This window comes from Solanum dulcamara, chromosome 1 (genome assembly GCF_947179165.1).
Source record: "Solanum dulcamara chromosome 1, daSolDulc1.2, whole genome shotgun sequence".
NCBI lineage: Eukaryota > Viridiplantae > Streptophyta > Magnoliopsida > Solanales > Solanaceae > Solanum > Solanum dulcamara.
In genome coordinates, this window is record NC_077237.1 from 2612569 (window position 1) to 2756747 (window position 144179).

The 144179-nt window shown below is 36.8% G+C and overlaps 8 protein-coding genes across 9 annotated transcripts; 5 read left to right on the top strand and 3 right to left on the bottom strand.

Annotated features, from left to right (window-relative positions):
* The first annotated feature begins 365 nt into the window (after positions 1-365).
* On the top strand, positions 366-2641 carry LOC129885981 (dof zinc finger protein DOF5.7-like). The gene is made up of 3 exons (XM_055960483.1): positions 366-873; positions 1166-1563; positions 1918-2641. Exons 1-3 carry the CDS (start codon positions 695-697, stop codon positions 2436-2438), a joined length of 1098 nt encoding a protein of 365 aa, XP_055816458.1. The 5' UTR covers positions 366-694; the 3' UTR covers positions 2439-2641.
* Positions 2642-8565: 5924 nt separating this feature from the next.
* LOC129885991 (HVA22-like protein e) lies at positions 8566-11476 on the bottom strand. Its single transcript, XM_055960495.1, has 5 exons — positions 11295-11476; positions 10503-10529; positions 10270-10392; positions 9396-9600; positions 8566-8799 (listed from the first exon to the last, which is right to left on the bottom strand). Exons 1-5 carry the CDS (start codon positions 11339-11341, stop codon positions 8779-8781), a joined length of 423 nt encoding a protein of 140 aa, XP_055816470.1. The 5' UTR covers positions 11342-11476; the 3' UTR covers positions 8566-8778.
* A 2490-nt stretch (positions 11477-13966) lies between these two features.
* LOC129897502 (kinesin-like protein KIN-14R) lies at positions 13967-21171 on the bottom strand. Its single transcript, XM_055973038.1, has 19 exons — positions 20862-21171; positions 19631-19929; positions 19375-19546; positions 19202-19272; positions 18607-18790; positions 17883-17992; positions 17671-17770; positions 17506-17592; positions 17225-17401; positions 16868-17141; positions 16578-16739; positions 16256-16471; positions 16139-16176; positions 15881-16044; positions 15514-15765; positions 15339-15404; positions 15174-15248; positions 15025-15096; positions 13967-14873 (listed from the first exon to the last, which is right to left on the bottom strand). Exons 1-19 carry the CDS (start codon positions 21076-21078, stop codon positions 14286-14288), a joined length of 3324 nt encoding a protein of 1107 aa, XP_055829013.1. The 5' UTR covers positions 21079-21171; the 3' UTR covers positions 13967-14285.
* A 665-nt stretch (positions 21172-21836) lies between these two features.
* Positions 21837-29717, top strand: LOC129897518 (protein DECREASED SIZE EXCLUSION LIMIT 1). Its single transcript, XM_055973039.1, has 13 exons — positions 21837-22051; positions 22487-22549; positions 23262-23333; positions 23503-23559; positions 24953-25122; positions 26173-26231; positions 26321-26411; positions 26599-26665; positions 27713-27795; positions 27899-27990; positions 28446-28552; positions 29074-29137; positions 29227-29717. Exons 1-13 carry the CDS (start codon positions 21933-21935, stop codon positions 29323-29325), a joined length of 1143 nt encoding a protein of 380 aa, XP_055829014.1. The 5' UTR covers positions 21837-21932; the 3' UTR covers positions 29326-29717.
* A 621-nt stretch (positions 29718-30338) lies between these two features.
* Positions 30339-36975, top strand: LOC129897534 (uncharacterized). The gene is made up of 4 exons (XM_055973040.1): positions 30339-30634; positions 34975-35272; positions 35559-35609; positions 36407-36975. The coding sequence occupies exons 1-4, from the start codon at positions 30378-30380 to the stop codon at positions 36815-36817; spliced, it is 1017 nt and encodes a 338-aa protein (XP_055829015.1). The 5' UTR covers positions 30339-30377; the 3' UTR covers positions 36818-36975.
* A 1439-nt stretch (positions 36976-38414) lies between these two features.
* On the top strand, positions 38415-44019 carry LOC129897550 (probable glycosyltransferase At5g03795). Its single transcript, XM_055973041.1, has 6 exons — positions 38415-38730; positions 38807-39082; positions 40061-40347; positions 42010-42242; positions 43263-43420; positions 43585-44019. Exons 1-6 carry the CDS (start codon positions 38554-38556, stop codon positions 43684-43686), a joined length of 1233 nt encoding a protein of 410 aa, XP_055829016.1. The 5' UTR covers positions 38415-38553; the 3' UTR covers positions 43687-44019.
* A 22786-nt stretch (positions 44020-66805) lies between these two features.
* On the top strand, positions 66806-73033 carry LOC129897566 (probable 1-deoxy-D-xylulose-5-phosphate synthase 2, chloroplastic). Of its 2 annotated transcripts, XM_055973042.1 has the most exons (10): positions 66806-67004; positions 67997-68161; positions 68249-68413; positions 68819-68969; positions 69459-69730; positions 69828-70101; positions 70178-70485; positions 70608-70889; positions 71588-71872; positions 72659-73033. In XM_055973042.1, the coding sequence occupies exons 1-10, from the start codon at positions 66909-66911 to the stop codon at positions 72803-72805; spliced, it is 2145 nt and encodes a 714-aa protein (XP_055829017.1). In that variant the 5' UTR covers positions 66806-66908; the 3' UTR covers positions 72806-73033. The 2 variants fall into 2 exon arrangements, with proteins under 2 accessions (XP_055829017.1, XP_055829018.1); XM_055973043.1 differs by lacking the exon at positions 71588-71872.
* An 801-nt stretch (positions 73034-73834) lies between these two features.
* LOC129897593 (KH domain-containing protein HEN4-like) lies at positions 73835-81311 on the bottom strand. Its single transcript, XM_055973044.1, has 7 exons — positions 80539-81311; positions 78380-78805; positions 77983-78246; positions 75420-75689; positions 75222-75313; positions 74607-74715; positions 73835-74352 (listed from the first exon to the last, which is right to left on the bottom strand). The coding sequence occupies exons 1-7, from the start codon at positions 81073-81075 to the stop codon at positions 74224-74226; spliced, it is 1827 nt and encodes a 608-aa protein (XP_055829019.1). The 5' UTR covers positions 81076-81311; the 3' UTR covers positions 73835-74223.
* Between the last annotated feature and the right edge of the window lie 62868 nt (positions 81312-144179).

Genomic DNA, 144179 nt, shown 5'->3' on the forward strand with positions numbered 1-144179 from the left:
TTGATTCTTCTTAATAAAAATTCTGATTTTGCTATGCTATATTTACTCCATTGTTTTTCACCTCACATACTACCTTCTACTTTACATTTGTTTTCACTTACAGATGGAAATCTCACCATTCTGCCTCATTTGTCTCTGATCACCTAGTCTCTCTTTTGTCTTTTATATATCCTTTCTCTTTCTATTACCTAAGAATATATATACCTTATTAGTCCCTTTTCTAGTGAGATCTCCTCCCCCCTACCCCCTCCCCTTCAACCCCCCCCCCCCCCCCAACTCTCTCTATCACATGTAACCTACTTTATTTATTCCATCACATCTCTATAACAATCAAACACAACTCATTTTTCTTTCTTTGTTAATTTCTCTCTTCACCAAAAAAAAAAAAAAACTTCTTGATGAAGTTCACAAGCATCTATCAACATCTTGTCATCTTACAAAATTAAAAATCCATGCATGAAACCATTCAAAGAAATCTTTTGCCTCTTCTAAAGGAAACTCAAACACAACTAAATTTTAATTTCCTCCACCTCTCTCCCTTCTATCATTTCTCTTTTTATATATATATATTTCTTTATTCAATTTTATACACTATTCATCATTAGGGTTTTGTTCACTAGCTAGCTCTTCATATATACTTGACGAACAAGAAGAAGAAGAACGAAGTCTAATCATTCACTAAAATTCTTATGTCATGATGAGTCAAGATAACAAAGACGAAAGCCAGAGCTCTGGCGGTGGCGGCCCCACGGCGGCGAAGCCAAAAGAACAAGCTTTGAATTGTCCAAGATGTGATTCTACCAACACCAAGTTTTGCTATTACAACAATTATAGTCTTTCGCAACCAAGACATTTCTGCAAGACCTGCAGAAGGTAAATTGTTGAATTGTGTGACCGTCTTATCAGATGTTTTTTTCTTTTTTGTGATTTTGGGTGGGTTATGAGGTTAATAATCATACACGTTTTGCTTGTTCTGATAACATGTTTGAATTATTATGATTATTTCGTCTAAAAAAGATTATTAACTCTTGAATTGTTGATTTTTTTTCTTTTTTGGGCAGCTTTGTGAGATTTTGAACCGCGACACGTTTTGCCTGCTCTGATAACATATTGTAGTTAGAAAAATTTATACTGTTAATTACTTAATTATATTATATGTCGACAGGTACTGGACTAAAGGGGGAGCGTTACGCAACGTACCGATAGGTGGTGGTTGCAGGAAAAACAAGAAGATTAAGACTAGTTCATCTTCTTCAAGATTTTCTGGGGATTCAAAAGATACAATTAGTGGTTCTTCAGATATTGGTGGGCTTAAATTTTTTCATGGTCTTTCACCAGCTATGGATTTTCAACTTGGAGGACTAAATTTTCCAAGATTGAGCAATACTTCAACATCATCAGCTGGTGGAAGTATTTTCAATCAATTTTCTTCATTTGGTGAAAATTCAGCTGCAAATATTGGATCAACTTCTTGTTTTAGTCTTGATCCTTCAGGAAGTTGTTCTGGTTCTTTATTGGGATTCAATAATAATTTCCCTTTCTCAAGTTCTATGCTAAAACAAGGTAAGAACAATTAATTGTATTATGTGTTACCCATCTTTAACATGTGAGTCTGATTCTTTTTCATGTGTCGAACATGTGGAAAAAAATTTCTTTGGAATTTTTTACACGACGACGATGAGATTAATTTGAACTTAATTAGCATCTCTTTTGCTTGTTCTCATGTCATGCTGAAGTGTCAAACTTGAGGGTTTAGTGTCTTTTTGCTCTGCGCCTAATTATGAGCTAAATACATGGACTTTGAACCTACGACCTCTTGCCTATTCTGACAACATGTTACTTAGATGTCTAAAATGTTAGAAAATATATATATCCTTTTAATTAATAGTCGCACTTAATTATATTATGTCTCGCCAGGTACTAATGGAATTCAAGAAATGGGATCAATGGGAGTTCATCATGGCACAATGGCATCTTCTATAGAGTCTTTAAGTTCAATAAACCAAGATTTGCATTTGAAATTACAACAACAAAGATTGGCCATGCTTTTTGGTGGAGAAAATCAAAAAGAGAACATTGTTTCATCATCAATCCCTCTTCATGATCAAAACCAAATCCAAATCCAAAAGCCACAGCCAATTTTGTTCCAAAATTTGGAGATTTCATCGTTGAAACAACAAGAAGATCATCAAGAAGCATTTGGAAATAACAATATTAATTCAAGAAAAGATTGTAGTACTACTACTGGAAGTACTCATCATGGGAATAATTTGGCAACTGAATGGTTCTTTGATAACTCATTTGGTTTAAATCCAAATTCAACAAATAGCAACAATGGAAATGGAAATGGAAATGCAAATGATGATCAAAATGCCAACAATTGGAATAGTACTATTCAAGCTTGGAGCAATTTGAATCAGTATAGTACACTACCTTAATTACCTTCTATTTGATTATGAGAAAAAAAGTATCAAATTTATAATACTAATCTATTTAGGTCTATTTTTCTTTCAATTAGGAATTAGTAGTTTTTGTTTTCTCCTTCTTCTTTTTTTTCGTTTTCTTGTTATTTATGTTCCGATGAAAAGTTTTTAGTAATGAACTTATTGTAACTGTTTATGATTATGATTATGATTATAATGATGGTGGTTAAATTTTTATTGTTTTATTCGTTGCCTTGTTTGTTCTCATGTCCCACCAGTAGTTTTTAGTTTCCCCCACCTCCCTTTTTTTTGTTTATACATGTTACCTTCTTGTCCTTATAAGCTACTATCAAAAACACATTTGAACTATCATTTTCCTCATGAGTTTTACATTCTAATTATCAATTGTTTTATTTTTCTATCTACAAGGAAAATTAATATATTTCTTTGCTTTTATTGATAACAAAATATTTTTGTAATGTTTATTCCACTGTCTAATTGGTATTTCTATTTTTTTTTACTTGAATATATTTTGGGATTGGTGATAGATTTTTTTGTATAGTCAGTCAAAAGATGGGAAACTTAATTGGGATATCTTTGATTTGTTATTGTATGTTGAGTCAGTCAGGATTCAGAAGTCTCTTATTGTGTCAATGTGTCTCCCTCTATTATATATCAGGTAACAATTCTCTGACTTCTTATATAAAAATGTTTTACTACTTTCCTCTGTCTCAATTTATGTAACGTCGTTTATCTGTAATTGACATAAATTTGTGATAATATGTTGCTAATCTGTTGTTCATTGCTAATCCATCGTTAAAAAAGATTAGCGACAATTTTTTTTCATTTAGCAAGAGATCAAGTTGTTCATCGCTAATTCCTTTTTTATAGTATTAATAATAAGAAGAAAAAGACTTTTGAAACTTCTAGTCTAAAACATACCATAAATATTCTCTTGACTATAAAATTGTGTCATTAAGTTTAAATGAGAAACTTAAAGTTAAATTATTTTTAAAAAATTGTACCATTAATACTATGTGATATACTATCAGAAAATTACTAATTTCTTATGGACATTCCACTAAAAGTTGGCTCATCGATAAATAATTTTCAATGCATCGCCTTTATTGAGCTAAATTCCAATGAATATTCCTATAAAAAATTATTCATAAAAAAAATTAGCGATTTTCTGATATCGCATAAAATGGGAGAGATGAAGTATGGGTTAGAAATACAACAGTTACTGAGGTCCTTTCTGAGCCTAACCTGCCACTGTTTAACTTCAAGCCTATATAGTATTATGTATACACTGCTAGATACAGCTTTATTGTTGCCTATTCTCCATATAATTCTTTCTTTCACTGTCCGTTTTAATTTATTTATTTTATTTTTTATTTTTTATTCATTCAGAAAGAATGTTTCTTACTTTTTTTGATAATTTTTTAAAAAAATTAATTATCCATATAAAATGTTTAAGATCACAAAATTAAAAGACATTTTAATATATTTTACATATCTTCAACTTAAGATCATAAATTTTAAAATTTTATTTTATTTTATAAAATTTAATGTAAAGTCAAAGTCAGACAAACAAATTAAAAAGAATTTAAATAGTAATAATTAGAGTAGCAGCGTGGTGTGCTAAGTTGTACGGATTCTTTATTTTCAATGTTGCAATCGTGTTGAATTCTTCGAAAATACATATTTTTAAAGAATTTAATATATACTTTTAAATATTTTTTAAAGAGTTCGAACCATATGTGTGATATGATTTGGTGGTGTCTGGAAAAGTGGTGGCTTGAAAGTGTAATAAATGCATATAGTATAAGACTGTCAACATTTTTGAGTGAAAGGGTCATGAGAATCTATGAACTTGGGGTTCTTACAAGTTTGTTTTTTTCCTTTAGCTTTTCATGTTCTTGGAATAAAGTGCCCACTCAAAAAAATCGAATTTGAAGGTTGTAAATTTTTATAATGATTTGAGAAAAAATGATTCATTTTAATCATTAATTTATTCAAAAAGATTAATTCCCCCACACTCACACCTAACGTTTTAATTCCCTTCAAAGTCTGTTATGATTAAAGGCAGAAACATTTTTTATTAACACTCGAGACTTTTAATTAACAAGTTATAATATATACGAGTACATAGTCCTTTTGAGGTCTAAAGAGATGTCACAAGAGATCTCGTGAGAGGATGTATAACTAGAGAAATTATTATTTTTGACAGATCCTCGATTCAAATCTAATAAGTATTTTTTTTTTAAAAAAAAAAAAGTTTTATTGTAAAAGTGACACATACATCAACTTTATTGAGCTTCATGGAACATTTCCACTTTCATCAAAAAGCAAGATTAATAAGTTGAGACAAAATCTTAACCACCTTAAAAAGCTTCACAAACCTACGTAAGTATATAGCTTATAACTGTATTTTTAGGAACTTCAGAATTTCTATATATTCTACTTTTCTTTTTGGACAAACTTTTTCTTTTCAAATTATATTATATAGTCTGGCACTAGACGTTCAAAAGTCGTTCCTTAAATATTTGTCATACTCCGTCATTTACCACTAAAAATTTCCTAATATTTGCATGCATTCAGAGATGATAAAGTTATAACGAGTATATATATATAAATTAGTTAATATTTCCTCGGTTATCAGTAATTTTAATCAAAATTATATATAAATTATTTGATTGTGTAAAATATTTTTTTATATGCGACAATATAATTTTTTTTGTTAACATTAAAAAAAAAGAGGGGGTGGGGGGTGGGTGTGAATAACGTGAAAGACACTCTGGAAGAGAACTACAACTGCAAATGTCAATTTAGAAATCTGCAAGAAATTCATGAGTTATATGATAGAGGAACTACAATGTGCTTTTCAACTTCACGATAAATGAGTGGTCTTTTTTTCTTAATTATTTTTTCTAAATTTTAAAAAAATGAGTTTTTTTCCACCGTAATATGATGGTTAGGGTGATCGAGTAATTGTAAGGAGGTCAAGTTGCTGATAAAATTAGCGTAACTGATAAAGTTATTGCTAATTTAGTATGTCATTTGAAGGTCACATAGGATTCGAGCAATTTGAAACATATATAACATTTTCTAGAAATACAGAATAAGACTGTATACTATAGTCCTTTGTGGTTCGATCTTTTTCTGAATTTCGGACATAGCGAAAACTTAGTGCACCGCGCTGCCTTTTAATATGATGGTTAGTGTTAATTATCTAAAAGAACATGGACAAGGAAAAATTTACCGTCTTTATTGATTTCTGATAATTGATGACATGAGTTATTTATATAATTCAAGCTGATCCGCTTTCGCTGACTAAAAATCCATAAATCTTCTAAATTAACATTTCATATATCAGCTCTCCGAAAGGGGGAAGTCACAAACGAATCTAGATACCAGAATTTAATTGTACTAAGAATATATTTTTAAGTTTGGATATTTAAATAAAATTCTTCTGATAATTAAGTTCAAGGACCGCCCTACATATTCTGTCTAATTAATAAACTTATGTAACATCAAACAAAATTTAGTAAAAAATCACTTCAAAATCCATATATTTGAAGAAAAATCAATTGACACATAGTCTTGTTACATGTTATTTTTTTAGGATCGTTTATTATATTATATATTATTGTTATTCTTTTCTTCATTATATCAAAACAGTCTATTCTACTTTTACAAGGTAATTAAGACTAAAACTACATACACTCTCTTATTTATGAGATTACATTGTGTACATTATTATTTTTTAGCGTACCAAATAGAAATTGAACCATCCCCAGAACCAAAAAACAAGCAGTTAGTTTTGTGTGTGTGTGTTTTGGTATAGAAGAATCTTTCTGGTCTATTATTTGTCCATTTGCTGACCAAACTTGTGTTCAATCAAACGTTTTCTACAATATAATAATATGGGTTGGTACTTGGTACATAATCATTTTGTTTTGTTTTCTTTCACTTTTGTTCTTTTTTGCTTCAAAAATGGTTAGTGTCCAAAACGAGAAAAATGCATTCAACATCGTCATTTAATTTGGACACTTGCGCAAATTTTTTTTGGTTAGTTCTGCAAAAAAACACAAAACACTATGTATCATGAAAAAAGTTTAAAGTTAAATAAATGTAATATAAAAGGCTAGGGTTTAATTTTTAAGAAAATTTTTAAATTTTTTTTAATGTTGTTAAGTACATAACACATATTGTTCGCTTTAGTCTAATACATCTTATGTATTTGTCCTTTTATTAGGTTATCATCAAGCTAAATATACGTGTAGAAGTTCCACCCTTCATAATAGACGTCACAACTAAGACAGCATGTACCAGCTAAAACACGCCAAAAATTTCGTCACGAAATTAGTAACGGAATTCATCTACGCAGATGAATTTTGTTATGAATTTCTCGGTTTAATTATTTTCTTTCGTCACAAAAATTTGTAGTGTTTGAATTTGTGATGAATTGCGATAGAAGAATCTGACACAAATATGTTTTTTCTTGTAACAATTATTAAAGTACATTCACGCTAGTCTGAACATCACTATTATATGATAGTGAGAAAATAAAACTAAGTTATCTTCGAGCCGTGGATTTTTGGCATTTCACTCATAAAGTATTTTGAATTTCAATACATTGTGTTGGTTTTTTTTCCTTACTTCAAGTAAGAGTATTTTTTATTTTTTTTTTGCATTATAAAGATTGGCTAATTGATGATTAAAGTTTTGAGCGGATGAAATTTTTTACAAGCGGTGTAATAAAGTAATTATTTGCTCATTTCTCCTATTTTTCGAGTTGAAATGACACTCAAGTAACTGCTTGCTGCACCCCTTTTTAAAACATATCAAGTTCTAAGAACTATTTAAAATTTAGCCAGTTTTAGTAAACGTAGAACCTGTTGTTGCAACAATTTCTTTTTCTTTCTGAAGGTCTGAAATTAGACTCTATCAAAATTTAACTCCATATCTAAAGGTTAGTTTGAAAAGTCGAATTTCAAATTAAGATTTTCGATTCAGAAATCAGACTATTAGACTTTAAAGTTATATCTGAATTTGAACTTTATTCAATAGGTTAGAAGTTTCTCTTTGGTAGAGCTCAACTTTAGACATGAAAATTTAAATTTCTTAAGCTAAAATTTTAAATTTCTAACCCGCATATCTTAAGTCGATTCTAGAAAACTAAATTTTATTTTATTTTATTTATAAATTATGGCTTTTGTTTAATTGGAGTACTCTTTAAATGGTTATTTGTGCACTACACCTTTTCTGCCTATAAACGTTGAAGCCCAATTATTGAGCCCACATTCCATCATCATTTCTGGCCCGAGTTTTGAGCTTTTGGGGCCCATATTGTGTTGAGCTTGAGGCCTTAAAATTGGAAAGGAAATTACACCAATCTTGAAAATGAGTAGTCTTGAATTTGTGTTATTTATATGATGGGTCTCGGAGGATAAATCTTTGATCTCGCTTATCTTCCTAGATAAAATTTCAATGTCAACAATTTTTTCACTTTTGACCGTGAAAATTTTCCTATGGATCGAGCAAACGCTCGAAATTTCAAGACCATAAAGTTTCAAGGTTCAAAAGATATTTTTTTTTTAAATTCATGAACTTGGTGAACTTTCTTAATAATAATCTAGATTTGCGTGGAAACTTGATTCTTTTTTCATGTGTTGAGTACATAAAATTCTTTTTTATAATAAGAAACGTTGAGACTCAAACCTCAAATCTATGTCTACTCTACTATCATGTTAAATAATGTGTCCTATAACATGTGTTCTATAGAACAAACCTCTCGCTATCTTTTGGGTTGCTTGATAATTTTTATTAATCAGAGTTTGCAAATTATTTTAAGTTTATTCATCATATAAAAGAAGATAGTATTCGTTCATATGTTTGAAACATAATATAAAATGATATACTGTTATTGTTTATCGGAAATAAAAAGTCTTCGTCCTCCTCTTTTTCTTCTTACTTATTTCACATTAACGAGAATTAACATCTCACAATTAAACAAGACTCTCAGGTTATATAGGTTCTGTTATATTATTATACCCGATCATCAACTTAAATTTGAACTGTAACTATACAGTTCAAATTTAAGGATACAATTTCATAAATATCTCCATTTACATCGACATTGACAACATTCACATATATAACTTATCAAAATCAAAAGTAGAGTTCTATATAATATAAAGTTTAGTCCCTGAGTCAAAATTACAAAGTTGGAGCGAATTATTGCACACCATATATTAATGTACAAGCCAAATATAACTCTACAATATATTTTTCATTGCTAATTAACAAAATTAGTTAATCCATACAGTGGTACTTCATGATATGTCACTCTTTAGTAAGCTTCATGCTCTCCCTGTTCCAAATAATAATTTACAATTCTTTAGATCATGGTCTAAAAGGTTCAGAAGGCGCAAGAGAAATTTTAAAAAAGTTATTTACTAAACAATTCTCCCATTTTGGACAACCGGTATGGTTATGACATGTTTAGGCCCAACAACATCAATAACATAGTCTAGGATTTTGAGAGGGTAGAGTATATGCAATCTTATGAGGATAAAAAGACTATTTCCACTAGACCCTTGATTCAAATGACATGTTTAAGTCTACAAATTTTAAGTCTTTCTCTTAAATTCTATATCAAATCAAACATGTAGGTTAATATAATTAATGAGGTTCTTAACTACTACTGTATACATTTTCGAGGAGAATAGTTTTAAAAACATCAAAAAGGCATGTAATAGTGAAAGTAGCTTTTAATTTTGCCGTTAAATATTTTTCTTAAGGGGTGTGCCATACCACGGATAATTCACTTAATATGGACTAGAGAAAATATATTATAATTGAAATTACTCGTATAGAAGCGAGTGTTTTACCTTATGTGAACCCAAAAAAAATAGCGACAACAGATTTTCCTTCTCATAAAAAAATTACTTAGGTTGACAAACTGACCTTTTTGGGAGTGATGAAGTCCACAAATTTAGTCTTGGATTTGGCTTTAGGAGACTTGTTATGTTGTGGTGATGATGATGATTCTCTGTATCTCTTGATTATCCTTTCCCTTACAAACTTATTATATATAAATGCAGCTCCTCTGAAATGAGGCAAAACTAGCCATGCCACAAATATCAACTTCACATCATACCATATTGGTATCCTAAAATTTACAAAAAAAATTGATGAATCAATTTTCTTAACCAAAAAAATAATCTCCCTATTTATTGGTTTTTCCGTCTCAGCTTATGTGATTAAGTTTGACTTAGAAAGATGTTTAAGAAATGAAGATTTGAAACTTGGTGTGTTTGGTAAGAAGGAAAATAGTATCCAGGTTTTCAATTTTCCCATGTTTTATTGGTCAAAATGCATTTTTTCTAAGAAAACAAGTTATTAAAAATGAGAAAAATAATTTCCGTAATGAAATTAGGAAAAACAAGTTTCATAAATGACATTTCAAGTTCATTATCTCCTCCTCACATACTGGACGCCCAACCCCCACCCCTTAACCATCCTACCCTGGAAACCCCACTTCCCACCTCATCCTACCCCATAATGTTTTGTTAGCCAAACACTAGAAAAAATGATTTAAAAGTTCACTTGTTTTTCCTTCCTACCAAACACACATACTATAAACCAAGTCATAAAGAAATATCGATCTAAAAATCATCTTATTAACAATAAAATGAAAAATTTAAAATTAAATTAATACTAAATTTTAAAGAATTATTTTTTCAGATCGACTAAAAAATATAAGAGTATCACATAAATTGAGACAGAACCGAGGGAGTAATATTTAAATTTTTTCCAAAAAATTATAACTTAAAATTACCATTCAAGAACATGTTGAAGGACCATCTCCACAAGAGTAAGAAAAGAATAAAAAATCCAATAAGCAAGCCATTGTTCATCATCCAATTTGTCAGTAGTCTCAATTGCTACTACTGAAGCATACCTATTCAAATAAATTAAATCACCAATTATTTTTTTTAAAAAAAACAATTTTATAAGGAGAAAAGAGAATTAATTCTTATTATAAACATAACAATTAATTAGAACACTTACAAAGGATAGAGCAACATTGTCACTGGCCTGCAATATTTTGTTCAAAATTAAAACAAATCATAAGAGATATCTGAAAATATACAATATTATAATCCCTCTGTTCCATTTTATATAATATAATACTACTGAAAACAATTTTAACTTTTAATTCTTTTTAGTGAACAATTTTTTATCTTTCATATTTTTCTACTATTTAGATATAATTTAACTCATACTGTATCTTAATTTCGAAATGATTTATAAACACATAATTTTATAAATATTCAAAATAATATATTTTTGTTATGATATTTGCGTCCAGTCTTATATAAATTGAGATAGAGGAAGTATTTTTAAAATTTTGTGATCGATCAAACCATCAACATACTATTCTCTCAGTTTTTTTTTTACTTTATCCATTTTTGCAAATTAATTAAGAGATTTCTAAACTATAATTAATAATATTAATTAAGTAAAATAGACTCCTAATAAATATTTTCATAAAAAATGTCAAGTTAATGTCAAATATTATTCCCTTCATTTCCATTTGTTTTGCTTATTTTTTTTATTAGCCTGTTTAAAAAAGGACTTTTTCCATTTTAGCAATTAACTACAAGATTAAAGAATATTTTGATACATTCAATATATTTTTAATTCAAGATGACAAGATTCAAAAGTTATCTTACTTTCTTAAACTCTATATCAAATCAAAATAAATCAAATAAATTGAAACGAAGCAAGTTAAACATATTATGATATGATATATATATATCAAATCAAATAATCCAATAAATAAAAGTAATTAAAATTTACCCGGCAAGAGTATGAAGATGACAAATCAAAGTCCAGAAATGACCCATAATTCTTCTTGAAAACTCAAATTCTTCTGATGAAAATAAAACCTTATAATATAATAATAAGTAGAAGAGAAAGAAAATGAAATGCTTCTTATCAAAACCTTAAGAAGAGAGAAAAATGAGGATTATCATATATTGTTAATTACTACTATTAATTTAATTAAAGAAACAATATATGTGGACAGCAGGTTATTTTTTTTAAAAAAAGACAGGTGGACACGTGTCAGTATCTAAGATGGAAGGTCGATATCAGGGTTCTTACTTTATCCGTAGTGGGCACCGGCCACATCGGTTAAGATTATTAGATGGACCAAAATCTAAAAAGTAAATGACAATTAATTGATTAATTAAATATTTAATTGTGTATTAAAAGTAGGAAGTTTGTATTATCTAGAATTTTATTTTATTTTCAAGGAAGATGTCTGATATTTTTGTTGAGACTCGACTAAATTTAAATTTGAATTGAAATTTTTTATATTAAAGGCATAATACATTTTAATAAAGAATGATGAAAGAATATTTATCACCGTAACTAAGGCAATTTGCCTTGAGACTTACGATGACTCGTATATAGCCTTATGAAATAATTGCAAATTGTGTTGCACTCCAATGTCCCATACAGAAGCTACACATGAATATGATGAAGTCACCTAGAGGGACCCCAAGCTAATTTCTTAGGAAAAGTTGGTTGGGAATTATAACTTAATTCTACACGGAGTTTAATTCACATTACACTAGGTGTGATGTATTTTTTTTTTTTTAGATATTTGATATTTATATTAGAGTTTTAACTAATTCAATTTTGTATAGTGTATTATAGTCTTTTTGTATTAAAGTAATTATAATAACATATCCAGTATAGTTTCATAAATAAGATCTAAATAATTACAACAACAACAACAAATCCAGTATAATCCCATCATGTGGGGCTGAGGAGGGTACAGTGTACGCAGACGTAATCCCACCTTGAAAGGTAGGGTGGCTGTTTCTGAAAGACCCTCGGTTTAAGAAAGGAGAACAAGAGAGGGAAACAAGGAAAACATGACAAAAGTCAGATAACACCAAGCATATCGAAAACAATATGAAAATAAGGAATAATGAGAGCGAGAAAGTCATGGTAGGACAGTCCGAAAAGAAAGAAACATTAACTACTATAGATAAATAAGCTAATCAAAGTATATCGCCCAACAAATATAAGCAGCAATCAAATGGTAATAGAAAAATGAGCAAAACTATGACTACTATGGTGAAAAGATAAGCCACCTAGCCTTCTATCTTAATCTGATTCCTCCACAACCTCCTATCTAAGGTCATGTCCTCGGCGAGCTGCAATTGTGTCATATCCTGTCTAATCACCTCTCCCCAATACTTCTTCGGCCTCCCTTTGCCCCTCCTGAAACCGTCCATAGCCAACCTCTCGCACCTCCGCACTGAAACATTTGTGTCTTTCCTCTTCACATGCCCAAACCATCTCAGTCTCGCTTCCCGCGTCTTGTCCTCCACCGATGTCACTCCCACCTTGTCTCAGATATCTTCATTTCTGATTCTATCCATCCTAGTGTGCCCACACATCCACCGCAACATTCACATTTCCGCGACTTTCATCTTTTGAACATGAAATTTGTTGACTGACCAACACTCCATCCCGTACAATAAAATTAGTCTAACCACCACTTTGCAGAACTTGCCTTTGAGTTTTGGTGGCACTTTCTTATCACACAGCACTCCGGAGGCGAGCCTCCATTTCATCCACTTGCACTAATACGATGTGAAACATCGTCATCGATATCCCCATCTTCCTGTATAATAGACCCAAGATACTTGAAGCTTCTTTTCTTTTGAATGGTCTGGATACTAAGATCTGAATAATTAATGCAATTAAATTTGTTGTTGAAAGGGTTCACCTAAATGCCTAATAAAGAACAAGCTTGTGGGAAGAAATAAAGATCATAAAATACATTTTCAAATAAGGAGGTAAGCGATTGGAAATCACTGGTTTTAGAATGCCAACTACAAAGAAAAAGATGTTATATAGATTGATTCTAACTTTTGCTTTCCACTCGATATTTGCAGAAGAAAGGAAAGAGGAAGAACAATCAATTCTATGAAGCAATATTTTAATTATTAGAATGAATTACTACTAAAAATCTGAATACTCTAATTAAAAGTGAAAAGATCACATCGCATACTCTAATTAAAAGTGAAAAGATCACATCGCATCGCATCCCACCATAACCCTTTGTGGTAACACTTGAGTGCTTTTACTTCACATGCCCCAGCTGTTTAGATTTTGTAAAGATTATCAATTTTATATTATCACTCATGATGAATCAACTCATTCAAACTTAGTCAAGTTGATATAATTCGTCTAAACTCAATTTATTTAAAAGTCGTTCAAACCTAATCAATCTTATTTGACACGTTAGGGTGTCTATTTGGACCACATAGAAAGTATAGCATATGCTAAACATCAAAATTTGAGTTAGAATCTTTGAGATTTAATTCATTTCTCAACATTTTATCAATTTGAATGAGTTGAAAGTATCATTTGGAAATTGGACTGTATAACAATTCTATGTCCAAACAATTTGCCAGAACAAAATTCCGGGAAAAAATGAAAACTATACATAGCCAAACAAGCACAATTCAATTTTAGATCCATCATCATCATCCACTTTTTATATCAATCTTAAAATGAGATACAATATGTAAGTAGATTCATAGAACATACAGATACAGTAATCTACCAAGCTGCGTTTAAAATGGCATATACACAATGCACTAAACAATGTTGGAAAAATGCACCACAAACCAATCAAATCATACACTAATGTCAAGTTAAATTTAGTTGTGAAGACAACAAGAATGCAAATTGGCTTCTTTAATTTCTGCTCACTATTTTTGTTTTTGTTTATAACCGTGGTGTCGAGGCCAACATTTGTGTTCACTATCTTGTCCACATCCTTTTCTTGGCGTCCCTCTCTTTAACTCCCTGAACGGTCTCTCTGCTCGTTTTGTTACGAATCAATGGCCTCTGAGCATTGGTGGTAGTTGTAGTAGTAGTTGGCTTCATTCCTCTTGCAACACCAGTTGCAACTGGTCTAGGGGGATCGGATTGCCTAGTCCTTCTATCATTAGCTGATATGCCAGGAGCAACATTTTTCTCTACTTCACCATTCCTAGACAACCGCTTCCTTCTGGCCTCTTGAAGGTAATCCTGTTCAGTCCTGTCATGTATTGAAGTTGGAAAAACACCGTTGTTCTCTGCTTCACTATTTGTTGACAACCGCTTTCGTCTAACTTGTTGGACAGAGTCCTTTCCCTTCAGCAAATTAGACCCCTGACTTGCCTGACGATTGACAGCATTTGAGCTCTTCAAAATACGTTGCTCAATGTCACTTGTTAAATCGTCTCTGCTAGAACATTTGCTGCTTTCAAGTGGGCTTGATCTTAAAGACTTGGTGGCATCAGAATCTGTAACCATGCATGCCAACTGTTGTTCTTGATCCTTGATCTTGTCTTCAAGTTCCTTAATCTGGAAGTGTAAGAGTACATGACGGTTTTTTCATTTCATCAAAGTTGTCCAAGAGTTTTATAGGGGATAAAAATCAAGTCCATAATACACTTAAAATATGTTACATTTCACTCTTGATATGTCAGTATCACAGAAGATAAAAGCAACAAACCTTCTGACGGAGTAGAATGCACTCCTCTGCGTTCTGTTCTTTTGCTTTCAGTGTTTCCTCAAGCTCCTCAACCTGAAAAACGAAAAATTTAGGTTCTTGCTAAATTCTACGGGAAACTTCAAGCTGGAAATATGCTTGAGAATGAGAACCTTATGTTGTAGGACGTCAGACTGAGACACAAACTCTTGCTCTCGCTCTTTTAGCTTGTCCTCGAGATCCTTGACCTGATTTTATGTGCATATAACAAATAAACTTGTGAATATCCAATGTGCCTATTGAGAATTCACTATATTGAAAGAGACAATGGAAAGAACCTTATTGTTGAGGCTTTCAGACTGAAATTGCTGCTGCTGTCTCATCTTGTTCTCTAGCTCTAAGACCTTTAATCAATACAAAAAGTAAGATCAGAATGATGTACGATATAGATCATAGAACAAAGCTCAATCATCACGTGTAACTAAGCTGAATATGATTTTGAATAAAGGGAACCTTCTGTTGAAGAGTAGCACAAGTTTCTTCCCGTCCCTTCAATCTCTCTGAAAGCTGTGAAAGTTGTTTCTCTGATTGGCCATGTAATGATGTCTTTAAATTGATCTGGCTTTCCAGTTCCTTAATCTTATCCTGTTGAGTTTTGTTAACATGTTCCTTCCCTTTAGCCTTACTCTCTAAGTTCTGTAGGCTTTCCTCAAGTTTCTTCAAGGATTCGTCTTTAGATTTAGCTTCCTGCCTTGCCTTGTCAAGCTGCCACCGAAAAAAAAGGAGAGCGGATTATAATATTTAATTGTGTAGAATTCTGTACAAGAAATTTCCATAGGCATATGAACAGAAAACAACACTAGGAAAACATTCTACAAACCATTGTTTTCAACTTTTGGAGCTCGCCAGTATCAACTTGTTTTCTAACAGGACCTAACTCAACTCCTCTAACTCTTGCAGCAAAATTCAATGAACTTATAGTTTCACTTAAGTCCTTATCAGACGGGCTGATCTGTACAAACATCAATGCTTTTGAATCCCCACCTGCAGGGAAGACAGTGCACTTTGAAAATCAGGAATCTTACGGCATTGAACACTGTTGTGTTTTTGGAAACCAGACTTCGAACTATTTGATTACCTAATGAATCTTGGAGTAGATGGGTCAGCTTGGAGTTTCTGGTGAAAAAGATAAAATGTCAGGATGCATATTCAATGACTCAATGGAAATCTACAGACAGCAAAGATCACGTGTTACCTGTATGGAATATGGCTGCTTCTATTTGCTAAAGCTGATATCACGTCTCCAAGAGCTGAAAGTGACCTATTGATGTTTTGAGCTTCCTTCAGTCTCTCACCTTGGACATCAGTCTTCGCAAGCCTCTCACTACCGGCTAAATCCACAAGCCAAAGCTTGCTCTTTGTGCATTCACCATCGATCAAGTTCTTGGCTGTTACCATAATACAAAGCATGCTGAAAAAAGTGGGAGGAAATCGACAAAAATATATCTATTAGGCATTTAGTAAAAGTAAATCAAAATATGCAATAAGCGGCTAATTATAAACTCAGTCTATTTTACCAGTGAGAACGGCTACTGTGCTCATTCACATTGTTGGATCCAACCGCCCGTGCACTACTTCCAGTCTGTAGCACATTCCAGACTTCTTCTATATTTTCTACTTTGGCTTCCACAAGTCCTGGAACGTGATGAAGCCCTTCCGGAGCTTGTTTTATCTCCAACCTAAAATAATTACACAAAATTAAAGTTGAATTAATTAGAGAGAGCAGAAATCTTATTGCGTCAAGCATAACAACATTTCACTCGTAGCACAAAAGCTACAGGCTCCAATTATAAGAGAAGATCTTTACTTTTTTGATGTTGTCAGTGGAGCTAATAGGTCCCTGATCTGTTCATTGTAGACTTCAAGAACACTGACTGATATGTCATAGGTGTAACTCTCACTCCTCTCCTTCGCAATTTTAAACAATTCTTCGAGAGTCCGATAGTTGACTCCCCTGTTCCCTTTAGTACCCTCCATGGTGAATGTTTTGCCCGTTCCCGTTTGTCCATAAGCAAAGATACATACATTGTAACCGTCTAAAACTGAAATAACCATTGGTGAAGCATCAGCATAGACAGCACCTGTTAAAAAGACAATGAAACTATTAGAGGGAGAACACTTCTTCTATTATTTGTTTTTCTCAATCTTGTATAAGGGAACACACCTTGATCATCTCTGGGTGTGTAGACACGGTCAAATTTGAATGTCTTTTTCGTGGAGCTGCCATTTAAGATTCCAAGTTCTCCATCCTTGGCGACTTCAAAGTCTATGACCGTTGAGCATCCGTCTGAGACTTCAGCTTTGCTTAATGGACGGCAGCGGCAAAATACTCTAATATTCCCTGGAAAAGGAGGCTTACTGTGAGTAAGTTAACAAAAAGGAAGTATGATTCTATTTACTTCCATCAACGATTTAATGAAATGGTTAATGGAAAAAACGTTGCACCTTTCGCCTCCTGAACTTCATTAAAGAGCTTTCTTCTCTTTGCTTGCTCTTCGTTATATTTCATCTTAAGATCTTCATATTGCTCAACTGTAGATCATAAAGAGAGATTCGTTCAGTCCGTGATCAGTGGCAAGTTATGTAATTTGAGAATAGTCCAAAACCAACCCATTGACTGAACTGCGAAGACCATTTTATTCAGATCAGGGATTGAGTCTGTACACTCATGTGCATCGCGAGAGAGCTGGGAGTGCTCCTGTTTCATTATCTGCATGATTATTTCCAGAATATTAGACATGCATTTACTTTGAGAATACATAGACAATCACTAAGAAATTACAAAGTTATCACTGCTTTTTCATGATAAATTTCTGAAGTACCTTTACTTTCATTTCGAGATCATTGATAGCCATGTGCCAATAGTTCTTGTCGCGCTCGTACTTGGTTGAGATTTCTGTAATAGTCTTAGCTTGCTCCTCAAATTTCTGATCTGTTAAAGGTTAACCTTGCTTTAAATTATTCTTCAAAAACTAAAGATAATGTCATAGTCTCATCAATAGAGTAAAGAATAGCTCCCCCTAACCACCTACAACTGGAATCGGTGCACTAAAAATAGATAGCAAACTCAAATCAAGAATTTCTCCAATATTCCGTCTATGGAAATTTGCATGCAAATGGCCCTCCTTTTCGTTCATTTCGTATCATCGTTAGTTCACCTTGAAAGTTATAGCTTGAACTTCATCCCTTAATTAGGTACAAAGAGAAGGTATGAATGATTCTTTAAGATTCTATAACAACCAGATTTATGTAAGAAATGAGAAATGATCTTAAGGTAGGAAGTAGAAGTGGTTTGACAAAACCACCCTTACTGAAAGGCTACATAGGCCGTTCAATTGAAGAATTAAGATCCTTTAGAGAAATTGGCATTAATAGAATGTTTTTGTTCAACCACTTCAAACGCCAGCATAAATATTCTGAAAATATTTTCAAGATCTACAAGAGAAGCCCTAAATTGGTTCTCGAAATCATATAGAATCGCAGTTCCCACTAAAGAAACCTGAACAAAATAAAATTTAGTATAGCTGTTATATTCATATCCCTTACCAAGTGAATAGGTATGAAATATCTTATTGTCCAGCTCCATCCTAACCTTCTCTAGTTGCTGGTTAGCTGCGGTATAAGACATCCAAGATTGATAACATTCATCTGTCTTGCGCTCCAACAATTCACCAAGCTCCTGTATCTTTTTCTCATACTTGGCTGTTGACTGCAATCGTGCCATTTTTTTCTGCATTCATCCATGTGGTCAAGATATAGACATTAATATTTCAATAGCCTTGGGGAGTGTTTGGTGTGGAGCAAAATATTGTCCAGGTTTCTCATGTTTGGTTAGTCAAAATATTTTGGGAAATATTTTTTCGAGGAAAACAAATTCTTTAAGAATGAGGAAAATGACTTTCCACAATGGAAGTAGGAAAAACAAGTTCAACAAGTGACATTCCAAGTTCATTGGATCCTCTCCACCTACCCAACGCCCCTACAACCCCCAGCCCCACTACCCACCCCATCCTACGCAATAGTATTTTGCTAGAGTACATATAAATACTTTTGGGATAATGTTTGTTTTGCTTAGTTACCAAACACTAGAAAATAAGCAGGAAACACACTTGTTTTCCAAGAAAAATCTATTATGTCATACCTGCGCCGATGGAAAATCAATCTCGGCGGCACAGTTTTTGCATGTAAGACGATCATGTTCTGCTTGAGAAGCTGCAATTCAGTCAAAGATAACTACATAAATTAGCTCTTCCTCGACCCTTCTAATTCCATTCAACAAATTACTCAAATAGTTAGAGGCAAATAGGGAAATACCTGACGCTTTTGGAGCTTTTCTTATGCAAATGCCACTAACCACTGGACTGCCAATAATTCCTTCAAATTTTATCACAAGTATCCCATTATCTTTGATGGAAACCCTTGAGTCAACTAATTGTAGCGGTTTATTGGCTCCAACAACAGAGTAGATGTCAAAATCAGACAGAACCTGCATATTGTTACAAACTTCTCAATTCCAAATTCAACACATAAGCACCAAATAGTAACTCTTTTAATGCTCTGATCAACTTGCCTTTTCATCTTGTAGAAAGACATTGAACACTCGCATTCCTTTAGGCCCATTTACATTTATTATCTCAACAAAATGAAGATCAACAAAGTAATTTCCTGGAGTAAGATTGTCAATCCGATAACAGAAGTTTCCTAATCTTGCTGACTGGTAAATGAAAGCATGTTTGCCGCCCTCTGTAATGAACTCCTCCGTATGAAATGGTTCTCCACCTTGGTAAAAATTATCAGCCGGAAAGCTCAGACTCGAATCCAACTCCACTGATGTCTCCGATCCAGCATTAACAAAAAGCACAAGGTCCTCTAATTTCAACAAACCATGTAAACATCTATTAGTCTAACTTATCAAAGTAGCCTCAAAAGTTAAAATGTGAAGAGAAGAAAAGGACTAAGAGGAAAAAATAATGTGAATAACACATGGAATTATTTCATAACAATCTATAATAAACCCTTTGGTTTGTTTTCTGAAACATACAGACGATTAACCTATATTGAGTCATAATCCCAACAACACACAAAATTCAGTTTCCTTCTGAAGAATAGGTTCCGTCCAACAAAGGAGCAAAAATTTATCTTTTTCCCCACATTATTACAAACACAACATAAATAGTATAATCGCACAAGTGAGGTTTTGGGAGGGTAGAGTGCACGCAGACGTTACCTCTACCTTAGGAGGTAGAGAGTATGTTTCCGATGGACCCTCAAGCTCAAGGAAAAGCATATCAAAACAGAATTAAAAAAATAACGGAATTGAAGAAATCATGGCAAAATACTAAACATAACAAAGAAATCTGAGAAAAGAACAGTAACTACAACAACATAGTGCTACAATCATACAAAACTATTGTCCTGAATAATTACAATCATTCGGTATGGGCAAGTTCATTTTTCAGGATTTTTTTCGTGATTTTAAAGTCCCTGGACCAAGTACTGATACTCATCTCACAACAATTCATAATTGGGACAACAACAACAGCATACCCATTACCCAGTGTAATCCCACGAGTGGAATCTAGGGAGGGTGGTGTGTACGCACATCTTACCCCTACCTTAGTAGGATGGAAATGCTGTTTCCTAAACCCTCGACTCAAGTAAAGCAATTCAGAAATGGTACTTTAAAAAAATCAGTCTTTAGCAAGTAATTTTACATACACGAAGATTCCATTTTACAAGCGATTAAACTAAACCCTAACTCTAGCATAAGAAAATCGAAAAGATTAATCATTTTTTCGAACCTGTACAGCTGGATCTTGTAAACCCACTTGGGATTAGTCTTGAACCCGAGTCACAGACCATCGAATCGGCTAAAAATTGAAAATTTTCATCTTGGTCCATAGCAGAAACTGCAGTTTCTTGATCCAAGGGTTTTTCTTCCCATTCGAAATTACTAGGTAAATCTGGAAAAGGGGTTTCTGGGTTTTGCTCAAAAGGGTTTGATTGAACGTTATCCATGAGAGAAATGTAATGGGTGTCTGAAAAGCCGAAAATCTTGAAAAAAAAAAACTTGAAAGGTCTCTTCAATGGCGGAAATGTTTAATTCAAAATTTCAATTTGTGACCGTTCAAAAAAGTAGAAGAAGATGATTACCGTTACTTTTGAAGTTTGGGTCAACTTTGGGCCTATCTGAATTGGGCCGGGTAAGTCCAAGTAATTTGGTTTTGGGCTGGAATGTACCCATGCTGGTTTTACACCGGATATTTTGTATGTGCATTACGGCCTCGACTAATCTAGATTTACAAATTCAAAAATTGTAATTTGGTTTTGAGCTTGAGTGTACCCATATCACCATCATCACTATTGTCAATCACCATAATAAGTTATTACTAATACTAGCCACCATTTATGATTATAATCATCAATTATCATTATCATAATAACCATCAATAACTTTCGTTAATCATCATATTATCATCGGCTATTACTATCATTCACCAGAGTTATCAATTGTTAGTATCAACTATCGACATCAATATATATTGACAATCACAAATCACTAACTATTTATTATCAACGTCATTTTCCAATCACCATTCACCGCCACTAGCATAATTAACCATTATTAAAAAATAAAAAATCTTTCATTAATATATAGTATCAAATTAATTTTTAAATATAAAAAAAATCATAATTATTTATCATTTAAATCTTAATATTAAGATATCGACTGTTTAATCTTAATTAAAATAAATTAGTCCTTCAAATCATTAAAGCTTTCATTTATATTTATAGAAAAAAGGTCATTATGGGAAAAAAGAAAAAATAATAAAATTTAAGAAAGCAGGCAAAGTGTTTGACAGAATGCTTCAATGGCAGAACAAGGCATGAGCAGAAGACCATCGCCAGACCCAGTGTCAGTGCTACGAGGTCACCGCGCTTCAGTAGCTGATATTTGTTTTCATCCTTCTAAAACCATATTGTTTTCTGGGTATGAACTTCTTTTGTTATTTACGATACTCTAAGCTTTCGTTTTTGATCATAGATTTTGAAGTCGAAATTTGAATAAATTGAGTTGTTGAAGTTGTAACTTTTGAAATTTGAGGTTGTGCTCGGATATGCATTTTAATTGTAAAAAGAATGAAGCTTTGTGTGTGGAAGTCCCAAAACTGGTCTGAGCTCCCGTTTGGCCATAGATTTTGAAGTTCAAACTTGAAAAATTATTTTTTTTGAAGTTGTAATTTTTGGAATTTGAATTTGTGTTTTGACATGCATTTTACTTTGAAAAAGATTGAATCTTTGTGAGTGGAAGTCACAAAATCCCAAAAACCAGTTGGGAAGCATGCGATCAAATTTCATGGTCAAACAGATATTAAGTTGACATAGGTCATACTGATTGGGTACATATAATATGGTTATATTGCAGGTCAACTGATGGAGAATTGCGGATTTGGGACACAGTACAGCATCGTACAGTTTCTTCTTCTTGGTAGTATAATTTAGGATAGTTTCTTGTACTTCGATTATACTACTTGATTTTGATATGCTTACTCAGTCGAGGATCTTTTGGAAACAACCTCTCTACCTTTTACAAGGTTGGGGTAAGGCTGCGTACACCCAAACTCCACTTGTGGGGATAATGCTGGGTATGTTGTTGTTGTTGTTGGTTCTTGTACTTCGATTATCCTATAATTTTGCTGTAGTTATTGTTCATAATGCTTTATTATGCTTTCATTTCCGTTTATTCTTTTTCTGGACTGCTTTGGACTGTTTTTCCTTGAGCCAAGGGTCTATCGGAAATAACATATCTACATCTTTGAAGTAGGGGTAGGTCTGTGTACACTCTACTCCTCCCTAGATCCACTTTGTGAGATTACATGGGTATGTTGTTGTTGGTATGATTTATAATGATTTGGCTGGCTCCCCTCTTTGATTATGTAGTTTGAACTTCTTCTTAATTAGTCCCCTGGACTAGTTTGGGATAGGTATAGTAACTGTTTTATTATGAATTTTTTGCAACCCAACTTGGCATATTTATTGTTCCTTAGTAGACTTCAACTAGTTTGGGATTGAGGGATAGCAGTTGTTGTATTCCAAGCTTCTCTATAACTATTTGGGATTGAGGGTACTTGTTGTATGCTGAACTTCTTCTTGGATTCTAATACAGTTGGGGATTAATAGTCAATCACTACTAACTGCAGGGTGCATAGTGCAGCACATGGGGTTATTTGTGTTGCAGCGAGTCCTATTCTAGGGGATAACAAAGTTATCAGGTGCCTCTGTCTCTATCTTTATAATCGTTGTTAATTTTTTTGATATTTCAGTCAGTAGTAATATTGTCACAATGTCTCTGAGTTAAAAATGAAGATGTTTTAGTGCCCTCTGCTATTATGGATAGTTGGGTTAATTTTGTTTATGGTTTGCCTTCTGCTATTTCCACAGCCATGGCAGGGATGGTAGCGTCAAATGTTGGGATTTTGGTGAAGGAGGTTTGTCCAGGTTTATATGTTTTAAATTATACTTGATACTTTACAGGGATTCTCATTAGTTTGCGTCTTGATTCATTTGTTTTTGAACATTGTGTGATGGAATTCTGTGGAATGCTTAAATGAACCAGTTATTTGGTGTGATAATGCATGATAGCTTATTTGTCCCCCTGAATTCTTGGTTCAAATTTGATCACAAGCTTTTTTTATCATCAATTCTAAGAGCAATGTGGCTTTCTTTTTTCATGTAAGTTAAAGCATTATGCCTTCATTCTGGGTGCTTGGAGAAAATATATGGACTCACAAACTTGATCTCAAATCCTACATTTTCTGCAATTTGATAGTATTTAATTTCTAGAAAGTTATGCAGAGATTGATATATGAGTGGTATCAAGAAACTAAACCCTCGAGAATATTGGACCTTCTACTTCTGATTATAGCAAAGTTGATTTAAAAACCTGAAAATGTCTTTGTGATCTAAAAAATTTTAGGATACAACAAGATGTCATGTTTAGTGGACTTGAAGAAAGACGAGTCAAGTCACATTTTCTTTTTAGTGAGTTTAGACTTGTTCTCCTCCTTGGGACCGAGCATGGGGAAGTTTGGGTGGTACCACCCCCACAATTTTTGTTTGAAATTTAATCTACTGAACCATCTAAAGTACTTTGAAACTTGATGGATGAATACAAATAAATGGAATTGTAATCTCACGGTATCAACAGAAACAGTTTTCTAATGCATCACTAATAATCAAAATCAATCCGCAGGAAATGCAAGAAGCCAAGAACAACTGCAAAACTTCCCAAACTTTGGCAACTAGATCATTATGCCTATATGAAAAATCTACATGCAGACTAATCGATTTAGAGTTTTAGATATGTTGTGAGGCAGCCTTGGTGAGCTTCTTCTTTGTTTCTTGTCTAATGGTGGTGGGGGGACAATTCTTCTTCCTTTTTTGTATTTGTCTTTTTTAAGTCCCATATCTTTTCACTTATGGTATTTTTGGGAAGTTAGACTTAAATGTGGCTAGTGCTGCAGGTTTCAAAGTTTTGTAGGCCTTCATATCGTATGAGAACTGATGCATTGCATTTTGGTGCTCAAAATTCTTTTTCAGCAGTATGTATGCAATGTTATATGTGTGATGTCTCAAACTGATTTCATGATAACGACTATCAAATCATAATTGCAATTGCATTGTAAGGAATGGTTCTAGGTGCAGTGGATCTTGTTTATCAAATTTTCTGGACTAATATTTGCAACATTATCTTTTCGATAGTCATTCCTTTACTTTCCTTTACAAGTTGTCGTACTATTTGCTGGCATGTTAGTTCAACTTTCGTTACCCTTTGATGGTGTTCAATATCCGTTTACCTTATGATTAGGAATGTGATTTGTGCTTTCAACAGGACACCATTACTTACAATAAAGACAAACGCTTATCATTTCTGCAAACTATCAATAGCAAAGTCACCAAGTGAGGCATTGGAGACTGATGATCTGGAGATAAACAAAATTGTTGATGACGCGCAAAGGGGAGAACAAGGAGATCAATCCACTGATTCCACCAAATCCAAAGGTTTTCTTGCTCGTGCTTGCCAGTTCTTCACTTTTCAGTTCATCTTTTTTAATTAAGCTCAGTCAGCGCATAATTTCTTAAATTTGAATTATTTGAATTTTGAATGTGCACTCACCTAGATTAGTACAGATTTTGAAATTATCGTCAACTGAATGATATATTTAAGGGCTATTCGAATTGACTTCAATATCTCTCAATATAGGTTTTATTTTAAATCTAAAGAAAAATATCAGATCCGTGTCAAGTGTTTTGCATTTTATATCAATTTTAAAGCGTCCACATCCTATTTGAAAATGTTGGGGTTTGAATAATGAGAACAAACTGAATACAGACTTAGTGCAAATTGCAGAATTGATCACCTTTACCCTGGAAGACTTGTCCGTCAGGTTTCGGGTATGATTTACATATTATTAGTGAAAGTTCCATGTCAGTTTTGAAAGCCATGCCTCCTCTGCTTAAGGAATAGACTAATACTTCTTTCTGTAAAATGTGCTAATTACCACTGTCATTTCTCTAAACGAAATAAAATAAAATAAATCCTCAAATGTTTATTATAAGATCTCATCCAATTTGAAGTAATCAAATTTGTTAACATATATAGGCACCGTAATGTGCTTAGGTCTGAAGAAAGCTTCCCAAACCCTTTAATCATCCAAATTCCCCTTAATGACTGAATTTCCATCAAGTGTATGCTTTTAGTCAAAGGTCTTTCACGTGAAGCTTTGACGAAGGCCTTCTGGTAGCCTCTGCAGTCAGATTACAATACCATATTGTTAAGTCTCAATGTGTTATAAATAAGATCAAGACTTAATATCAAGAAATGAAATCATATACCCGAGAAAATCAGTTTGTTGTGGTTTTTGTTGTATATAAACACTTGATGATGAGTGTTTTTTTAAATGTTACTTGGAATATTTGATGCTATTCTGTTCCTATATATTGCTCTGGTTCTGAAGTAAGCTTCTTTGTGTACCTGGATATGATTGGTTGTGTGCATTGCTCTGATAATATTTTTAGTGATAAGATTGTTTAACATCTTGAAATTTTCAGGTAAGGAGCTTAGTGAAGGACCGAAATATGTTGCTATAGCAGGGGAACAATCTTCTGTGGTTGGTTGATGGTTATTTCTTAGACTTTATCTTTTCTTTTGAGTTTGTCTTATGGAATTTACTGAACACTAACCAATCCATGTGCAAAGGTTGAGATTTGGGATGTCAATACTGCAGAAAGAATTGCAGAGCTGCCTCATAGCTCTGGTAGCCTCTCAAATCAGACTCCGAACCAAAGAGGTCTGTTTTTTTCCCCTCTTTTCGAGTTCTCTTCCCCTAGCTTGTAGCACATACTTTTGTATCTGCTTCTAAAACTTTTTTATCTGCTTGGGTTTCTCTCTCTCTTAGGATACTCACTGTCGTTTTGCTTTTTAATTTGGTTTAAAATTTCCATTTGCATTTATTCATAAAGTAAGTGTACCCCCAGGAATGTGCATGGCGGTTCAAGCGTTCTTACCTTCTGAATCTCAGGGGCTCCTAAGTGTTATGGCAGGGTTTGTCCTCGTATCTCCAATAGTAACCTAATTTACATTTCCTTGTCTACGTGCCTTTACATTCATATTCATATGTCCATGCTTCCTTGTATACTTTTATTTGCTTTTGTGTGTACATATAAGGAGTAGAATTTTCAACATTGTCAAAATTCCCTGAATATATACTTCCTCTAGATATAACTGCAGAAAAGATTTCTAAAGTACAGTGGAGCATTTAAAATCTTGTATGGTAAAGATTACAATCATGCTTCTTTGATCAATCAGCTGTGAAGTGATTCTGGGGGCACACCTGTTGATTTAACGTTGACAGTTTAACATGTCCTGCAGTCTGAGGAATTTTCTTTCTAATTCTAGCTGACTGATTGGACTTCATTTTTTCTGTGGTTTGTTTTTAACCCCTCATAAAAGCCCCTTTCCGCTCTCAGCATTTACAACTCCACTCTAGAACATTACCAAGAGGCTGTATTCCATATTAGTTTTCCAATTGGATATCATGTGAATTGGAACCTAATAGGCCCTTACACGAGCAATTTTACTCAGGTGGGATTGACTAAAATGTTAGCACGCCTAGCTGCTGCTAGGTCTCGACCCTCTAGCATGGGTGAACCCTTCTAGGACTGGTTTAAACTAGATGCAGTATACCCTATGTGGCCAACCAGGTTCTACCAACCATGCCCCTTCCCTAACAGTTGTACCTTTATTGGGGTGTCCGATGCCACATGGTATACTACCAATGTTCAATGTTTTTTATTCAAAAATCATGTACAAAGAATTCTTAACTGGATGAAAAATGATGCAAGGATGTTCAAATCATTGCAGCAAGATAATTTAAATTTTCAGAGTGAGAGTACTGTACAACGCATGAAAATGATTATTCATCACATAACAAGTATGATCATGCTACTCTTTTTGCCTCCTGACGGAGTAGGGACGTGATATAACTAGGATTCTTTTTTTGATAGAATTTCTGCTAAAAAAATGATATACGTGTATTTCATCAATTGGTGCTTGACTTAGCAAACTAGATTCAAATATATATGCCTACAGGTATGAGGATGGATCCATTGCTTGGTGGGACTTACGTAATCCTGGAGTCCCATTGACTTCAGTCAAGTTTCATTCAGAACCAGGCACATTATTCTTCCATACATAAAACGCTTCATAATGAACCTTTTCTAGTTCTATTTTCATACTTAGAACAGGCATAAAAGTCATCTTGTCTTCTCCCTACAGTTTTAAGCTTATGCGTAGATGGATCATGCAAAGGTGGTCTCTCTGGAGCTGCTGATGAGAAAATTTTGATGTTTGCATTGGACCATTCTTTGGTAACTCCAGCGTACTCTCTAATTGCAAGATATGCTATAGTTGGATGGTGCTGTTGATGTACACATATTTTTAACATAAACTCCTCTTATTGCAAGAAACTATTACTAACGTCTTGGTTGATGACTGATTTGAAATGTGCATGGCGTAAAGCTGTGAGGAAAATTTGGTTCTGATGTTTGAACCTTATTATCCACATACATCGACAAGTTGGTCATCCTTTGTCATAGTGTGTTTAATTTGTGAATATGTGTAGTTTCCCTATTGCAGCATACACTGTCAAGCCAAGGAGAAACATTGTCCCCACTTAGTAGATTGCAGCTATTAATAGTTAATTAGTTGTGGACCTTGCAAATAGTGGCTTCATTTGTATAATATCTTATGTATTTTATTTATTTATTTATTTGCTGGTGTATTATCTGGTGAATGTAACTTTTCTACTTTTTCTGTAAACTAGGGTTCTTGTTCGATAAGAAAAGAAATTGTTTTGGAGAGACCTGGCATCGCTGGAATCTCAATCCGTCCAGACGGGAAAATCGCTGCAACTGCTGGTTGGGATCAACGGTAGGGAGCTTAGACTCTCTCAAACAATCCGATTAGAGTGTTGTTGCACGCCCTTCTGTCAATGAAAGAACACTTCTTTTTTGTAAGCATATGTGTTTGGTATTATGTCAATGAAGGAACGTGATACTTTCTTTTTTATAAGCATATGTGTTTGGTATTCTGTCAAGGAAAGAATATGATATGATCATTGTATTAAAAGTTATAACTTCCGCTAAGGCAGGAGGAAACTCGAATCTAGTGTTTACGTTGTGGTCATGATTATTAAGGTCAGACAGTGTTAAATGTACTCTCCTGGAAGCATCCCACTTTCTTTTCTACAATTCACATATTTGATCTTGTATGAAAGTATAGATGTTTTCAATGCAGTTTATTGATTCCTTTAAGATAACTGCTTGTGAAATTCTACTAATTGTTGCTTTATGCGAATTCTTTTACCGTTGTTTAAAGCATGTAGGTCGTGTATTTTGGCATCACTCTAACAATAGCTGATTCAGTTATCTTGAATTGCATTGTATTGTCAGGGTTAGGATTTACAATTATCGCAAAGGAAAACCTCTGGCTATTTTGAAATATCATCACGCCACGGTATGCAATTCCCTTTTCCTTTCCCTTAAACAATTGTCAAACTGACTTCATATCATTTTCATGTCCTCTCTCACAATATGTTTCTGCAGTGCAACGCCGTTTCATTCTCTGCTGATAGCAAATTATTGGCTTCTGCATCTGAAGACACAACAGTGGCTCTCTGGGAACTTTATCCTCCTAGAACATGACGTTGTATCGTTGTTAATCCTCTTCTAAATTAGTTCTTTAGACAACAATGAACCTCTATACAAACAGTGATTCGTAGGTTATGGTTTTTACCTGTCTTAATTCTGGCGGAATGTTTGTAATGAAGCGCTTAATGTCTGAAGTTTTGCAGCGCGAGAAGTAATCCCCAGATGAACATATGGAGTTGCTGGAAAATATTGCTGATCATCAGGAAGAGAAGGGGACCTTAAACTATTTTTGGGACATAGACTCTTTGGTCCGACCTTTCCCCGACCCTGTGTATCCAAATTTTCTAACATAGTTGTGAAAGTAACTCTACTTGTAACTCTTAAACAAGGAATATTGTTACATCAAGCTCTTCATTTACATTTTGCTGCCATTTTTTGAGTTAATACCTCAAAATTCTCCTAAACTATCAAGGTTTTATTAACTTTAATATTTAAATTATGGAGTATTGTTATTATTCCTGAACTATAACATTTTCTATCTAAAACTCTTCTAGTGCAATGTTGCATAAACACCCTATAAAACGCAAATAATTTTGACCATCTTCAAAATAATCCATAAATTTCAAGAAAAAAGGACCATTTTATTCTATAAATATTTGTCCAAAAAAAAAAAGAAGGAAAAACTAGTGAAAATTTGTTAGGTACAAAACAATATTAAAATTATCTTTGTGAATGGTAGATTACGACAATTCATAAAAACAATCATTACTACTTGTATTATTAGAGGGGACATTTTACATTGCTCTTTCCGAGTATTCGGAAAAAGAAAAAAAGGAACATCCTTTTAGATATATAATTTGCCACGTATTTTTAAACAGTTTATAAGTTAAAAATTATTTATAAATTAAAAAAAATAATTTTAAAATAAATTCATCCAAATAAATTTAATAATTTATTGAAAATTATTTTAATCACAAAATAACTCTAATTGGTCAGTCTAACACTAAAAAAAACTAAAAATAACTTATAAGCCAATTAAAATGAAAGGAGAGTCCATTTATAGGAAATGAAAGAACTGAAAATCAAGAATTCAAATTTCCATTAACATGAACACTTTTTGGATTTCTCCTTCCTATTTCCCACAAATTAAAGCTTCAACTTTGGAACCCAGAACCAAAATTCAACCATTTAGCTCAAAACCAAATTCCCCAACTGAAAAAATTGAATCTTTTTTGCCCTTTCATGTGAAATCCATCACTAGTACTTCAAACCCTTTTGTCAAACACTGCCTTAAGCTTCGCCAGAACTCCTCTTATCGCCATTCTCATGGTTCTGTTCTTGTTGTGGGTTCTACCCCTATTAGGTAACTTTCTTTTCCTCCTAGTTTTCTACTGTTTTTTTCTTGACAATTTGGATGACTAATATAGTAATATTGGGTGCTCCCTGTTTTTTGGGAATGTGGGGTGGAGGGGCTTTGAATTTGAGTATGGATTTTCATTTTTGGATAACAGTGGAGGGACTTCAAACTGCTTGGAAATGCTTTGTTTCTGCTAGGTAGGGATAAAGTCTGCGTATGCTATACCTTTTTCAGATTCCATTCGTAGGATTAAACTAGATATGTTATTGTTGTTGTATAATAGTGGAGAGTAGTGACGGAGCCAAGATTTTTACTTAGGGTTAAAAATATGAATAAGTAAACACACAAAGACGTGGAATGAGGTTCAACATATACTATATATACATAAAAGATAAATTTAACTGTGTAGAAATAGTGTAATTTTCTGGGGGAGGAGGTTCCTTAGCCCTACCTAGCTCCGCCTCCGGTGGTGTTGTATTTGTTTGAATAAAGAAGAAAAAATGTCAAAATTGTGGGCATTTGGTTGGTGGAAGTCAAGAAAGAGGCTAATGATTTTCACATATTTTATCAAATATGGTGGCATAAGTGTGTTCATATGCACCAACCATGGCTCTAAATTGCCTATAAATAGACATCTCCACCATGAACACATAACAACAAAAAATCTAGAGAAATACATGTGAGATTTAGAGAATTTTCTCTTGGAGATCTCTTGGGTGTAGTATTTTAGGTATTTGGGTGTGAGAAAAATATTGTATATTATATGGTTGTAACAATTTTCATATAGTGAATATTTTTCTGGGTGGTTCGTGGTTTTTCTCTAATTGAGGAGTTTTCCACGTTAAATCTTTGTGTTGTTATTCTCTTTAAGTTTCTCTATTATTCCGGAATGGACGGGAATTAGTTGTCAGTGCTTTTTCCTAACAAGTGGTATCAGAGGTTTAGGTGTGGAATAATTTTTTTAAAATTTTAGTATGCCTTGTGGTTGCAACTTTGTCTGATCTTCCACATCAGGAAAAAATTTTGAATTAGAATTATTGTTTTCAAGCGGAAGTTTCGTCTTGGTGAAGTAGCAAGTAGAGTCTGATTCCGGTGGAGCTGCTTTGGGATACTTGTATATTTGGTAATAGTGCGAATAAGTACAATCTAAAGAGGTTCTGGCTAAGGAATGACTTGGTATTTAAGTGTATCCATTGTGATCCACCTCTTTTTTCTGGGAACTAATTTAGTGGGTACTTTTTCGTTGCTATTGTCCATTTATTAGTACTGTTAAGCATGTGAGGGCAAGATTTGAGAAGTTTGGTTAGAGAATGAGTTTTGAAGCTGGTTGTGTGAGAAAATAAAATCAAAGCTGATGAAAAATTACCCGCAAGTGTTGTCAAAATCTAGTATGCATTAGTTAAGAGATGAAAAAGCTTCAGCGGTGGTTCTCGAACTATGGTGGTTGTGATTTATGACATGTATGATTACAATGGGGATATAGCTTTGAGACTTTTGTGGTTCTCTATTAATGTAAAGAGGTATCAAAAGAAGTGGTCAAAGATTCAAGTATGGTCAAATGGTAAAAATAAAATTGAGGATTTGACTAGTGGAATTTTGAAATCTTTGTGGACTGAGAATTTTGATCAACAACTAGTAAACTCGGACAAGGTAGGATTGTAAGGAGCTGTTCGGCAAATTCTCCGACTGTACGCTGGGATAAGTATACTTATGACATGTTCTCCAAGGTTGTCCTGATAAAGTATGGAATAATTCTACCGTGTCCACAATTTGCACATGGACATTAGTTGATAGGTGATGCAAGGTTTGTGGTGGAAAGGATGTCGATGGCTAATGAACTCTCAAGAAATCAACAAGAGGGTTGCACCATAAGTTATTAGCGAGTTTTTCGACTGAAATTGGAAAGTGATTTCAAGTGAAAATTCTTGGATTGATTTTTCAATCTTAGTGGATGTACTCTTTATGGTAAGGTATGATAATTCTTGAATTTAGAATTATGATTGTCAGTAGCAGACAATGTGAAAGTTGCAGTTGCACATGGTTGGTCAAGTATAGAGTTAGGTGGAGAACTGATTCTGTTATGTGTAGCTGGACAACTGTAAAAGCCAACGAGTTATATTTTTCTTCTTTTTCAAAGGTGGAGATTTGTTGTATTTGTTTGAATAAAGAAGAAAAAATGTCAAAATTGTGGGTATTTGGTTGGTAGAAGTCAAGAAAGAAGGCTAATGATTTTCACATATTTTATTAAATATGGTGGCATAAATGTGTTCATATGCACCAACCATGGCTCTAAATTGTCTATAAATAAGCATCTCCACCATGAACACATAAAAAAAAAAAGGACAGCCCGGTGCACTAAAGCTCGCGCTATGCGCAGGGTCCATGGAAGGGCTCGACCACAAGGGTCTATTGTACGCAGCCTTAATCTAGAGAAATACATGTGAGATTTAGAGAATTTTCTCTTGGAGATCTGTTGGGTGTAGTATTTTAGGTATTTGGGTGTGTGAGAAAAATATTGTGTATTATATGGTTGTAACAATTTTCATATAGTGAATATTTTTTTAGGTGGTCCGTAGTTTTTCTCCAATTGGGAAGTTTTCCACTTTAAATCTTTGTGTTGTTATTCTTTTTAAATTTCTGTGTTATTTTCTGCTTGAAGGTGGTTCGAGAGGGACAAAAATTAGTTGTCAGTGTTTTTTTTTTCCAACAGGTGGAGGGACTCTTTGGGTGTGATTAGTACAAAGAAACATGTTTTTTCATGGAAAATCCTTTTCTAATATCTTACTTATTTTCCATTGTTTGGTAAGTAAGCATAAAATATTGCCCCAAGAGCATTTATATGTAATGTAGGAAAACGCTATGGTTCGGATGGGTGGGGAGTGGGAGTTTCAGGTTGGTGAGGGTTGGATGGTCAAGGGTTGGAATTGGGGTTCGTCGGAGGTGGGGGTAGGGAGGGGACAATGAACTTGGAAGACTACTAAAATAATTTGTTTTCCCTATTCCTACTAGGAAAGTTATTTTTCTCATTTATAAGGAACTTGTTCTCCTAGAGAATATATTTTCAAAAACAAATTTGACCAACCAAACATAGGAAAATTCCATACCAAACACACCCTTTGTCTTAGGTTTGGATAATTTCATCTGATTTAATCAGTAACCTTTTTGTTAACTAGTTTTGTTGCATATCTTTTATATGGAATGCTATATAGTAAAAGAACAGTTTTGCACTAATAGCCATGTGTTGAAAACAGTGAAATTGATTAATATCAAATCTACTATCTAGTAGTGGTTTTAAAGAATGTAATACTTTTAGCTTGAGTTTAAGAGTTTGAAGTTTCATTCCATGAATACATGTTACATATACAATTCTCTTTTCCTTTTGCCCATATGTATGTTTTTATGTTTTTCTCATTTTTTTGTTTTCTTTTTCCGTGTGCTCTATTGTATAATTTAGCCATTTCATGTCCTTAATTTGATGTCGAGTCCTTGTTGATTGTCGTTCACTTAATAATTTAGCTCGACCCTCACATTTTAATGCCAAGTTCTTGTAGTTGTTAGATTCATTTGCTTTAATGCTGGGTTACAACTTAGAAGAGTATTCCATTCCCCTTTGGGATATTCATACACTGAATTCTTCCAAATTGAAGGAGCACAGTGTAGATCATACTTAGTTCCGTAGGGACTTACTTTCTTTTGACACATAGCAGAATCTCGAAACACTTGAGCAAGTGTTAGCGCAGATGATTGAAATGAGATGTAGCAATAAAAGATGGAGTAATTGATCTTAAAATACTTACCTCTTGGTAGAAATCATGATTTTTTTTGTGCTTTTCATGTTTCCAAGTGAATGCTTATATCAACTGGATAAATAAGAGGATGTGAACAATGTTGAATCTTGAAGGGACAGCTTCATATGTGTATGTTTTAACTGCCTAAGCACTGTCGTTTTAGTTTAAGAAGCTCATTTGCATCTTTTATAGTTATGATCTATAGATTGGGCAACTTTCTGCCGAGTATTTTCTTCTGAGCTGTGTCCTTTACGTTCTCCCTTTGTTTTGTTATCTTTTGCACTTGTTCATGTTCTTTACTCATTCTTCCTTTCGTATTACTTTTGTTTTAATCTATTTCATTTGTGTTCTTCAATCTGTTTATTTGATATTTTGAGCAACGCGGCTCTAAAGATCCTTTGTGGTTTGCTACTTTGCCATTTGACAGTTTGATCTTTGATGAGGTAAACATCTTCCTGTAAAATTTTGACAAAGTAGAATGAAAATCTCATAAATTAGTTCAGATTTAGACAATGTTGTCTTGGTACTGATTTAACCGGTCTACGTAACCTTTCTCAGGGAAATATATAGTTTTCAAGAAAGAGTACAAGAGAGACCTATTACATTAGACTGCTTACTCGTGCTTGATGAAGCTCATATACCTGAAGACCTAAATCTTCAATCAGTTCACCTTGTCCGCATCAGCTCAATGGTGATGAAGAAACTCTCTGGTTTACAGTCGATTGATTCTATTGAAATGATTGCGTTAATGAAAATTCCTTCAACATTTCACAGTGTTGATGATGAATTCCTAGAAGAAGACTGCAGTAACTGGTTTGAGAATGCTCATCGAGTTCTAGTTCTTGATGGAATCCAGGTAAATTATTTAGACCATATCTTGGTTAGCTTAGAATCCATCAAAAAATCAATGCTAACTAGGACTGTCAATTTCAAGAATGTACGCACACCTTACCTTTAAAGGATAGAGAGTTTGTTTCCGATAGATCCTCGGCTCAAATGTTCTTTTACTAATGTGAAAATAAAAAAAATCTCTTTGTCTTCACCTAGTGCAAATTCAAGAGTATAAGAAAACTTAGAAATTCACAAATTGTGCTAAAGAATCATATCAGAATCATTGAATTCATGACTATTGGTTGATGCAGGATCCTGGTAATCTTGGCACATTACTTAGATCGGCGATGGCATTTGGATGGGTAAGGAGATAGTTTTAATTTTGATTTTTGTCGATATTATCATTTATTTCTTAGCTATATCCTCATTGGTCAGTGCTTTCTAGTTTCTAGTATTGTGTCTTATGCTGAGGTTCTTTGGTTCGTTCACGTTCTCATTGTGGTAACTGCTTTTGCATAAGGCATAATACATAAACACGGTTTCAGCTGACAAGTAGACACTTCAATTTTGAGTATACACCTCTAGGCATCTTAACTCAGCTCCACTGTGTAAGTTGAACACTTCAACTTACTAAATGATCATCTAGACACCTCCAAAATATATGTGGCACGTCAGTATCGAATGTCCACAAGATACAATGAGGACAAGTTGGAGTATTTATTTAGTTGTCAGTTGAGACCAAGTTGAGGTGTCTATATGTGTACGATCAAAGTTTGAGTGCTTACGTGCCAACTAGGGCCAAGTTTGAGTGTTTGTTTATGTATTATGCTTTTCAAAATCGTTCACGTTCTCATTGTGGTTATTGCTTTATCAAACATTTCTGTTTGCAGGCGACAAGCTTTAATTCATGATCATATAATATAACATAACATGCAAAGTAGCTTTAATTCCTGGCCATATTGGATTTTTATACGGTCAGACCTATCTATAACAACATTTCACCATAACTGCCATGTTTTCTTTGAAACCGACTTTGCATGTTATGTTATATTATGTTTTCTATAACAACATTTTGCTGTAGCAGCCAAAATATACCCTGACAAATTATGTCATTATAGAGATGTTTGACTGTAATATGCTAAAACAAATCTTTTGGCAGGGTGGTGCCTTTCTGCTTCCTGGCTGTTGTGATCCATTCAACGAGAAGGCTCTTAGAGCTAGTCGAGGAGCTTCCTTTCAACTTCCGTTAGTCTCCGGTGATTGGCTCCATTTAGATGCTCTAAGAAACCATTATAACATGAAAATGCTGGCTGGCCATCCTGCAAACGATCAAAAGCCAAGGAGAATTTCTAGGCTCACCCACGACTTTACAGATTCGTTGGCTGATAAGCCTCTGTGTTTGGTTTTGGGTAGCGAAGGAGGTGGCCTTTCTGAGAAAGCTAAGGATGCAAGTGAGCTTGTGAGTATTCCGATGACCGGAGAATTCGAGTCTCTTAACGTTTCGGTTGCTGGTGGAATATTGTTGTACATGTTCCAACCTGAAAATCATAAAGATTTTAGCTCTGGTTGAAGCATTCTCATCTTATTTCAAGCAGCATAGGAATTTGAAGAAAGTGAAAAAATGACTATTTTCCCACTTACTTTATCAGTCTAATGACTAGATAGTACAACAACTTAGCCTCGGTCCCAAACAAGTTGGGGTCGGTATATGAATCCTCACAGCTCGTAGCCAAATTCTTCTTACGTATCCTAGTTTCACCGACAGTCTTTTACACAAAGGTTTTCTCAACTGTATCTAATACTAGGGGCGAAACTAGCATTCCAGTTACGAGTTCGACAAAGCTCAATAGTGTTGGTGAAGAGATAATATATGATAACTTTGTATTTTTATTAACTTAAGTTTAATTGATTAACCATTTTAACGGATCTCAAAGGATGGTCCTTTCCTTTAGGATAATTGGAATATTTATTTAGAATCACATATAAGTTAGTAGACCACTAATGGAGTTTAATTTAGCATTATCTTAATTAAATAATATAGATATTGTAATTAACCTTAAAAACAATTAGGTGGCAACTCCTATTTTTTTTTAAAAAAAAACATCAAGATGTTTGTTTCACCTAAAATTCGAGGGCTTGTTTGGTATGAGATATAAATATAATTAGAGGCGGATCTAGGATTTTGAATATCTGGGTGTCACGCTACTTTGAATAGTAACATATGCCAAAAATTTTAACGTAGAATAAGATAATACTTAATATTTATTAGTAAATATGTATACAAAATTTAGACTTGTTTTGTCTTGCATGGTAAAAAAAAAATTCTAAGAAAATATAATCCCATAGCAGGGCTCAAACTTGCATCCCTACGATAGTAAACTTAAATTTCAATCACTTGCACAACAAAGCTCATTATTTTTAAGGGTGACACATTTTATATTTATACTTTCTTATAAATATATATATACATATATATACAAATTTTCAACCGAGACCACTGGGTGACATAGCACCCCCTCAGATGAACATAGATCCGCCTCTGAATATAATTAATTCCCTCTTTCTCAATTTACGTGGCAGATTAAATTATCTTTTTAATCAATTTTTTATATATATTTTTTAAAAATATTTTATATTATTAATTATTGTGATTTACAATACTTTCAACATAATTTTTAAGTATATAAATTTCACGATCAAAAGTTTAAACACGGATTTAGAGTATGAGGTATTAGCTAACCTAATGGGACGGGATAAAAGGGTTCATATGTTCCCTTTCATCAAAAGGTTACATTATAAAGTTAAAGTTAATTTTTTGTATCTATATGTAGTATATAGTGATATTAAATTATCTTTATCATTTTTAAATCTTTATAGTAAAAATTATAATTTCATCATTGTTTGATTTAAAATCAAAGTATGTGCAAGCTAGTTTACATCAATATCATACAAGAAATCGAATAAGAAATTTTATATTTCTCCTACATTTTATATTCTAAAATATCTTTATTTAACAATTTTTAAATATCATATTTGCTTACTTTTTCTATCTCAATTTATATAATATAATTTGTTTGGACATGTAATTTAAGATATATAAAAATATTGTGATATGTTCCAAAACTACCTTTAGAATAAATAAATTTATAAATTGAAAAGTATATTTTAAAAGTAGAAATGTTTATGAGTGTGTATAAGGCTTCAAATCTGGTGAAAGCCCAAATCCAGTCAAACATTACATTACCGAGCCCAAACTTCTTCCCGTAACCGGAAAATTTCTACCGGTATCCGCCATACCCGTCGGCAATGTGGTCGGCGAAACCTCCACAACCACCGGCATCTAGTTACTGCAGTCTCCAAAGCTCCGTCCTCTCTCTCGCCATCTTAACCCTACTCTCCTTCACATACCTCTCCCTCAAATCCTTCCATCCACCTAATTCTCCTCCTTCTGAAACTCCTTCTTTCATCGTACAATCATCTCAGGTAAGCTTTTCTTCTAGAACATGCTGATTTATGATCTTTTTTTTTTTCCAATTAATTAATTTATTTGCGATTTAAGGTTGTTAGAGCGGAGGAGGAAGTGTTATCAGATGTGTATAATTTGCCGGAAGTGTTTAGGTTGAATTATGAAGAAATGGAGAGGAAATTTAAGGTGTATATATATAAAGATGGAGATCCGAAGACGTTTTATCAAACGCCAAGGAAGCTGACTGGGAAGTATTCTAGTGAAGGATATTTCTTCCAGAATATTCGAGAGAGTAAGTTTGTTACCGAAGATCCAAATGAGGCTCACTTGTTCTTCATTCCTATCTCTTGTCATAAGATGAGAGGAAAGGTAAGCATTGTGTTCTAGAGTATATTCAAATTCTTAGTTCAGTTTAATGCCTGATTTACCTAATGTGCTGAAACTTTTGAATGGAGAGTGGTAATGAATACCTTATACAGACATCAGGTGGCTTCTTTTTGTAATCCTTTTGATTGGTACTAAAATCTCTAAGTTCCTTGATATGAATCGATTGGTTTAACGAGGTTGATAGGCATTTGCTTTTTTCTTAGCTGATGAAGGTAAGTGTTCGATATCAAGGAGTGAAAGACATGATGGTTAGTTTTTGTCTAGTTTAGTTAGATCTTATGCTAGAGAGGGTGCAGGAATGAGAAATACAATTACTTCTTAGGTTACTCATTGTTGTTGGCTATAGTATAAATAATCTTCTTAGGAATCAGAAGTCCGATTCCAGCATCTATTAATGCGGGCTTGTTAGCTGAATGTGTTAGTTTTTCCAATCAAGTGTTCGTTGCACCAGAATTCTCCTAAAAGAATTTTTTTTCTCTCATGTTAATTAATTAACTGGAAATGCAGCAACCAATGCTGAGAACACTCTCCATTTTTCATTTATAAGGGAACTGGGAATCACGGTGTGCATAGTAATGTCATTTCTGTCTCCTTTGCACTTACTGTGTGAAGAACTTTTCTCTTTCGGCCTTTCTTGTTGTTGCTATATCCATTTAATGTATGATGTTTGTTATACTTGGGTAGTATACCAGCTCTTGGTTTATAAAGATCATCATTCTGCGCCAACATTGAAAAGTCTTGTACTTCTTGAAGAACATATACTTCTTGCTCATAGTCTTATTATAGATTCTGATCCTAGCTTCTTCTCTTCTTCTTTTTTTTTGGGTATGTTTTTTTTTTTTCTGATCCTAGCTTTTGTAACATAAACTGTGAAATTATTTAGAATTGGGGTATCCGATCTACCCAACTCTTGGGACTCCTCATGTATTCTATAAGAATATATTCTTTGATGGAATGCAGGGCACATCATATGAGAACATGACCATAATTGTACAGAACTATGTTGATAGTTTGATAGCCAAATATCCATACTGGAATAGAACCATGGGTGCAGATCACTTCTTTGTTACCTGTCATGATGTTGGTGTCAGGGCAACTGAAGGGCATCCCTTTCTTGTAAAGAATGCAATCCGTGTTGTGTGCTCCCCTAGCTATGATGTTGGATATATTCCACATAAGGATGTTGCTCTTCCACAAGTCCTGCAGCCATTTGCCCTTCCTGCTGGAGGAAATGATGTTGAGAACAGGTAATCCTGTCGGATAATGAATGTGCTACAGATCAGATCATTCTCTTTCCATAGAAATGTCTTTCTACTTTTTTTTTTATTCTTTCATCCTTTTTTTTCTTTCTGTTGAGACATCCAACATGGTAATCTCTCTGTGAGAAATAGAATACGACATTTTCACTGCGGCAAGGATGAAGAAAACAAAACCTCTGCACCAGTTTAGTGATAGTTTATGTGGTAGAGACTGCCGTTCTATAGCATTTTCATACTCTTCCTCTAAAGCTAGGCCCTAGTGTAACCGCCATCTTGCGCAATAGTTTTTTTCCCATAACATTTGAATTACGCCATTAAATATGGAAAAAATGGAAGATGAAAAAGTGACTAGTATTTGCCCTTTTTTTGTACAGAATGCTCTTTTACTTATCCCAATGCAATGTTTAAAAAATAAATTTTTCTTTACCTTTCAATTATTTATAATAACTCGTTGTCATAATCCGCATACTCAGCCCCTTCCTAATTGTAATTCTACATATGCGGCACTTTCTAAATAACTGACTTTTTCAGCCGTTTCCGAGACTCATACTTTCTTTAAAAGTTTTAATTCAAGCAATGATCTCTCTGCTACAAATATTTGTTGCAGTATTTTTCAACTGTATCTTTTGTTTACCTTCCCTTGATAATTATGCTTCTCAGTTGCAACTACATGCCCTTGGCTTCTTGTCATATATGTCTTCTTCTTTACTATCTTTTATGTTGATTTTCCTTTTTGTGGGCACTTGTATTTGATGAATTTCATGGCCTTTTTTTAATGAGAAGATAGAAATTTATCAAACAGCACCAAGAAGGTACTGAAAAAAGAGCATCCTTCGGTAGATTGAAGGTCTGCATAAGATTTAACAGTGATTCTGAGTTGGAAATAATACTTTTCTTACTCCACAGATAGAGACTTTTTAAACAATTTTCATGGACATTTGTCTTAGATTACAGTCTTACACTGAATATCATACAATAGTAGATTGATCAGGTAGTAGTTGTATCTTATTATTGGTGTTCCAACACAATTAGCCTTTTAACTGAGCTAAGTCCCTTTGTGTCAGTTCAGTGAGAGACAAAAAAGAGATGCTGGTGACCTATATGTTCTCAACCTTTTACTGATAATTTTCAGATATGTGAGGTTTCACAAATCCATAGACCTCCCAACAAAAAATAGGTGTTTTGTCTGCACTCACTTTCCATGTAGTACTATAGATACATTGAAAGACAAATGTCAATCTAATATGCTGTGAGAGGATATTTCAAAACGTTTTAACTTAAAAAGGGTTGAGTGGTTATCTTATTCTTGATTATTGGTCTTCTGCCCTCAAAAACTCATTCTGTAAAGTTAATGATTAATGTTTAAACGTATTCACTCGACCCAATCTTCTTCCTTTAGAGGAGGCGGCTTTAGAAGGAACTAATTCACTCTTTGCCCTCCCCACTCCTCAATCATGAGTCTTTCTCATGAACTATTTTCTGTATTAATGGATCTTGTAGTTGGAGTAAAACTTTGTAGTCTGGTTTGTCACTTATGAATGGTCACCTATCACTATGCATTTGCATAGCCTATCAATATGTATGCGTAGATGGTCAAAAGTTATTATTGTAAAAATTGCTTGTCACTAACAGTAATCCTAATTTGTACAGGACAACTTTGGGTTTCTGGGCAGGTCATAGAAACTCTAAAATTAGGGTTATCCTGGCACGCCAATGGGAAAATGACACCGAATTGGATATTTCCAACAATAGGATAAACAGGGCTACAGGACCTCTTGTTTATCAAAAGAGATTTTACAGGACAAAGTTCTGCATATGTCCAGGTGGTTCCCAGGTTAACAGTGCTCGTATAACAGACTCAATACATTATGGATGTGTTCCCGGTAAGGATTTGAGCTTTTTAGTCAGCTTGAAACAGTCGTTTAGACTGCTCTATTATGTTGTCTTATCTTCAATTAAACACCTCATGATACACTCCAAGTTGAGCGATGGTAGAATTTCTTCTTAGAAGAATGACTACCTTTACCTAGCTTCTCAGTTCTTGTGGATATTATGACGAATTTATGATAAGCTTTAAGATAGGATACGAAAGGTTTGTAAGATAGTGTGAAACCCAGTCTTTGATCTTCATTCACAAACTCAGTTTTGCATGGAAGAAAGTCTTACTCGATTCTGAATTGGTGCTTGCACATCCTTCTTTCTTCAACATGTTAGTTCACTGCTTTATGTATCGCTTTGACTTAGAAGGAACTCTTATATAAATTGAGAAGAACTGTCGTGTCTCAACAATTGAAATCACAAAAGAAAAAGCATATATATATGCAGTCGACACACGAGATAGTCGAAGGGGGTTCGACATCTACTTTATATACATAAAAAATTATTTTAATCATGTATAAATAGTATAATTTTCAGCCAAAGGGGGTTCGGATGAACCCCCTCGGCACAAGGTGGGTCCGCCACTGTATATATGTATGTATGTATATATATATATTTAAAAAAAGAGGACGGACGAGGCTCAATGTTAAGAGGTGATATTTACTTGTCTTTTCAAAAGAAACAAAAACTTGCGATTATTATTGAGATCCACCATAACTGTTCAGCCACATGTTTTTCAGTCTTCTTTCTCTCTTTTTGAGAAATGATCTTCTTTCTCTTAAGTAAATGTAAAAGATAAAGGGTCATTATAGCTGAGGCGCTAGAGGCCATATGGAAGGGGGGGGGGGAGTGAGGAGACAAAGTAATTGGTCATCAAGTTAGTTAAAAACAAGATGGCATGAAGGAATTCATGGTGAAATGCTGTTCAACAGACTTGTTCATCTTTTTCTAAAAGCTATCTGATTGTTTAGCTTTCACCGTGCTTGCTTCCTAAACCTCCACTACTTTTTGGGTCATCTTTGCAGTGATACTTTCTGATTACTATGATTTGCCATTCAATGACATTGTCAATTGGCATAAGTTTGCGGTCGTACTGAGGGAGAAGGATGTATATGACCTAAAGCAAATTCTCAAAAACATCACGCAAGAAGAATTTATCACCTTGCATAACAATTTAGTAAAGGTGAGTAACATCTTTGAAACTTGATCTGGATTATCCTTTTTGAGTATTTACACCCATCGTTCATACATAATGTGCTAGTGAATGTGAGAAGAAGCAAATTGCATCGCTAACTCGCTAAGAGTCTTTATCAATAACTTTCTTTTGATTAATCTGCCCTTTATCAGGTTCAGAAGCACTTCCAGTGGAATTCACCTCCTATAAGACATGATGCTTTTCATATGGTCATGTATGAACTCTGGCTGCGCCATCATGTGATCAAGTACTAAACCGGAAATTAGGAATACGATAAATCAAAGTATAGGAAGAGCTTAAAGTTGTATATAACTGTTTCTTTATCCGCGTTTCTGGGTGTTGGAGGGAGGTCCTAATGGAGTCAAAACCACAGAGGCTGAGATCACGAGAGAGTTGTTTCTTGTGTAATTTATGTGATCTTTTTTTGTATCTATCGAGGAACATCTTTTAGCTCTTGTTCCTAAGAGGGTGAAGATTGATTCTTGTTTGTGCAACTGCAAATTAAAGGATGTCATTTTCATGTAATGTATTCATTTATTCTGTAGATGCAATTGGATTTTAATCTGAAATGACTATGTTTTCTGTTTTATTGGTTTTTCTGTCTTGTTAATGAATTTCCCCATAGTGTCGGATTTGAATTTTTATCCCCCGCTTAGTAAAATTTTTAAAAAATGACCTTAACTCAAAAAAAAATGTTGGGAAGAATTTTTGTTGTCCATTAGATATAAGTTCTAACTTTTGCCCATTAAGAAGAACTCATGGTCAATTGAACAAGTTCAAGTTCAAATCCTGAGTAAAGAAAAAAGGGACAATTTCAAATATATATGATAAACTAATTAGTTTACAACAAATATTGTCATGTTTTATTTGCATAAAAAATAGCCAAAATCATAGGAAATATACAGTGACTATACAATATAGTTTGTCATAAGTCATAAAAAGTATACATTGACTATACAATATAGATTACTTATATATGAGCTATACACTGAATATATACAATATAGATTACTTATATATGAGCTATACACTGAATATACATTATGATACACTCAAAAAACTGAATATAGTTTGATTATACATGAAATATACACTGACTATACATGCTTATACAACGAATGACCATTTTTTTGGTAATTACTTTTGTCGAATGGCCATGTGGCATAATTATCCCCCCAAAAAAAATTATGTTGAAAGCACCGTCCCCATAAATAGGCCCTACAGTATACGAATTCAAATTAGTCTAGCCGCAACACGGATACAAGGAGCAGATAATTTGGATTCAAAGCTATTTCTGTCTTCTTTTGCTTAATCAGTTCCCTTGAAAGAAGCATTATAAACATAATTAAACTTGACAAAGCCCACACATAAAAATGTAGAGAACAAATATTTTAAAGGAATTTGACAAAAGCCCTAAACTGCTGTCAAACTCATACCAATATTCCCAAGTGATTCATGGTCCAATACCAAATCTAATAAATAAAATTCACATTTTATGTCGACCAACTCTATATATTTATCTTATTTATGAAATCAAATAATTAATTCAATGCTAATCTTTCTTCTTTTGTTCATTATATTTGATTTGCCTTTCTTACTATTGTATTTTCATTTATACTTATTTTTGGTATGTTTTATTTGAGTTGAGGGTCATAAAAAAAACAGTTTTTCTAAAGGTCGAGTATACATCACCCTCTTCAGATTCCACTTTTCGGCAGTGACGAAACCAAATTTTTCACTAAGTGGATCAAAATATAGAGTTATCATCTACTCTACATACATTTATAAATAATGTCGTTTTGCGTCAAAGAGGATTCAGATTAAATCACTAGGCCCAAACTTTGCTCCTACTTGTGGGATTATACTTGATATATTATTGTTGATGTCGCTAATCTCGTGGAAGATAACTTAAACAAGTTGTTCTTGTGCTCTTCTTGAATAAGTAATTCCGCACATATGTATTGTGTTTTTTTCGTTTTTTTTTGGTTATTTATTTTAATTTGATGTAGCCTTCCCCTAACTCCTTATTACAAGTCCAATTTATTTTTGTTGAAATAAACAAGAAAGGTATCTGGTACTATATTCAAGTCAAAGGAATGAGACATGAACCAAAACAATGTCCAATTTTTTCATAAAAAAGAGGTATTAATTGTCTAAGAAATATATAATATGGTTTCAACTAAAAGTCATGCATAAACCAACAAAATGTCATTATATGAGAATCAATGGAGGAATCCTATTAGAATAAGGAATTAATCAATTTTTCCATATTGACTATCTTTGATTTGGGGGGAGGGAAGAGAGTTATAAAGAATTAAGAAATGGACGTTCGTCCTAACTCAATATCAAAAATTAACTTAAGAAGTGGGTTTAATGACTTTTGACTCAATATATATGATCATGACCTTTAGTTAGGATCAATGGCGGAATCGGGAGCCACCCTTGTCCAGATAATTTTTTTTCCATATATGATACAGTAAAAATATGTTGAATTCCTTTGACTACTTTGTATATTCATTTTTCTATATATTTTAATACTCCAGTAAAGTAGTTAACCAAACACAAGTAACAAGTTCGTCAGTCCTTCCTCCGATGAAAATTTTTAAATTCATTGTTAACTCAATATATATTTATATATTTGATCGCATGTATAAAAGTTATTTTTCATTAATTTTAAATTCTGAATTCCGCGAAATTGAGGGCACAATAGATCAGAGGGTGAAGATTATGTCATGTGTTGAAACAGATTACCAATCCAATACTTGAATGAAAAAGTGGAGTATTGTTGAGAATTCATTATCTCATAGAATTGCGTCATGAATGTGGAAAATTTATATATAGGCAAAAGGTTCTTATCCACAAAACCATAGACAAAAACATAAAGAAAAATAATAATGATTATACAGAAAATAATTTTTTAAAGAAAATTAAAATAATATTTTCTTTTTAATAATGTAAAAAGTGACAAATAAAGATGATTTCAAGATTTGAAGCATCTTGATATAACTTGCCGGCTTGTTGATGCTTTCAAATTTTCAATTATAGAATTGAACAATGACAAACTCAACTATATTATTAATAAATTATACTAATATTAATAGATTATTATTGTTTAATAGTAAAAGGAATCTATAATTACTATTTTTGGACGCACGGAATAAATTTACTTCAATATAATAATTCACAAACTACATAGAAAATATAAACTATACTAGATGATTTCCATGTAACAAGTTCAATCGAAAAAATATGCAGGTATTTCAAACCTAATCAGAAGCTAAGACCCCTTAATGTTTCAATTTATTTTCTGTGGGCAAAACAATAAAAATGTTCTATCATATGCCATCAATACGCTAAAGAGATTATATAACAATTTTTATTATTATTATTATTATTATTATTATTATTATTATTATTATTATTATTATTATTATTATTATTAGATTTTCTATTTTATGAAACGGCATATTCTCAAATCAAACAACAATGCTAAGCCAAATTAAAGAGAATTACTTGATTGCGATTTCATAGGTAGTAGAATAGATACTAACAATACTAGGTATATAAAAGTGTCTCGATATATCTAATTAAATAAATTGAGTTTTTATGATTGGTTTAGTCGCACATTTCATTATGATATGAGAATAAGTTGACATTTCAAGTTCAAATATCACCATATATTATCTAAAAAAATATTTAGGAGACCATCTTAAACCATACCAAACATAACAATTATTTTTTTTGTCATTTTCTCTAAATATATCTCTAAAGACTTAATACATATATATTAGACAAATGTGAGTTAATTTATACGTTGTTGAGGACCTAAAATAAATAAATAAAAAGGTCACCTCTTTAGTGGTCCTTTATGTTTCTGAGTAAACTCAAAATATTCTTTTACAGAACAATTTTCATCTTTTAAATTTATCTAAAGTAACAATCAAGGGTAAATATTAGGTTTTACGGGGAAAATATGAACAAAATATAGATTTTATTTTATTTTTTCACCAAATATTCGATATTTATATTGGGGACATGCCTAAATTCAAATTCATATATTGCAGAATCTATTTTTTAAGACGATACTTTTAACATAATTTTTTCATTATTAGGTACTCGAATTCAAAACTTGTAATGGTAAATATAGAATTTAGCATGCACTCCCGTTGGAGTAAGTGAAGGTTACTCCTAGCTGAGAGGCTTGGAACAGAGCACGCCACTACTAGAAAATTGCTAATTTCCATAAATAAATAAAAAAAAAATCTCATCAATAGTATTTTAGACGAATTTTATAATTTTTGGTATTTTAAATTTTTTTCTGAATTTGATACGACTTTTTAAAATGATTCTTTTTAACAATTTCCATTAAATCTAACTGTCAAAATTTGTTAAATGTATAAAGGTGAGAAAGCATAGACAAATTTAATGGATCAAAATTGTTTCAAAAACATGTTTAATTAACAAACTACCTAACATAACAAATCATTTTTTGTCATTTTCTTTTAGATACCAAACATACACGTGAGCTATGTAATAAGGGTATTTTATTTAAATCTCATAGTGAAAAAGCCTAATTATAATTTATCTTGATTTTCTGATAATTACTCGAATTTTCACTTTTTTCAGATTTCTGATACATACGAATGACGCTGATACATCGCGATTTGATACATAAGTCATTTTCATGATACATCGCTAGTTGATACAAACCAAACATTGTAATATCAATAAAACTTATGAATCAGCTTATAACACCTAATATATCATGAACACAACAAAAATAGCAGTAAAACTTATGTTTTACTGATACATTTTGTGTTTGATTTGTATCAACTAGCAATATATCATGAAAATGACTTATATATCAAATCGCGATGTATCAGCATCATTCCTATGTATCGGAAGAGGGATTTTTGAAATTTTTATAAATGGTAGGGAATAATTAAAAATATAGGAATATAAGGTGTGTAATTTGATAATTTTTATGTAAAATAATGTGTTGTGGACCTAAAATATTTTGTACCAATCAAATTGAAGTGTCACTCTCTTTAATCAGAAACTATATTCTAGTCCACATAATAACCCAACATGCTTCACGTTTGTAACTTTATTATTTTTTTCCAGTTTATATTTTCAAATTTTTAGAAAAAAAAAACAAACGAAAAAACAGCCAAAATAACAAAAAAAAACATGATGGGGCTCAAATAGAGCCCAGCATTCAATACCTTTGATGGGACAGGACAACAAGCAAATTAAAAGGGAAAATTATTTAGGGTTCACCACAAAAAAATTTAAAAGCTACCCCATATGTTTGGAAGATAAGTGTTGAGGTGTGCTGAATTCAAGTTTTGATTATCGACAAATATTACATAAGAATCAGAACTATAGCAGGTCTCAATATCGATCGATTCGGTTCGATTTTGAAGTTTATCCGTTTGATTTATTGATTGATAGATATGTTAAACCATTATAGAATCATTAAGAGATTGACTTATCATTTATCGATTTATCGTTTATTGATCATTATCGATTCGGTTATTAATTTAACCGTTAAGATTTGATATAAAAAAAATCATTGAAAATCACTTAGAAACAAGATGACAAATCAAATGAATCATGCAATGAGTTAATAAATTGTGTCTTGCTCAAAAGAAAATGTAAAACATTGTATAATAATCAAGAATTTGAGATAACAAGAAATAAAAGTATAAAAAATAAATCCTAAGTGAAGGATTTTATATACCGAATAGTAATAAATATAAATTATTAAGTTATTATCTCGAGTTATCGGTTAACTCGTTAAGAAAAAATCTTAAACCGTTAAGAACTGATAACTTGATGATAAAAAAATTAAAATCATTAACGAAATTGTTAAACCAATAACTCATTATCGATAAACCAATAACTTTTTTTAAATTCGATTTATTGATTTCGATTTATTTTTGACATGCCCTATTTCACACTACTTTTTGTGGGATGACGGAATAACCTAGTTATTTAGTACATTAGGTGGCACCTTAAATATCACACTACGTTAAAAAAAATTAGATTGTTTTATCCCAATATCATCTCCACAAAATTTAAATTAAGAAAAAGAACAGATCTATTATATTTATCGCTAATAAGTAAAGTGGTTATTAGACTTCTGTCTGAAAAGCTATATACATGCAATTAAAAATACGTTTTAAAATCACACTTATTTGCTTTGAAAAGTTATATGTACTATTTTATTTTATTTTCTAATTTATGTACCAAAAAGAAAAAACTAACTTAAAACACGTATTAAAATTGGTTGTCATTGAATCGATTAATAAATTAAATTGCTAGATAACGAAAGTTATATTTATAAATAGTTTTATTATAGTAGGTCAGGGAAATAAGATATATGTATATCTTATCCCAAATTTTGTAAGATAATAATTATTTCTGATAGACTTTCAACAATAAAAAATTATAATAAAATGCAAATGCTTTATCCATTTTGAGGAAAACTATAATGATAAAAAATTCTAATTTGGTGGGGATTCATTTTCTCTAATTTTGAAGATGGACAAGTGGAATTAACATTATTCTTTTTACGATACTTTAATAAAAATCGTGGAAGAAAAAAAAACTTATTTTCTTAATTAATGCTTCTTAGATTTAATGACGTTGACATTTTTTTCACTTAAATCCGTCAAATTAGAATTCATAGCTAACATGTTTTTTTTTATTGGTGGGCTCGTTTTTATGTATACAACTATAAGATCTTTAAAACTTATTAGGTTGACTAATTGAAATCTGTTTTGTGTAAGGTTCATTAAAGGATAAAAGACTCATTAATAAAAATTGTTCTAATGAAAATAAACTTAAACTTGAGATATCAAATTTAGAATAAAGAGATTTTATTCCTCCCGCTACACCCTCAATGATTTTATTGACATGCTCTTTTCTTCCTAAAATGATTGTTCTCCAATAAATTAGGTTGATTTACCATTGTTCAATTTTCCACGTCTATTTATAATGGATAATCTTATAAGTTATACTTAACTTATTAACTTTACTAGTTAAGAATTTCGAGATTTGCTTTGTGTAAGGTTGAATAAAGTGCACTAACCGAGTTTTTTTAATTGAAAATGGATTTGAACTTAAAATCTCTTATTAAAAGTGAATAAATCTCATCCATCCCACCATATTTCACGGCAATTTTGTTGACCAAACTTTTTTCACCCTAAAGCAACAAATTTTCTCCAAAAATTAGGTTTATCATTCAATTTTCCTACTCTATTTAATGTAGCTAGATTCATAAATTTATTAACTTGACTAGTCGATATTTGCTTTGTGTAAGATTTTCATTAAAAGAAAAAACGCTCACTAACAAAATATTATTTTATTAAAAATAGAGTCGAGTTCGAGACATTTAGTTAATGATGAAAAATCTCATCGATTCCATCACATCCCTCGGAGATTTTATTTACTGTTGACTAAAAGGCATGGTTAGTCAAGCTACCATGGCTAACAAATGGTAGTTAAGCTAACAAGAGTAGTTAATTGGTTGTTAGATATTAACTAATTAGTTATTAGTTAGTTACAGATACAGTTAGAGTGTATATGTACACAATGCATAATACAGTTCATATACATATATAGATATATACATGTATCAGTTAGAAAGAGGATATAGAAGATATTTCTTTCTCTTTCTACTCCTCTCTCTAAACTCAGACGTCTCTCACTATTTCTCTCTAAGCTTTCTTCTTCCTTGCTTCTCTTCTATTTTCCTCCATTAATGGAGTACTGATAACCTCCATTAATGGAGTTTTAGCATGGTATCAGAGCTTGCACTACGATCTACTAAGTGCGGCAACCTCCTGCTGAGATTCAAAGCCAATGAGCACTAGAATCGCAAGTCAGCGGCTAAGAGAAAATAACAACAAACAAAGGAAATGGCGACTACAACTGGATTTGAAGCTGGATCTACAGAAACCAGCAACCAAAACACAAACGTCACCACTGAGCCAGCTCGATTCAACATTCCAGTGATAGACCACAATCATCCGCTCTATCTTCAACCTAGTGATACTCCAGGAAGCTCACTGATCTCCGTGCAGCTCACCGGTTCAGAAAACTACGCAATATGGAGTAGGTCCATGCGTATTGGACTGCTAGGTAAGAGTAAGTTAGGGTTTGTGGATGGTAGATATCCTAAGTCAAAATTTCCCTCTGAATACTTTGATATTTAGGGAAAATGCAACGCAGTAGTGTTGTCCTGGATTATGAACTCTGTAAGATCAGACCTACTCAGTAGTGTAGTATACAGTGAAGACGCTCACAAAGTATAGTGTGAGTTAAAAGAGAGATTTGATAAGATCAATGGAGTACATGTATTTCACCTTCACAAGGAGATTCACAGCTTAAATCAAGGAACAATGTCAATGACAGATTATTACACCACACTTAAAAGCCTGTGAAACGAGTTCGACTCCATCATGCCTTGTCCAGGATGTTCATATGATGAATCCAAAAAATTTAAGGAGCACTGTGAGTATCAAAGGCTACTCCAGTTCCTAATGGGGTTGAATGAATCATACTCAGCTGCTCGAGGACAAATTCTACTTCAAACTCCTATCCCAAACCTAAACAAAGCCTTCTCACTCATCCTAGATCATGAGAGCTAGAGAAATCTAGTCCCTACCAATTCAGAGGTTTCTCTTCACAGGACTATTGAAAGTGCAGCCCTGTTCAGTCAGAAAGCATATACTCATGGGAATGGAAACTTTGGAAATGGTGATGGTAATCCAAACAGAGGTCACTATGACTCTCAATACAAGCCACAGGTTCAGAAAATTCAGAAAGTTGTATGTGAAGTGTGTGGATACAAGGGACACACTAAAGAGCAGTGCTTCAAAGTTAAAGGTTATCCTATGGGGTGGAGATCAAAGAAGAAAGGTGGAGGCACAAGTTCCTATGCTAATCAAGTTGAAGTCTCTCAATCTACTAACAATGGCTTGAGCTCTTTAACTCCATCAACCGCTGCTTTTTTCACACAAGATCAATATCAACAAATCATCCAGATGCTTACAAAAGGAAGTGAGAATGCAGGGGAGCATGTCTCTAAAGCAGCTTCCGCAGGTAGTACCTTATCTGCCTTAGTATCCAAATATGTGCCTTTGGACTGGATAATAGATACTGGAGCTACAGATCATATGACAGCTAGTCTTGATGTACTTGATGCAGTTCAACCTGTGCCTAGTCCTGAGAGAAAAAAAGTTCACCTCCCTACTGGTAATGTAGTATCAGTCTCACACACTGGTAGCACAAAAGTTCTTGGTAGTCAAAGTATTAGTAATATGTTGTTTGTTCCGGACTTCAAGTGTAACTTACTGTCTGTGTCAAAACTTACCAAGGAGCTTCAGTGTATGGCTGCCTTCTTTCCTGACTTTTGTATTTTTCAGGACCTCTCAAATGGACTGGTCAGGGGGATTGGTAGAGAAGATCAAGGCCTCTACATTCTCAAAGAAAACCTCATCAACTCAGTCTTTCCTTCTTCTGCACACTCAACACATACTGCCTCTACTTCAACAAGTCAAGCTGAATCTGACTCCTTGTGGCATAGAAGATTAGGCCATGCCTCCATAGACATAAAAAAGAAGTCATCTAGTCTTGATATGGTTCATACTACTGTAAATTTACCTTGCATTGTCTGTCCCTTAGCTAAACAAACTAAACTGCCCTTTCCAACTAGCTCCTATGTCTCTAAATCAATGTTTGATCTAGTTCATTGTGATATTTGGGGTCCTTACAGAGTTCCCACTCATTCTGGTATGAAATACTTTGTGACATTAGTGGATGATTTTTCCAGATTCACTTGGTTGTTTCTTATTTCATCCAAAGCTAATACTATAGTGGTGTTGAGAAAATTCTTTGCACAAATTCATAATTTCTTCTCTACTACTATTAAAACCTTCAGAACTGATAATGGGATTGAGTTTTTTAGCCATGACTTTCAATCTCTACTATCTAATCTTGGTATCCTTCACCAAAGTACATGTGTCTACACTCCACAACAAAATGGGGTTACTGAAAGGAAGCATAGAATAATCCTAGACATGGCTAGAGCACTCAGGTTCCAAGCTAGTATGCCTCTGAAGTTTTGGGGTGAGTGTGTCACTACAGCTATGTATATTCTGAACAGACTTCCTTCCAAACTTCTTCACTATAAGTCCCCTTTTGAAATGATTCACTCTTCACCTCCTTCCCTCTTCCATATCAGGATATTTGGCTGCCTGTGTTATGCAGCTTGTCCCAAGATATCAGACAAATTTCCCCCCAGAGCTATTCCTGCAGTCATGATGGGATACTCCCTATCACAAAAGGGCTATCTCTTCTATGATCTGCACTCACAATCTATGTTTGTTAATAGAAATGTAGTGTTTAAGGAGGATATTTTCCCATTCAAAGACTTACAAGTGTCCTCTAATCCTTTATTTCCAGTTCTCACTATACATTCTCACAGTGTTGATTCCCCATCTATGACACTGCCCCCCTTGGTACCTCCTTCTCCTCATATTTCTCTTCCTTCATGTCCTGATCCTGACCCACCTTCCTCACTTCCCCCTCCACCTCCTAGGAGGTCATCTAGACAAACCCATCCTCTCTTATGGCTTCAAGACTTTGTCACTGCCAATCATAGTTCCTCTTCTTCTTCTTACCCCATATCTGATCACATCTCTTATGCTCATCTGTCTCCCCATTATGCTCATGCTCTGGCTGCCTACTCAGCTATAATTGAACCTACTTTATATTCTGAAGCCTCCCTTGATCCTAAATGGATCTAAGCTATGGAACTGGAGATTACTGCCCTACAAGATAATCACACTTGGAGTGTGGTTGATCTGCCTCCTGGCAAGAAACCCATTGGCTGCAAGTGGGTCTACAAAGTGAAATACAAGGCCTCAGGTGAAGTTGAAAGGTATAAGGCCAGGCTGGTGGCCAAAGGGTATAGCCAACAAGAGGGTCTTGACTACAGTGAGACCTTCAGCCCTGTTGCAAAAATGGTCACTGTTAGATCTGTTATTGCTCTGGCTGCTTCCAAAGGCTGGTGTATTCATCAAATGGATGCTCACAATGCTTTTCTCAATGGTGATCTCTTGGAGGAAGTATACATGACTGTTCCTGCTGGTTTTGCAAGACAGGGGGAGCAAGGCAAGGTCTGCAAACTCTACAAATCACTTTATGGCCTCAAGCAGGCTCCCAGACAGTGAAATCTCAAATTGACAGAAGCCTTGGTACAATTGGGATTCATCCAGAGCCATTATGATTACTCACTATTTACTAGACAAGCTGAGGGTGGTATTGTGATTGTCCTAGTCTATGTGGATGATCTCTTAATCACTGGCAACAAACAATATCTGATAGACTGCACAAGGAGTGATCTGCAGAAGAAATTCAAGATGAAGGACCTAGGAGAACTTAAATTTTTCCTTGGGATTGAAGTTGTCAGATCCAGCAAAGGCATACATCTATCTCAAAGGAAATATGCACTGGAACTAATAGCTAAAACTGGTTTAGGGGGAGCCAAGCCTGCAACTACACCACTTGAACAAAATTTAAAACTGACCTCAGCCAAATATGATGAAACTATTGCTCCAAAAGGAGAACATGAAGATCTTTCTCTGAAGGACCCTGACAGGTATCAAAGGCTAGTAGGAAGACTTCTATATCTTACTATGACCAGACCTGATCTTGCATTTTCAGTCCAGAAGCTGAGTCAATATATGCATTTCCCCAAGGAATCACATATGGATGCAGCACTTAGAGTAGTCAGATACATCAAAGAAGCTCCAGGGCTTGGGCTATTCATGCCATCAGAAGCATCAGAACAGCTCATTGCCTATTGTGACTCAGACTGGGGTGCATGTCTAGAGACCAGGAGGTCAGTCACTGGATATGTGATTAAATATGGTGAAAGCCTCATATCCTGGAAGTCTAAGAAACAAGAGACAGTCTCCAGAAGTTCAGCAGAAGCAGAATTCAGAAGTATGGCAAATTGTGCAGCTGAGGTAACTTGGTTGATTGGTTTATTCAAAGAACTTGGCATTCAAATTGAACTCCCAGTCAGAATGGTCTATGACAGCAAGTCAGCCATACAAATTGCTGCAAATCCAATATTTCATGAAAGAACCAAACACATAGACATAGATTGTCACTTTGTAAGGGAAAAAATATGTCAAGGAGTCTTGAAAACTGAATTCACACCCACTGGAAATCAACTAGCTGATCTACTCACAAAGAGCCTCGGCAAAGCCCAACATCAACTACTGCTGAATGGCCTAGGAGTACTGGACTTGTTTAAGCCATGAGCTTGAGGGGGATTGTTGACTAAAAGGCATGGTTAGTCAAGCTACCATGGCTAACAAATGGTAGTTAAGCTAACAAGAGTAGTTAATTGGTTGTTAGATATTAACTAATTAGTTATTAGTTAGTTACAGATACAGTTAGAGTGTATATGTACACAATGCATAATACAGTACATATACATATATAGATATATGCATGTATCAGTTAGAAAGAAGATATAGAAGATATTTCTTTCTCTTTCTACTCCTCTCTCTAAACTCAGACGTCTCTCACTATTTCTCTCTAAGCTTTCTTCTTCCTTGCTTCTCTTCTATTTTCCTCCATTAATGGAGTACTGATAACCTCCATTAATGGATTTTTAGCATTTACTTGATCTCTTTCTACCTAAAACAATGAATTTTCTCTAATAAATTAGGTTTGTCATTCAATTTTCCTATCCTATTTTATCATAGATAGCTTCATAAATTTATTAACTTGACTAGTTGGGACTTGCCTTGGGGTAAGTTTCACTAAAGAAAAAAAATGCTCATAAAAAATATTTTTTTAATTGAAAATGGACTTGAATTTGAGTCATCTAATTAAGGGCGAAGAAATCTCACTCATTCTATCACATCCCATGGTAATTTTGTTGACTTGACCATTTTCTACCTAAAATAACAAATTTTCTCCGATAAATTAAGTTTATTATTCAATTTTCCTACTTTTGAGCCGAGGGTCTCTCAGAAACAGCCGTCCTACCTTGGTAGGAGTAAGATTTGCATACATTTTACCCTCTTCAAACCCCACATTGTGGGATTTCACTGGGTTGTTGTTGTTATCTTCAATTTTCCTACTATATTTATTGTAGATAGCTTTATAAATTAATTAACTTGACTAGTCGAGATTTGCGTTGTGGAAGTTTCATTAAAGGAAAAAAAGCTCACTAACAAAATACTTTTTTATTTGAAATACTTGAATTTGAGATATCTGGTTATGGGTGAAGGAATCTCATTCATTTCATCACATTCCTCGATGATTTTATTGACTTGACATTTTTCTATCTAAAGTGACGGATTTTCTCCGATAAATTATGTTTATCGTTCAATTTTCCTACTGTATTAATTGTAGATAGCTTTATAAATTTATTAACTTGATTAGTCGAAATTTGCTTTGTGGAAGTTCGATTGAAGGCTCAAAAACGACATGTTTTTTTATTATTAAAAAATAGATTCAAACTCAATTAATTAGGTTAACCAATCAATTTTTATACCCTACTTATTGTAAATGACTTCATAAATTTATTAACTTGACTAGTCGAGAACTTTGTGTAAGTTTCACTAAAAGGAAAATGCTCACTAATAAAATATTTTTTGAATTGAAAATAAACTCAAACTCAAGACATTTGATTAAAATCAATGGAATTTCATTTATTATATTAGACCCCTCAGATAATTTTATTGACTTTGTCATTTTTGTTTATGGATGTTCCTTCTTTTTCGTGCATTGAATTCTGAAATCATCAATCTATTATTTAGAGAAAAATATATACTACTTGTCATGAAAGCTTAATAAAGTAATAAACTAACAAATTGTTTATGTATATATTTGCTACAAAATGTGTGGAATAGAATCAAAATATTTTAATCTCTTCCTCCTAAATAACCTGATTCCTTCACCACAAATTTCACCCTTGCAAATAGGGATATTAATACTTTTAATCCCTTAATTATTGATAAATTATCATATATATAAGAAAATAAATTTTAAACTTTAGTGACTCATTTTAAAGTCATGAGAATCTAGGCAGATAATGAATTGGTTTGTTACGTAAATTTTCATATTGATTTTTGTGATGTATGATTAAACATATTTAACCTCAATTTATTGAAATGTATACTTTTGATCTCGTTACTCATGAATTTTCACAAATTTATTGAATTATATGTTGAAGTATTCAATTACACACATGTTGTGTTAAACATATATTTTAACTCCATATTTTGAAGATAATTATAGTTCGAAATACAAGATATTTCTTACGTAAAGAAATCAAAAACATAAATTTTAAATAAAGTAAGAATTAATTTCTTTAATCAAATTTCATAAGGATTAAAATGAAAATTTATCAATAAATAGGGGATGGAAAGTGCTATTATCAATACTTTTTAAAAATCAAGTGTTACCAAGACAACCTTTTCAATTTTTCCTCTTTTTACTTCTTCTTTTTGGACAGGGTATTGAAATAGAAAATTGCTTTTTTATATTTCTTGATTTTCCCCAAATAGTATACTATTTATTAATAAATATATAGTCATTTAACATATTTAATTATCAGCTTGTTAACTTAGTTTCTTTTGCCTTGAAACTTCTCATAAGTAGGAAAAACAATGTATACCATACTACCACTTCTCTTTAAAAAAAAAGTCGGTACACAAAATATCTCACGTTCACACATAATTTCTTTATCGTATTTTGCTTTCACACATAATCGTTCCACTTTTAGGGGTGTGATGTAGATAATCTGCCCTAATGCAATAGTAATTGCTTCCACAACTCGAATCCATAACTTTCAAATCATACGAAATTTTACTGTTATTTCAAAGCTTCCTTCTTACTGTAACTCTCTAATTTTTAGAACTCTTATACGCTCCTCCCTCTAGAACTGAACTTTATTACTTATACAATGAGAGACTTATTTAAAATTGAAATTGACAGAAATATATACCGAGGAAGTCGTATATTAATTCTGTGAATATTAATGATAGATAAATGTAGATCAGTCTATCTATGATTTTTGAATGAATAATTATAGAACATAATGAACATTTTTATATCTATCAAATATTTCTTCTTTTTAAGATTTTGAAAATATTTTTGGGGATACGATTTTTTTTTGTTTTTTGTTTTTTCAATCGAGGAATCAAATAAAAAATTCAAAAGAGAAAAATAATCAACCAATCTTGTCCATCATGTTGATTAAATGCAATGTATCACACCTTAAAGGAATTTTAATAATGGATACCAATCCTCCTTTTAAGTTTTTCATTTTTCATTATTCCTCCTTAAAGTAGGCAATGCATTATACTTGTAAAAATAAAAGTACATTAAAAATGAAATTAATAAATATATTTGATGTAGATTTAAAATTTCAAGGGTAAAGTATGCATTTAAAGAGAATAGAAATAGGATAAAGGAAGAAGAACGTCTATTTTTTAAAATTAAGGGGGAATTTAATTTTAAAGCAAAGTTAAGAAGTGTAAATAAATTTCGCCCATATTTATTGTACACTAATAATTACTACAACATTTCTCTAATGTTATCATTAAAATGCAATTACCTTTCTGTCGGAAAAAAAAAATCCTCTATTAAACGACCATTAATACATTTTTATCACAAAATTTGTTAAAAATTAATATTCCCTCTATTTCTATTTACTTGGCAAATATTTCATAATTTAATTTTCCTTTTTACTTGTCAATTTTGATAAATCAAGAAAAAACAATTTTTTTCTTCCTATTATACCCTCAATTTATTAATATTGAGTTAATGTCTTTGAAAAATATAGTAAGTAAATATGTTTAAAATTCTATCAATTAATAGGAGTAAAATGGTAAACTTACTATATCAATCATTATTTTCTTAATAGGTGTGTCAAATCAAAATTTGACAAGTAAAAAGGAACGAGGGGAGTATAACAAATACGTATTTCAAATTGACATCTTAAATTAAATCATAGCATAAAGAAAAGTATTATGGATTCATGAAAACATTTGTGTTCATTACTTTGCCATTATCTAGTTTGAGTTGGTAGGAGTTAGAGTATGATATTTTAATATTAAAGTGTATTATTTTAGTGGATATAAATTAATAAGAATGTGGTCAATTATTTTTGGTATAACTTGTATAACCACTAAGTCAGACTTTATCTTATTATGCCTTGTAACTTATGTAATTTTGAAGACATAATTCCTCCATTATTATGCCTTGTAACTTATGTAATTTTGAAGACATAATTCCTCCATTCATTTACGTACATTATTATTCATTCTATTCCTATTCAAGACAAGGAAGAATTTCTCACTTATAAATAGTGATATTTCTTCCATTGTGAAATGTGTGTCAAAAAAGATGAGAAATTTGGAAAAATATTTTAGTGTGTAGCGAGGTTAGTGTAGTGAAAGAGAGAGTTAAAACAAAAAAAAATATTTTAAATCTTCAACTATATTCACTATACAAAAGAGAATATTTATATGTTGAAGGAATGTGTTCTTTTGGTGGAGCTTTGAACTTTTCAACTAATCCGGAGTTGTTTGAGTCACACGACGTTATTGGGCTGTTGTATCTTGAAGGGAACAAGTCAAGAGTATTACTGTCGGATCGGTGTAGATTATACCGTAGTGGACTTGAATTTCCTTAAAAAGAGCAAAATATCCATGCTTCAACTTGAATATATTTTTTATATAGTTTTGTCATTTTATTTTTTAAATATAATTTATTATATTTATGATATATTATACCAACAATAGGTGATCAATAAACTTATAAAGCAGAACCAAAAACAACAAAACAAAATTAAAAAATAAACATAACGCAGTTCACCCAAAGATAAGCAAACTACTAAAGATAAAATTGAAATGGGGTTGTTATAGCACTACAACAAAAATAGTTCTTATGCATATTAATAAAGAATGTTAAAGTCTTTACTGATATTAGTTAATTGTCATTGAATCTAATATCACTATAGACTTTAGAAACATTTACATAGAGTGTTAATTGCCACTAAAAAATATATTTAACAGCAATTAATCTATTATTTTTAATTAATTGCCGCTCAAGGTCATTTTTAGTGTAGGGAAATTAGGCTAACCTACCCATCCAATACAAGAAAATATTTTTCACATATGTATAGAACATAAAAAAATAAATAATAAAGCATTTATTTTTTAAAAGAAATATTTTTTATAAAAGTATTTATTTTTAATAAGGACGATAAGTGAAATGATCAAAAGAAATAGCTGCAAAGAAAAGTAAAAAGTAAAAAGGAAAATTTAGGCAGCAGAAGTCAAAAAAAAAGGAAAAAGTAGGCAGAAAAACAAAAGAAGCAAATGCAAGAAAAGTAAAAAGTAGACAGCAACAATTATTGAAAAAATTGTCAACAACCTCATTTTATGCGTTTTGAAAACGCGTAAAATTCTTTCTTGCGTTTTCATTCTACTATAAATAAAGAGTCTCTTGCCCTCATTTGATTCATTCAGAAAAAGTGAGAGTAAAAATACAAAGAGAGTTATACACCAAAATAAATACTGTAGTCTTGAGTGTTCTCTTTAGTAGTTGTTCCTTCCACAAGAGAGAAGTATTAATTATTGTTTTCTCTTTGTATTTGAGAGCAGTGTACTCTTATATTATCATAGTAAGATCCTTCTACCTCATGATTTTTTTCTTCTATCTGTTTGAGGGGTTTTCACGTAAAATTCTTGTGTTCAATTTATTTTCATTATTTATTATCATATTAAACTATAGTTGTGGTGCTTCCTCCCCCAATAGTGGTATCAGAGCCCTCGTTTATTCTTTCTATTTTATGCGAAGGTACTATTTGTGAATAGTAACTTTTCATGAATAGTAAAATTTGGTGAAAAGTACTATTCATGTGAAAAGTACTATTCACGTGATTAGTAAATTTTGATGACGGTATATTTTGTCAGGATTGTTCGCAAAAATATTCAGAAATGATCTAGAAAGGTGTGAAGTAAATAACAATGTCGAGTACAACAAAGTTTGACGTTGAAAAATTCAATGGGACTAATTTCTCATTGTGAAAAATAAAAATAAAGTGATATTGAGAAAGAAAAATTGCTTAGCTGTAATTGAAGGCAGGACCATAGACTTTACTGATGATAGCAAGTGGAACGACATAGACAGCAACGCAGTTTCTGATCTACACTTGGCACTAGCTGATCAAGTGTTGTCTAGTGTGGCTGAAAAATGGACTACAAAGGAAATATGAGATACTCTTACGGAATTGTATGAGGCCAAGTCTTTGCATAATAAAATCTTCTTAAAAAGAAGATTGTATACTCTTCGAATGACAGAGTCCATGTCAGTTACTGAACACATCAACACTTTGAATACTCTATTTTCGCAACTTACAACAATGGGTTGCAAAATAAAAGGGACTGAACGTGCGAAACTTCTACTTCAAAGTATGCCTGACTCGTATGATCAACTCATCATCAACCTGACGAACAATACAGATAGTCTACTTTTCGATGAAATTGCAATCGCCGTCTTAGAAGAAGAAAATCGATGCAAAAATAAGGAAGATAGACAAACAAGTTTGTAGCAAGCTGAAGCTTTGATGATGGTGAGAGAAAGACCAACGGAACGTGGCCCCAGTAGGAGTCACAATCATGGTAGATCTCAATCAAGAAGTAAGAAGAATATCAAGTGTTATAATTATGGCAAGAAAGGGCACTTCAAGAAAGATTATCGGTTCAAGAAAAAGAGTGAATACCCTGAGTCATCAAATGCTCAAGAAAATGTTACAAGTACCTCGGATGATGATGATATTTTATGTAGTGAAGCAATATCAAATAATGAATGCAGAAAATGTTTCACTGATGTCTGGATCATGGACATAGGAGCAACATGACACATGACTTCCCGAAGAGAATGGTTCCATCAATATAATCCTATCTCAGGTGGGTCTGTGTTCATGGGAGACGATCATGCTTTGGATGTTATTGGTATTAGGTCTATTAAAATAAAGATGTATGATGGCACGGTACGCACTATCCAGGAGGTACGACATGTAAAAGACTTGAGGAAGAATCTATTGTCTTTGGGACAATTAGATGATAATGGATGTTCATATAAGACTCATGATGGAGTCATGAAAATATCCAAAAGAGCGCTTGTAGTGATGAAAACAGAAAAACTTGCTGCAAATCTATATGTGCTTAAAGGTGAAACACATCAAGAAGGAGAAGTATCAACTGCGTCAGCAAGTTCATTTGAAGAATCAACGATGATATGGCATCGTAAACTTGGTCATATGTCGAAATGAGATTCGAAGATTCTTTCTGTGCAAAAGCTTCTTCCAGGGCTCAAAAAGGTTTTACTATCCTTTTGTGAGCATTGTGTTACCAGTAAGCAAAATAGACTGAAGTTTAGCAGTTCCTCTACTTAAAGCAAGGAAATATTAGATCTGGTCCACTCTGATGTATGACAAGCACTGGTGGATTCCCTAGGAGGAGCTAAATATTTTGTGTCATTTATCAACAATTACTCCAGGAGAAGTTGGGTGTATCCAATCAAGAGAAAGGCATATGTTTTTTCAGTCTTCAAAGAGTTCAAAGCGTGGGTGGAACTTGAATCTGAGAAAAAGATCAAGTGTTTAAGGACAGATAATGGAGAAGAGTACATTGGTGATGAATTTGATAACTTCTGTAAACAAGAAGGTATTAAAAGACGGTTCACGGTGGCATATACTCCACAACGAAATAGAATAGCAGAGCGAGTGAACAGAACCTTGTTGGAACGGACAAGAGCTATATTGGCAACTGCAGGGTTGGAAAAACCATTCTGGGCAGAAGCAGTCAAAACCGCCTGTTATGTGATCAATCGGTCACCATCAACCGCAATTGATCTGAAAAAGCCAATGGAGATGTGGACGGGAAAACCAGCTGATTATTCTCGCCTACATATATTTGAAAGTCCTGCTTATGTTATGTACAACACCCAAGAAAAATCAAAGTTGAATCCAAAATTTAGGAAATGCATTTTCTTAGGGTATGCTGATGGAGTCAAAGGGTATCGCTTGTTTGATCTCACTGCCCGCAAGGTGGTAATCAGCAGGGATGTTGTATTTTTTGAAAACAAGATACAAGCAAAAGAATGTAGCACTTCAAAATAAAAATCAGAGACTACTACAGTTGAAGTTGAAGAAATAAAAGAAGTTCCAGTTTCTTTTGAAGCAGCACCAGAGCACGAAGACCAAGAACAAGCTGAGATCGAAACTCCACAAGTTCGATGATCAACTAGGGAGAGAAGAGAACCAACTTGGCACTCAGATTATTCTATGAAGAGTAATGTTGCATACTGTCTATTAACAGGAGATGGAAAGCCTTCAACTTTTCACGAGGCTATGAAAGGCCAAGAATCATCTTTGTGGATGGCAGCAATGCAAGAAGAAATTGAAGGTCTTCATAAAAATAAAACATGAGATCTTATTCAATTACCACAAGGAAGGAAGGCCAATACAAACAAATGGGTCTACAAGATCAAAAACAATGGTAATGATCAAATGGAGAAGTATCGTGCAAAATTGGTGGTAAAAGAATTCGCTCAAAAAGAAGGTATAGACTTCAATGAGATATTTTCTCCGGTGGTTCGACTCACAACAATTCGAGTGGTCCTGGCGATGTGTGCTACATTTGACTTGTACTTGAAGAAGTTAGATGTCAAAACTGCATTTCTTCATGGAGAACTTGAAGAAGAAATTTACATGCTCCAACCAGAAGGTTTTGAAGAACAGGGAAAAGAGAACTTGGTTTGCAGGTTGAACAAATCTCTATATGGTCTCAAATAGGAGCCGAGGTGTTGGTATAAGAGATTTGATTCCTTCATTATAAGCCTTGGATACAACAGACATAGTTCAGATCCTTGTGTTTATTATAAGAGATTTGGTGATGACGATTTTGTTATTTTGCTGTTGTATGTTAATGACATGTTGGTAGCAGGCCCCAACAAAGATCGTCTCACAAATTTAAAGGCACAGTTGGCTAGGGAGTTTGAAATGAAGGATTTGGGACCAGCAAATAAGATTCTAGGGATGCAAATTCATCGAGACAGAAATAATAGAAAGATTTGGCTTTCTCAAAAGAACTATTTGAAGAAAATCTTGTGACGCTTTAAGATGCAAGACTGTAAGTCAATTTCTACCTCACTTCCTATTAATTTCAAGTTATCCTCAAGTATGTGTCCTAGCAATGAAGCAGAGAGGATGGAGATGTCTCGAGTACCGTATGCATCAGCAGTGGGAAGTTTACTGTTCGCCATGATATGTACAAGATCTGACATTGCACAAACAATGGGAGTGATCAGTCGATACATGGCTAATCCTGGTAGAGAGCATTAAAATACTGTTAAGAGGATCCTGAGATATATCAAGGATACCTCAGATATTGCAATGTGTTATGGAGGATCAGACTTTACTGTTAAAGGTTATATTGATTCATATTATGCATGTGATCTTGATAAAAGCAAGTCCACCATAAGTTATATGTTTACTCTTGTTGGAGGAGCTATAAGCTGGGCTTCAAAACTATAATCTATCGTGGCTACATCTACGACGGAAGCAAAATATGTAGCAGCTACACAAGCTAGCAAAGAGGCAATATGGATGCAGATGTTACTGGAGGAACTCGGGCACACACAAGAGAAGGTTTCTCTATTTTGTGACAGCAGACCGCTTTGCATCTTGTAAAGAATTCGGCATTTCATTCAAGGACAAAGCACATACGAATTCAGTATCACTTTGTTCGTGAGAAGGTGGAAGAAGGCAGTGTGGACATTTAGAAAATTCACACTAATGACAACCTAGCATATATGTTTACGAAGCCGATCAACAGTAACAATTTTAAATAGTGTCGATCTTTTATTGGCCTAGCAGAAACGTAACATTGCAATAACTGGGTAGAAAGAATGGTGTGAAAACTTAATTGATTCTCAATTAAATCTTCAAGTGGGAGAATGCAAAGAAAAGTCAAAAGTAAAAAGGAAAAGTCAGGCAGCAAAAGTCAAAAAAAAGGGGAAAAGTTGGCAGGAAAACAAAAGAAGGAAATGCAAGAAAAGTAAAAGGCAGCCAACAACAATTGTTGAAAAAATTGCCAGTAGCCGCATTTTACGCGTTTTTATTCTACTATAAATAAAGAGTCTCTTGCCCTCATTTGATTCATTCAGAAAAAGTGAGAGTAAAATACAAAGAAAGATATAGATCAAGATAAATATTGTAGTCTTGAATGTCCTCTTTAGTAGTTGTTCCTTCTAAAAGAAAGAAGTGTTAATTATTGCTTTCTCCTTGTATTTGAGAGTAGTGTACTCCCATATTATCATAGTAAGATTCTTCTACCCCGTGGTTTTCTCCTCTATCTGTTTGAGGGGTTTCCACGTAAAATTCTCATATCCAATTTATTTTCATTATTTATTATCATATTAAACTTTAGTTATGGTGCTTCCTCCCCCAACAATAACAAATATTGTATTCGTTGATTCCATTTTTAGCAACATCATACTAAAGGAAAAAATAATTTTATCAAATATTAAAGTAATTAAAATTTAATAAGAATTGAGGTTAAATTATACATTTATTACCTCAATCTATTTTTACTCGCTCAAATTTAGGTTTATTTGACACTTTTACTTAAATATAAAGGGCATATGACATAAATAGGATCCTAAATTTGGGTTCAAATTTTAAGTTTGACCTTTAATTTTCATAATGCACAAATAGACATTTTAACTATCTGAACACTTAAATAAAAAACACTCAAGTCCCATCTGGCAAAACGTGTGTTTAACACTCAATTCATGAGCGTCAGGAGTAAATTTCGAGGCCCCAAAAAAAGTGCAGAAATGACAATTATACCCTTAATGAATTCCTTTTATATATATCTCTGTATATTATTTTTTTTAATTCTAAAAATACGTGTAAAATTTTTAATTAGTTGACAACCACTGAGTGCTCAATAATTCACATAAGAGCATTTGTGTATCACACATTTTGGCTGTGGGACTCAAGTGTTTTTTTTGTTTAACGATTTGATAGTTAAAATGTCTACTTATGCATTATGAAAATTAAAAATTAGACTTAAAATTTAAAGCCAAATTTAAGATTATATTTATGTATTATATCAATATAAAATAAAAAGAATTGTTCTGGTAAGTACATAAATTATTTTTACTATGTTGAGAGTAGAGACAATATATTATGGGGAATTGATATTTGATATTTTTATTTATCGAAGCTGTTGCTCTTCCTTTTTTGTAACTGCTATAAATTCTAGCCCCCCTTTTCTCTTCTTGTCTCCAATAATTCAATCACCTTCAACTTTTCTAGACTTATTTTTATTTTCTCTCTTAGTAAAACTTCCATACAAAAATGGCAGTTTCTTCAGGTCCTGTATTGAGAATTAGCCAGCAGTCAAGTTCTCCATACTTGACAACTCCAAGATTTCACAACTTTACAAGAAAAAAAGTGAGTAAATAAGATACCCCATTTGATTTTCTTGGAAAAATTTGTGTTTTTTCCATATAAAGTTATGATCTTTTGTTGATATTCTGGTATAATTTTGCCTGTTTTCCTTTTTTAAACCATTTGGTATCTGAAACTCACTAGTTCCACAAATTTTGGAATGCTTTTGTTTTTTTAGTTTCTTGTAGAAGGTTCTGTAAAGTTATGATCTTTTTTACTCCCTCCGTCCAATTTATATGCACCTTTCCAATTTCGAGATTCAAATAAGTAGTTTTTTATATATCTTTTAAACATTTTAAATTATCAATTATTGTGAGTTATAGTATTATTATGTAGTTTATAAATGTATAAGCTTCATTTCAAATAATTTTGAAGATTTCATGCACAAAATTTTGGTCAAACTTAAACTGTTTGACTCTCGAAAAATGAAAAGTGCCAAATTGGGATAGAGGGAGTAGCTTTTTTGGTATCTGGAATGTACTGATCCTGATTAATCTTGAATATCCTTGTTTTCACTTTCATCTAAATGTTTATGTAAAGTTATGATCTTTTGTAGCTTTTTTGGTATAATCATCTGGTATCTGAATGTAAGAAGTAAAAAGACTTTTGAATCTTGTGGTGTTTAAAGATATGTAGAATGTACCTAATTGTTCTGTAATCTTGTATTGTTAAATATGTTGTGTGGAAAGTTAAAATTAAAGAGTTGTCAAAAAGGAAAAAAAAACATTTTTTTTAAATGGACTGATCCAACTAATCTTAAGATGTCCTTGTTTCAGTTTCTTGTAAAAGCTTCTGTAAAGTTATGACCTTTCTAGCTTTCCTGTTATAATCATCGGGTATCTGGAACCCACTGATCCGACTAAACTCGAAATGTCCTTGTTTCAGTTTCTTGTAAAAGATTTTGTAAAGTTATGACCTTTTGTAGTTTTTTTGGTATAATCATCTGGTATCTGGAACGCACTAGCCCGACTAATCTTGATATGTTCTTGTTTCAGTTTCTTGTAAAAGCTTCTGTGAATGGTTCAGATGAAATCAATGGGAAGATAGTAAGTAAGAAAGAAAAGGAGAGTTTGCAGATTGATTTTTCAGGAGAAAAGCCACCTACACCATTTTTGGATACAGTCAATTATCCAATACATATGAAGAATCTAGCCAAACAGGTTAAATCCTTATCAAACAATTAAAAATTGAGCCATTTTTGGATTATTTAATCGATTTTTTATTTGCATTTTTTCGAATAAAAACAGGATCTTGAACAATTAGCTGCAGAACTAAGAGCAGAGATTGTGTATTCAGTGGCGAAAACAGGAGGTCATTTGAGTTCAAGTTTAGGTGTTGTGGATTTAACTGTGGCATTGCATCATGTTTTTGATACTCCTGAGGATAAAATTATATGGGATGTTGGTCATCAGGTGAATAAATCTTCATTCTTTTTTATTTCCTTGAAGAATATATAATTTCATTATTTTATACGAAGTTAATGGTCAAAACACACCTAAAGTATCCTTTTTTTGAGCTCCATACCTGAACTATCAGGTGTGTGAGTTTCCTATATGAACTATCACCGTATGTTTATCGAAACACATCCAACTATTAGTTGTTCCCTTTTCCTACCTGAATCGTTCAGGTAGGAAAAGGGAACAACTGATAGTTGAGGTATGTTTCGATAAATATTTGGTGATAGTTCACGTAGAAAACTTGCACACCTGATAGTTCAAGTATGAAACTCGTAAAAATGGACTACTTTAGATGTGCTTTTGATCCTTCACTCTTTTATATATAGAGAGGAAATTGAAGTGGAGAAAAAAAAATTGCAGACATATGCACACAAAATCTTGACAGGAAGGAGGTCTAAAATGCATACAATGAGAAAGACTTCAGGGCTAGCACCTTTTCCTAAAAGGGATGAAAGTGCTTATGATCCATTTGGTGCAGGGCATAGTTCAACAAGCATCTCTGCTGGTCTTGGTAATATTTTCATTCCCTGACTTTTCTGTTGCTGTATTTGCTTTACATACTTGATTTTTTGATATGCTTACTCGAGCCGAGTTTCTATTGGAGACAAGCTCTCTAGCTTCATAAGATAAGGGTAAGGCTGCGTACACATCACCCTCCCCAAAGCCCACATGTGGGATTATAGTGGGTATGTTGGTGTTGTTTTGTTGTTGTATAACGGTACAAGTTCAACTGTCAAAGTATTGTCCGCTCTGGCCTAACTTTTGGGGTCTCGCAGTTTTGTCAGTCGTTTTTAATATAAAAGGTGCAGTGACAGTTGAATTCTTGATTCGCCTTGTATGGCTCCTAACTTTCCCCTCGCGTTCCACGTGAGATTTGCTCCACTTTGAACCCCTTTTTGAGTTCAACCGTCAGCGGTCCGTTGGTTCTTACATATAGGAGAAAAAGTTGACGAATCCCAAGTACATTTGGAGTTTCTCTAAGTTCAATGATGTGTTGCAGGCATGGCAGTTGCTCGAGATCTTTTAGGGAACAACAACCATGTCATTTCTGTAATCGGAGATGGAGCCATGACTGCAGGACAAGCATATGAGGCCATGAATAATGCAGGATTCCTCGACTCGAATCTGATAGTCGTATTGAATGATAATAAACAAGTTTCTTTACCGACCGCAACCTTAGATGGCCCTGCAACTCCAGTAGGAGCCCTTAGTAGTGCCTTAAGCAAAATCCAAGCTAGTCGTAAGTTTAGACAACTCCGCGAAGCTGCAAAGGTACATCTGGTTCATTTGTTTCGCTTAGTTATAGTCGTATTTGAGGATTGAAATTAGACAAAGGTGTTAAAAGTACTTTCTTTTATGCGTTTTGTAGAGTATAACAAAGCAAATTGGACCTCAAGCACATGAAGTTGCAGCTAAAGTAGATGAATATGCAAGAGGAATGCTTAGTGCTTCTGGTTCCACACTTTTTGAGGAGCTAGGATTATATTACATCGGTCCAGTAGACGGACACAATATTGAAGACTTGATTACTATTTTTAAGAAGGTAAAATCAATGCCAGCACCAGGACCAGTTCTGATTCACATTGTAACAGAGAAAGGAAAAGGCTATCTTCCTGCAGAAGCAGCAGACGATAAAATGCACGGTAAGGCAATTGGAAATAAGAAGATTATATGTTGTAAAATTTTGAAAAACTGAGATTTTTCGTTTGTGATTTTCAGGGGTAGCACAGTTTGATCCAAAAACAGGAAAGCAATTTAAGGCCAAGTCGTCTACGCTTTCATATACTCAATACTTTGCTGAATCACTGATTAAAGAAGCCGAAAATGATGACAAGATTGTAGCTATCCATGCTGCAATGGGTGGTGGAACCGGCCTCAATTATTTCCAGAAACAATTTCCGGAACGTTGTTTTGACGTTGGCATTGCTGAGCAACATGCAGTTACTTTTGCAGCTGGCTTAGCAACAGAAGGTCTAAAACCGTTTTGTGCTATATATTCCTCGTTTTTACAACGAGGCTATGATCAGGTAACTAACAACACAACACAATACAATACAATATAAAATGAATGGTAACATTTGAAGCACTCTACAATAGCAGTTTTGCATTTTCGGATTTTCCTCCTAACATTGCATATTTGTAAAAAAAGGTGGTGCACGACGTGGATCTTCAGAAGTTACCTGTACGGTTTGCAATGGACCGAGCTGGTTTGGTTGGTGCAGACGGTCCAACACATTGTGGAGCATTCGATGTGACGTACATGGCTTGTTTGCCTAATATGGTAGTCATGGCTCCATCGGACGAAGCAGAGCTAATGCACATGGTTGCAACAGCAGCAGCTATTGACGATAGGCCTAGTTGTTTCAGATTTCCTAGAGGAAATGGAATTGGTGCAGTTCTTCCTCCAAACAATAAGGGAATACCAATTGAGGTACAAAATCATTTCTAGTGACATCACAATAAAAAATGCCTAAAAAGGTGTTTGTGTAAGTCTATAGGCTCATAAACGGTTTTTCTGCTTATCTACATATTTGATAAACAAAGTGCTTATTACAAACGCCATAAGTTGGTCACACTCAAATTTTGGCTTTTGAGCTTATAAGCACCTTTGATTTGGCCAACATTTTTACCATCATATCCGTAATATCTCTTGCACTTCCCGAAATAACCTTCCCAGAACAGAACCCCCAACTCCCTCTCTATTTCATTTCCGCCCTTTGTCCTTCTCCTTGACATTTGTTAAAGTTATATTCTTTTCAAAATAAAATTAAGTGTATTTTAGTCATTTTGATAGAAAAAGTATTCATTAGCTATGCTGCTTAGACTCTTCAAGCATGCCACTGGATGTGTATTTGAACCTTCAAAAGTAGTGCATTTTTGGAGGATCCAACACGGGTGCGACAACACTTTTTAAGAGACCGAGCAACATAGTTCACCAGCATTTTCTTGTCAAAACATCAACTTCAACACTATATCCAAACACTTAAATTCTTATTCAGAACATTAGTTTTAGCACTTAAAAGTTTGCTTCAACACTTGATCTCTTTATCAGCTACTTTCGATCATCTAATCAAAATGGGCTCTAAATTACGTCTGCGTTTTTCTCTTAATTAATTTTAATATCAACAGGTTGGTAAGGGAAGAATACTGAGAGAAGGTGAAAGAGTAGCCATTCTAGGATATGGTTCTATAGTACAACAATGTTTGGGAGCTGCAGACATTTTGCAATCACATGATGTAAGAGTAACAGTAGCTGATGCTAGGTTCTGCAAACCATTGGATGCTGATCTTATTAGGAGATTAGCCAAAGAGCATGAAATCTTGATCACTGTTGAAGAAGGATCAATTGGTGGATTTGGCTCACATGTGTCTCATTTCTTAAGCCTAAACAGCATTTTGGATGGACCCCTTAAGGTAAAAATCACTATGACATTGTGTTTGGTACGACAAAACACAATTTTCAAGAAAATATTTTTTTTAGCTATGTTGCGTGGACTCTCCATGAGAGGGTCTTTTAGAAACATCCTCTCTACCTCGACGAGATAGGGGTAAGGTTTGCATATACTCTACCCTTTCAGACCTCACTTGTGAGATTACATTGGGTATGTTGTTGTTTTGATGGTGTAGACTCTCCAAAAATGTTGTCGCACTCATGTCCGGTCCACCAAAAATGCACTACTTTTGGAGGATCTGACAAGCATCCGGCAACGTTTTTGAAGTGTCCAAGCAACGTAGTTTTCTAGTGTTTGGTTATCAGAAAATGTTCTGTTAGAAGGAAAATGACTTGCCTCGCTCGTTAGCAACCTTAGAACTCAAAAGTTTCATCAATACACTCTCTGATTTACTAATATTCCTCCCTCCGTGTCATTTGATGTGTCTTAGTTTGACCAGACACAAAGCTCAATAAAGTAAGGAAGACTTTCGAGTCTTAAACTAAAGATGTGTTTGAAGTACAAAAATGCCCATTGAATCTCATGATCTCAAACATGTCACGCGGGATGTTAGAGTTAAGAAGTTACCAAATAGAAAATTCATTGACCAAATACCAGAAATCATATTTTAGGTCTATGGAAAATGACTTCCGTCATACCAAACACGTTCAAAATTTATAAATTCTTGAATCTTTTCTTTCGAGTGGATTTATTTGCACCCTTGTTTTTTTTCCAACTATTTTTAATTTTAAATCTTGAATTTTTGCAGTTGAGGTCAATGTTACTTCCGGATAGATACATTGATCATGGTTCACCAGCTGATCAAATTGAAGCAGCTGGTTTATCATCAAAGCATATATATGCTACAGTTCTAACATTATTGGGAAGGCCAAAAGAAGCTATGGTAGTAAATTAAATCTCCAAAATGCTTTATAGGTTCTACGGACCGATGCCTGCTACTTCATTCGGGGAGGAAAGAATCATAGATATGCCGGTCATTAGAAGGAAGAACCGTCGTACATTATTGGGAAGGCCAAGAAAGTGAAATTCTATAGAGTTTGTGGTAGTAGTGTATATTAGTGACATTTCATGTAGTGATCATATTGTAGAAAGTGTTGGTAAAATAAAGGAACTATTCGTATTATATAGTAGTTTAATGTCAAGATATAAAATTGTGTGATGACAAACAAATAAATAGTTCAACAAGTATTCCTGTCAAATAGAGATAAATGGTGGAAGAGAAATGAAGTGAAAAGAACAAGAAGAAAATGGGACAAGAAAACATTAGAGGCATAATTTTTTTCCTAATTTTTTTAGAGACCAAACAGAAGGAGGAAATCTTTCTTGGCATTTTCTTTCATTTTCCTCATTTCCAAACAAAAATGCATAATAGGCACGTGCCCTTTAACTTACCTCAGTTGATATCTTCTACGCCCTCCAACCTTAAAAGTGTGCATAAGTAGACAAAAGCTATTATGAAATTGAACAAATAGACACGTGCGTTCTACATGATAAATTGTGTGGGATGCACGCGTCCTACTCCTACATGAAAAATCACGTGAGATTTGTCATGTAGGACATGCGTGTCTATTTGTTCAACTTTATGATAGTGTAAGTATCTAGTTATGCACACCCAAAGTTGAAAGACATAAAAATTTATATATACATATACTCTTCTAATCTTTCTTTTAAATTTCTTTCGTTTAATAGCACCCCTCCACCCCACCTCACCCCCACACACGTGTTCAACACCTATCAAATTTAGTCGATAAGTAGGGTATCAGATACCGATTAAAAAAAAGTGATAGTTAAAATGTGTCACCGAGAATCAATTTGCACCCCGAGATGAAGCAAGTCATCACAGATGGAGCATGGTTCAGAAGTTCAACTGAACCCAGTAGTTTTGACACACAGCATAAATACATACGTTAAAAATCACTAGAAATTCTTTAACCCCATAATTTCACAAGTGCAATGAGCTCAATGCTAAGAGTTTTACATGTTGAACTCATTAAGTTTAAGTTCTAAATCCGCTTCTATAAAGAAAGGTAACCACGCCTAGTACCGCATTAGCTCAACTAAGTTTGTATCAAGTGCTTTGTTGTTTAGCACTACTAAGCTTGACCGAAAACTGTAGTATAACACAAAGGCTTTAAAGTCTAACGTCTAATTTCCAAAGCAAGCAACTAGACAACATATATATGGAGCATGCATACTTACAGGTCACTAAATGCACCATAACTATTTCCTAACGATGGAGAAATACTCTTATCGACATATAAGGTAGCATCTATATTCTGGTCAGTCTATGTCCTGGAGCGCCGGTGGTTTTGATTACAAGAAGATGAAGGCTTGAAGAAGGCTTTGTGCCATCTGGATCTGTTCAGGTGTACCGGATATGATCACCTTTCCATCACATTCTCCGAGACCTGGATCTTGTAGGACAACTGCAGCTCCAGAGATCTGATTCAAACATAGAAAACAGATGCAATCAGCATAAACTTAATGTGTTGATAATAATGCAAGTTTTATGACTCGAGTATGACCCTAAAACTAAAACCTTGGGGCTTGGAATCACATCAATTCATCCTACTTTTCTTCCCTCTCTTTTGTTACCTTCCCTTTGCGTTCTGTTGCTCTCATATGTTTCCGTCTCTTCCTCTCTCTTTTTTTCTGTTGTTTTATTCCTTTTCTTTCTAGGAGGGTGTTGAATTTACCTCTTTCAGTCGAGTCAAATTGGAACCATTCTCGCCATAAACAGAACCAAATTTTTGCTTTGAAACATTTACCACGACGGTTTTATTTGCGGCCTCATTCTCATCCATCCTGCTCAGCCAATGAAAGAGCAAGAAACATCACAAAGCAGGGATATATAGCCTCCGAGGAATAAGAAATAGCGTATGTTTCCTTTGACTTAAGTTTTTTGCTTGTGGAAAACAAAACTGTCAGGTATCAAGTTGTCATTATAAGACAACATAAAAAAAAAAGTGAAGGGTCAAAAACACACCTAAAGTAGCCTGGTTATTTGAGTTTCATATCTGAACTTTCAGGTGTGCTAGTTTCCTGTCTGAACAATTTATTGAAACACACCTCAACTATTAGTTGCTCCCTTTTCCTACCTGAACGATAGTGATATTTCAGGTAGGAAATAGAAACAACTAATAGTTGTGGTACGTGTTTTAATAAATAGTTGATTATAGTTAGGTAGGAAAAGTGAACAACTACTAGTTCAAGTAGGAAACTCGCAAAAACGTGCTACTTCAGGCATGTTTTTGGCCATTACTTCTAAAAGAAAAGAATTAATAGTACTGTGTGCCAGTCAGAACTCAAACCTTCCACTCTCACGTCCACCATGAGAACTCTTCCAGCCACCCATGCTTTGTTTGACCGGCTTGCCCATCTTGCTATTCAATCTATCCTTGGACTGCACAATAAATACCTTTCAAACATTAAACCCCCAAGAGGTATTCCAGACAAAGAAGAAGAGGAGGGAGCGAGTCCCGTAAGCAAACAGGATACAGCTTTCAAACCTGCTTTTCCTGTAACAATGTATGAGGACCACCAAGATTTGGTCCAAAACCAAGGTGATCCGTTTGGTGTAGAGAAGAAAAGCTGGACAAGTGATCCGACTGAGATGGCATACTAGTACCAAATTCATGTTGACTGCTCTTGGAGCGCGAAGAACAAGAATAATTTGTAGGTACTGCTCCTTCAGAAACCAAGCTGGAAAAGACCATTTCCCTCAGCCTACCAGTAAGTTGAATAAGGGCATTCCTCACGTTATCATGCTCGCCAATGATCTGCAGAATAATGCCTTTATCATCCAGTTGCAAATGAAGCAAAAATAAATGCAAAAATATTTTAAAGTCAAAAGCTGCATTAAAGGGCATAATAGAAGAAACAATCCATATAGCGGATAGCAATTATTTGTGATCAAGATTTAGTTCACTAGTATTTTATTCTTGCTAGAGATTTGTTTGTCAGTAAAAAAAATAATTAAAAATTAAAATAAAATGCTAGAGCCTAAATATTCAAATATAGGACTACTACTACTAAATGGAGCAACGTGGACCATCCGAATTCACGCACTCACAAGCACAGCGAACTCCACCTAGCTTGGGATTTAGGCATGGTGGCTGTGTTTAGTTAGTACATGTGGCAAATCAACTATAGACATCCAATTTGCAATGGAGAGACTACCTTATGAGAAGAATATTAACAGTACACTTTCATTTGGTGGTTGGTTAGGCTATTTATAAAGTTCGCATATGAAAGCGCCCTAATCAAATGACCTCAGTAGTTAAACCAGCATCTTGTAAGCCTCCCAGTTCAAGTTTAAAGACACTGGTTATGAATAGTTGGAATGACTGATCGGTGATATCATCTCAAACAGCGACAAGAACTCCCATGCAAGAACAGGAGACATTAAACTAGATCCATGCAAAAACCTTGAATTATTGCAACTTGGATTGATGCAATTTACCTTGAGTTTCTGAACCTCAATGCATGAGCTTTGAAAGCACTCAAAAGAAAGAACATTGACGATAGAATTTAATTCTAGGTTTAAACTTTATCTAGATACGAGTCTCAAACTTATCCTCAACTAGTACTTATCACCTATATGGATCTTTTTCTTCCATTGTGTCTTATCTTTACCCAAGTTTGTTTCGGAACCAAGCAATTGCAGGTCTTTACCACTTCCTTCCATGTAATTTTAGGTCTACCCTGTCCCCTTTTAACACCTTCACTTACATAGTTTCACACCTACGGACCGATGTATCTATAGCTCGACACAGAACATGCTCAAATCATCGTAAGCAACCTTCTTGCATCTTATCCTCAATGTGTGGTACGTGCATCTTTTGACGGATGTGATCATTTCTAATCTGGTATTAACGCACATCCATTTTAGCATCCGCATCTCCACAACACTCATCTTGTGGATACGTTGGACTTTAGCCGCCCAATATTCACTACCATATAGCATAGTCAATCTTATAGTTGTTCTATAGAACTTACCTTTCACTTTGGTAGGTATCCTTCTATCCCATAACACTCCAGTAGCACGTCTCCATTTCAACTATCCAGTTTTAATCCTATGAGTAACAACATCCTCCATTCCATTCTCTTGAAACAACGAGCCTAGATATCTAAATTGTTTGCATTGTGGCACTGTAATCCCACCTAGTCTCAGCTAGACTTTTCTCCTCTCATGCTGACTACTGCTTAAGAAAGCTAGAAAATATTGTGATTGTGGCAAGGTAATCCCACCTAGTCTCACCTCGACTTTCCATAATATTTTCTACAGCCAATGTTTGATTAGTAATGAATGAAACAGGTTCAAATGGAGAAAAATGGATAGTGGGGCTTCTTGAAGCCTGCACCAACTAGCTTGGGGCTAAGTTATAGTTGTTTCAATATCTGATTATTATTACATAATTTAGAAGTTATGTCACAATTAATATTAAATTCACTTGGTTGGATGTTTTGAATACCCCTGAAGTATGTAAACAAAAAAAAAGGAATATGCAGACAATTCAGTTGTATTTGGTATGTATAATGAATATGCTTAAACTGTATTTGGTACATTTTAATGAATATGCTTAAACTGTATATAGTACATTTTAATGAAGATTCTTAAACTGTATTTGGTACATTTTTAATTGAATACTGAAAACTTAATTGTATGAGGTTAAATCTACCAAATCTGAAGTCTAAGATCTTATTGTTCGGCACTAGTAAGAGTTAGAAGTTCAAGTACATGTTAATTGTCATCACAACTTCCTTACTTGAGCCAGTATAATCAACTTTAATAAATCTCTTGATAAGACTTGAACATGTTTGCTATAACACCAGTGCAAGATACAAGTGCAACAGGATTGGTAATATTTTTTTTATTCCTAATTCTCCAATTTGAGATTGTTGTATTTGAGATTTACTCGGATATTTCACACTGTTCTTTTCCGATTTTATTATTGGTTAACATAGAGGGGAACCAAAATTTAGTTATTTATGGCCACAAAATACATTAAGAAAGTACAGAACTGTCACTAGTTTGACTCAGAGATCAAAGGAGTAATTTACGTGACATACCTGCACTATTTTGTCATTCTCTGCAGCACAGTTTGGAGCGTTCTCTGCATCCAATAGCTGTACTTCAACTCCCATCGCTGAACCTATATCTGATGAAACTATTCCCCTTTCATCAAGGACGCATTTAATTTCATGCGGCCCAACTAAAATTCTTGCACTTATTGAGCCAGCCTTGATGTGTCCGTGTTCACGGATAACTTCTACAGCTCTTTCAAACACTCGAACTGTGGCAACTTGTGCAGGCGAGTACAATGGCTTCCGGGTCTAAAGAAGATCTCAAAACAGTTAGAGAAGACAGCATTTGTAAATACCTGTCAAAGTGTCATCAATGAAGCACAATGGAAAAAATTGCATGACTAAAAGTTAAATAATGAGGAAGCAATGATAGTCACTGAACTTCAAGCGAAGATATTGTGGCAACACGCTCTTTTGACCGTACTGTTGGAGTGGAAAACTTTATAGAAGCTCCAGTATCTTTCTCTAGAGCTTTGACAATATTGGCACCCTTACCAATCACACCTCCAGCAGCGATATAAGAGCAAAGCACTCTAAAGACTACTTTTCTTTGAGCACAGTCAGCATCCAGATTCAAAACTCTATCAACATCGGATGACAATGAATGGGCTACTGAAGAATGATTAACAGCATTTCCCGGCAAAGGTTGTATTGAGGATTTGGTATCTGAAGGAAAGTACGCAGGTTGTTCATGGGATGCACCTTTTGAAGTAACTTGGTCTGCGTATCTCTCAGCTGGTAAGCGAACTTGAAGACGCTGAGAAACCTGAACCAATGCTTTCTTTACCGCAATAATTACACCCATTATCTGCATTATTTAAAAACTCAATTAGAGAGAGAATAAATCAAATGCATATTTTTCCCCTACAAAGAAAATCACTTCATTTGCCACATCCAAATGTATCTCAATTGTCCATAACAATAGACAAACTTGGAAAAAAATATCAGAGTAAGGAGTTCCTTTCTGATTTGTCAACTTGCTCTCCACTTCATGAGACATAAGCCAAATTTGCCAAAAGAAATAATGCCCCAAGAAAAAATGAAAAAGAACACAAGAAAATAGTATATAAAAGGATGCAAAAGTTGCGACATGCTTCCATGCAAATAGTATAAAAATAAAAGGATGCCAAAGTTGTGACATGCTACCATGCTTCTCCAACGCTGTCTCTTCCGTTGAGAACAAAGAAAAGACCCATTTCCAGATCTAGTAAGTCCTTCATTTCACCTCAACAAATAATAACTACCTTTTCCAACTCTCACATCAATTCACACACTAAGTTTTCCCACCTTTCTTTTTCAATGATTGTTTTTTTGGTGCGACTGTCAAACATGTGGCAGCTATATCAGGGAATTTGATTTACCTCAAAGATTACCATATTTACCAGATTCCATCTGCATCCAACTGTAAGGCAAGAGGTCAACACAGGTGTGGGGCGTGGCAGACACACGAGAAAAACCCTTCCGTCAAAACTACATTTTATTATCATTCTCACCAGACTATAAAGAAAAGATTAGTCCTACGATCTGATATTTCATTTATTTTCTAGTTAACATCTAAAAGTTGGTGGCGGCAAACACATTAAACTAACTATTGAAAGCAATTTGAAATGTCAATACAACGACACCTCAATCTCAAACTAGTTGGAATTTCTATATAATTATTCTATATTCATTCCACATTCTCAATCATTATGAGGTACGGGTAAGGTATGTGTACACTCTACCCTCCCCACACCCAACTAGTGGGATTACACTAGGTATATTGTTGTTGTTTTTATCTTCTATATTCATTCTACTCCTTTTCATTTCAGTACTCAATAATTTGTGTTAGGGGTTCTCTAAGAGGGTTCTCTCAATAGCAAACACATTAAACTAACTATTGAAAGCAATTTGAAATGTCAATACAACGACAACGACTCAATCTCAAACTAGTTGAAATTTCTATACAAATCTTCTATATTCATTCCACATTCTCAATCTTTATGAGGTAGGGGTAAGATATGCGTGCACTCTACCCTCCCCAGACCCCAGTTGCAGAATTACATTGGGTATGTTGTTGTTGTTGTTGTTGTTTAATCATTCTACTCCATTTCATTTCAGTACTCAATAATTTGTGACAACTTAGGGTTCTCTAAGACGATTCTCTCAATAGCGAACACATTAAACTAACTATTGATAGCACATTGAAATGTCAATACAACCACACCTCAATCTCAAACTAGTTGGAATTTCTATATAAATCTTCTACATTCATTTTCTATCTTTATGACGTAGGGATAAAGTATACGTACATTCTACCCTCTCCAGACCCTGCTAGTCACTTGTGGGATTCCACTATGTATGTTTTTGTCGTTGTCTTCTATATTCATTCCACTCCATTCCATTTCAGTACTCAATAATTTGTGACAAGTTACGGTTTTCTCAATCTCACCGTCATACGATCACTAATCCAACGAAAAACACTAATGCCAAACACCGAAATAATATAAGCATACAATGTATACAACACACTAACATCTCCAAATAGATAAATGCCCTCACCTGAATCAATTCTTCTTCCGGAACAGCACAAGCTGGAAGCTGCTCTTTCGTCAAAACCTTAATCTTAGCACCTGTACGTTTCCTTATACGATCCACAATTACGCCACCTTTTCCCATTAAAGCTCCAATTTGACCAGAAATTGCAAGCAATCTACACCCAACTGTTCCACCATTCCCTTCCAGCTGCAAAACCCTTTCGTAAACCCGAATCAAACCTTCTTGTGCTGTAGAAACTTCCACTAATTCAACTTCCTCATTACTACCATCATAGCCTATCCCGATTTTCCTATCTACAATCGAATCACCAATGATGTTCACAACCCGTTCATGGCAATTGGGTAACGGGTCTTCAAACCGGATTCTACACCCGGTTTGAGCTTCCAGCTGCCTAATTAAACCACCGGAGTTTCCGATGACTCCACCAGCTGTGCTAACGTGGCAGAGTAAACGGAAATGAACTTGACCCGGTTGGAGTACTGTTGTTGGATCTCCGCCGCCCCTTTTGATCGGCGGACGGTGGTGGTTTTGGTTGATCATTTTATTTTTTTCAGGCGAAAAACAGAAAGAGAATTGATCTTTTTTCTAGTTTATAAATTTTTTGTTTATAGATAGTTTCTATGTTAACATAAATTCCTATGCTTTTCGCCGGCGAGAGGAGGAGCACGACGGAGAAGGACGGCGATGACTGCTGACAAAAAGTGTAGTGGTGATAATGAAATGTGCGTTAAGAATCTACTTTCCTTACTTTAGTGTGACTAATTTGTGTGTCTGTTTTCCCCTATCACGTAAATACTCTAATTTTAAATATACTTATATGAATGTATTAATTTTTAAAAAAGATTTATGTCAGCTTCTTCATCTTCTTTTTTTTCGATGACTTGAATATATTAATTTATAAAATTATCATTTCGAGAAATGGAGGACCTTATAGTTACTTAGAATGGCCTTCCGCATTCGTGACGAAAATAACTAAGAGTCACTCGACTTAAAAATTATATGTGTAAGTTCAAATGACATTTATGAAAATTGTTGAAGTATTTAATAATAGGTTGAGAATAAATTAAGGTGGTAATAGTATTTATTACACTAATTACGGCTGTGCTAGACGGACAAAAGGAATTAACATGGATTGTGGCGTAATGATGAGACTGTTTCACTCTTAATCAAAGATCTCGAATTTAAGTTTTGGGTATGAAAAAAATCGTGTTGGAAGTGTCACTCTCGAATGAATCCTACAGTCCGTGAATCAAATTTAATAATCGGGGCTCCACAAAATCCGGACACCGGATGAAAAATCAAAAACAAATACGAGAAAAGGTGTTTATCAAAAAAAAAATGTTTCGAAAATTATATTATGTATAAAAGGTTAAAAATATCTTTAAATTATATGAAATAAAATAAAATGTACTCATAGTTTAGTCTTAAAATGTTCTTGCCTCTAATAGTTAAGTCCAAAAATGCCCGGGTCATATATGCCTTTTGCAAATAAATATATTATTTCATTTCTTTTTAAACACATTCTTTTTCAAATGATGATTTTTAATTAGAAAAATATTTATTCTACTTCAATTCGAAAAAGATTAAGAAATAAAAATATTATATATGCTATTACAACTTTTTAATCATTATCTAAATGAAAATTAGTGACATGATTATTATGATCTTATATATATGACTTATATTATTAGTTAAAAAGGTACATGAAGTTATTCTATTTTAATTGTTAAAATGAGATTGAGAAAAAAAAAATCTCCTGCTTATTTATTAGTTAAAGTGATTTTAATTATCTATTTGACTATAAATTTTAGATTAAATTTTTAAAATTGTCTTTAAATATTTGTTTGACTATGTTGAGAATTTGGATTAAATTTCAAAAAGTTATCTTTAAATATTTGTTGGTCATAAATTTTGATTCATATTTCAAAAATCAGTAAAAAAAATTCAAATTTCAAAAAATGATCCAGAACAATTTTGAGTGAAATTCCACTTGTACACAAAAAATTCCAAAAAATTGTTTGGCCTCTTTATTACTTTCTTTTCCTTCAATTTCCATAGTGTCAAAATGTGTATCCAAACAGAGCCATGCCTAATTTTCTTCATGGCTAAGGCCTATGAACATCTTTTAGTGAAAAGAAAAAAAATAGTGTACATATATTAATTAAAAGCCTATATTACCTTTTAGAGAAAGTATTTAAGGAACCCATTTTCTCATATAAAATCAAAACCAATTTTTAAAAGCTACTTTGTCTAAGCAACCCCCCCCCCCCCAAAAAAAAAAAAAAACGGGGAGGAATATTTGGGATTCTAATACTTTGCTAGCAAACAAATCAAAGTTTCAAACACACAAGAAGAGGGTGGGGTGTTGAATAGTAGTAGAATCAGAGTTTTCATAATTAAAAATATGTAGAAGTTAACACCTTGTTTGGATGGTTGTTACCTATTCTATTGCATTCACGGATGGAGCTAGCTCATTAATGGTGGGTTGACCACCATTTGCTTTGGTTCAAATTCTATATTTGTATTGAAAAATTATTGAATATGAACAAATTATAAATTTAGAATCCAATTACTTTTTTTAAAAAATCCAAACCCATAAACTCTCGCCTCTAATTGTATTGTATTATTAGTTTAAAATATTATGTTTGTTTTATTTTGATACATGAGTTCAAAATTTTATGTAATTTGTTCTAGATACATTGTATTCGAGTGAATTTGCATGTATCTGTGATATATACACAAATCTCGCTCGCCTCCCTCCTATCTCACTCGCCTATCTAGTATTCTAGATACATATATCTAGATACATGTATCTATTGTGATTCGCATGTATCTGAGATATAAAGACAAATCTCGCTCGCCTTTCTATCGTTCTCGCTCGCCTCTCTCCCTATTTTAGTATTTTGGTAGCAAAAAATATGTATCTAGGTATATCTAACTTAAAATCTGATATGAAATTATTAATTAGTGAGATAATATGTCATTATTTTAAACTATAGCAAAAATTAATAAATATAATAAAAATATTTGTATAATTAATTTATTTTTCCTTAAACAAATAAATTCAAACGACGAAAGTATTAGATATTAGGTATGGATGATTAAACCAAAAAAATTGTTGGAAAAATTACTAAAGTGAATAATTTTTAATAAATAATTACTGAATTTAGCGATACTTTTTATTTATTAACATATATATAGCAATATTATGATATGTCTGTCATGTATTAAAAGTGAATTATGTATGTAATATAAATGTATTATAAGTATTTTAAAATATATTATACTTGTTTAGTAAAAAAATTGACACAATGTATTATAAGTAAACCTGTCAGATGGGCCCGTTGGCCCCCTAATCGGCCCCCTAAGACCAGCCCATTAAGGGCCTGGCACGGGGGAGACCGGACCGGGTACCGGCCCAACACAAAAAAAAAATTGGGTCGGTTTGGTCTATTTTTGGCCTCGGACCAGTTAGATCGGCCCGATAAGGGGAACGGTACCGACCCACCGGTCCACCATCTCGATTCAGAATTTATATTTTTTGGAAATTACAGATTTTGGGCTAAATTCAAAAAGAGCCGTTGGACCCAACCGCCAAATCTGAATATATGCCTATTTTTTTAAAAAAATTAATTAATCAAATATTTTTTCTATAAATACCTACAATATTTAATTTTTTTTTTACCAACAATCATCTAATTATCTCAATTTCTCAATTCTCTCTTAAAGTGATATCAATCTTTTATTATTTTTTGCAATTAACAACATCAAGTAAAAGTTTTCAACTTTCAAGTATTCAACATTTCATCAATTTTATGATTCTTTATTTGATTCCGCCCATTTGGTATAATCGTTCCTTCTCTTGCTTTTATTTTGTAATTAATTCTAATATATTTAAATATTTAATTTTTGTGTTTATAATTTTTATTAGTTTAATTTGCATAATGAATAGATTAAAAATTATAGGTAAAAGTGTTAAAAAATTATGTTCCGGTGGAGGTAGTGATAGTAAAAAAAAATGCGTCCGGTAAAGATAGTATAAGTAGAAATTATTCTCGTATGTCTGAAGCACCACCTAGTGAATTTGGAGAAATAGGTGTAGGTGCACATGATATGAATGAAAATAAATTTCAAGAAAATTACGGTATAGAAGAACCAAATGAATTTGAAGTAGAAATAGAACGAGATAATAATGATGATATGGATGTTACACCACCTAGTCCTGATGTAGATTTAGGTAATGTTCAAACTAGAACTTTTAATCTTCCTCCACGACTTGTAAAAGAAAGAAAAAAATAGTTTAATATGATATTATTTTGAACGCATAGCCGGAACAACTAAAGTTCAATGTAAAGAGTCAAAAAAAATTCGAGCATAAGACTGCGGGTAATAGGGGTGGTCGACTCAATTGACTAGACATCTAGACAATGAGCATCCTCGTTGGAAATAATGAATAGAGGGTGCTACTGGGACAATTCAAGGTAGAATAAACTCATAGACCAAAAAATTAATGGAAACGTATAATAAAATAAGGGACTGTGAAGAGATAGCGAAAATGATAGTTGTGGATTGTCTACCTTTTTCATTTGCTTCTTTTGATGCTTTTATTCATTATATACAATCAATTTATAATCTCATGTTTAACGGTATTCATAGAAGTACTTGTAGATCAGATATTTTTAGACTTAATGAACAATATGCATATTATTGACGTTGGTTATTAACAAATCTTCCTTTTAGAGTTTTACTTATTTCTGATCTAGGTCGTGCTATAAATAAAAATGATTATTTATCTGCTACTTGTCATTACATAGATAGTGATTTTATTATGCAAAACGTATTTTAGCATTTTAATATAATGAAGACCAAAGACATATTGCACAATTTATTTCTGATTCTATATTAATGGTTGCAAAATATTATGGTCTTGAACACAAAGTTTTATGTATTTCTTTTGATAATGCATCTAACAACACCGTTGCTATTAATTTTTTGAAAACTTAGTTTTTCCCTCTTTAAATGATATTTTTCATATTAGATGTGTTTGTCATATATATAATTTAATTGTAAAAGATAAACTTTATTTTTTTGAGCCAACAATTAAAAATATTAGGCATGCAGTTGGTTTTATTCAAGAAAATAATAGAAAAGTCACACTTAAAGAATTTAAAAGAAAATGCGAGCAAAATAACGTTAGACCTAGATTAATGCCCGAAGAAATTTAGATTAGGTGGAATTCGACTTATGATTTTTTAAAGACTTGTAATATTTATAAAACCCCTATAACTACAACTTTTAATCAATATGCATATAAATTTTCCGAAGTCATATTGGAAGAATCTGATTGGACTAAAATTAATGATGTTGTTGTGTTTTTAGAAAAATTTTATTTGGCTACTCTTGAATTTTTTGGTACTTTTTATTCTACTGTTTCTAATATTTTAGATTATTTAGCGAAATTTCTATATTGCTTATGGAATATAAAAAGAAAGTTGATTACAAAGATGTTGTTGCTGAAATGATAGAAAAATTTTAAAAACATTTTTTCCCAATTTCTCCTATTTATTTAATTGGTGTTATGTTAAATCTGTATATGAAATTTAACACCATGTCTTAATGTGTTCGCCTTATATATACTTTTATAGAAATTAAAAAAGATGAAGATCCTACTATGTTTAAGGCGATGAATGATACAAGTGATCATATTCAAACATTTTATAATTATTATATCAATTTATTTGATGATGCAAACCCTAGTCATATTGTTCCTCTATCTAGTCCTTCTGACGAGCCATCATCTTCTAAAAGGCAGGCACGTGGTATGCCTGTCCATGGTTTTTCTAATTTATCTATTTGGAATAGAATACAGCCTACATCACAACGGAGCATAAATCAGGATGAACTTAATTATTATTTGAGACAGGCTCCAGAGACTTATGATGAAAATAGTGTCACTACACTGGAATGGTGGAAGAACAATCAAAAATAATATCCAGTACTATCAACCATGGCTAGAGATGTGCTAAATGTTCCAATGTCAACTTTTGCATCTGAGAGAGCATTTAGTCAAGGAAGGCAGCAGATTGGAGACAATCAACACTCTTTGAGGAGCAATGCCATGAATATTTTAGTTTGTCTCAGAGATTGAATTAGATCAGAGCGTAGGAATAAAGGAAGAGTAGAAGATACGGAAGAAGACGAAGAACATGAAGAAATAATGTCAATTGGAGATCCTTTGACACAAGCTAGCCTAAATTACAGATTAGTTGATTTTGAAAATTACGAGTCAATTCCTGTTAATGTTAATACAGATGAATTGGAGAGAATGATTCGGAATATATCAAATTTACAATTTATTATGTACAACTACTTGTAAGTTTGTAACTTGTATGTTTTGAATTTTATCAATATATTAATAAAGTCAAAGTCTTTGCATTTCTTAATTTTTTTTCCTACAAATTTTGTATGATTCAATTAAATAATTATTTTTACTTTACATAATCATCTAAGAAAAAATAAATTTGTAGTCACTATAAGATTTCAATACTTGAAAAAATATTATTATTATAATAAATAGTATATTATGAATATATTTGTTATACATTGTAAATGTATATAATATATAATGTAAGTAATAAATAGTATATTGTGAGTATATTAGATATACATTGTAAGTATATATAATATATAATATAAGTAATAGATTGTATATTGTGAGTATATTAGATATACATTGTAACTATATATAATATAATGTAACTATATTATTATAATAGATAGTATATTGTGAGTATATTTGATATACTTTGTAAGTATATATATAATATATAATATAAGTAATAGATAGTATATCGTGAGTATATTAGATATACATTGTAAGTATATATATAATGTAAATATATCACTATAATAGATAGTATAATGTTAGTATACTTGATATACATAGTACATATGCATAGTATAATGTAAGTATATACATACTAATAGATAGTATATTGTGAGTATATAGTGAATATATTATTATAATAGATAGTATATTGTGAGTATATATATAAATTGCTAGTATTACTTCTAAATTAACTAGATAACAATACACTATATTGATGATTGACTCAAATTTTCGAATACATAAATGTCAAAAAAAATAATAATCAAGTCCAACGGGCCCGGCCTGGTCCACCCTAATGGACCCATCCCCTGCCCATTAAGCCCGGACACTATACCCTTAATTGGTCATGGGTCGATTTTTTTTATACATTTTCACTGTCGAGACCGGCCCGGCCCACTTAACGCCCTTAATTATAAGTTATTAAAGTGTGATAAATATATTATCCATTAATAAAATTTGTATTATATGAGTTTTAAAAATTGTTCTCACAAATATATATTAAAATTGTATTAAACGTGTATTATAAATGTATTATAAGTATCCAATAAAAAAAATATTATTGCTATAAATGATAAATATTTTATTAATATAGTATATTTATATAAGTTTCCCGAAGTTGTTTAACATGAAAGAGCCCAAACAAATATGGGCCGAATAAAACGATTAATACCAAAGTCTCATAGGAATTTCCTAAAATTATGTATGAAAACTTAATATTTGTTATAAAAATGTACTAGCTAAACAAATGAAAGAGGAGAAAGTAAGAGAAAAGAAAGAAGAACAGAAAAGAGAGGAAATTATGTATTTTCCTTATCCGTGACATACATTTTGCATAGAATTGTGCATATTATATAGGTAAGAAGGAGAGGGCAATTTGTTGCCCAATTTATCCAATTGCCAAGTGGGTGGGTCCCACTTGGATAGTGGCATCCAATTCTACAATAACATCCACCATTTAACACTCCCCCTTGAATATTCATGTTAAAAAAAAACTTTATAAGAAACAATATACATAGTTATTTTGGACACACATAGATATTGTGTGTCGTTAAGACCTTACTAGGAAAAACTCAGTAGAAAAAAAGCCTAGTAAAGGAAAAAGCGTACACACAATCTGGTAATACGCCTTGAATGCTGCCTCATTAAAAACCTTACCAGAAAAACCCAGTGAGACAAAACCTTGGTTAAGGGAAAAAGAGTGCAACTCGTATTTCACTCCCCCCTGATGAAAACTTCATTTGATATTTTAAAGACGACGCATTCCAATCTTATATGTTAGCTTTTCAAAAGTTGATGTTGGTAATGTCTTTGTGAATAAATCTGCAAGATTATCACTAGAACGAACTTGTTGTACATCAATATCTGAAGATCATGTGTGAAGAATAATTTTGGTTAAAAATATGTTTCGTTATGTCTCATTTTATGAAGCCACTTTTTAATTGAGCTATGCACGCGACATTGTCTTCGAATATAATTGTGGGTACTTTGACATCATTTTATAGGCCGAGACTTATTACATGCTTCAGGTAATTTTAATCCATCTGGGATTTTCATATAAATTTCATTATCAAGTGAACCATAAAGGTAAGCTGTAACTGCATCCATTAGATGTATTTCAAGATTTTATGTAAGCTAAACTGATGAGATATCAAAATATTATTCCATCCATAACAGGTGAATATGTTTCTTCATAATTGACCCCGGGTCTTTGAGAGAATCCTTGTGCAACAAGGCGTGCCTTGTATCTTACAATTCATTTCTCTCATTTCGTTTTCGCACAAAAAACCCATTTATAGCCAACTGGTTTTACACCTTCAGGTGTTTGGACTACAGGTCCAAAAACCTCACGTTTAGCAAGTGAGTCTAATTCTGATTGAATTGACTTTTGCCATTTTGGCCAATCACATCTACGTTGACATTCTTCGACGGATTTAGGCTCAAGACTTTCATTATTTTGCATGAGGTTAGGTGCAATATTATATGCAAAAACATTATCAACCGTGATTTTTGATCGATCTAAATTTAATCTCATCATCGGTAGAACTTATTGAAAGTTCTTCATTCATTTGAGTCTCGGGTTCACTGATTTCTTTAGAAATATCAGGATTACTCAAATCTTGACCTTCTTTAGGAGGTTCTTTTGTAGTATTATTTTTGTTATTCCTCACGCTTCTCTAGGATTTTTATCCTTTGAACCCAATGGTCTACCACACTTCGGACGTGTTTGGGATTCAGAAGCTATGATACTAGCAAATGGTCCTTTTGGGACATCAATTCGGATAGGCACATTCACTGTAGAAATATGTGACTTAGTTATCTATTTCAAATCAGTAAATGCATTTGGCATTTAATTTGCTATTTTCTGTAAGTGGATGATCTTCTGAACCTCCTACTCACATGTGCAGGTGCGTGGATCAAAATGAGATAGTGATAAAATATTCCACGCAATTTCTTTCTCAGGTTCCTTTTTCTCTCCCCCTAATAGCGGAAAAGGTGTTTCATCAAACCGACAATCTGCAAATCGAGTAGTAAGTAAATCTCCAGTCAACGGTTCAAGATATAGAATTATGGAGGGTGAGTCAAATCCAACATATATGTTATTACCGATGCTGTTATGGAAGAATCCAAGAAAGTTAGATCAGGACCGGCGCCACTAAAAAATCCGTAACGACCTATGGAATGACTCCAGTAGCCCCGGCGGCGCTTTAGAGGGGTTTAGGAACATTTTATTGGCAATGCAATAGGAATTAGGCGATTTTGTCAGTTTTTCGTGTGTGTTAACCTATGGATTTTTTATGTGCTGGAGGTCCGAATTGAATTTTCTTAGATTCTTCCATTGTAGCATCCGTAACGACCTAGGGAACGACTTCAGTAGCCCCATCGGCGCTTTAGAGGGGTTTAGGAGCATTTTATTGGCGACGCAATAGGAATTAGGTGATTTTGCTAGTTTTTCGTGTGTGTTAGTCCACAAATATTTTAGGTGCCGGGGCTCCGGGTCGAATTTTCTTGGATTCTTTCATAGTAGCGTCCGTAACGACCTAGGGAATGACTTCAGTAGCCCCGGCGGTGCTTTAGAGGGATTAAGGAGCATTATATTGGCGATGCAATAGAAATTAGGCGATTTTGCCAGTTTTTCGTATGTGTTAGCCCACAGATTTTTTAGGTGCCGGGGGTATGGGTCGAAGTTTCTTGGATTATTCCATAGTAACATCCGTAACGACCTAGGGAACGACTCCAATAGCCCCGGCGACGCTTTAGAGGGGTTTAAGAGCATTTTATTGGCGACACAATAGAAATTAGGCGATTTTGTCAGTTTTTCGTGTGTTAGCCCACAGATTTTTTAGGTGCTGGGTGTCCGGGTTGAATTTTCTTGGATTCTTCAATAGTAGCATCTGTAATGACCTGGGGAATGACTCTAGTAGCCCCGGATGCGCTTTAGAGGGGTTTAAGAGCATTTTATTGGCAATAAAATAGGAATTAGGGAATTTTGCCAGTTTTTTATGTGTGTTAGCCCACAGAGTTTTTAGGTGCCAGGGGTATGGATCAAATTTTCTTGGATTCTTCCATAGTAGCATTCGTAACGACCTAGAGAACGACTACAGTAGCCCCAAAGGCGCTTTAGAAGGGTTTAAGAGTATTTTAATGGCAACGCAATAGAAATTAGGCAATTTTGCCAATTTTTAGTGTGTGTTAGCCTACAAATTTTTTAGGTGTTGGGGTCCGGGTCGAATTTTCTTGGATTCTTCCATAGTAGCATCCGCAACGACCTAGGGAACGACTACAGCAGCCCTGGCGGTGCTTTAGAAAGGTTTAAGAGCATTTTATTGGCGACACAATAGGAATTAGGCAGTTTTGCCAGTTTTTCATGAGTGTTAGCCTACAGATTTTTTTGGTGCCGGGGGTCCGGGTCTAATTTTCTTGGATTCTTCCATCGTAGCATCCGTAACGATCTAGGGAACGACTCTAGTAGCCTCGGCGACGCTTTAGAAGGGTTTAGGAGCATTTTATTGGCGACGAATAGGAATTAGGCAATTTTGCCAGTTTTTCGTGTGTGTTAGCCCACAGATTTTTTAGGTGCCGGGGGTACGGGTCGAATTTTCTTGGATTCTTCCATGGTAGCATCCGTAACGACCTAGGGAACAACTCCAGTAGCCTCGGTGACGCTTTAGAGAGGTTTAGGAGCATTTTATTGGCGACGCAATAGGAATTAGACGATTTTGCTAGTTTTTCGTGTGTGTTAGTCCACAGATTTTTTAGGTGCCGGGGCTCCTGATCAAAATTTCTTGGATTCTTTCATAGTAGCGTCCGTAACGACCTAGGGAATGACTTCAGTAGCCCCGGCGGTGCTTTAGAGGGATTAAGGAGCATTTTATTGGCGATGCAATAGAAATTAGGCAATTTTGCTAGTTTTTCGTATGTGTTAGCCCACAGATTTTTTAGGTGCCGGGGGTGTGGGTTGAATTTTCTTGGATTCTTCTATTTTAGCATCCGTAACGGCCTAGGGAATGACTCTAGTAGCCCTGACCGCGCTTTAGAGGGGTTTAGGATCATTTTACGGGCGATGCAATAGAAATTAGGCAATTTTGCCAGTTTTTCGTGTGTGTTAACCCACAGATTTTTTAGGTGCCAGGCATTCGAGTCAAATTTTCTTGGATTCTTCAATAATAGCGTCCGTAACGACTTAGGAAATGACTCCAGTAGCCCCGGAGGCTCTTTAGAAGGGTTTAGGAGCATTTTATTTGCGACGCAATAGGAATTATGCGATTTTTCCAGTTTTTCATGTGTGTTAGCTCACAGATTTTTTAGGTGCCGGGGGTCCGTGTTGAATTCTCTATGATTCTTCCATTGAAGCATCCGTAACGACCTAGGGAACGACTCCAGTCGCCCCGGCGGCGCTTTAGAGGGGTTTAGGAGCATTTTATTGGCAACACAATAGGAATTAGGCGATTTTGCCAGTTTTTCATGTGTAAATACCCATGGATTTTTTAGGTGCCGGTGGTCCGGGTCGAATTTTTCTTTGACTCTTCCATAGTAACGTCTGTAATGACCTAGGGAACTACTTCAGTAGCCCAGGCAGCGCTTTAGAGGGTTTAGGAGCATTTTATTGGCGACACAATAGAAATTAGGTGATTTTGCCAGTTTTTCGTGTGTTAGCCCACAGATTTTTTAGGTGCTTAGGGTTCGGGTTGAATTTTCTTGGATTCTTCAATAGTAGCATCCGTAATGACCTAGGGAACGACTCCAGAAGCCCCGACGGCGCTTTAGAAGGGATTAGGAGCATTTTATTGGCAACACAAAATAGATATTAGGCAATTTTGCCAATTTTTTGTGTTTGTTAGCCCACAGATTTTTTAGGCGTCGGGAGTTCGGATCGAATTTTATTAGATTATTCTATAGTAGCATCTATAACGACCTAGAGAACGACTTCAGTTGCCCCTGTGACGCTTTAGAAGGGTTTAGAAGCATTTTATTGGCGACGCAATAGGAATTAGACAATTTTGCCAGTTTTTCGTGTGTGTTAAGCCACAGATTTTTTAGATGATAGGGGTGTGAGTTGAATTTTCTTAGAAGCCTCCATAGTAGCATCCTTAACGATCTGAGGAATGACTCTAATAGCCTCGGAGGCGCTTTAGAGGGGTTTAGGAGCATTTCATTAGTAATGAAATAGGAATTAGACAATTTTGCTAGTTTTTTGTGTATTAGCCTATAGATTTTTTAGGTGTCGGGGTATGGGTCGAATTTTCTTGGAATCTTTCATAGTAGCATCCGTAACGACCCAGAAAATGATTCTAGTAGCCCCGGAGGCACTTTAGAGGGGTTTATGAGCATTTTATTGGCAATAAAATAGGAATTAGGCAATTTTGCCAGTTTTTCGTGTGTGTTAGCCCACGGATTTTTTTAGGTGTTAGGGGTCCATGTCCAATTTACTTAGATTGTACCATTATAGCGTCCGTATCGACTAGGGAACGACTCCAGCAGCCCCGGTGGCGCTTTAGAAGGGTTTAGGAGCATTTTATTGGCGACGCAATAGAAATTAGGCGATTTTGCCAGTTTTTCGTTTGTGTTAGCCCACAGATTTTTAAGGTGCCGGGGGTCCGGATTGAATTTTCTTGTATTCTTCCACTGTAGAATCCATAACGACCTAGGAAATGACTCCAGTAGCCCCAACGACGCTTTAGAGGGGTTTAGGAGCATTTTATTAGAAACGCAATAGGAATTAGGCGATTTTGCCAATTTTTCATGTATGTTAACCCACAGATTTTTTAGGTGCTGGGGGTCTGGGTCGAATTTTCTTGGAATATTCCATAGTAGCATTCGTAACGACCTAGGGAACGACTCTAGTAGCCCCGACAACAATTTTGAAGGGTTTAGGAATATTTTATTAGCGACGCAATAGAAATTAGGCAATTTTGCCAGTTTTTCGTGTGTGTTAGCCCACATATTTTCTAGGTGTCGGGGGTTCGGGTCAAATTTTCTTGGATTGTTCTATAGTAGCATCCGTAACAACCTAGGGAACGGCTCTAGTAGCCCCGACAGTGCTTTAGAGGGATTTAGGAGCATTTTATTGGCGACGCAATAAGAATTAGGCAATATTGCCAGTTTTTCGTGTGTGTTAGCCCACAGATTTTCAGGTGCCGGGGGTCTAGGTCAAATTTTCTTGGATTCTTCCATAGTAGCATCCGTAACGACCTAGGAAAAGATTCCAGTAGACCCGGCGGCGCTTTAAAAGGGTTTAGGAGCATTTTATTGGCTATAAAATAGGAATTAGGCAATTTTGCTAGTTTTCCGTGTGTGTTAGCCTATGGATTTTTAGGTGTTGGGGGTCCAAGTTAAATTTTCTTGTATTCTTCCATAGTAGCATCCGTAACGACCTAAAGAATGACTTCAGTAGCCCCGGCGGCGCTTTAGAGGGGTTTAGGAGCATTTTATCTGCAACGCAATAGAAATTAGGCGATTTTGCCAATATTTCGTGTGTGTTAACCCACAGATTCTTTAGGTGCCGGGGGGTTCGGGTTGAATTTTTTTGGTTTCTTCTATAGTATCGTTCGTAATGACATAGGGAATGACTTTAGTAGCCCTAGCAGTGCTTTAGAGGGGTTTAGGAGCATTTTATTGGCGACGAAATAGGAATTAGGCAGTTTTGCCAGTTTTTCATGTGTGTTAGCCCACATATTTTCTAGGTGCCGGGGGTTTGGGTCAAAGTTTCTTAGATTCTTCCATAGTAGCATCCGTAACAACCTAGGGAACGGCTCTAGTAGCCCCGGTAAAGCTTTAGAGGGGTTTAGGAGCATTTTATTAGCGACGCAATAGGAATTAGGCAATATTGCTAGTTTTTCGTGTGTGTTAGCCCACAGATTTTTAGGTGTTGGGGGTCTAGGTCAAATTTTCTTGGATTCTTCCATAGTAGCATCCGTAACGACCTAGGAAATGATTCTAGTAGACCCGACGGCGCTTTAAAAGGGTTTAGGAGCATTTTATTGGCTATAAAATAGGAATTAGGCAATTTTGCTAGTTTTTCGTGTGTTATTAGCCTATGGATTTTTTAGGTGTTGGGGGTCCGTGTCCAATTTTCTTAGATTCTTCCATAGTACCATCCATAACGACTAAGGAACGACTCCAGCAGCCCCGATGGCGCTTTAGAAGGGTTTAGGAGCATTTTATTGGCGACGCAATAGGAGTTAGGCGATTTTGCTAATTTTTCGTGTGTGTTAGCCCACAGATTTTTTAGGTGTCGGGGTTCCGGGTCGAATTTTCTTGGAATCTTCCATAGTAGCATTCGTAACGACCTAGGGAACGACTCTAGTAGCCCTGACAGCACTTTAGAAGGCGATTTTGCCAGTTTTCGTGTGTGTTAGCCCACAAATGTTTTAGGGGCCAGAGGTACGGGCCGAATATTCTTGGATTCTTCTATAGTAGCGTCCGTAACGACCAGGAGAACGAATCTAGTAGCCCCAGAGGTGCTTTAGAAGGGTTTAGGATCATTTTATTGGCAATAAAATAGGAATTAGGCGATTTTGCCAGTTTTTCGTGTATGTTAGCCTACGGATTTTTTAGGTACTACATTCTATTTGTGGGAATTTTATGATCTATAAACCGCCCCTAACGAGCGATCGGCTCATGTTTGAGCATGATGAATCACTTCGTCTGGAGGTCCGGGTCGATTTTTTTTGGATTCTTATATAGTTGCGTCCGTAACGACCTAGGAAATGACTCCAGTAGCCCCGACGATGCTTTAGAAGGATTTAGGAGCATTTTATTAGCGACGCAATAGAAATTAGGCAATTTTGCCAGTTTTTCGTGTGTATTAGCCCACAGATTTTTTAGATGCCGTGGGTCCAAGTTAAAATTTCTTGGATTCTTTCATAGTAGGATCCGTAACGACCTAAAGAACGACTTCAGCAGCCTCGGTGGCGCTTTAGAGGGGTTTAAGAGCATTTTATCTGCAACGCAATAGGAATTAGGCGATTTTGCGAGTTTTTCGTGTGTGTTAACCCACAGCTTTTTTAGGTGCCGGTGGTTTGGGTCGAATTTTTTTGGTTTCTTCCATAGTAACGTCCGTAACGACCTAGGGAATGACTTGAGTAGCCCCGACAGTGCTTTAGAGGGGTTTAGGAGCATTTTATTGGCGACGCTTTAGGAATTAGGCAGTTTTGCTATTTTTTCGTGTGTGTTAGCCCACAGCTTTTTTAGATGCCGGGGGTCCGGGTTAAATTTTCTTGGATTCTTCCATAGTAGCATCTGTAACAACCTAGGGAACGACTCCAATAGCCCCAGCAGTGCTTTAGAGGGGTTTAGGAATATTTTATTGGCGACGCAATAGGAATTAAGCAGTATTGCCAGTTTTTCGTGTGTGTTAGCCCACGAATTTTTTAGGTGCTGGGGATCCAGGTCGAATTTTCTTGGATTCTTCCATAGTAGCGTCCGTAATGACCTAGGGAACGATTCCAGTAGCCCCGACGACGCTTTAGAAGGGATTAGGAGCATTTTATTGGCAACACAATAAAAATTAGGCAATTTTGCCAGTTTTTTTTTGTGTATTAGCCCACGGATTTTTTAGGTGCCGGGAGTTCGGATCAAATTTTCTTAAATTCTATCATTGTAGCATCCGTAACGACCTAGGAAATGACTTCAGTTAACCCGGTGGCGCTTTAGAGGGGTTTAGGAGCATTTTATTGGCGACACAATAGAAATTAGGCAATTTTGCCAGTTTTTCCTGTGTGTTAGCCCACAGATTTTTTAGATAAGGGGGTCCGGGTTGAATTTTCTTGGAATCCTCCATAGTTGCATCCGTAATGACCTGGGAAACGACTCTAGTAGCCCCGACGGCGCTTTAGAAGGGTTTAGGAGCATTTCATTAGAAATAAAATAGGAATTAGGCAATTTTGCTAGTTTTTCGTATGTGTTAGCCTACGAATTTTTTAGGTGGCGGGGGTCTGGGTCGAATTTTCTTGGATTATTCAATAGTAGCATCCGTAACGACCCGAAAAACGACTCTAGTAGCCCCGAAGGCGCTTTAGAGGGGTTTAGGAGCATTTTATTGGCAATAAAATAGGAATTAGGCAATTTTGCCAGTTTTTCGTATGTGTTAGCCCAGGTTTTCGTATGTGTTAGCCCAGTTTTTCGTATGTGTTAGCCCACAGATTTTTGCTAGTTTTTCGTATGTGTTAGCCCAGGTTTTCGTATGTGTTAGCATCCGTAACAACCAGGAGAATGAATCTAGTATCCCTGGAGGCGCTTTATAGGGGTTTAGGATCATTTTATTTGCAATAAAATAGTAATTAGGCGATTTTGCCAGTTTTTTTTGTGTGTTAGCCCACAAAATTTTTAGGTGCCGGGGGTTTGGGTTTAATTTTCTGGGATTCTTTTATTGTAGCATCTGTAAAGACCTAGAAAATGACTCTAGTAGCACCGGCGACGCTTTAGAAGGGTTTAGGAGGATTTTATTGGCAACGCAATAGGAATTAAATGATTTTGCCAATTTTTAGTGTGTGTTAACCCACAGATGTTTTAGGTGTCGGGGGTCCAGATTGAGTTTTTTTAGATTTTTCCATAGTAACGTCCGTAACGACCTAGGGAACTACTTCAGTAGCCCCAGCGACGCTTTAGAGGGGTTTAGGAGCATTTTATTGACGACACAATAAGCATTAGGCAATTTTGCTAGTTTGTTTTGTGTGTTAATCCACAGATTTTTTATGTGCTAGGGGTTCAGATCGAATTTTCTTTTATTCTTCCATAGTAGCATCCGTAACGACCTAGGGAACGACTCCAGTAGCCCCGGAGGCGCTTTAGAAGGGATTAGGAGCATTTCATTGGTGACGCAATAGAAATTAGGCAATTTTGCCAGTTTTTCGTGTGTATTAGCCCACGAATTATTTAGGTGCCGGGGGTACGGGTCGAATTTTCTTGGATTCTTCCATAGTAACGTCCGTAACAACCTAGGGAACTACTTTAGTAGCCCCGGCAGCGCTTTAGAGGGGTTTAGGAGGATTTTGTTGGCGACGCAATAGGAATTAGGCAATTTTGCCAGCTTTTCGTGTGTGTTAGCCCACAGAGTTTTTAGGTGCCGAGGGTCTGGGATGAATTTTCTTGGATTCTTCTATAATAACATCCGTAACGACCTAGGGAACTACTCCATTAGCCCCGGTGGTTCTTTAGAAGGGATTAGGAGCATTTTATTGGCGACGTAATAGAAATTATGCAATTTTACCAGTTTTTCGTGTGTGTTAGCCCACAGATTTTTTAGGTGCCGGGGGTCCGAGTTGAATTTTCTTAGATTCTTCAATAGGAACATCCGTAATGACCTAAGGAACGACTTCAGTAGCCCCGGTGGCAGGGTTTAAGAGCATTTTATTGGCGAAGCAATAGGAATTAGACAATTTTGCCAGTTTTTCGTATGTGCTAGCCCACAGATTTTTTAGGTGCTGGGGGTCAGGGTTGAAGTTTCTTGGAATCTTCTATAGTAGCATTCGTAACGACCTGGGAAACGAATCCAGTAGCCCCGACAGCATTTTAGAAGGGTTTAGGAATATTTTATGGGCGATGCAATAGGAATTAGGTGATTCTGTAAGTTTTTTGTGTGTGTTAGCCCACAGATTTTTTAGGTGTGAAGGTTTCGCGTCGACTTTTCTTGGAATATTCCATAGTAGCATTCGTAACGACCAGAAGAATGACTCCAGTAGCTCCGACAACACATTAGAAGGGTTTAGGAAAATTTTATTAGCGACGCAATAGGAATTAGGCGATTTTGAAAGTTTTTCGTGTGTGTTAGCCCACAGATCTTTTAGGGGCCGGAGGTCCTGGCCGAATATTCTTGGATTCTTCCATAGTAGCATCTGTAACGACCAGGAGAACGAATCTAGCAGCCCCGGAGGTGCTTTAGAGGGGTTTAGGATCATTTTATTGGCAATAAAATAGGAATTAAGCGATTTTGCCAGTTTTTCGTTTGTGTTAGCCTAGGAATTTTTAGGTGCCGGAGGTCCGGGTCGAATTTTCTTGGATTCTTCTATAGTAGCGTCCGTAACGACCTAGGAAAATACTACAGTAGCCCCGGTGGTGCTTTAGAAAGATTTAGGAGCATTTTATTAGCGACGCAATATAAATTAGGCAATTTTGCCAGTTTTTCGTGTGTGTTAGCCCACAGATTTTTTAGGTGTCGGGGGTCCGGGTCAAATTTTCTTGGATTATTCCATAGTATTATCCTTAACGACCTAGGAAACGACTCTGGTAGCCCCGACGATGCTTTAGAAGGGTTGAGGAGCATTTTATTCGCGACACAATAGGAATTAGGTGATTTTGCCAGTTTTTCGTTTGTGTTAGCCACAGATTTTTTAGGTGCTGGGGGTATGGGTTTAATTTTCTTGGATTATTCCATTGTAGCATCCGTAACGACCTAGGGAATGACTCCAGTAGCCCCGGCGGCGTTTTAGAGGGGTTTAGGAGCATTTTATTGGCGATGCTATAGAAATCAGGCAATTTTGCTAGTTTTTTGTGTGTGTTATCCCACGGATTTTTTAGGTGCTGGGGGTCCGGGTCAAATTTTCTTGGATTATTCTATAGTAGCATCCGTAATGACCTAGGGAACAACGTCAATAGCCCTGGCGGCGCTTTAGAAGGGTTTAGGAGCATTTTATTGGCGACACAATAGGAATTAGATGAGTTTGCCAGTTTTTCATTTGTGTTAGCCCACAGATTTTTTAGGTGCCGGGGTACTGGTCGAATTTTCTTAGATTCTTTCATAGTAGCATCCGTATTGATCTAGGGAATGACTTCATTAGCCCCGACGGTGCTTTAGGGGGGTCAAGGAGCATTTTCTTGGCGACACAATAGGAATTAGGCAATTTTGCCAGTTTTTTGTGTGTTTTAGCCCACAGATTTTTTGGGTGCCGGTTCGGTTCAAATTTTCTTGGATTCTTCCATAGTAGCATTCGTAACGACCTAGAGAACGAATTCAGTAGCCCCGGCGGTATTAGAAGGGTTTAGGAACATTTTATTGGCGACACAATATGAATTAGGAGATTTTACCAGTTTTTTGTGTGTATTAGCCTAAAGATTTTTTAGGTGCCGGAGGTCCGGGCCGAATTTTCTTGGATTCTTACATAATAACATCTGTAACGACCAGGAGAATGAATCTAGTAGCCCTTGAGGCTCTTTATAGGGGTTTAGGATCATTTTATTTGCAATAAAATAGTAATTAGGCGATTTTGCCAGTTTTTCGTGTGTGTTAGCCCACAGATTTTTTAGGTGCCGGGGATCTGGGTTTAATTTTTTTGGATTCTTCCATAGTAGCATCCGTAAAGACCTAGAAAATGACTCTAGTAGAACCGGCGGCGCTTTAGAAGGGTTTAGGAGCATTTTATTGGCAACGCAATAGAAATTAAATGATTTTGCCAGTTTTTAGTGTGTGTTAACCCACAAATTTTTTAGGTGTCCGGGGTCCAGATTGAATTTTTTTGGAGTTTTCCATAGTAACGTCCGTAACGACCTAGGGAACTACATCAGTAGCCTCGGCGATGCTTTAAAGGCGTTTAGGAGCATTTTATTGGCGACACAATAGGAATTAGGCGATTTTGCTAGTTTTTCATATGTGTTAGCCCATAGAATTTTTAGATGCCGGGGATCTGGGTTGAATTTTCTTGGATTGTCCATAGTAGCATCCTTAACGACCTAGGGAATGACTCCAATAGCCTCGACGACGCTTTAGAGGGGTTTAGGAGCATTTTATTGGCAACGCAATAGAAATTAGGCGATTTTGCAAGTTTTTCGTGTGTGTTAACCCACAGATTTTTTAGATATCGGGAGTCTGGGCTGAATTTTCTTGGATTCTTCTATAGTAGCGTCCGTAACAACCTGGAGAACGAATCTAGTAGCCCCGGAGACACTTTAGAGGGGTTTAGGAGCATTTTATTGGCAATAAAATAGGAATTAGGCTATTTTGCCAGTTTTTCGTGTGTGTTAGCTCACAATTTTTTTAGGTGTCGGGGTTTGGGTTGAATTTTCTTAGATTCTTCCATAGTAGCATCCGTAACAACATGGAGAACGAATCTAGTAGCTCCGGAGGCGCTTTAGAGGGGTTTAGGAGCATTTTAATTTCAATAAAATAGGAATTAGGCTATTTTGCCAGTTTTAAGTGCTTGTTAGCCCACAGAATTTTTAGGTGTCGGGGGTCTGGCTTGAATTTTCTTGGATTCTTCCATTCTAGCATCCGTAACGACCTAGAGAATGACTCCAGTAGCCCCGGCGAGGGTTTGGAGGGTTTAGGAGCATTTCATTGGCGACGCAATAGGAATTAGGCAATTTTGCCAGTTTTTTGTGTGTGTTTGCCCACAGATTTTTTAGGTGTCGGGGGTCCAGGTCGAATTTTCTTGGATTCTTCTATAGTAGCATCCGTAACGACCTTGGGAATGACTTCAGTAGCCCCGTCGGCGCTTTAGAGGGGTTTTGTAGAATTTTATTGCCGACACAATAGGAATTAGGCGATTTTGCCAGTTTTTCGTGTGTGTTAGCCCACAAACTTTTTAGGTGCCTGGGTTCTAGGTTGTATTTTCTTGGATTCTTGTATAATAGCATCCGTAAAGACCTAGAAAATAACTCCAGTAGCCCCGGCGGCTCTTTAGAGGGGTTTAGAAGCATTTTATTGGCAACGTAATAAGAAATAGGCGATTTTGCAAGTTTTTCAATGTGTGTTAGCCTACGGATTTTTTAGGTGCCGGGGGTTGGGGCGAATTTTCTAAGATTCTTCTATAGTATCATCCGTAACGAACTAGGAAACGACTCCAGTAGCCCCAGCGGTGCTTTTGAAGGGTTTAGGAGCATTTTATTGGCAACACAATAGGAATTAGGTGATTTTGCCAGTTTTTCGTGTATGTTACCCATAGATTATTTTGGTGTCGGGGGTTCGAGTCAAATTTTCTTGGATTCTTCCATAGTAGCATCCGTAACGACCTAGGAAACGACTCCAGTAGCCCCGGCGGTGCTTTAGAAGGGTTTAGGAGAATTTTATTGGCGACACATTAGTAATTAGGCAATTTTGCTAGTTTTTCGTGTGTGTTAGCCCACAGATTTTTCAGGTGCCGGGGGTCCAGGTTGAATTTTCTTGGATTCTTCCATTTTAGCATTTGTAACGACCTAGGGAATGACTCCTGTAGCCCCGACCGCGCTTTAGAGGGGTTTAGGATCATTTTACTGGCGACGCAATAGGAATTAGGCGATTTTGCCAGTTTTTCGTGTGTGTTAACCCACGAATTTTTTAGGTGCCCGGTTTTGGGTTGAATTTTTTTTAGATTCTTCCATAGTAGCGTCAGTAACGACCTAGGGAACGACTCCAGTAGCCCCGACAGCGCTTTAGAAGGGTTTAAAAGTATTTTATTAACGACGCAATAGGAATTAGGCGATTTTGCTAGTTTTTTATGTGTGTTAACCGACGGATTTTTTAGGTGTCGGGGGTCCGAGTCGAATTTTCTTAGATTCATCCATAATAGTGTCCGTAACGATCTATGGAACGACTCCAGTAGCCCCGATGGTGCTTTAGAAGGGTTTAAGAGGATTTTACTGGCGATGCAATAGGAATTAGGCGATTTTGCCAGTTTTTCGTGTGTGTTAGCCCACAGAATTTTTCGGTGCCAGGGTTTTGGGTTGAATTTTCTTGGATTCTTGCTTAATAGCATCCGTAACGACCTAGAAAATGATTCCACTAGCCCCGGTGGCGCTTTAGAGTGGTTTAGAAGCATTTTATTGGCAATGCAATAGAAATTAGGCGATTTTGCTAGTTTTTCGTGTGTGTTAGCCCACAGATTTTTTAGGTCCCGGGGGTCTGGGTTGACATTTCTTGGATTCTTTAATAGTAGCATCCTTAATGACCTAGGGAATGACTCTTGTAGCCCCGGTGGCTCTTTAGAGGGGTCTAGGAGCATTTTATTGGCAACGCAATAGGAATTAGGCGATTTTACCGCTTATTCATGTGTGTTATCCCATGGATTTTTTAGTTGCCGAGGGTCTGGGTCGAAGTTTCTTAGTTTCTTCCATTATAACGTCCATAACGACTTAGGGAATGGCTTAAGTAGCCCTGGCGGTGCTTTAGAAGGGTTTAGGATCATTTTATTGGCAACGCAATATGAATTAGGAGATTTTGCCAGTTTTTCGTGTGTTAGCCCACAATTGTTTTAGGTCCCGAGGGTCCGGGCCGAATTTTCTTAGATTCATACATAGTAGCATACGTAATGACTTGGAGAACGAATCTAGTGGCCCCGGAGGTGCTTTAGTGGGGTGTAGAAGTATTTATTAGTGACATAATAGGAATTAGGTAATTTTGCTAGTTTTTCGTGTGTGTTAGCCTTGGAATTTTTAGGTGCCGGGGATCTGGGTCGAATTTTCCTAGATTCTTCCATAGTAGCGTCCGTAACGACCTAGGAAATGACTCTAGTAGCCCCGGCAGTGCTTTTCAAGGATTTTTGAGAATTTTATTAGCGACGCAATAAGAAATAGGCGATTTTGCCAGTTTTTCGTGTGTGTTAGCTCACAGATTTTTTAGGTGTCGGGGGTCTGGGTTGAATTTTCTTGGATTCTTTAATAGTATCATCCGTAACGACATTGGGAATGACTCTAGTAGCCCCGACGGTGATTTAGAGGGGTTTAGGAGCATTTTATTGGCAATTCAATAGTAATTAGGCAATTTTGCCAGTTTTTCGTGTGTGTTAACCCACAGATTTTTTAGGTGTTGGGGGTCCAAATTGAATTTTCTTGGATTCTTCAATAGTAGCATCCGTAACGACATAGGGAATGACTCCAGTAGTCCAGATGGCGCTTTAGAGGGGTCTAAGAGCATTTTATGTGCAATGAAATAGGAATTAAGGGATTTTGCCAGTTTTTCGTGTGTGTTAGCGCAAAGATTTTTTGGGTGCCGGGGTCTGGGGAACGACTCTAGTAGCCCCGGCGGCGCCTTAGAGGGGTTTAGGAGCATTTTATTGGCAACGCAATAGGAATTAGGGGATTTTGCCAGTTTTTCGTATGTGTTAACCCACAGATTTATTAGGTGCCGGGAGTCCAGGCCGAATTTTCTTGAATTCTTCTATAGTAGCATCCTTAATGTCCTTGAGAACGAATCTAGTAGCCTCGAAGGCGCTTTAGAGGGGTTTAGGAGCATTTTATTGGCAATAAAATAGGAATTAGGCTATTTTGCCAATTGTTTTTGTGTGTTATCCCATGGATTTTTATGTGCCGGTGGTTTGGGTTGAATTTTCTTAGATTCTTCCATAGTAATATCAGTAACAACCTAGGGAACGACTTTAGTAGCCCCGGCGGTGCTTTAGAAATGTTTAGGAGCATTTTATTGGCGACGCAATAGGAATTAGGCGATTTTGCGAATTTTTGTGTGTGCCCACATATTTTTTAGGTGCCGGGGGTCCGAGTTTAATTTTCTTGAATTCTTCTATTTTAGCATCTGTAACGACCTAGATAATGACTCTAGTAGCCCCGATCGCGCTTTTGAGGGGCTTAGGATTGTTTTACTGGCAACGCAATAGGAATTAGGCGATTTTGCCAGTTTTTCGTGTATGTTAACCTAAGGATTTTTTAGGTGCCGGGGGTGAAGGTTGAATTTTCTTGGATTCTTCTATAGTAGCATCCGTAACGACCTTGGGAATGACTTCAGTAGCCCCGACGACGCTTTAGAGGGGTATGGAGCATTTTATTGGCGATGCAATTCGAATTAGGTAATTTTGCTAGTTTTTTGTGTATGTTAGCCCACAGATTTTTTAGGTGCCGGGGGTTCGGGTTGAATTTTCTTGGATTCCTCTATAGTAGTATCCGTAACGATCTAGGGAACGACTCCAGTAGCCCCGGCGGTGCTTTAGAAGGGATTAGGAGCATTTTATTGGCGACGCAATAGGAATTAGGCGATTTTGCCAGTTTTTCGTGTATGTTAGCCCACAGATTTTTTAGGTGCCGGGGGTCTGGGTCGAATTTTCTTGGATTCTTCCATATTAGCATCCGTAACGACCTGGTAAACGACTCTAGTAGCCTCGGAGGCGCTTTAGAGGGGTTTAGGAACATTTTATAGGCAATGTAATAGAAATTAGGCAATTTTGCCAATTTTTCATGTGTGTTAGCTTACGGATTTTTTAGGTGCTGGTGGTCCGGGTTGAATTTTCTTAGTTTTTACCATTGTACCATCCGTAACGATATAGGGAACAACTTCAGTAGCCCCGGTGGCGCTTTAGAGGGCTTTAGAAGCATTTTATTGGCGACGCAATAGAAATTAGGCTATTTTGCCAGTTTTTCATGTGTGTTACCCCACAGATTTTTATGTGCCGGGGGTTAGGGTTGAATTTTCTTGGATTCTTCCATAGTAATATCAGTAACGACCTAGGGAACGACTTTTGTAGCCCCGGTGGCGCTTTAGAAGGTTTTAGGACATTTTATAGGCGACGCAATAGAAATTAGGCAATTTTGCCAGTTTTTCGTGTGTGTTAGCCCATGGATTTTTTAGGTGCCGGGGGTCCGGGTCGAATTTTCTTAGATTCTTCCATTGTAGCATCTGTAACGACATAGGGAACAACTTTAGTAGCCCCGATGGTGCTTTAGAGGGCTTTAGGAGCATTTTATTGGCGACGCAATAGGTATTAGGCTATTTTGCTAGTTTTTCGTGTCTGTTAATCTACAGAATTTTTAGGTGCCGGGGGTCTAGGTTGAATTTTTTTGGATTCTTCCGTTGTAACATCCTAACGACCTAGGGAACGACTTCTGTAGCCCCAGCGACGCTTTAGAAGGGTTAAGGTACATTTTATAGGCGACGCAATAGGAATTAGACAATTTTGCTAGTTTTTCGTGTGTTAGCCCACGAAATTTTTAGGTGCCGGGGGTCCAGATCGAATTTTTCTTAGATTCTTCCATAGTAGAGTCCGTAAAGACCTAGGAAACGACTCCAGTAGACCTGATGATGCTTTAGAAGGATTTAGGAGCATTTTATTTGCGATGCAATAGGAATTAGGCGATTTTGCCAGTTTTTCGTGTGTATAGCCCACTGATTTTATAGGTTCCGGGGTCCGGGTTGAATTTTCTTGGATTCTTCCATTTTAGCATCCGTAACGATCAAGGAAATGACTCCAGTAGACCCGGCCGCGCTTTAGAGGGGTTTAGGATCATTTTACTGGCGACGCTTACAAGTTTTTTTTGTGTGTTAATCCACAGATTAATTAGGTGCCGGGGTTCTGGGTCGAATTTTCTTGGATTCTTCTATAGTAGCATCCGTAACGACCTAGGGTATGACTTCAGTAGCCCCGACGGTGCTTTAGAGGGGTTTAGGAGCATTTTATTGGCGACGCAATAGGAATTTGGTAGTTTTGCAAGTTTTTCGTGTGTGTTAGTCCACGAATTTTTTAGGTGCTGGGGATCCGGCTCGTATTTTCTTAGATTCTTCCATAGTAGTATCCGTAACGACCTAGGGACCGACTCCAGTAGCCCTGGCGGCGCTTTAGAGGAGTTAAGAAGTATTTTATTGACAACGCAATAAGAATTAGTCAATTTTGCCAGTTTTTGTGTGTGTTAGCCCACAAAGTTTTTAGGTGCCGGTGGTCCAGGTCGAATTTTCTTGGAATCTTCCATAGTAGCATCCGTAAAGACCTACGGAACGACCTCAATAGATCCGGCGAAGCTTTAGAAGGGTTTAGAAGCATTTTATTGGCGACACAATAGGAATTAGGCAATTTTGTTAGTTTTTCGTGTGTTAGCCCACAGATGTTTTAGGTGCCGGTGGTCCAGGTCGAATTTTCTTGGATTCTTCTATAGTATCATCTGTAAAGACCTACGGAACGACCTCAATAGCTCCGGCGGCGCTTTAGAAGGGTTTAGAAGCATTTTATTGGCAACACAATAGGAATTAGGCAATTTTGTTAGTTTTTCGTGTGTGTTAGCCCACGGATTTCTTAGGTGCCGGGGTCCGGGTCCAATTTTCTTGCATTATTCAACAGTAGCGTCCGTAACAACCTAGGGAATGACTCTAGTAGCACCGACGACACTTTAGAAGGGTTTTGTTGCATTTTATTGGTGATGCAATAAGAATTAGGCAATTTTACTAGTTTTTCGTGTGTGTTAGCCCATACATTTTTTAGGTGTGGGGGTCCGGGTCGAATGTTTTTGGATTTTTCGATTGTAACGTCCACAACAACCTAGGGAATAACTTCAGTAGCTCCGGAGCGCTTTAGAGGGGTTTAGGAGCATTTTATTAGCGATGCAATAGGAATTAAGCAATTTTGCAAGTTTTTCGTATGTGTTAGCCCATTGATTTTTTAGGTGCCGGGGGTATGGGTCGAAGTTTCTTGGATTCTTCCATAGTAGCATCCGTAACGACCTAGGTAACGACTCCAGTAGCCCCGGAGGTGCTTCAGAAGGGATTAAGAGCATTTTATTGGCGACGCAATAGAAATTAGGCAATTTTGCCAGTTTTTCGTGTTTGTTAGCCCACAATATTTTTAGGTGCCGGGGGTCTGGGTCGAAATTTCTTGGATTCTTCCATAGTAACGTCTCTAACGACCTAGGGAACTATTTCAGTAGCCCCGGCAGCGCTTTAGAGGGGTTTAGGAGAATTTTATTGGCGACGCAATAGGAATTAGGCGATTTTGCTAGTTTTCCGTGTGTGTTAGCCCACAGATTTTTTAGGTGCCGGGGGTCCAGATCGAATTTTCTTAGATTCTTCCATAGTAGCATCCGTAACGGCCTAAGGAACGACTTCAGTAGCCCCGGTGGCAGGGTTTAGGAGCATTTTATTAGCGACGCAATAAGAATTAGTTAATTTTGCCAATTTTTCGTGTGTGCTACCCCACAAATTTTTTAGGTGCCGGGTGTTCGGGTCAAATTTTCTTGGATTCTTCCATAGTAGCATCCGTAACAACCTAGGGAATGACTCCAGTAGCCCCGGTAGCACTTTAGAAGGGTTTAGGAACAGTTTATTGGCGACGTAATAGGAATTAGGCGATTTTGCTAGTTTTTTGTGTATGTTAGTCAACAGATTTTTTAGGTGCTGGGGTTCGGGTTAAATATTTCTTGAAATCTTCAATAGTAACATCCGTAACGACCTAGGGAATAACTTCAGTATCCCCGGCGGTGCTTTAGAGGGGTTTAGGAGCATTTTATTGGCGACGCAATAAGAATTTGGCAATTTTTCCAGTTTTTCGTGTGTTAGCCCACAGATTGTTTAGGTGCCGGGGGTCCAGGTCAAATTTTTAATGGATTCTTCTATAGTAGCATCCGTAACGACCTGGGGAACGACTCCAGTAGCCCCGACGACGCTTTAGAAGGGATTAGGAGCATTTTATTGGCAACACAATAGGAATTAAACGATTTTGCCAGTTTTTTAGGTGCCGGGGGTCTGGGTCGAATGTTTTTGGATTCTTCTATAGTAGCATCCGTAACGATATAGGAAACGACTCTAGTAGCCCCGGAGGTGCTTTAGAGGGGTTTAGGAGCATTTTATTAGCAATGAAATAGGAATTAGGCAATTTTGCCAGTTTTTCGTGTGTTTTAGCCCTCAGATTTTTTAGGTGCCGGGGGTATGGGTCGAAGTTTCTTGGATTCTTCCATAGTAGCATCCGTAACGACCTAGGTAACGACTCTAGTAGCCCCGGAGGTGCTTCAGAAGGGATTAAGAGCATTTTAGTGGCAATAAAATAGGAATGAGACAATTTTGTCTATTTTTCGTGTGTGTTAGCCCTCTCATATTTTAGGTGCCGGGGGGACGTGTCAAAATTTCTTAGATTCTTCCATAGTAGCATCCGTAACGACCTAGGGAATGACTCCAGTAGCCCTGGCGGCGCTTTAGAGGGGTTTAGTAGCATTTTATTGGAGACGCAATAGGAATTAAGCGATTTTGCCAGTTTTTCGTGTGTGTTAACCCACAGATTTTTTAGATGTCGGGGATCCGAGTTGAACTTTCTTTGATTCTTCCATAGTAGCATCCGTAATGACCTAGGAAACGACTTCAGTAGCCTCGACGACGATTTAGAGGAGTTTAGGAGCATTTTATAGGCAACGCAATAGGAATTACGCAATTTTGCCAATTTTTCATGTGTGTTAGCCCACAGATTTTTTATGTGTCGGGGGTACGTGTTGAATTTTCTTGGATTCTTCCATTGTAGCATCCGTAACGACATAGGGAACGATCTTACAAGACCCGGCGGTGCTTTAGAAGTGTTTAAGAGTATTTTATTAGCGACGCAATAGGAATTAGGCGATTTTGCCAGTTTTTCGTTTGTGTTAGCCCACAGATTTTTAAGGTGTCGGGGGTCCGGATTGAATTTTCTTGTATTCTTCCATTGTAGAATCCGTAACGACCTAGGAAACGACTCCAGTAGCCCCGACGGCGCTTTAGAAGGGTTTAGGAGCATTTTATTTGCGATGCAATAAGAATTAGGCGATTTTGCCAGTTTTTCATGTATGTTAGCTCACAGATTTTTTAGGTGCCGGGGGTCTGGGTTGAAAATTTTTTGGATTCTTTCATAGTAACGTCCGTAACAATCTAGGGAACGAATTCAGTAGCCTGGCGGCACTTTAGAGGGGTTTAGGAGCATTTTATTGGCGATGCATCTGTAACGATGTAGGGAATGAATTCAGTAGCCCCTGTAGCGCTTTAGAGGTGTTTAGGAGCATTTTATTGGTGACACAATAAGAATTAGGCAATTTTGCCAGTTTTTCGTGTGTGTTAGCCCACTGATTTTTTAGGTGCCGGGGGTCCCGGTCGAATTTTCTTAGAATCTTTTATTGTAGCATCCGTAATGACCTAGGAATGACTCGAGTAGCCCCGACAACGCTTTAGAAGGGTTTAGGAACATTTTATTGGGGACGCAATAGGATTAGGTGATTTTGCCAATTTTTCGTGTGTGTTAGACGACAGATTTTTTAGGTGTCGGGGGTCTAGGTTGAATTTTCTTGGATTCTTCCATAGTAGCATTCGTAATGACCTAGAGAATGACTTTAGTAGCCCCGGTGACACTTTAGAGGGGTTTAGAAGCATTTTATTGGCAACGCAATAGAAATTAGGCGATTTTGCCAGTTTTTCGTGTGTGTTAACCCACAGATATTTTTGGTATCGGGGGTCCGGGTCGAATTTTCTTGGATTCTTCCATAGTAACACCGTAACGACCTAGGGAATGACTTCAGTATCCTCGACGACACTTTAGAAGGGTTTAGGAGCATTTTATTGGCAACGTAGTATGAATTAGGTGATTTTGCCAGGTTTTAGTGTGTGTTAACCTACTAATTTTTTAGGTGACGGGGGTCCTGGTCGAATTTTCTTGGATTCTTCAATAGAAGCGACCTTAAAGACTTAGGGAATGACTTCAGTAGCCCCGACGATGCTTTAGAGGGGTTTAGGATCATTTTATTGGCGACGGAATAGAAATTAGGCGATTTTGCCAGTTTTTCGTGTGTGTTAGCCCACAGATTTTTTAGGTGTCGGAGGTCCAGGTCGAATTTTCTTAGATTCTTCCATAGTAGCATCCGTAACGACCTAGGGAACGACTCCAGTTGCCCCGGCGGTGCATTAGAAAGGTTTAGGAGCATTTTATTGGCGACGCAATAGAAATTAGGCAATTTTGCTAGTTTTTCGTGTGTTTTAGCCCACAAAATTTTTAGGTGCCGGGGGTCCGGGACGCATTTTCTTGGTTTTTTCCATAGTAACGTCCATAATGACCTAGGGAACTATTTCAGTAGCCCAGGTGGTGCTTTAGAAGGGTTTAGGAGCATTTTATTGGCGATGCAATAGGAATCAGGTGATTTTGCCAATTTTTCGTGTCTGTTAGCCCATAAAGTTTTTAGGTGCCAGGGGTTCGGGATGAATTTTTTTGGATTCTTCCATAGTAGCATAGGTAACGACCTAGAGAATGACTCCAGTATCCCCGATGGTGCTTTAGAAGGGATTAGGAGCATTTTATTGGCGACATAATAGAAATTAGGCAATTTTGTCAATTTGTTGTGTGTGTTAGCCCACGGATTTTTAGGTACCGGGTGTACGAGTCAAATTTTATTAGATTATTCTATAGTAACATTCGTAACGACCGAAGGAACGACTTCAGTAGTCCCAGTGGCAGGGTTTAGGAGCATTTTATTGGCGACGCAATAGAAATTAGGTAATTTTGCCACTTTTTCGTGTGTACTATCCCATATATTTTTTAGGTACCGGAGGTCCGGGTCCAATTTTCTTGGAATCTTCCATAGTAGCATCCATAACGACCTAAGGAATGACTCCAGTAGCCCCGGCAACAATTTAGAAGGGTTTAGGAACATTTTATTGGCGATGCAATAGGAATTAGGCGATTTTGCCAGTTTTTCGTATATGTTAGTCTACAGATTTTTTAGGTGCCAGGGGTCCGGGTCGAATTTTCTTAGAATCTTCTATAGTAGCGTCCGTAACGACCTTGGGAACGACTCTAGTGGACTCAGAGGCACTTTAGAGGGGTTTAGGAGCATTTTATTAGCAATGAAATAAGAATTAGGAAATTTTGCCAGTTATTCGGATCTGTTAGCCCACAGATTTTTTAGGTGTCAGGGGCTCGAGTCGAATTTTCTTGGAATCTTCCATAGTAACATCCGTAACGACTTAGGGAACGACTTCAGTAGCTCCGGCGGTACTTTAGAGGGGTTTAAGAGTATTTTATTGGCGACGCAATAAGAATTAGGTAATTTTGCCAATTTTTCGTGTGTGTTAGCCCACAGATTTTATAGGTACCGGGGGTCCAAGTCGAATTTTCTTGGATTGTTCCATTGTAGCATCCGTAATGACCTAGGGAACGACTTCAGTAGACCCGATGGCGATTTAGAGGAGTTTAGGAGCATTTTATAGGCGACGCAATAGGAATTAAGCAATTTTGCCAGTTTTTCGTGTGTGTTAGCCCATCGATATTTTAGGTGCCGGGGGTCTGGGTTGAATTTTATTGGATTCTTCAATCGTAGCATCCGTAACGACATAGGGAAAGACCTCACAAGACCCGACGACGCTTTAAAAAGGTTTAGGAGCATTTTATTAGCGACACAATAGGATTTAGGTTATTTTGCCAGTTTTTCGTGTGTGTTAGCCCACGAATGTTTTAGATGCCGGGGGTCCAGGTCGAATTTTCGTAGATTATTTCATAGTAGCGTCCATAACGACCTAGGAAATGACTCCAGTCAAATTTTCTTGGAATCTTCCATTGTAGCATCCGTAATGACCTAGGAATGACTCGAGTATCCCCGACAACGCTTTAGAAGGGTTTAAGAACATTTTATTGGCGACGCAATAGGATTAGGCGATTTTGCCAATTTTTCATGTGTATTAGCCTACAAAATTTTAGGTGCCGGGGGTCTGGGTCGAATATTCTTGTGTTTTTCCATATTAGCGTCCGTAACGAACTGGAGAACGAATTTGGTAGCCCCAATGACACTTTAGAGGGGTTTGAGATCATTTTATTGGCAATAAAATAGGAATTAGGCAATTTTATTATTTTTTCGTGTGTTAGCCCACAGATTTTTTAGGTGCCGGGGGTTTGGGTCGAATTTTCTTGGATTATTCAATAGTAAAGTCAGTAACGACCTAGGAAACGACTTCAGTAGCCCCGACGATGCTTTAGGGGGGTCAAGAAGCATTTTCTTGGCAATGAAATAGGAATTAGGAGATTTTGCCAGTTTTTCATGTGTGTTAGCCCATAGATTTTTTAGGTGCCGGGGGTTTGGGTCATACTTTCTTGGATTATTCCATATTAGTGTCCATAACGACCTAGGAAACGACTCCAGAAGTCCCGGCGGCGCTTTAAAAGGGTTTAGGAGCATTTTATTAGCGACGCAATAGGAATTAGGAGATTTTGCCAGTTTTTCGTGTGTTAGCCCACAAATATTTTAGGTGCCGGGGGTCTGAGTCGAATATTCTTTGAATCCTCCATGGTGCCCCGGCAGTACTTTAGAACGGTTTAGGAACATTTTATTGGCGACGCAGTAGGAATTAGGCGATTTTGCCAGTTTTTCGTGTGTATTAGCCACAGACTTTTTAGGTACCGAGGGTACTGGCCGAATTTTCTTAGATTCTTCCCTAATGCATCCGTAAAGACATAGAGAACGAATCTAGTAGCCCCGGAAGCGCTTTAGAGGGGTTTAGGAGTATTTTATTAGCGACGCAATAGGAATTAGGCGATTTTGCCAGTTTTTCATGTGTGTTAGCCTACATATTTCTTGGATTCTTACATAGTAACGTCCGTGACAACTAGGAGAATGAATCTTGTAGCCCCATAGGCACTTTAAAGGGGTTTAGGATCATTATATTGGCAATAAAATAGGAATTAAGCGATTTTGCCAATTTTTTGTATGTTAGCCCACAGATTGTTTAGGTGCCGAGGGTCTAAGTCAAATTTTCTTGAATTCTTCCATAGTAGTGTGCGTAATGTCCTAGGAAATGACTCCAGTAGCCCCAGCGGTGCTTTAGAAGGATTTAGGAGCATTTTATTAGCGACGCAATAGGAATTAGGCGATTTTGCCAGTTTTTTTATATGTTAGACCACAGATTTTTTAGGTGTCGGGGGTCCGGGATGAATTTTCTTGTTTTCTTCCATAGTAGCATTCGTAACGTCCTAGGGAATGACTCTAGTATCCCCGGTGGTGCTTTAGAGGGGTTTAGGAGCATTTTATTGGAAACACAATAGGAATTAGGCGATTTTGCTAGTTTTTTGTGTGTGTTAACCCACAGATTTTTTAGGTATCGGGGGTCCGGGTCAAATTTTGTTGGATTCTTCCATAGTAATGCCGTAACGACCTAGGGAATGACTTCAGTAGCCCCGATGGCGCTTTAAAAGGGATTAGGAGCATTTTATTGGCAACAATAGGAATTAGTCGATTTTGCCATCTTTTAGTATGTGTAAACCAACTGATTTTTAAGGTCTCGGGGGTCCCGGTCGAATTTTCTTGATCTCTTCCATAGTAGCGACCGCAACGACTTAGTGAATGATTTCAGTAGCCCCAGCGACGCTTTACAGGGGTTTAGGATCATTTTATTAGCGACGCAATAGGAATTAGGCGATTTTGCCAGTTTTTCGTGTGTGTTAGCTCACAGAATTTTTAGGTGCCTTGAATTTTCTTTGATTCTTCCATTGTAGCATCCGTAACGATCTAGGGAATGACTCCAGTAGCCCCGGCGGTGCTTTAGAAGGGATTAGGAGCATTTTATTAGCGATGCAATAGGAATTAGGCGATTTTGCCAGTTTTTTGTGTATGTTAGACCACAGATTTTTTAGGTGTCGGGGGTCCGGGATGAATTTTTTTGTATTCTTCAATAGTAGCATTCGTAATGACCTAGGGAATGACTCTAGTAGCCCCGGTGGCGCTTTAGAGGCGTTTGGGAGCATTTTATTGGAAACGCAATAGGAATTAGGCGATTTTGCCAGTTTTTCGTGTGTGTTAGTCCACAGATTTTTTAGGTGCCGGGGGTCCGGGTCAAAGTTTCTAAGATTCTTCGATAATAGCGTCCGTAACGACCTAGGGAATGACTTTAGTAGCCTCGGTGGCGCTTTAGAGGGGTGTAGGAGCATTTTATTGGCGATGCAATAGGAATTAAGCAATTTTGCTATTTTTGGGTGTCGGAGGTCCGAGCTGAATTTACTTGGATTCTTCCAAAGTAGCATCCGTAACGACCAGGAGAACGAATCTAGTAGCCCCGGAGGCGCTTTAGAGGGGTTTGGGATCATTTTTATTGGCAATAAAATAGGAATAAGGCAATTTTGCTATTTTTTCTTGAGTTAGCCCACAGATTTTTTAGGTGCCGGGGGTCCGGGTTAAATTTTCTTGGATTATTCAATAGTAAGGTCCGTAAAGACCTAGGAAACAACTCCAGTAGCCCTAGCGGTGGCTTAGAAGGACTTAGGAATATTTTATTAGCGACGCAATAGAAATTAGGCAATTTTGCCAGTTTTTCATGTGTGTTAGCTCACAGATTTTTTAGGTGCCGGGGGTCCGGGATGAATTTTCTTGGATTCTTCCATTATAGCATTCGTAACGACATAGGGAACGACCTCACAAGACCCGGCGGCGCTTTAGAAGGGTTTAAGAGCAATTTATTAGCGATACAATATGAATTAGATTATTTTTCCAGATTTTTGTGTGTGTTAGCCTATAGATTTTTGAGGTGACGGATGTTCGGGTCGAATTTTCTAAGATTTTCCATAGTAGAATCCGTATCGATCTAGAGAACGACTCCAGTAGCCCCTACAGTGCTTTAGAAGGGTTTAGGAGCATTTTATTAGCGACACAATAGGAATTAGACAATATTGCCAGTTTTTCGTGTGTGTTAGCCCACAGATTTTTTAGATGTCGGGGTTCCGGGTCAAATTTTCTTGGATTCTTCCATAGTAGCGTCCGTAACGACCTAGGGAACAATTCCAGTAGCCCCAGCGGCGCTTTAGAAGGGTTTAGGAGCATTTTATTGGCGATACAATAAAAATTAGGCGATTTTGTCAGTTTTTCGTGTGTGTTAGCCCACATATTTTTTAGGTGTCGGGGGTCTAGGTTGAATTTTCTAGGATTCTTCCATTTTAGCATCCATAACGACCTAGGAAATGACTCCAGTAGCCCCGGCCGCGCTTTAGAGGGGTTTAGGATCATTTTACTGGCGACGCAATAAGAATTAGACGATTTTTCTAGTTTTTCGTGTATGTTAACTCAAATATTTTTTGGGTGTCGGGGGTCCGGGTCAAATTTTTTAGTATTCTGCCATCGTAGCATCTGTAACGACTTAGGAACGACTTCAGTAGCCCCAATGGCGCTTTAGAGGGGTTTATGAGCATTTTATTGGCGATGTAATAGAAATTAGGCGATTTTGCCAGTTTTTCGTGTATGTTGGCCCACAGATTTTTTAGGTGTCGGGGGTCCAGTTGAAATTTATTATATTCTTCCACTATAGCATCCGTAACGACCTAGGTAATGACTGCAGTAGCCCCGGCGATGCTTTAAAGGGGTTTAGGAGAATTTTATTAGCGACGCAATAGGAATTAGGCGATTTTGCCAGTTTTTCGTGTGTGTTAGCTCACAGATTTTTTAGGTGTCGGGGGTTCGGGTCAAATTTTTTTGGATTCTTCCATAGTAGTGTCCGTAACGACCTGGAGAATGAATCAAGTAGCCTCAGTGGTGCTTTAGAAGGGTTTAGGAGGAGTTTATTGGCGACGCAATTGGAATTATTTGATTTTTCAAATTTTTCGTGTGTTAACCCATAGAATTTTTAGGTATCGGATGTCTGGGCCGAATTTTCTTGGATTCTTCAATACTAGGATCCGTAACGACCTGGAAAACGAATCTAGTAGCTCTGGAGGGGCTTTAGAGGGGTTTAGGAGCATTTTATTGTCAATAAAATAGGAATTAGGCTATTTTGCCTAGTTTTTCGTGTGTGTTAGCCCACAGATTATTTAGGTGCCGGGGGTTTGGGTTGAAGTTTCTTGGATTCTTCTATAGTAGCATCAGTAACGACCTAGAGAGCGACTTCAGTAGCCTCGGCGATGCTTTAGAAGGGTTTAGGAGCATTTTATTAGCGACGCAATAGGAATTAGGCGATTTTGATAGTTTTTCGTGTGTGTTAGCCCACATATTTTTTAGATGTCGGGGGTCCGAGTCCAATTTTCTTGAATTATTCCATAGTAGCGTCCGTAACGACCTTTGGAATGAATCCAGTAGCCTCGGCGGCGCTTTAGAAGGGTTTAAGAGAAGTTCATTGGCGATGCAATAAGAATTATGTGATTTTGCTAGTTTTTCATGTGCTTTTTAGCCCACAGATTTTTTAGGTGCCGGGGTTTTGGGTTGAATTTTTTTTGGATTCTTGCATAGTAGCATCTGTAACGACCTAGGGAATGATTCCAGTTGCTCCGGCGGTGCTTTAGAAGGGTTTAGCAATATTTTATTGGCGACGCAATAGAAATTAGGCGAGTTTGCCAGTTTTTCGTGTGTGTTAACCTACAGAATTTTTAGGTGTCGGGGGTCTGGGTCGAATTTTCTTGGATTCTTCCATCGTAGCGTCCGTAACGACCTAGGGAATGACTTCAGTAGCCCCGACAGCGATTTAGAGGGGTTTAGGAATATTTTATTGGCGACGCAATAGGAATTAGGTAATTTTGCCAGTTTTTCATGTATGTTAGCGCACTGATTTTTTGGGTGCCGGAGGTCCGAGCCTAATTTTCTTGGTTTCTTCCATTGTAGCATCCGTAACGACCAGGATAACGAATCTAGTAGCCCCGGAGGCGCTTTAGAGGGGTTTGAGATTATTTTATTGGCAATAAAATAGGAATTAGGCAATTTTTTAATTTTTTCGTGTGTTAGCTTACATATTTTTTAGGTGCCGGGGGTCCGGGTTGAATTTTCTTGGATTATCCAATAGTAAGGTCCATAACGACCTTGGAAACGACTCCAGTAGCCTTGGCGGTGCTTTAGAAGGACTTAAGAGTATTTTATTAGCGACGCAATAGGAATTAGGCGATTTTGCCAGATTTTCGTGTGTGTTAGCCCATAGATTTTTTAGGTGCCGGGGGTCCGGGATGAATTTTCTTGGATTCTTCCATATTAGCATCCGTAACGACCTAGGTAACGACTCCAGTAGCCCCGGCGGCGCTTTATAGAGGTCTAGGAGCATTTTATTGGCAACACAATAGAAATTAGGTAATTTAACCAGTTGTTCGTGTGTGATAGCCTATAGATTCTTTAGGTGACGGGTGTTCGGGTCGAATTTTCTAAGATTCTTCCATAGTAGCATCCGTATCGACCTAGAGAACGACTCCAGTAGCCCCTGTAGTGCTTTAGAAGGGTTTAAGAGCATTTTATTAGCGACACAATAAGAATTAGGCAATTTTACTAGTTTTTCGTGTGTGTTAGCCCACAGATTTTTTAGGAGTCGGGGCTCCGAGTTGAATTTTCTTGGATTCTTCCATATTAGCGTCGGTAACGACCTAGGGAACAATTCCAGTTGCCCCGGCGGCGCTTTAGAATGGTTTAAGAGTATTTTATGAGCAACGCAATAGAAATTAGGCGATTTTATCAGTTTTTCGTGTGTGTTAGCCCACATATTTTTTAGATGCCGGGGGTTTAGGTTGAATTTTCTAGGATTCTTCCATTTTAGCATCCATAATGACCTAGGGAATGACTCCAGTAGCCCCGGCCCCTCTTTAGAGGGGTTTAGGATTATTTTACTGGCGACGTAATAAGAATTAGGCGATTTTGCTAATTTTTCGTGTATGTTAACCCACAGATTTTTTGGGGGTCGGGGGTTCGGGTTAATTTTTCTAGGATTCTGCCATCGTAACATCCGTAACGACCTAGGAACGACTTCGGTAGACCCAATGGCGCTTTAGAGAGGTTTATTAGCATTTTATTGGCGATGCAATAGAAATTAGGCAATTTTGCCAGTTTTTCGTGTATGTTGGCCTACAAATTTTTTAGGTGCCGGGGGTCGAGTTGAAATTTACTGGATTCTTCCATTGTATCATCCGTAACGACCTAGTAAACGACTCCAGTAGCCCCGGCGATGCTTTAGAAGGGTTTAGGAGCATTTTATTGGTGACACAATAGGAATTAGGCTATTTTGCCAGTTTTTCGTGTATGTTAGCCCGCACATTTTTTATATGTTGGGGGTTCGGGTCAAATTTTCTTGGATTCTTCCATAGTAGCGTCCGTAACGACCTAGGGAATGACTCCAGTAGCCCCGGCCGCGCTTTAGAGGGTTTTAGGATCATTTTACTGTCGACGCAATAAGAATTAGGCAATTTTGCTAGTTTTTCGTGTATGTTAACCCACAAATCTTTTAGGTGTCGGGGGTTTGGGTTGAATTTTCTTAGATTCTTCAATTGTAGCTTCCGTAACGACCTAGGGAACGACTTCAGTAGCCCCGACGGCGCTTTAGAGGGGTTTAGGAGCATTTTATTGGCGATTCAATAGAAATTAGGGGATTTTGCCAGTTTTTCGTGTGTGTTTGCCCACAGATTTTGTAGGTGCCGGGGGTCCAGTTGAAATTTATTGGATTCTTCCATTGTAACATCCATAACGACTTAGGGAACGACTCCAGTAGCCCCGGCGACGCTTTAGAGGGGTTTAGGAGCATTTTATTAGCGATGCAATAGGAATTAGGTGATTTAGCCAGTTTTTCATGTGTGTTAGCCCACAGATTTTTTAGATGTCGGGGGTTCGAGTCAAAATTTATTGAATTCTTCCATAGTAGCGTCTGTAACGATCTGGGGAATGAATCCAGTAGCCTCGACGACACTTTAGAAGGGTTTATGAGTTTTTCATGTGTGTTAGCACACAAATATTTTAGGTGCCGAGGTTATGGGTTTAATTTTCTTGGATTCTTACATAATAACATCCGTAACGACTTAAGAAATGACTCTAGTATCCTCGGCGGCGCTTTAGAGGGGTTTAAGAGCATTTTATTGGCAACGCAATAGGAATTAGGATATTTTGCTAGTTTTTCAATGTGTGTTAGCCCACGGATTTTTAGGTGCTAGGGGTCCGGGTCGAATTTTCTAAGATTCTTCCATAGTAGCATCCGCAATGACCTAGGAAATGACTTCAGTAGCACCGGCGGTGCTTTAGAAGAGTTTAAGAATATTTTATTGGCGACACAATAGGAATTAAGCAATTTCGCCAGTTTTTCGTGTGTGTTTGCCCATAGATTTTTTAGGTGTCAGGGGTCCGGGTTGAATTTTCTTGGATTCTTTCATAAGAGCATCCTTAACAACCTAGGGAACCACTCTAGTAGCCCCGGCGATTCTCTAGAGGGGTTAAATATGATTTTATTGGCGATGTAATAGAAATTAGGAATTTTTACCAATTTTTCGTGTGTGTTAGCCCACAGATTTTTTAGGTGCCAGGGGTCCGGGTCAAATTTTCTAAGATTCTTCAATAGTAGCATCCGTAACGACCTAGGGAACGATTCCAGTAGCCCTAGCGGCGCTTTAGAAGGGTTTAAGAGCATTTTATTGACGACGCAATAGAAATTAGGCAATTTTGCCAGTTTTTCGTGTGTGTTAGCCCACAGATTTTTTAGGTGCCGGGGTCTAGGTTGAATTTTCTTGTATTATTCCATTTTAGCATCTGTAACGACCTAGGGATTGACTACAGTAGCCCCAGCCACGCTTTGAAGGGGTTTAGGATCATTTTACTGGCGATGAAATAGGAATTAGGCGATTTTGCCAGTTTTTCGTGTGTGTTAACCCATAGATTTTTTAGGTGTCGGGGGTATGGGTCGAATTTTCTTAGATTCTTCCATCGTAGCATCCGTAACGACCTAGGGAACGACTTCAGTAGCCCCGGCGGTGCTTTATAGGGTTTAGGAGCATTTTATTGGCGATGCAATAGGAATAAGGTGATTTTGCCAAGTTTTCATGTGTGTTAGCCCACAAATTTTTTAGGTGTCGGGGGTCCGGGTTGAATTTTCTTTGATTCTTCCATTGTAGCATCTGTAACGACCTAGGGAATGACTCTAGTAGCTCCGACGACGTTTTAGAGGGGTTTAGGAGAATTTTATTGGCGACTTAATAGAAATTAGGCGATTTTGCCAGTTTTTCGTGTTTGTTAGCCCATAGATTTTTAGGTCGAGGGTCCGGGTTGAATTTTCTTGGATTTTTCAATTTTATCATCTGTAACGACCTAGGAATTAACTTTAGTAGCCCCGGTCGCGCTTTAGAGGGGTTTAGGATCATTTTACTGTCAACGCAATAGGAATTAGGCAATTTTGCCAGTTTTTTGTGTGTGTTAACCCACGGATTTTTTTGGTGTCGGGGGTCTAGGTCGAATTTTCTTTGATTCTTCCATCGTAGCGTCTGTAACAACCTTGGGAATGACTTCATTAGCCCCGGCGGTGCTTTAGATGGGTTAAGGAGCATTTTATTGGTGATGCAATAAGAATTAGGCGATTTTGCCAAGTTTTCATGTGTGTTAGCCCACAGATTTTTTAGGTGTAGGGGGTTAGGGTTGAATTTTCTTGGATTCTATCATTGTAACATCCGTAACGACTTAGGGAATGACTCCAGTAGCCCCGGCGATGCTTTAGAGGGTTTAGGAGGATTTTATTGGCGACACAATAGGAATTAGGCAATTTTGCCTGTTTTTCATGTGTGTTAGCCCACAGATTTTTTAGGTGCCGGGGGTCTGGGTTGAATTTTCTTGGATTCTTTTATTGTAGCATCTGTAACGACCTAGGGAATGACTCTAGTAGCCCCGACGACATTTTAGAGGGGTTTAGGAGAATTTTATTGGCGACACAATAGAAATTAGGCGATTTTGCCGGTTTTTCGTGTTTGTTAGCCCATAGATTTTTAGGTGTCGAGGGTCCGGGTTGAATTTTCTTAGATTCTTCAATTTTATCATCTTTAACGACCTAAGAATTGACTTCAGTAGCCCCGGCCGCGCTTTATAGGGGTTTAGGATCATTTTACTGTCAACGCAATAGGAATTAGGCAATTTTGCCAGTTTTTTGTGTGTGTTAACCCACAGATTTTTTTGGTGTCGGGGGTCTGGGTCGAATTTTCTTTTATTCTTCCATCGTAGCATCTGTAACGACCTAGGGAATGACTTCAGTAGCCCCGGCGGTGCTTTAGAAGGGTTTAGGAGCATTTTATTGGCGACACAATAGTAATTAGGCGATTTTTACCAGTTTTTCATATATGTTAGCCTACGGATTTTTTAGGTGCCAGAGGTATAGGTCGAATTTTCTAATATTATTCCATAGTAGCATCTGCAACGACCTAGGAAACGACTCCAGTAGCACCGGTGGTGCTTTAGAAGAGTTTAGGAACATTTTATTGGCGACACAATAGGAATTAAGCAATTTTGCCAGTTTTTCGTGTGTGTTAGCCTATAGATTTTTTAGGTGTCAGGGGTCCGGGTCGAATTTTCTTGGATTCTTTCATAAGAACATCCTTAACGACCTAGGGAAAAACTCTAGTAGCCCCGGCGGTTCCTTAGAGGGGTTTAATATCATTTTATTGGCGATGCAATAAGAATTATGAAATTTTACCAATTTTTCGTGTGTGTTAGTCCACGGATTTTTTAGGTGCCAGAAGTCCGGGTCAATTTTTCTAAGATTATTCAATAGTAGCATCCGTAACGACCTAGGGAACAATTCCAGTAGCCCTGGCGGCGCTTTAGAAGGGTTTAGGAGCATTTTATTGACAACGCAATAGAAATTAGGCAATTTTGCCAGTTTTTCGTGTGTGTTAGCCCACAGATTTTTTAGGTGTCGGGGTCTAGGTTGAATTTTCTTGTATTATTCTATTTTAGCACCTGTAACGACCTAGGGATTGAATACAGTAGCCCCGGCCGCACTTTGAAGGGGTTTAGGATCATTTTACTAGCGACGAAATAGGAATTAGGCGATTTTGCCAGTTTTTCGTGTGTGTTAACCCATAGATTTTTTAGGTGTCGGGGATCCGGGTCGAATTTTCTTAGATTCTTCCATCGTAGCGTCCGTAATGACCTAGGGAACGACTTTAGTAGCCTCGGCGGCGCTTTAAGGGGTTTAGGAGCATTTTATTGGCGATACAATAGGAATTAGGCGATTTTGCCCAGTTTTCATGTGTGTTAGCCCACATATTTTTTAGGTGCCGGGGGTATGGGTTGAATTTTCTTGGATTCTTCCATTTTAGCATCCGTAATGACCTAGGGAATGATTCCAGTAGCCCCGGCCGCGCTTTAGAGGGGTTTAGGATCATTTTACTGGAACCGCAATAAGAATTAGGCGATTTTTCTAGTTTTTCGTGTATGTTAACCCACAGTTTTTTTAGGTGTCGGGGGTCCAGGTTGAATTTCCTTGATTCTTCCATCGTAGCGTCTGTAACGACCTAGGGAACGACTTCAGTAGCCCCAACGATGCTTTAGAATGGTTTAGGAGCATTTTATTAGCGATGCAATAGAAATTAGGCAATTTTGCCAGTTTTTCGTGTGTTGGCCCACAGATTTTTTAGGTGCCGGGGGTGCAGTTGAAATTTATTGGATTCTTCCATTGTAGCATCCGTAACGACCTAGGGAATGACTCCAGTAGCTCCGGCGAAGCTTTAGAGGGGTTTAAGAGTATTTTATTAGCGACGCAATAGGAATTAGGCGATTTTGCTAGTTTTTATTGTGTGTTAGCCTATAGAATTTTTAGGTGCCGGGGTTTCGGGTTCAATTTTATTGGATTCTTTCATAGTAGCATCTGTAACGACCTAGGGAATGACTCCTATATCCCAGATGGTGCTTTAGAGGGATTTAGAAGCATTTTATTGGCAACGCAATAGGAATTATGCGATTTTGCCAGTTTTTCATGTGTGTTAGCCCTCAGATTTTTTAGGTGCCGGGGGTCCAGGTCAAATTTTCTAAGATTCTTCCATAGTAGCATCCGTAACGATCGAGGAAACGACTCCAGTAGCCCCGACGGTGCTTTAGAAGGATTTAGGGGCATTTTATTAGCGACACAATAGGAATTAGGCGATTTTGCAAGTTTTTCGTGTATGTTAGCCTACAGATTTTTTAGGTGTCGGGGGTTCGAGTCGAATTTTCTTAGATTCTTCCATTGTAACATCCGTAACGACCTTGTGAATGATTCCAGTAGCCCCGGTGTCACTTTACAAGGGTTTAAGAGTATATTATTAGCGACGCAATAGGAATTATGCGATTTTGCTAGTTTTTATTGTGTGTTAGCCTACAGATTTTTTAGGTGCCGGGGTTTTGGTTTGAATTTTCTTGGATTCTTCCATAGTAGCATCCACAACGACCTAGGAAACGACTCCAGTAGCCCCGGCGGTGCTTTAGAAGGGTTTAGGAGAATTTTATTGGCGACACAATAGGAATTAGGCGATTTTGCCGGTTTTTCGTGTTTGTTAGCCCATAGATTTTTAGGTGTCGAGGGTCCGGGTTGAATTTTCTTAGATTCTTCAATTTTATCATCTTTAACGACCTAAGAATTGACTTCAGTAGCCCCGGCCGCGCTTTATAGGGGTTTAGGATCATTTTACTGTCAACGCAATAGGAATTAGGCAATTTTGCCAGTTTTTTGTGTGTGTTAACCCACAGATTTTTTTGGTGTCGGGGGTCTGGGTCGAATTTTCTTTTATTCTTCCATCGTAGCATCTGTAACGACCTAGGGAATGACTTCAGTAGCCCCGACGGTGCTTTAGAAGGGTTTAGGAGCATTTTATTGGCGACACAATAGTAATTAGGCGATTTTTACCAGTTTTTCATATATGTTAGCCTACGGATTTTTTAGGTGCCAGAGGTATAGGTCGAATTTTCTAATATTATTCCATAGTAGCATCTGCAACGACCTAGGAAACGACTCCAGTAGCACCGGTGGTGCTTTAGAAGAGTTTAGGAACATTTTATTGGCGACACAATAGGAATTAAGCAATTTTGCCAGTTTTTCGTGTGTGTTAGCCTATAGATTTTTTAGGTGTCAGGGGTCCGGGTCGAATTTTCTTGGATTCTTTCATAAGAACATCCTTAACGACCTAGGGAAAAACTCTAGTAGCCCCGGCGGTTCCTTAGAGGGGTTTAATATCATTTTATTGGCGATGCAATAAGAATTATGAAATTTTACCAATTTTTCGTGTGTGTTAGTCCACGGATTTTTTAGGTGCCAGGGGTCCGGGTCAAATTTTCTAAGATTCTTCAATAGTAGCATCCGTAACGACCTAGGGAACGATTCCAGTAGCCCTAGCGGCGCTTTAGAAGGGTTTAAGAGCATTTTATTGACGACGCAATAGAAATTAGGCAATTTTGCCAGTTTTTCGTGTGTGTTAGCCCACAGATTTTTTAGGTGTCGGGGTCTAGGTTGAATTTTCTTGTATTATTCTATTTTAGCACCTGTAACGACCTAGGGATTGAATACAGTAGCCCCGGCCGCACTTTGAAGGGGTTTAGGATCATTTTACTAGCGACGAAATAGGAATTAGGCGATTTTGCCAGTTTTTCGTGTGTGTTAACCCATAGATTTTTTAGGTGTCGGGGATCCGGGTCGAATTTTCTTAGATTCTTCCATCGTAGCGTCCGTAATGACCTAGGGAACGACTTTAGTAGCCTCGGCGGCGCTTTAAGGGGTTTAGGAGCATTTTATTGGCGATACAATAGGAATTAGGCGATTTTGCCCAGTTTTCATGTGTGTTAGCCCACATATTTTTTAGGTGCCGGGGGTATGGGTTGAATTTTCTTGGATTCTTCCATTTTAGCATCCGTAATGACCTAGGGAATGATTCCAGTAGCCCCGGCCGCGCTTTAGAGGGGTTTAGGATCATTTTACTGGAACCGCAATAAGAATTAGGCGATTTTTCTAGTTTTTCGTGTATGTTAACCCACAGTTTTTTTAGGTGTCGGGGGTCCAGGTTGAATTTCCTTGATTCTTCCATCGTAGCGTCTGTAACGACCTAGGGAACGACTTCAGTAGCCCCAACGATGCTTTAGAATGGTTTAGGAGCATTTTATTAGCGATGCAATAGAAATTAGGCAATTTTGCCAGTTTTTCGTGTGTTGGCCCACAGATTTTTTAGGTGCCGGGGGTGCAGTTGAAATTTATTGGATTCTTCCATTGTAGCATCCGTAACGACCTAGGGAATGACTCCAGTAGCTCCGGCGAAGCTTTAGAGGGGTTTAAGAGTATTTTATTAGCGACGCAATAGGAATTAGGCGATTTTGCTAGTTTTTATTGTGTGTTAGCCTATAGAATTTTTAGGTGCCGGGGTTTCGGGTTCAATTTTATTGGATTCTTTCATAGTAGCATCTGTAACGACCTAGGGAATGACTCCTATATCCCAGATGGTGCTTTAGAGGGATTTAGAAGCATTTTATTGGCAACGCAATAGGAATTATGCGATTTTGCCAGTTTTTCATGTGTGTTAGCCCTCAGATTTTTTAGGTGCCGGGGGTCCAGGTCAAATTTTCTAAGATTCTTCCATAGTAGCATCCGTAACGATCGAGGAAACGACTCCAGTAGCCCCGACGGTGCTTTAGAAGGATTTAGGGGCATTTTATTAGCGACACAATAGGAATTAGGCGATTTTGCAAGTTTTTCGTGTATGTTAGCCTACAGATTTTTTAGGTGTCGGGGGTTCGAGTCGAATTTTCTTAGATTCTTCCATTGTAACATCCGTAACGACCTTGTGAATGATTCCAGTAGCCCCGGTGTCACTTTACAAGGGTTTAAGAGTATATTATTAGCGACGCAATAGGAATTATGCGATTTTGCTAGTTTTTATTGTGTGTTAGCCTACAGATTTTTTAGGTGCCGGGGTTTTGGGTTGAATTTTCTTGGATTCTTCCATAGTAGCATCCACAACGACCTAGGAAACGACTCCAGTAGCCCCGGCGGTGCTTTAGAAGGGTTTAGGAGAATTTTATTGGCGACACAATAGGAATTAGGTGATTTATCCAGTTTTCCGTGTCTGTTAGCCCATAGATTTTTTAGGTGCCGGGGTCCGAGTTGAATTTTCTTGGATTCTTACATTGTAGCATCCGTAACGACCTAGGGAACGACTCCAGTAGCTCCGGATGTGCTTTAGAGGGGTTTAGGAGCATTATATTGGCGATGCAATAGAATTAGGCAATTTTACCAATCTTTTGTATGTGTTAGCCCCGGAATTTATAGGTGCCGTGGGTCCGGGTCAAAATTTCTAAGATTCTTCCATAGTAGCATCCGTAACGACCTAGGAAACGATTCCAGTAGCCCCAGCGGCGCTTTAGAAGGGTTTAGAGCATTTTATTGGCGACGCAATAGAAATTAGGCAATTTTGCCAGTTTTTCGTGTGTGTTAGCCCACATATTTTTTAGGTGCCGGGGGTCCAGGTTGAAGTTTCTTGTATTATTCCATTTTAGCATATGTAACGACCTAGGGATTGACTACAATAACTCCGGCCGCGCTTTAGAAGGGCTAGGGATCATTTTATTGGCAATACAATAGGAATTAGGCGATTTTGCCAGTTTTTCGCGTGTGTTAACCCATGGATTTTTTAGTTGCCGGGGGTCCAGGTTGAATTTTCTTTGATTCTTCCATCGTTGCATCTGTAATGATCTAGGGAACGGTTTTAGTAGCCCCAGCAGCGCTTTAGAGGGGTTTAGGAGCATTTTATTGGCTATGCAATAGGAATTAGGTAATTTTGCCAAGTTTTCATGTGTGTTAGCCCACAGATTTTTTAGGAGCCGGGGGTTAGGGTTGAATTTTCCTGGATTCTTCCATTGTATTATTCGTAACGACCTAGGGAATGACTTCAGTAGCCCCGGCGACGCTTTAGAGGGTGTAGGAGCATTTTATTGGCAACACAATAGGAATTAGGTGATTTTGCCAGTTTTTCGCGTGTGTTAGCCCTCAGATTTTTTAAATGTCGGGGGTCAAGGTCGATTTTTTTTGGATTCTTCCATAGTAGCATCCGTAACGACCTATGGAAGGACTCCAGTAGCCCCGACTGTGCTTTAGAAGGGTTTAGGAGCATTTTATTGGCGACACAATAGGAATTAGGCGATTTTGCCAGTTTTTCAATGTGTGTTAGCACACAAATTTTTTAGGTGCCGGGGGTCCGGGTCGAATTATCTAAGATTCTTCAATATTAGCATCCGTAACGACCTAGGGAATGACTCCTATAGCCTAGACGGCGCTTTAGAGGGGTTTAGGAGCATTTTATGGGCAACGCAATAGGAATTAGGTGATTTTGCCAGTTTTTCATTTGTGTTAGCCCTCAAATATTTTAGGTGCCGGGGGTCCAGGTTGTATTTTCTAGGAATCTTCCATTTTAGCATCTGTAACGACCTAGGGAATGATTCCAGTAGCCCCGGCCGCGCTTTAGAGGGGTTTAGGATTATTTTACTGGAACCGCAATAAGATTTAGGCGATTTTGCTAGTTTTTCGTGTATGTTAACCCACAAATATTTTAGGTGTTGGGGGTCTGGGTTGAATTTTCTTGGATTCTTCCATCGTAGCATCTGTAACGACTTAGGGAACGACTTTAGTAGCCCCGATGGCGCGTTAGAGAGGTTTAGGAGCATTTTATTGGCAATACAATAGAAATTAGGCAATTTTGCCAGTTTTTCGTGTGTGTTCCCACAAATTTTTTAGGTGCCGAGGGTCCAGTTGAAAATTATTGGATTCTTACATTGTAGCATCCGTAACGACCTAGCGAATGACTCCAGTAGCGCCAACTAAGCTTTAGAGGGGTTTAAGAGTATTTTATTAGCGATGCAATAGGAATTAGGCGATTTTGCTAGTTTTTATTGTGTGTTAGCCAACAGATTTTTTAGGTGCCGGGGTTTCAGGTTGAATTTTCTTGGATTCTTTCATAGTAGCATCCCTAACGACCTAGGGAATGACTCCTATAGCCCAGACAGCGCTTTAGAGGGGTTTAGTTGCATTTAATTGGCAACGCAATAGAAATTAGGCGATTTTGTCAGTTTTTCATGTGTGTTAGCCCTCAGATTTTTTAGGTGCCGTGGGTCCCGGTCAAATTTTCTTAGATTCTTCCATAGTAGCATCCGTAACAACCTATGGAAGGACTTCAGTAGCCCCGACAGCGCTTTAGAAGGGTTTAGGAGCATTTTATTAGTGACGCAATAGGAATTAGGCGATTTTGCCAGTCTTTCAATGTGTGTTAGCCCACAGATTTTTTAGGTGCCGGGGTCCGGGTCGAATTATCTAAGATTCTTCAATAGAAGCATCCGTAACGACCTAGGGAATGACTTCTATAGCCCAGACGACGCTTTAGAGGGGTTTAGGAGCATTTTATTGGCAACGCAATAGGAATTAGATGATTTTGCCCGTTTTTCATGTGTGTTAGCCCTCATATTTTTTAGGTGCCGGGGGTCTAGGTTGAAATTTCTAGGAATCTTCCATTTTAGCATCTGTAACGACCTAGGGAATGATTCCAGTAGCTCCGAACGCGCTTTAGAGGGGTTTAGGATCATTTTACTGGAACCACAATAAGAATTAGGCGATTTTGCTAGTTTTTTGTATATGTTAACCCACAGATTTTTTAGGTGTCGGGGGTCCGAGTTGAATTTTCTAGGGTTCTTACATCGTAGCGTCTGTAATGACCTAGGGAACGACTTCAGTAGCCCTGAAGGCGCTTTAGAGAGGTTTAGGAGCATTTTATTGGCAATGCAATAGAAATTAGGCGATTTTGCCAGTTTTTCGTGTGTGTTGGACCATAGATTTTTTAGGTGCCGGGGGTCCAGTTGAGATTTATTGGATTTTTACATTTTAGCATCCGTAACGACCTAGGGAATGTCTTCAGTAGCCCCGACGAAGCTTTAGAGGGGTTTAAGAGTATTTTATTAGCAACGCAATAGGAATTAGGCGATTTTGCTAGTTTTTATAATGTGTTAGCCTACACATTTTTTAGGTGCCGGGATTTTGGGTTGAATTTTCTTGGATTCTTTCATAGTAGCATCCGTAACGACCTAGGGAACGATTCTAGTAGCCCCGGCGATGCTTTAGAGGGTTTAGGAGCATTTTATTGGCGACACAATAGGAATTAGACGATTTTGCCAGTTTTTCATGTGTGTTAGCCCTCAGATTTTTTAGATGTCGGGGGTCACCATCAAATTTTCTTAGATTCTTCCATAGTAGCATCCGTAACGATCTATGGAAGGACACCAGTAGCCTCGACAGCGCTTTAGAAGGGTTTAGGAGCATTTTATTGGTGACGCAATAGGAATTAGGCGATTTTGCCAGTCTTTCAATGTGTGTTAGCCAACAGATATTTTAGGTGCCGGGGGTCCGGGTCGAATTATCTAAGATTCTTCAATATTAGCATCTGTAACGACCTAGGGAATGACTCCTATAGCCCAGACGGCGCTTTAGAGGGGTTTAAGAGCATTTTATTGGCAACGCAATAGGAATTAGGTGATTTTGCCAGTTTTTCATGTGTGTTAGCCCTCAGATTTTTTAGGTGCCGGGGGTCCAGGTTGATGTTTCTAGGATTCTTTCATTTTAGCATCCGCAACGACCTAGGGAATGATTCCAGTAGCTCCGGCCGCGATTTAGAGGGGTTTAGGATCATTTTACTGGAACCGCAATAACAATTAGGTGATTTTGCTAATTTTTCGTGTATGTTAACCCATAGATTTATTAGGTGTCGGGGGTCCGAGTTGAATTTTCTTGGATTCTTCCATCGTAGCGTCTGTAACGACCTAGGGAACGACTTCAGTAGCCTCGACGATGCTTTAGGGGGGTTTAGGAGCATTTTATTGGCAATACAATAGAAGTTAGGCAATTTTGCCAGTTTTTCGTGTGTGTTGGCCCACAGATTTTTTAGGTTACAGGGGTCCAGTTGAAATTTATTGGATTCTTACATGTAGCATCCAGTATCTCCGACGAAACCTTAGAGGGGTTTAAGAGTATATTATTAGCGACGCAATAGGAATTAGGCGATTTTGCTAGTTTTTATAATGTGTTAGCCTACAGATTTTTTAGGTGCCGGGATTTTGGGTTGAATTTTCTTGGATTCTTTAATAGTAGCATCCGTAACGACCTAGGGAATGACTCCTATAGCTCAGACGGCGCTTTAGAGGGGTTTAGGAGCATTTTATTGGCAACGCAATAGGAATTAGGTGATTTTGCCAGTTTTTCATGTGTGTTAGCCCTCAGATTTTTTTGGTGCCGGGGATCCAGGTCAAATTTTCTAAGATTTTTCCATTGTAGCATCCGTAATGAACTCTGGAAGGACTCCAGTAGCCCCGACGCTGCTTTAGAAAGGTTTAGGAGCATTTTATTGGCGACGCAATAGGAATGAGGCGATTTTGCCAGCTTTTCAATGTGTGTTAGCCCACAGATTTTTTAGGTGCCGGGGGTCCGGGTCGAATTATCTAAGATTCTTCAATAGTAGCATCCGTAACGACCTAGGGAATGACTCCTATAGCCCAGACGGCGCTTTAGAGGGGTTTAGGAGCATTTTATTGGCAACGCAATAAGAATTAGGTGATTTTGCCAGTTTTTCATGTGTGTTAGCCCTCAGAATTTTTAGGTGCCGGGGGTCCAGGTTGAATTTTCTAGGATTCTTTCATTTTAGCATCCGTAATGACCTAGAGAATGATTCCAGTAGCTCCGGCCGCGCTTTAGAGGGGTTTAGGATCATTTTACTGGAACCGCAATAACAATTAGGCGATTTTGCTAATTTTTCGTGTGTGTTAACCATAGATTTTTTAGGTGTCGGGGGTCCGAGTTGAATTTTCTTGGATTCTTCCATCGTAGCGTCTGTAACGACCTAGGGAACGACTTCAGTAGCCCCGACGATGCTTTAGGGAGGTTTAGGAGCATTTTATTGGCAATGCAATAGAAGTTAGGCGATTTTGCCAGTTTTTTTTGTGTGTTGGCCCACAGATTTTTTAGGTGCCAGGGGTCCAGTTGAAATTTATTGGATTCTTACATTGTATCATCCGTAACGACCTAGGGAATGTCTCCAGTAGCCCCGATGAAACCTTAGAGGGGTTTAAGAGTATATTATTAGCGACGCAATAGGAATTAGACGATTTTGCTAGTTTTTATTGTGTGTTAGCCTACAGATTTTTTAGGTGGCGGGGTTTTGGGTTGAATTTTCTTGGATTCTTTCATAGTAGCATCCGTAACGACCTAGGGAATGACTCTAGTAGCCCCGGTGGTGGTTTAGAAGGGTTTAGGAGAATTTTATTGGCGACACAATAGGAATTAGGTGATTTTGCTAGTTTTCCGTGTCTGTTAGCCCGTAGATTTTTTAGGTGTCGGGGTCCGAGTTGAATTTACTTGGATTCTTCCATTGTAGCATCCGTAACGACCTAGGGAATAACTCCAGTAGCCCCGGAGGTGCTTTAGAGGGGTTTAGGAGCATTATATTGGCGATGCAATAGGAATTAGGCAATTTTACTAATTTTTCGTGTGTGTTAGCCCCGGAATTTTTAGGTGCCGTGGGTCCAGGTTGAAATTTCTAGGATTCTTCCATTTTAGCATCCGTAACGACCTAGGGAATGATTCCAGTAGCCCACCGATGACACTTTAGAGGGGTTTAGGAGCATTTTATTGGCGACGCAATAGAAATTAGGCAATTTTGCCAGATTTTCGTGTGTGTTAGCCCACAGATTTTTTAGGTGCCGGGGGTCTGGATTGAATTTTCTTGGATTCTTCCATTTTATCATCTTTAATGACCTAGGGAATGACTCTAGTAGCCCCGTCCGCGCTTTAGAGGGGTTTAGGATCATTTTACTGGCAATACAATAGGAATTAGGCGATTTTGCCAGTTTTTCGTATGTGTTAACCCATGGATTTTTAGTTGCCGGGGGTCCGGGTCGAATTTTCTTTGATTCTTCCATCATTGCGTCTGTAATGACCTAGGGAACGACTTCAGTAGCCCCGGCAACGCTTTAGAGGAGTTTAGGAGAATTTTATTGGCCATGCAATAGGTATTAGGTAATTTTGCCAAGTTTTCATGTGTGTTAGCCCACTGATTTTTTAGGTGCCGGGGGTTAGGGTTGAGTTTTCTTGGATTCTTCCATTGTAGCATCCGTAACGACCTAGCGAATGACTTTAGTAGCCCCGGTGATGCTTTAGAGGGTTTAGGAGCATTTTATTGGCGACACAATAGGGATTAGGCGATTTTGCCAGTTTTTCGTGTGTCTTAGCCCTCAGATTTTTTAGATGTCGGGGGTCCGGGTCAAAATTTCTTAGATTTTTCCATAGTAGCATTCGTAACGACCTTTGGAAGGACTCCAGTAGCCCCGACGATGCTTTAGAAGGGTTTAGGAGCATTTTATTGGCGACGCAATAGGAATGAGGCGATTTTGCCAGCTTTTCAATGTGTGTTAGCCCACAGATTTTTTAGGTGCCGGGGGTCCGGGTCGAATTATCTAAGATTCATCAATAGTAGCATCCGTAACGACCTAGGGAATGACTCTTATAGACCAGACGACGCTTTAGAGGGGTTTAGGAGCATTTTATTGGCAACGCAATAGGAATTAGGTGATTTTGCCAGTTTTTCATGTGTGTTAGCCCTCAAATTTTTTAGGTGCCGGGGGTCCAGGTTGTATTTTCTAGGAATCTTCCATTTTAGCATCTATAACGACCTAGGGAATGATTCCAGTAGCTGCGGACGCGCTTTAGAGGGGTTTAGGATCATTTTACTGGAACCGCAATAAGAATTTGGCGATTTTGCTAGTTTTTCGTATATGTTAACCCAAAGATTTTTTAGGTGTCGGGGGTCCGAGTTGAATTTTCTTGGATTCTTACATCGTAGCGTCTGTAACGACCTAGGGAACGACTTCAGTAGCCCCGACGAAGCTTTAGAGAGGTTTAGGAGTATTTTATTGGCAATGCAATAGGAATTAGGCGATTTTGCTAGTTTTTATAATGTGTTAGCTTATAGATTTTTTAGGTGCTGGGGTTTTGGGTTGAATTTTCTTGGATTCTTTTATAGTAGCATCCGTAATGACCTAGGGAACGACTTCAGTAGCCTCGACTGCGCTTTAGAGGGGTTTAGGAGCATTTTATTAGCAACACTATAGGAATTAGGTGATTTTGCCAGTTTTTCATGTGTGTTAGCCCTCAGATTTTTTAGATGTCGAGGGTCCTGGTCAAATTCTCTTGGATTCTTCCATAGTAGCATCCGTAACGACGCTTTAGAAAGGTTTAGGAGCATTTTATTGGCGACGCAATAGGAATTAGGCAATTTTGCCAGCTTTTCAATGTGTGTTAGCCCACAGATTTTTTAGGTGCCGGGGGTTCGGGACAAATTATCTAATATTTTTCAATAGTAGCATCCTCAACGACCTAGGGAATGACTCCTATAGCCCAGACGGCACTTTAGAGGGGTTTAGGAGCATTTTATTAGCAACGCAATAGGAATTAGGTGATTTTGCCACTTTTTCATGTGTGTTAGCCCTCAGATTTTTTAGGTGCTGGGGGTCCAGGTTGAATTTTCTTGTATTATTCCATTTTAGCATCTGTAACGACCTAGGGAATGACTATAGTAGCCTCGGCTAAGCTTTAGAGGGGTTTAGGATCATTTTACTGGAAACGAAATAGGAATTAGGCAATTTTGCCAGTTTTTCGTGTGTGTTATTTAACCCACGGATTTTTTGGGAATGACTTCAGTAGCCCCAGCAACGCTTTAGAGGGGTTTAGGAGCATTTTATTGCCAACGCAATAGGAATAAGGCAGTTTTGCCAGTTTTTCGTGTGTATTAGCCACAGATTTCTTATATGCCAGGGGTATGGGTCGATTGTTTTTGGATTCTTCGTTAGTAGCATCCATAACAACCTAGGGAACGACTACAGTAGCCCCGTCAGTGCTTTAGAGGGGTTTAGGAGCATTTTATTGGCGACGCAATAGGAATTAGGCAATATTGCCTGTTTTTCGTGTGTTAGCCCACGGATATTTTAGGTGCTGGGGGTCCGGGTCGAATTTTCTAAGATTCTTCCATAGTAGCATCCGTAAAGATCAAACGAATGATTCTAGTAGCCCCGGCGGTGCTTTAGAAGGGTTTAGGAGCATTTTATTGGCGCTACAATAGGAATTAGGCGATTTTGCTAGTTTTTCGTGTGTGTTAGGCCACAGATTTTTTAGGTGCCGGGGGTCAAGGTTAAATTTTCTTTGATTCTTCCATAGTAGCATTCGTAATGACATAAGTAACGACTCAAGTAGCCCCGACGGCGCTTTAGAGGGGTTTAGGAGCATTTTATCTGCAACGCAATAGAAATTAGGCGATTTTGCTAGTTTTTCGTGTGTGTAACACCCACAGATTTTTTAGGTGTCGGGTGTACGGGTCGAATTTTCTTGGATTCTTCCATAGTAACGTCCTTAACGACCTAGGGAATGACTTCAGTAGCCTCAGCAACGCTTTAGAGGGGTTTAGGAGCATTTTATTGCCAACGCAATAGGAATTAGGCAGTTTTGCCAATTTTTCGTGTGTGTTAGCCCACATATATTTTATGTGCCGGGGGTCTGGGTTGAATTTTCTTGGATTGTTTCTTAGTAGCATCCATAACAACCTAGGGAACGACTCCAGTAGTCTCGGCAGTGCTTTAGAGGGGTTTAGAAGCATTTTATTGGCGACGCAATAGGAATTAGGCAATATTATTTGTTTTTCATGTGTGTTAGCCCACGGATTTTTTAGGTGTTGGGGGTACGGGTCAAATATTTCTTGGATTCTTGCATAGTAGCGTCCGTAACGACCTAGGGAACAATTCCAGTAGCTCCGGCAACGCTTTAGAAGGGTTTAGGAGCATTTTATTAGAAACGCAATAAAAATTAGGCGATTGTGCCAGTTTTTCGTATGGGTTAGCCCACAGATTTTTTAGGTGCCGGGGGTCTGGCTTGAATTTTCTTGGATTCTTCCATTTTAGCATCCGTAACGACCTAGGTAATGACTCCAGTAGCCCCGAACGCGCTTTAGAGGGGTTTAGGATCATTTTAATGGCGACGCAATAGGAATTAGGTGATTTTGCCAGTTTTTTGTTTGTGTTAACCCACGGATTTTTTAGGTGCCGGGGGTCCGGGTCAAATTTTCTTAGATTCTTTAATAGTAGTGTCTGTAACGACCTAGGAAATGACTCCAGTAGCCCCGAAGGCTCTTTAGAAGGGTTTAGGAGCATTTTATTAACGACGGAATAGGAATTAGGCGATTTTGCCAGTTTTTCGTGTGTGTTAGCTCACAGAATTTTTAGATGCCGAGGGTCCGGGTCGAATTTTCTTGGATTCTTAAATAATAGCATCCGTAAGGACCTAGGTAATGACTCCAGTAGCCCCGGCGACGCTTTAGAAGGGTTTAGGAGCATTTTATTGGCAACGCAATAGGAATTAGGCGATTTTGCCAGTTTTTCATGTGTGTTTGCTCACAGATTTTTTAGGTACCGGTGGTCCGGGTCGAAATTTCTTGGATTCTTCAATACTAACGTTCGTAACGACCTAGGGAATGACTTCAGTAGCTCCGGCAGCGCTTTAGAGGGCTTTTGGAGCATTTTATTGGCGACGCAATAGGAATTATGCGATTTTACCAGTTTTTCGTGTGTGTTAGCCCACAGATTTTTTAGGTGTCGGGGGTCCGGGTTGAATTTTCTTGGAATCCTCCATAGTAGCATCTGTAAGGACCTAAGGAATGACACCAGTAGCCCCGGCATCACTTTAGAATGGTTTAAGAATATTTTATTGGTGATGCAATATGAATTAGGCAATTTTGCTAGTTTTTCATCTGTGTTAGCCCACAGATTTTTTAGGTGCCGGGGTCCGGATCGAATTTTCTTGGATTCTTCCATTATAGCGTCCATAACGACCTGGGGAACGACTCTAGGATCCCCGGAGGCAGTTTAGAAGGGTTTAAGAGCATTTTATTGGCGACGCAATAGGTATTAAGCGATCTTTCCAGTTTTTCGTGTGTATTAGCCTATAGATTTTTTAAATGCCGAGGATCCGGGCTGAATTTTCTTAGATTCTTCCATAATAGCGTCCGTAACGACTTGGAAAACGAATGTAGCAGCTCCAGAGGGAATTTAGAGAGGTTTAGGACCATTTTATTAGAAATAAAATAGGAATTAGGCGATTTTGCCAATTCTTCGTCTATGTTAGCCCACAGACTTTTTAGGTGCCGGGGGTTCGGGTCGAATTATCTTGTATTCTTCCATATTAGCGTCCGTAACGACCTAGGGAATGACTCCAATAGCCCCAGCGGTGCTTTAGAAGGGTTTGGGAGTATTTTATTGGCGACGCAATAGGAATTAGGCGATTTTGCTAGTTTTTCATGTGTGTTAACCCATGAATTGTTTAGGTGCCGGGGTTCAGGTCAAATATTTCTTGGATTCTTCCATAGTAGCGTCCGTAACGATCTAGGGAATGACTTCAGAAGCTCCGAAGGCACTTTACAGGGGTTTAGGACCATTTTATTGGCGACGCAATAGGAATTAGGTGATTTTGCAAGTTTTTCGTGTGGGTTAGCTCACAGATTTTTAGGTGCCGGTGGTCTTAGTTTATTTTTCTTGGATTCTTCCATTTTAGCATCCGTAACGACCTAGGGAATGACTCTAGTAGCCCCGACCGCGCTTTAAAGGGGTTTAAGATTATTTTACGAGCGACGCAATAGGAATTAGGCAATTTTACTAGTTTTTCGTGTGTGTTAACCCACGGATTTTGTAGGTGCCGGGCGTCCGATTCAAATTTTCTTAGATTCTTCTATAGTAGCATCTGTAACGACCTAGGAAACGACTCCAGTCGCCCCGAAGGCTCTTTATAAGGGTTTTGGAGCATTTTATTTGTGACGCAATAGGAATTAGGCAATTTTTCTGTTTTTTCGTGTGTGTACCCACAGATTTTTTAGGTGCCGGGGGTTCGTGTTGAATTCTCTTGGATTCTTCAATTGCAGCATCCGTAACGACCTAGAGAACGACTCTAGTAGCCCCGGCGGCGCTTTAGAGAGGTTTAGAAGCATTTTATTGGCAACGCAATAGGAATTAGGCAATTTTGCCAGTTTTTCATGTGTATTAACCCACGGATTTTTTAGGTGCCGGTGGTCTGAGTCGACTTTTCTTGGATTCTTCCATAGTAACGTCTATAACGACCTAAGTAACTACTTTAGTAGCCCCGGCGGCGCTTTAGAGGGTTTAGGAGCATTTTATTGGAGACGCAATTGGAATTAGGCGATTTTGCCAGTTTCTCGTATGTGTTAGCAACGGAATTTTTAGGTGCCGGAGGTTCGGGTTGAATTTTCTTGGATTATTCTTTAGCAGCCTTTGTAACGACCTAGGGAACGACTCCAAAAGCTCCGGCGGCGCTTTAGAAGGGATTAGGAGCATTTTAATGGCAATGCAATAGAAATTAGGCAATTTTGCCAGTTTTTCATGTGTTTTAGCCTATGGACTTTTTAGGTGCCGGGGGTCTGGGTCGAATTTTCTTATATTCTTCATTAGTAGCATCCGTAACGACCCAGAAAACAATTCTAGTAGCCCAGAGGCGCTTTAGAAGGGTTTAGGAGCATTTTATTGGAAATAAAATAGGAATTATTAAATTTTGTCCGTTTTTCGTATGTGTTAGCCCACAGATTTTTTAGGCGTTGGGGGTTTGTGTCCAATTTTCTTAGATTCTTCCATAGTAGCGTCTGTAACGACTAGGGAATGACTCCAGCAGCCCCGGCGGTGCTTTATAAGGGTTTAGGAGCATTTTATTGGCGACACAATAGGAATTAGGCGATTTTGCCAGTTTTTCGTTTGTGTTAGCCACAGATTTTTAAGGTGCCGGGGGTCCGGATTGAATTTTCTTGGATTCTTCCATTGTAGAATCCATAAGGACCTAGGGATTGACTCCAGTAGCCACGACAGCGCTTTAGAGAGGTTTAAGAGTATTTTATTGAATACGCATTAGGAATTAGGCGATTTTGTCAATTTTTCGTGTATGTAACACCCATAGATTTTTTGGGTGCCAGGGGTCTGGGTCGAATTTTCTTGAATTCTTCCATAGTAACGTCCGTAACGACCTAGGGAACGACTTCAGTAGCCCCTACTGTGCTTTAGGGGGGTCAAGGAGCATTTTCTTGGCAATGAAATAGGAATTAGGCGAATTTGCCTGTTTTTCGTATTTGTTAGACCACGGATTTTTTAGGTGCCGGGGTTTAGGTCGAATTTTTTATATTCTTGCATAGTAGCATCTGTAACGACCTAGGAAATGACTCTAGAAGCCCTGACGGCACTTTAGAAATGTTTAAGAGTATTTTATTAGCAACGCAATAGGAATTAGGTGATTTTGCCAGTTTTTCGTGTGTGTTATCCCATAGATTTTTTTGGTGTCGGGGTTTTGGGTGGAATTTTCTTGGAATCTTCAATAGTAGAATTCATAACGACCTAGGAAACGACTCTAGTAGCCCCGACATCACTTTAGAAAGGTTTGGGAACATTTTATTAGCGACGCAATAGGTATTAGGCAATTTTGCTAGTTTTTCATATGTGTTAGCCCACAAATTGTTTAGAGGCTGGAGGTCCGGGCCGAATATTCTTGGATTCTTCAATAGTAGCATCCGTAACGACTAGGAGAATGAATCTAGTAGCCCCGGAGGTGCTTTAGAAGGGTTTAGGATTATTTTATTGGCAATAAAATAGAAATTAGGCGATTTTGCCAGTTTTTTGTGTGTGTTAGCCTACGGATTTTTTAGGTGCCGGAGGTCCGGGTCGAATTTTCTTGGATTCTTCTATAGTAGCATCCGTAAAGACCTACAGAACGACTCTAGTAGCCCCGGCGGCACTTTAGAAGGGTTTAGGAGCATTTTATTGGCAACGCAATAGGAATTAGGCGATTTTGCCAATTTTTCATGTGTGTTAGCCCACAGATTTTTTAGGTGCCGGGGGTCCGGGTCGAAATTTCTTGGATTCTTCCATAGTATCGTCCGTAACGACCTAGAGAATGACTCCAGTAGCCCTGGCGGCGCTTTAGAGGGGTTTAGGATCATTTTACTGGCAACGCAATAGGAATTAGGCAATTTTGCCAGTTTTTCGTGTGTCTTAGCCCACAATTTTTTTTGGTGCCGGGGGTCCGGGTTAAATTTTCTTGAATTCTTCCATAGTAGCATCCGTAACGACCTAAAGAACGACTCTAATAGATCCGGCGATGCTTTAGTGGGGTTTAGGAGCATTTTATCTGCAACGCAATAGGAATTAGGCGACTTTGCCAGTTTTTCGTATTTGTTAACCCACGGATTTTTTAGGCAACGGGGCTCCGGGGTGAATTTTCTTGGATTCTACCATACTAGCATTCGTAATGACCTAGAGAATGACTTTATTAGCCCCAGCAGTGCTTTAGAAGTATTTAAGATCATTTTATTGGCTATGCAATAGCAATTAGGCAATTTTTTCAGTTTTTTGTGTGTGTTAGCTCACGGATTTTTTAGGTGCCGGGGGTCTGGGTCGAATTTTCTTGGATTCTTCAATAGTAACGTCCGTAACGATCTAGGGAATGACTTCAGTAGCCCCGGTGGCACTTTAGAGGGGTTTAAGAGCATTTTATTGGCGATGCAATAGGAATTAGGTAATTTTGCTAGTTTTTTGTGTGTGCTAGCCCACAGATTTTTTAGGTGTCAAGGGTTCGGATCGAATTTTCTTGGATTCTTCCATAGTAACATCCGTAACGACCTAGGGAATGACCTCAATAGCCCAAGCGATGCTTTAGAAGGGTTTAAGAGCATTTTATTGGCGACTCAATAGAAATTAAGCAATTTTGCCAGTTTTTCGTGTGTGTTAGCCTACATAATTCTTTGGTGCCGGGGGTACGGGTTGAATTTTCTTGGATTCTTCCATTTTAGCCTCCATAAAGACCTAGGGTACGACTTCAGTTGCTCCGACGTCGCTTTAGAGGGGTTTTATTAGCATTTTATTGGCGACGCAATAGGAATTAGGCAATATTACTAGTTTTTCGTGTGTTAGCCCACGAATTTTCTAGGTGCTCGGGGTCCGAGTCGAATTTTCTTGGATTCTACCATAGTAGCATCCATAACGACCTAGGTAACAAATGTAGTAGCCCGGCAGTGCTTTAAAAGGGTTTAGGAGCATTTTATTTGCAACGCAATAGAAATTAGACGATTTTGCAAGTTTTTCGTGTGGGTTAGCCTACAGATGTTTTAGGTGTCGGGGGTATGGATTGAATTTTCTTGGATTCTTCCATTTTAGCATCGATAATGACCTAGGGATTGACTCCAGTATTCCTGACCATGCTTTAGAGGGGTTTAGGATCATTTTGCGGGTGACGCAATAGGAATTAGGCGATTTTGCTAGTTTTTCGTGTGTGTTAACCCACAGATTTTTTAGGTGCCGGGCGTCCGGGTCACATTTTCTTGGATTCTTCCATTGTAGCATCCGTAATGACCTAGGAAACGACTCTAGTAGCCTCGGAATCTCTTTAGAAGGATTTAGGAGCATTTTATTTGCGACGCAATAGAAATTAGGCAATTTTTGCAGTTTTTCGTGTGTGTTATCCCACATATTTTTTCGATGCCGGGGGTCTGTATTGAATTTTCTTGGATTCCTCAATTTCAGCATCCGTAACGACCTAAGGAACAACTCCAGTAGCCCCGGCGGCGCTTTAGAGGGCTTTAGGAGCATTTTATTGGCAACGCAATAGGATTTAGGCAATTTTGCCAGTTTTTCATGTGTATTCACCCACAGATTTTTTAGGTGCCGGTGGTTCGGGGTTAATTTTCTTGAATTCTTCCATAGTAACGTTTGTAACAACCTAGGGAACTACTTCAGTAGCCCCGGCGGCGCTTAAGAGGGTTTAGGAGCATTTTATTATAGACGCAATAGGAATTAGGCGATTTTGCCAGTTTTTCGTGTTTGTTAGCCCACGGATTTTTTAGGTGCCGGGGGTACGGGTTGAATTTTCTTGGAATCCTCCATAGTAGCATTCGTAATGACCTGGGTAACGACTCTAGTAGCCTTGGAGGCGCTTTAGAGAGGTTTAGGAGCATTTCATTAGCTATGAAATAGGAATTAGGCAATTTTGCCAGTTTTTCGTGTGTGTTAGCCTACGGATTTTTTAGGTGCCGGGGGACTGGGTCTAATTTTCTTGTATTCTTCCATAGTAGCATCTGTAACGACCTAGAGAAAGATTCTAGTAGCTCCGGAGGCGCTTTAGAGGGGTTTTGGAGCATTTTATTGGCAATAAAATAGGAATTAGACAATTTTGCCAGTTTTTTGTGTGTGTTAGCCCATGGATTTTTTAGGTGTTGGGGGTCCATGTCCAATTTTCTTAGATTCTTTCATAGTAGCGTCCGTAACAACTAGGGAACGACTCCAGCAGCACCGGCGGCACTTTTGAAGGGTTTAGGAGCATTTTATTGGCGACGCAATAGGAATTAGGTGAATTTGCCAGTTTTTCATTTGTGTTAGGCCACAGATTTTTAAGGTGCCGGGGGTCCGAATTGAATTTTCTAGGATTCTTCCATTATAGAATCCGTAACGACCTAGGGAACGACTCCAGTAGCCCCGGCGGCGCTTTAGAGGGTTTAGGAGCATTTTATTGGAGACGCAATAGGAATTAGGCGATTTTTCTAGTTTTTTGTGTGTGTTAACCCACTGAGTTTTTAGGTGCCGGGGATTCGGGTCGAATTTTCTTGAATTCTTCAATAGTAACGTCCGTAACGACCTAGGGAACGACTTCAGTAGCCCCGACGGTGCTTTAGGGGGGTCAAGGAGCATTTTCTTGGCAATGAAATAGGAATTAGGCGATTTTTTCCAGTTTTTCGTGTGTGTTAGACCACCGATTTTTTAGGTTCTTGGGTTTTGGTCGAATTTTATTAGGATTCTTGGATAGTAGTGTCCGTAACGACCTAGGAAACGACTCTAGAAGCTCTGGCGGTGCTTTAGAAGTATTTAGGAGCAATTTATAAGCGACGCAATAGGAATTAGGAGATTTTGCTAGTTTTTCGTGTGTGTTAGCCCACCGATTTTTTAAGTATCGGGGTTCCGGGTCGAATTTATTTGGAATCTTCCATAGTAGCATTCGTAACTACCTAGGGAAAGACTCTAGTAGCCCCAATAGCACTTTAGAAGGGTTTAGGAACATTTTATTAGCGACGCAATAAGAATTAGGCGATTTTGCCAATTTTTCGTGTGTGTTAGCCCACAGATTTTTTCGGGCCAGAGGTCCGTGCTGAATATTTTTGGATTCTTCCATAGTAGCATCCGTAACGACCAGGAGAACGAATCTAGTAGCCCCGGAGGTGCTTTAGAGGGGTTTCGGATTATTTTATTGGCAATAAAATAGGAATTAGGCGATTTTGCCAATTTTTCGTATGTGTGCCGGAGGTCCGGGTCGAATTTTCTTGGAATTTTCTATAGTAGCATCCGTAAGGACCTAGGAAACGACTTCAGTAGCCCCGGCGGTGCTTTAGAATGATTTAGGAGCATTTTATTAGCTACGCAAAGAAATTAGGCAATTTTGCTAGTTTTTCGTGTGTATTAACCAACAGATGTTTTAGGTGCCGGGGGTCCAGGTTAAATTTTCTTGGATTCTTCCATAGTAGCATCTGTAATGACCAAAGGAACGACTCGAGTAGCTCCGACGGCGCTTTAGAGGGGTTTAGGAGCATTTTATCTACAACGCAATAGGAATTAGGCAATTTTGCCAGTTTTTCGTATGTGTTTACCCACAGATGTTTTAGGTGCTGGGGGTTCGGGTCAAATATTCTTGGATTCTTTCATCGTAGCATCCGTAACGACCTAGGAAACGACTTTAGTAGCTCCGGTGGAGCTTTAGAGGGGTTTAGGAGCATTTTATTGACAATGTAATAGGAATTAGGCGATTTTACCAAGTTTTAATGTGTTATCCCATAATTCTTTTAGGTGCCGGGGGTATAGGTTTCATTTTCTTGGATTCTTCTATTGTATCATCCGTAACGACCTCGGGAACGATCAAAACGTCCCAGGGAATGACTTCAGTAGCCCCGACAGCACTTTAGAGGGGTGTAGAATCATTTTATTGGCGACGCAATAGGAATTAGGCAATTTTACCAGTTTTTTGTGTGTGTTATCTCACAGATTGTTTAGGTGTCGGGGTTCGGGTCGAATTTTCTTAGATTCTTCCATATTAGCGTCCGTAACGACCTAGGGAATGATTCCAGTAGCCTCGGCGGCGCTTTAGAAGGGTTTAGGAGCATTTTATTGGCGACGCAATAGAAATTAGGTGATTTTGCCAGTTTTTCGTGTGTGTTAGCGCACATATTTTTTAGGTGTCGGGTTTGCAGGTTGAATTTTCTTGGAATCTTTCATTTTAGCATCCGTAACGACCTAGGGAATGAATCTAGTAGCCCCGGCCGCGCTTTAGAGGGGTTTAGGATCATTTTACTGGCGACGCAATAAGAATTAGGTGATTTTGCCGGTTTTTCGTGTATGTTAACTCAAGGATTTTTTAGGTGCTGGGGGTCCGGGTTGAATTTTATTGGATTCTTCCATCATTGCATCTGTAACGACCTAGGGAACGACTTCAATAGCTTCGGCGGCACTTTAGAGGGGATTATGAGCATTTTATTGGCGATGCAATAGGAATTAGACGATTTTGCCAGTTTTTTCGTTTGTGTTAGTTAGCCTACAAATTTTTTAGGTGTCGGGGGTCTGGTTGAAATTTCTTGAATTCTTCCATTTTAGCATCCGTAATGACCTAGGGAATGACTTCAGTAGGCCCGGTGGTGCTTTAGAGGGGTTTAGGAGCAATGTATTGGCGACGCAATAGGAATTAGGTGATTTTGCTAGTTTTTCGTGTGTATTAGCCCACAGATTTTTTAGGTGCCGGGGGATCGGGCCGAATTTTTTGTGATTCTTCCATAGTAGCATTCGT

Bases quoted from the DNA above. Each gene is read 5' to 3' on its own strand.
- LOC129897502 (XM_055973038.1), bottom strand. From the start codon at position 21,078: ATGGATAACGTTCAATCAAACCCTTTTGAGCAAAACCCAGAAACCCCT. The intron at 19,273-19,374 runs GTATTTCCCTAT...ACTGAATTGCAG, and splicing joins AAAAGCTCCAAAAGCGTCAG to CTTCTCAAGCAGAACATGAT. The intron at 16,740-16,867 runs GTAAAGATCTTC...TAATTATTTTAG, and splicing joins CCACTGACAACATCAAAAAA to GTTGGAGATAAAACAAGCTC.
- LOC129885981 (XM_055960483.1), top strand. From the start codon at position 695: ATGATGAGTCAAGATAACAAAGACGAAAGCCAGAGCTCTGGCGGTGGC. The intron at 874-1,165 runs GTAAATTGTTGA...ATATGTCGACAG, and splicing joins TTCTGCAAGACCTGCAGAAG to GTACTGGACTAAAGGGGGAG. The intron at 1,564-1,917 runs GTAAGAACAATT...ATGTCTCGCCAG, and splicing joins AAGTTCTATGCTAAAACAAG to GTACTAATGGAATTCAAGAA.
- LOC129885991 (XM_055960495.1), bottom strand. From the start codon at position 11,341: ATGGGTCATTTCTGGACTTTGATTTGTCATCTTCATACTCTTGCCGG. The intron at 10,393-10,502 runs GTAAGTGTTCTA...TTATTTGAATAG, and splicing joins ACAATGTTGCTCTATCCTTT to GTATGCTTCAGTAGTAGCAA. The intron at 8,800-9,395 runs GTCAGTTTGTCA...TATTTGGAACAG, and splicing joins ACTTCATCACTCCCAAAAAG to GGAGAGCATGAAGCTTACTA.
- LOC129897593 (XM_055973044.1), bottom strand. From the start codon at position 81,075: ATGATCAACCAAAACCACCACCGTCCGCCGATCAAAAGGGGCGGCGGA. The intron at 78,806-80,538 runs GTGAGGGCATTT...TAAATAATGCAG, and splicing joins CGGAAGAAGAATTGATTCAG to ATAATGGGTGTAATTATTGC. The intron at 75,690-77,982 runs GTATGTCACGTA...ATTATTCTGCAG, and splicing joins AGAATGACAAAATAGTGCAG to ATCATTGGCGAGCATGATAA.
- LOC129897566 (XM_055973042.1), top strand. From the start codon at position 66,909: ATGGCAGTTTCTTCAGGTCCTGTATTGAGAATTAGCCAGCAGTCAAGT. The intron at 68,414-68,818 runs GTGAATAAATCT...AAAAAATTGCAG, and splicing joins TATGGGATGTTGGTCATCAG to ACATATGCACACAAAATCTT. The intron at 70,486-70,607 runs GTAACTAACAAC...TTGTAAAAAAAG, and splicing joins TACAACGAGGCTATGATCAG to GTGGTGCACGACGTGGATCT.
- LOC129897550 (XM_055973041.1), top strand. From the start codon at position 38,554: ATGTGGTCGGCGAAACCTCCACAACCACCGGCATCTAGTTACTGCAGT. The intron at 38,731-38,806 runs GTAAGCTTTTCT...TTGCGATTTAAG, and splicing joins TCATCGTACAATCATCTCAG to GTTGTTAGAGCGGAGGAGGA. The intron at 42,243-43,262 runs GTAAGGATTTGA...TCATCTTTGCAG, and splicing joins ACATTATGGATGTGTTCCCG to TGATACTTTCTGATTACTAT.
- LOC129897534 (XM_055973040.1), top strand. From the start codon at position 30,378: ATGAACACTTTTTGGATTTCTCCTTCCTATTTCCCACAAATTAAAGCT. The intron at 30,635-34,974 runs GTAACTTTCTTT...AACCTTTCTCAG, and splicing joins GTGGGTTCTACCCCTATTAG to GGAAATATATAGTTTTCAAG. The intron at 35,273-35,558 runs GTAAATTATTTA...TGGTTGATGCAG, and splicing joins TAGTTCTTGATGGAATCCAG to GATCCTGGTAATCTTGGCAC.
- LOC129897518 (XM_055973039.1), top strand. From the start codon at position 21,933: ATGGCAGAACAAGGCATGAGCAGAAGACCATCGCCAGACCCAGTGTCA. The intron at 28,553-29,073 runs GTAGGGAGCTTA...TTGTATTGTCAG, and splicing joins ACTGCTGGTTGGGATCAACG to GGTTAGGATTTACAATTATC. The intron at 29,138-29,226 runs GTATGCAATTCC...ATGTTTCTGCAG, and splicing joins TGAAATATCATCACGCCACG to TGCAACGCCGTTTCATTCTC.